This window comes from Mytilus galloprovincialis, chromosome 6, assembly GCF_965363235.1.
Source record: "Mytilus galloprovincialis chromosome 6, xbMytGall1.hap1.1, whole genome shotgun sequence".
In the NCBI taxonomy this organism is placed as follows: Eukaryota; Metazoa; Mollusca; class Bivalvia; order Mytilida; family Mytilidae; genus Mytilus; species Mytilus galloprovincialis.
Genome location: NC_134843.1, coordinates 9,593,654 through 9,737,832, shown reverse-complemented (window position 1 = coordinate 9,737,832; position 144,179 = coordinate 9,593,654). Strand labels below are relative to the sequence as shown.

The 144,179-nt window shown below is 31.4% G+C and overlaps 2 protein-coding genes across 6 annotated transcripts; both read left to right on the top strand.

The window, feature by feature from the left end:
* Nucleotides 1–41,739: 41,739 nt before the first annotated feature.
* LOC143078886 (glutathione S-transferase omega-1-like) lies at nucleotides 41,740–53,868 on the top strand. 2 transcript variants are annotated; one of them, XM_076253916.1, is made up of 5 exons: nucleotides 41,740–41,945; nucleotides 49,015–49,120; nucleotides 49,646–49,865; nucleotides 52,838–52,961; nucleotides 53,434–53,868. In XM_076253916.1, the coding sequence occupies exons 1-5, from the start codon at nucleotides 41,921–41,923 to the stop codon at nucleotides 53,667–53,669; spliced, it is 711 nt and encodes a 236-aa protein (XP_076110031.1). In that variant the 5' UTR covers nucleotides 41,740–41,920; the 3' UTR covers nucleotides 53,670–53,868. The 2 variants fall into 2 exon arrangements, with proteins under 2 accessions (XP_076110031.1, XP_076110032.1); XM_076253917.1 differs by lacking the exon at nucleotides 41,740–41,945 and adding an exon at nucleotides 43,618–43,674.
* Nucleotides 53,869–60,468: 6,600 nt separating this feature from the next.
* LOC143078885 (F-actin-uncapping protein LRRC16A-like) lies at nucleotides 60,469–142,151 on the top strand. 4 transcript variants are annotated; one of them, XM_076253912.1, is made up of 40 exons: nucleotides 60,469–60,640; nucleotides 66,333–66,430; nucleotides 67,033–67,086; nucleotides 67,997–68,017; nucleotides 75,352–75,411; nucleotides 75,745–75,875; nucleotides 76,512–76,680; nucleotides 77,222–77,295; nucleotides 78,204–78,279; nucleotides 78,950–79,038; nucleotides 81,399–81,517; nucleotides 83,011–83,201; nucleotides 92,293–92,370; nucleotides 93,075–93,256; nucleotides 94,917–95,068; nucleotides 96,280–96,379; nucleotides 96,862–96,916; nucleotides 97,662–97,765; nucleotides 98,476–98,613; nucleotides 99,592–99,685; nucleotides 103,060–103,155; nucleotides 104,179–104,310; nucleotides 104,851–104,967; nucleotides 105,675–105,737; nucleotides 108,025–108,134; nucleotides 108,475–108,562; nucleotides 109,519–109,668; nucleotides 110,757–110,795; nucleotides 112,790–112,859; nucleotides 114,651–114,806; nucleotides 116,707–116,748; nucleotides 117,132–117,558; nucleotides 118,504–118,605; nucleotides 119,523–119,698; nucleotides 125,794–125,945; nucleotides 126,648–126,879; nucleotides 127,950–128,033; nucleotides 129,781–129,795; nucleotides 131,518–131,610; nucleotides 137,886–142,151. In XM_076253912.1, the coding sequence occupies exons 1-40, from the start codon at nucleotides 60,604–60,606 to the stop codon at nucleotides 138,254–138,256; spliced, it is 4,737 nt and encodes a 1,578-aa protein (XP_076110027.1). In that variant the 5' UTR covers nucleotides 60,469–60,603; the 3' UTR covers nucleotides 138,257–142,151. The 4 variants fall into 4 exon arrangements, with proteins under 4 accessions (XP_076110027.1, XP_076110026.1, XP_076110029.1 ...); XM_076253911.1 differs by lacking the exons at nucleotides 110,757–110,795; nucleotides 129,781–129,795 and adding exons at nucleotides 110,456–110,479; nucleotides 129,111–129,194; XM_076253914.1 differs by lacking the exon at nucleotides 129,781–129,795.
* The last annotated feature ends 2,028 nt before the right edge of the window (nucleotides 142,152–144,179 follow it).

Sequence of the window (144,179 nt, the reverse complement as noted above, 5' to 3'; positions counted from 1 at the left end):
TAATGAGGGACTTTTGCTGGACTCAGGAAGTCAACGCACATATGTTTCTGAAACATTAGCTAAAAAACTTATATTGAAAGTTGAATCCGTTGAAGAAGTATCCGTTATTACCTTTGGGTCCGATAAGCCGAAATTAGAGAAAACAGAAAAGGTCACACTACAGATGAAATAAGTGGATGGGACAAAAATGAAAATAAGTGCAAATGTAGTTCCGAAAATTACAGGAAGTGTACTTAGGAGACCCGTTTCGATTAAAAACTGTCAAAATTATGAATATTTGTGGAATAACTTTAGTCTTGCGGACACCCTTCCAACAGAAAATGAGAAAACAACAATTGAGCTGCTCATAGGTAACGATTATTACTTAGACATAATTTTACCCGAGAAAATTGAAATTCAGCCATGACTATACTTGCTAGGTTCAAAATTTGGTTGGATTATCACCGGTCGAACTTCTGAAAAATCAGACGGCTTTGAAGAGCCCAGTATGTTAATCTTAAACTATGGAACAAATGCTCTCCCATTATTAGACTCATGTGCCGTTACTGCTATTGACAAATCAATGCCTATAACACCCCCGCTAGAAGATTTTTGGAATCTTGAAACTATAGGCATCAGTGAACCGTCTGAAGATTCTAATGACACGAAGGCATTAGAAAAATTTAACAATTCTGTTGAGTACACGAATGAACGATACTTGGTATGTTGGCCGTGGAAATCCGAACTAGAAACACTTAATGACAACAAGGAACTTGCGTACGGAAGATATCGTCTTTGTTGCATAGATTGAGAAACAAACCGGAACTGTTTGAAAATTATGATAAAATTATCAATGAGCAATGCGAAAAAGGGATTATCGAAAAGGTAGATGTGACCAATAAACATGAGGATCATATAACTCATTATATACCACATCATGCAGTTGTAGATTCAACAAAGCCGACAACAAAGGTTAGGATTGTGTATGATGCATCAGCGAAAACAAGAGATGATAATAAAAGTCTGAATAACTGTTTATACAGAGGACCCGTCATGTTGAAAGATCTTTGTGGATTGTTACTCTGTTTCCGAATGTTCAAATATGCCGTTGTTGCTGACATCGAAAAAGCCTTTTTGCAACTCGGCTTACAGAATCCGGACAGAGATGTGACCAGATTTTTCTGGGTAAAAGACAGAACAATGCCGTTATTTAATATCAATAACGTTCAGATGTATAGATTTTGCCGTGTTCCGTTTGGGGTAATTTCAAGCCCGTTTCTCTTGGCCGCAACCATTGATTTGCATCTGCGGAAGTATAATACACCAGTTGCTACGAAGATTCAAGATAATATCTATGTAGATAATTTGCTTACAGGAGTCAATACTAATGATGACTTGAAAGAACTTTATACGGAATCGAAAAGCATTTTTCAAGAAGCTTCAATGAATCTTAGGGATTGGTGTTCAAACTCAGCACAGTTCATGTCCGATATACCGAAGCAGGATCAAGCAAACAGAGAGAGAATGAAAGTACTTGGCATTAATTGGAATATCAAAGATGATAAACTTTCAATGTCTGGACCCAAATTAGAAACTTTAGAATTGTCAAGTACGAAGAGAGAAATTTTGCAATCAATTGCATCAATATTTTATCCGTTAGGGTTCTTTTCACCAGTTACTTTGCTAGGAAAATTATTATTACAAACATTATGGAGTAAAAAAGTTGAATGGGATTTTAAGTTATCCGAAAATGACTGCGACTTATGGAAAGAAATTGCATTTGACATTAAACAAATACAAACCCATACCTTTGATAGGTACATAGGATTAAATGGCAAGTGTTCATATCAGTTACTTTGTTTTTGTGATGCATTAACAAAGGCTTATGCTTGTGCAATTTATTTGCGTCATGAAACAGATGAATCATGCCGAGTCGACTTGATTTATTCCAAAACCCGCCTTGCTCCAATTAAGAAAGTCAGCATACCGAGATTAGAACTTCTTGCCGTCATCATTGGAATAAGATGCTTAGCATTTATTGAAAGCAATCTCAAGATCACTGTAGAGAAGAAAACTTTATGGAAAGATTCGCAATGTGTCATTCATTGGATAGCGTCTAAAAAACAAATGTCAACATTTGTCGAAAATTGTTTAAAAGAGATCAGAAAATGCACTAATACCGAGTTTTGTTATGTATCAACCGATATAAATCCAGCTGACATTGCAAGCCGTGGAACACATTTCAGTGAAATTAAATCGAACAATCTATGGTGGAAAGGACCGTCTTGGCTCCTGCTTTCCAACGATCAATGGCCAACTTGGTCTTATAATTTGACAACTGAAAATGTTAATCTTTATAAATCAGAAATTAAACCAAGTACTAGTTACCAACAGACCGAACTTCTTGTTGGGGAGCCCCCTTCAGGAGTTAATTGCGATCGTAAATTAGAATCGCCGTATGGTATGGAATGCGAAAACTTTTCTAGTTTGATTAGACTATTGAGAATAACTGCTTGAGTACAAAGATTTATTAAAAAACTAAAAAAGAACACTATTTCTGGACCGCTTACGGCAAAGGAAATTGAAGATGCAAAATTGATGTGGATTGTTCACATTCAAAGGAAACATTTTGCAAAGGAGATTCATGATATAACTAAAAACAAGTCAAGTAATATTATACGTCAATTAGGTCTTACAATAGACAACAACGGATTAATTTGATGTGTAGGTAGAATTGAACATGCAGTCATTTCCGAAAACGCAAAACGACCTATCTTGTTACCGAAGAAAGAAGCATTTACAAAACTTCTGATTTACAGCTACCATAGGAACTTGTTACATGTTGGAGTTGCTCAAACGTTATCACAAATAAGACAAAAATATTGGATTCCGCAAGGTAGATCAACAGTCCGACATGTTTTACGAACTTGTGGAAACTGCATCCGTTATGAAGGAGGGCCGTATAAGATGCCGCTCTTCCCTCCACTCCCCAAGAACAGAGTAACTGAATCAAGTCCGTACACGTACACCGGAATAGACTACTTTGGTCCATTTTATGTAAAAACTGTGAATGGATCTGAAAAAGTGTGGGTGTGTTTATACACCTGCTTAGTTGTGCGTGCAATTCATCTGAAACTGATGCTTGATATGACTACCGATAATTTTTTACTTGGATTCCGAAGATTTGTTGCCCGTTGTGGAACTCCAATACAAATTATTTCAGATAATGCTCTACAGTTTAAAGCTGCAAGTAATGTAGTACAACAGGAATGGAAAAAGGTTCTTTATGATTCGGACATTCAAAACTATGTGTCTAACAAGGGCATAAATTGGAAATTCATAGTAGAATTAGCCCCTTGGATGGGTGGTTTTTACGAGAGACTAGTTGGATTTGCAAAGCGTTCATTGCGAAAAACCATAGGAAAGGTTTGTTTGAGCGTTGAACAATTACGAACACTTTTAACAGAAGTTGAAGCCGTGGTAAATTCTGGACCCAAATTTTTTTACAGTGTAATTTCACCCCCTACTTGCAATTTGAGGCATTAAACATGAAGAAATAAATTTGGAAGGGGTATAAAAATTAATGGCAAGTAACCCACTGTCAACACTAGGGACTATATTCGTGAACAACGAAAATCAAGGGACGACAATTGTGGTCTCGGACCTAATGACCTAATAGGATAGAAAGAGTTGACAAATCTTAAAAAAAAAAGCTTAATAAATTATAACACTGCTTACAAAGTTTCATGACAATAGGATGTATATTATAGACAATAAGTTAAGTTCTATACTCATCTTTGCGCGTAAAATTTTGACGTTAAAATTGAAAAATTTCAATTATCAACATTTGGGGCTTTAAAAATTAAAATATTGCAAAAAAATACTTTTTGAATGCCTTAATATATAACTTATCCTGTACTTAAAGCAATAGAGTACTCATTTGATTTATCAGACTTGGCATAATTATTCAAAAGTAAAATTTATATGAGCCTGCGCCTAAAAATTGAGGTTTTTCAATGAAGGGGAGCCTTACATATTACTGTGTAATATTTTCCAGCAATTTTAAATTTGTGCTTTTTGGTTATAAATGATCCTAACATATGTATTGAAAGTACTTTAAATGGAAAGAAAAGTTACAAATAACATATCGTATTAGTTTAAAAGAATCTTAGGCCAAGTAAGACTGGAAAAAATTTGGGGTCAATTTAGGCGGTGCCATATATTTACATTAAAAAATGCATACTGAGGCTATAAGAAATAAAAATTTGTGTCTTTTTTATCATTTCTATACTCATGTGACATGATACAACAAATCTGAGCACAAAAAGACTCTTGCAATTAACTTTTCTTACAAACAGTATGGTCTGATACAAAGATTTTTGCCTTTTTAGGGAAAAACTTGCATGCAATTTATTCTCAACGGGCTTATATTTAAATCACTTGCTATCCTACAGAAGAACAGAAAGATATTATGTGAAATGGAACAGGTACAATAGACATTGTAAAGTGCTTTTGATACAAATTTAGTGAGGTCTTTATTATGGACTTCAAATTTTATGTACCAAGCTCCCCACTTTTTACTTCATCCAAACAGGGCGTTAGACAAGGGTCATTTATACAACACATTTTGCACATATTGTCTGAGATAATCTTCTTTTCTGTAGATTCAGAGTTCATAAATAAGTAAAAGAACTAGATAAAGGCATAGAAACACAAATATTGACACATGAAAACCTGTCAGATAGAAAGGCAGGATGCCATTTATGCATCAATATTGAAAAAGCTATAAATGCCTATTTTGACCATAAAATGCCAAAATTGGTCATTTTTGCAGAAATTCTATAAAATTAAAGATAAATCCTTTAGTTTCATGCTATTAGACAAACTGACACCATCAAAACATTAAGGAAAGTTGCCAAAGTACAGATTCTATATTTACAGATTTCACCTCTTAGGTCCGAGAACAAAATTATTTCGTAGTGCATTTCTTTTAGAACATAAATGAAAATAAAAAAAAATCCCACCTGCGCTTTTTCATAGAAACTTTTACAGTGTGTTGTACTACTTTTGGGACAAATTATATCAAAATTATAGAAAACTTCATCGGCTCTAACTCAAAATATGGACAATTTTATGTTTAGGGCGTCTTGAAATCTTTGACAGCTTCCGAAGTGCTAATTTTCAACCTTTTTCAGCTGGACCAAATCACTACTTTCCTTTAAAATTCTGGACCCAAATTTTTTTACAGTGTAATTTCACCCCGTGACTTGCAATTTGAGGCATTCAACATGGAGAAATAAATTTGGAAGGGGTTATAAAAATTAATGGCAAGTAACCCACTGGCAACACTAGGGACTATATTCGTGAACAACGAGAAAAGAAAAATCAAGGACGACAATTGTGGTCTCGGACCACTTGTCAATTAAACAAATTTTTCACTTTCTCCAAATCATCAATCTGTGATTATCATTGCAACAACAGTTAATGCAACAGTTGAAAGCACATATTTGCATGAACAATTATTGTCAATGCCAAGAGTATCAGGACATATTCTGGGTGTAACATTAAGGTCAATGTTAGCTTAATACCCAGTCCCCAATCATGTATATCAAATAACTGAAAATGCCAAATGTGCAATCTATTGCAATAAGTACATTAACTCCAGACAATGAAAACCGTACTTCTCTATTTCTTTTATCTTTGAAAGATTTTACAATGACACAGACTCACACTAGGCTTTATAAATACAACTTGAACAAGAAAACAATAACACAATAAAATTTTTGAAAAAACCCAAAATAGAACTTTTTTTTCAATACCTGTTGGTTTTTACTATTTGGAGTTGGTAGGTCCTCCAAATATTTAATAATTTCATCGTCAATTACAATGGCTTTGTCTCCAAATCTAGTTTTTTGTTCTTGAATTATGCTTGTGAGGCCATTAATAATGACCACACAAGCATATTCAGCTGTCAGAAATGGAAGAGCCTGTCAACACAAGTTCTCATGTAAAAATACGCTCAAATCTTGAAAGATAAAATAACAGCAATAAAATTGGGAACGACTTTCTATTTCTTTTTAAATAATAATATAAATACCGTTGTCTTCTCAAGTTCTGACATATCGAATTGATAACAACAAGGACTGTCAATGACCAGATAAAAAAAAATCAATTAAAAAACTACTGAGCGTTGAAGCTATCCATTCTCTTCAATATTTATCATCAGAAAATGTCGATTCCCAATTGAAAATTGAATGATACAGCTTGAACAGCAAATATTTCGATTGTTTATTTACAAAAAAAAAAAGTTTGACAGCACATGCAACTGAAAGTAAGTATCTGCATTTGCCTGTATTATGACGGTTTTGCCGTATCCTTTTGGCAAAACTACTAGCACATCATTCCTCTTTTGGCATTCTGTAATTGCTGCTGTTTGTTTATCTTTTAAAAATAAATACTGTGTAGTCAGCACAGAGTTCATACGCTGCAAAACACAAGAAACGTCGTCTATAGACGCAGACGACATTTTTAACTGGTACCGTTTATCGACGTTGTCAAACCAGGAACCAAAACGTTCAAGTTCAAGGCCATCATTAGCTCATACCGACCGTTAATATTTAAGAAATAATTGATGCCAGCTATACTTTATTGTAGTTTTAACATGGGTAGGCATTATATTCGTGATTAATTTTGCCAGAGCGATAGCGAGGGCCAAAATAACACGAATATAATGCCTACTCATGTTAAAACTACAATAAAGTATAGCTGGCATCAATTATTTCGATTCTGATTAGGACAATTACGGTAATTTCTATGTTCGCTGTGTACATAAGTGTACCGTATTTGTGTAGGCTCTTCCATCAACCTTCCTGTCGATTTTTATCCAACTAGTTCAAACCAGTTTAATTTCGCAAAGTTGTATTTCTAAAATTCAAAATTGAAACAGAAATTAACAAATTAATTTATTAATTAAAACAATATTTGTGTCACAATATAACAGAAAAGTTATATTACAAAAGTCTTTTCCTTTGAGGTCAATTTCTGACACGCACATTTTCAAGTCAGTTGTCAATGGCGGTGGACGCACAAGGAGAATCGGGTAGGTCTTTATTTACTAAATTAATCGTAAATATTCCGCCGGTTAATATTGTAGCATTGGTAAATATGTTCATATCTGATAGAGGATTCCTTGATAAAGTTGTGCTGACATTCGAGACTTGGCAGGAGGGGCCCTTTGACAGAGATCCATTTATACTTGCGGTGGCTACACCTTGTAAAGTTGATCAAAGCCAAAGGGCAAGCCTTTGTGCATCTGACGATTTCAAATGCTGTATTACATGATGATTAAAATTAATACTGGGTGACAATCTTGTTGCATTTGTAAAATGGATTGGAAACCTTGGTGGTATATTGGTAATTACGCCTATTTTTTTTTTATAGGAGAATGGGGTTCGATTCCCTGCTAGGGTCAATCCATTTTATCAGAAATATGAAACAATTTTGTCATTTCAGTACAACAGTAATAATAACCTATACTTTATTTTATATTTTATCGTCGGAACATATGTTTCAATGAAATTATTATATACAATTGATATGCCTTTTTAACGGGAGAGATGAAACGTGTTTTTCAGAGGGAGGGGTTTTGAAATTAGAACAGCCAACATGAACGTTGTGATATCTAGGTCAAATATGTCAATTACGAATTGTAACACATTGCTGCCATTGTAAAAGTATTAGTAAAAAAATGTGTATCATTTTAGTGCTTGAAAGTGTTTTAATTTAAGGAAATACATTAAATGCATACCAATTTGATGAAATTCATTTTTCTGCCATAGTCAATATACGCATGTGCAAACTAATTTTATTTGATAATAAAGTATGGTTTCTTTACAAAGCTAAATAAGCACGTCATATTAGAATTGTATATTCCGAAGGCATACTGAATGTTTTACGGAGGGGACCAACCTAGGAAAGCATGTTCTGTCCTAATCCGGGGGTGACAGTTAGTATAAATAAAGGCAACAGTAGTATACCGCTGTTCAAACTCATAAATCCATGGACAAAAAACAAAATCGGGGTAACAAACTAAAACTGAGGGAAACGCATAAATATAAGAGGAGAACAACGACACAACACTACAATGTAACTAACACACACAGAAACGGACCAAGCATCACAAAATCCCACGAGAATAACAAATATAACATCAAAACCAAATACATGAATTTGGGATAGACAAGTACCGTGACACGTCTTATCGCAATGTCAATTTACACTCAAAATAAGAGAAAACAAACGACGCAACGTTAAATTGTAACACACACAGAAACGAACTATAATATAACAATGGCCATATTCCTGACTTGGTACAGGACATTTTTAAAGGAAAAAATGGTGGGTTGAACCTGGTTTTGTGGCATGCCAAACCTCGCACTTTAATGGCAATGTTAAATATAACATAGAAATGACAACATAATATTACAGGACTACAATACAAATAAATAGGAAAACGTATTAGACAAAGAAACACATGATTAATGAATAACAAAAAGCATCAGGTTTACAATTTAATACGCCAAAAACGCGCCTCGTCCACACAAGACTCACCAGTGACGCCCAGATATAAAAGATCGAAAGCGAAAAAAAGTACAAAGTTGTACAGCACTGAAGATCAAAAGTTGAAAAAGGTTGTGTCAAATACGGCTAAGTTTGTATGCTTGGGATAAGAACATCCTAATTATTTAGAACAGTTAATGCTATTGCAAACAGTAAATTTTATCAAATGACAGGTTGAATCCAAAATGCATTGAAAAAAGTTCTCAAATCCAACCTTTTTTGGAAGTCAAAAGATAAAATAAAAACAAACTTAAGTACTAGTACAAACATATATGTACTCAATAATACGGTCAAAAATTTTAACAAAAATTCATGACACAAATAGCGATCCATAGAAAAAATTAATCATAAATGTGCACTTTACAAAGCAAAAAATAGAAATTTAAAAGGAAAATACAGGTTTTTAAAATTCAGTAATCAAACAGATACAGTTTTGAAGATGGGTCCCAATAATATTACTCGTTGTTTTTGGGTAAAGATTTGCAATTAGGAGAAAAGGGTTTGCGGATCACTTTATCTTAATCAATGAAACTGAATCTGTCGGAATATTTTATTTTGGATGAAAATTTTATATGAATCTTTAAAATTGTCGGTGCTGGATATGTTTATGTGATCTGTAGCCTCGTGGTTTTCAGATTGAGGACCAAACGGAATAGAAGAGAATGGATTATCCTTAAAATTTAGAAGTTATTACAAAACTGGTAAATAGTGAATGATTTATTTGAATTAAACCTTAAATTAATGAATATTCTTTTATTGATATGTTATTCTTCATAAAACACAGGGAATGAAAGCTAATTAACCTAATAAATCATTAATAATAAAATAGTAGTATTGTCAAATCGTACACTTTTGCCTAACCGGTTACCCGGTGTTTGAAAGCCTTATCAATAGAACCCTACAAAAAGATATAAGATGTGGTATGAGTGTCAATTTGACAACCTTTCATCAAAGTCATTAATATGCTTTTAGAATTGAAGTTTTTCCTTTAGCATTATAAGGCTTGCGAGGATTCCTGGCGAAGTTTGACTTTTAATAATCAAATATACCGTATCAACTATAGCGTTTGTATCAACTTCAGATTAAAAAATCAAAAAAAAAAAAATCTTAATCTCGTAGAATTGAATTTGTCATATGTCTGAAACCGATTATTCTTTCCTTTTCTCTTGTTGTCTCCGAAAATAATGGGGTGTGTTTCAATTTGAAATGATTAATTATAAAAAAAAAAGAAGATGTGGTATGATTGCCAATGAGACGATTCTTCACAAGAAACCAAAATGACACAGAAATTAACAACTATAGGTCATTGTACATGCTGTACGACCTGTTTCTTCACTGTGTTTGTTTTTTTTTTCTTTGAGCATGTTACTCGTACTTTCACGTATACATTGAGTACATTCACATTGGTTTGCATTTCACAATTTTTGAATTTAAAGTAAGACTAACCCTTGCACTATACGGAGGTTGTACATTTAAATGTAGGTTTACACAATATTAGATCGAAAACGAAATAATGAAGTAATTAGTAAAATAAAATCTCATTACTGATTTAAAGTTACTGTTAAAAAAAAACATGTTTACTAATTATTTTTCTTAAAGATCCTGCCCCGAACTCTAATTAATTTTATGTTTTTAGGATTAACAATAGCAATCAATATACTAGACAATTGATCTGTCAAACTAATTACCGCGACGACAATTTTAAAATAAAACATAATATTTAATGATTTGATTTTCAACACAAATTTATATCAAATCTATCAAAATTGAAAAAGGTCCGGTTAACCGGTTAGCGTTTTTGGAATTCGGTATTCGGTCGTTCGACCGATTAACCGGTTAACCGGTTAACCGTTGACAACACTATAAAATAGTCAACAAAACACGTGATACAAGAAAAAAAACCTAAAAAAAAACCATAGACGTCCATACAAACTGTAACTGTACCCGAGACATAGTTTCTAAAACTAAAATCAAATCGGTAAAATAGTTTTGCGGATGGTAACTTCTGTTTCATTTGCCTTATTCTAAAGAAACGTATACAGATAAAGGAAATGAGAAGATGCCTTTTCTTTTTGTGATCAGAAGGTCACAATTTTGTTTATACAATGTTTGTTTTACGATGGTAACTTGGGTTCCCTTGCTCTATTGAAATGAACTTGAGTTCCCTTGCTCTATTGAAATGAACTTGAGTTTATAAACATGAAATGTACAAAACAATGGAAAACGCCTAATGATACTGGATCCATATGTCAAAGGGCAAGCTCACCGCTATTCACAAAGTTTAGATTAATAAAAAGGGTTTATGGATAGTTGGTTTTGTTTCATTTGCTTGATTGGAATGAAAGTTTTATAGATGTCTGCTGTAGGGCAGGAGAAGAAGCGTTTTAATTATGAGTTTAACAGATCAGGGCTCAAAATTATTCTTTCTATTAAACATTATTTGAACTTGGATAAGGAATGAATTTTATGATTCTATGAATATCTAATATTAAACAGCCGGAAAATTTGCATTTTCAGTAAAATTTTATTTTCCTCTCTTATTTTTTAACCCTTAAAAAAATCACACAATGATATGCAATGTGGTTGTATGTAGTCTTTGAATATTAGTGCGCTTGTGTCTGTAGTTTGTCAATAAGTGTGTGCTTTTATGTAATCTCTGACTAAAAGTGTGCTTGTGTGTAATCTCCATTAATAGTGTACTTGCGTGTTGTCTGATAGGGTATCTGTAGTCTCTGTGATAAATAAAGGCAACAGTAGTATGCCTCTGTTCAAAAGTCATAAATCGATTGAGAGAAAACAAATCCGGGTTACAAACTAAATCTGAGGGAAACACATCAACTTTAAGAGGGAAACAACAAAACAACAAAACATTGAAGTAAAAAACAAACCAATCAACAATGCAATAGACATAGAAACAAAATATCAATTAACAATGCCATAGTCCTGACTGAGTACAGGACATTTTCAGAAAAAAGGTGGGTTGAACATGGTTTTGTGGTTAGCCAAAACTTCTCGCTTTATGGTAATGTTTACACTATTCTGGTCTGCAGTTTTATAAAGAAAATGATGTGATGTCTGTAATTTTTGTGATGGAAAATGTGCTCGGGATTAGTAGTGTAGTGCTGTTAAATCTAAACAATCCGTTAGATCGAAATAAAAATATCGGTATAGTCCTTAAATTGTTATTAAAAATAAACTAGTATGTTATCTTTCTACTCGATGTTGTATTTTGTCATAAACGTTGATAAAATATATGTCTTTTTGTATTAAAATTGTTAAGATATTTGAATTAGCACTCGCCGCGATATAGATTTTTGCGCGAAGGCGGCTTAAAGCAAACGCAAATCAATTAATCAATCTTTTTGTATTTTTGTTCAATACTTTTGGAAATACTATAAAAAAAATGTGGTATGATTGGCAATGAGACAACTCTCCACAAGTGACAACATCATTGAGAAAATTAACAGCTATAGGTCGCCGTACGGCCTTCAGCAATGAGCTTTAACGCATAGCCAGCTAAAAAAAAAACGAAATGACAATGTCAAACTATTCAAAAGAGAAAACTAACGGCCTTATCTACGAACGAAAAACAAATATATAACACATTGCAAAACACCAATTCCGCCCCATTTGCATAAAATGGATATTGCGTGATAAACAAGTAAATGATCCATTGTATAACATTACATCGCCAAATTGTATTTAACAGCTGTCTACATATATATCCAGGTTGATAAAAACCGAGAATTAGAATTAAAAGCTCTGAAACTACTACTCTATTACCAAAAATGTGCACGATAAAAATGCAACAAGTAATGTTTATCATTGCATACTGCGTTTATCTTATTTCTTCGTGTCAAATAACAATATCTGGTGGAAAAGACAATTCAGATGCCTGTAAAGGGTACGAAAAACGGTACAAAAACTGGAATCTAAAATTGATAAATTGAAGGATACCCTCACAGCAAAGCTTGATAGCAGTCTTCGAATACTGAACAAAGTTAATGAACAAGTTAAAGGTAAATCAAACTGTTTTCATATAAGATAATTTGTTAATAAATGAAACGAAACTTGACAGACCCGCATTTCAAGAGTTTTTGCATCGTTCATGAAGAATGAAAAAAAAGTGTACATATGTTGGGTTTATTGGTAGCTAAGTCCATGAATGTTACGTTTTTACCATTCGTCTGTTCAGTTACTAACATTGGTTGTATGACGATAATAATATTGAAATTTAACTAAAACCGGTTAATTTCGTAAGGACAGTTCTTTTTCTTTTTGTGTTTCTTTGTTTCATATTTAATTGTTTTTATACTGATTATGATTTTAACAGAAGGTTTACTGCTGTACCCGAATTTTTGACATTTTTACCTTATATATCTGTTTGTTTTGTTCACATACCGTTGTCAATATAATGGCATTTAATGCTATTGTCATATAGGTAAGCGGTTTACGTAGCTATCCAAAAGACCAGGTTTAATCAACCGTTTTCTACATAAGAAAATGCCTGTAACAAGTCAGAAATATGACAGTTGTTATCCATTCATTTGTTGTGTTTAAGTTTTTTAATTATCCACTTGATTACGGACTTTTCGTTTTGACATTTCCTCGGTGTTCGGTGTTTTTGTTTTTTTACTTTTTTTAAGACACTTCCATTCATTGATTGTGATAACAAACAGAGTATTTAATATCATTTCATCATATCTTCCAACCATCGCTGTGGTTTCTTAACGGCAATATCACACTTCTTTTTGGTCTGATTCGATCATTTCAACTCGCTTCCGTTCGTACATAGTTAAAATTCCCCGATCATGTCCTTCTAAACCAATGAACAATTGGGATAAAAACATTTCTGATAAACTTCAAAAGTTGTGAATAATTTCCTATAAAAAAATTTGAGTAGTCAAACTATAGTATAATTATTGTATTGTATAATTCTTTAAGAGACAGATTTTGATGGTTATTGTCGTCCTAAAATTAAAACAAATCTCCATCTTTCTATTTGTTAATTATAGAAGACTTTATTGTTTTTATATATTGACTTTAACGGCTGATTTTTTGTTTTTTTCTCTTTGGTTTTGAAATAATTGTTCATATTATATATCTTTCAATTTATTGGCATTTTGGTTACTGTTATGAATTTGCTTCAAGCTAAATACATGTATCACTTCTTCAGTAATAGTTGTTTTTTTTGGTTTTTTTTGTTTTTTTTTTTTAAATTATTTTTCCTTTGTGAATTTACTAGTATCAACATATATTTATCTTATGAAACAATAGTTAAGCAAGTGACAAAAATAAGCATATTAAGCATACTTTGATATAACAATACGAAATCTATTGTCATTCATATAATAATAGTAGTTATAATAGTACAAGAACATATATGTACAAATGTTTTGATGATGTATGTTTTTTTCTTTCTTTTATGGAATTTTGAATTCCTTTAAATTAGATTTTATATCTTTCATCTTAGATCTGTAAATGAAGTTTTTTGCATTTTTATTCGTCTCCCAAACTGTGTTTATTTGACATAACCCTAGAGTGTTTTTTTTTTTTTTTTATTTATCTCAGACTGGTATCACAATTATAAACAGATTTCTGGCGTTAATCTATATTTCTTTTCATCAAGAATGTTCACATTTGGAAATCCAGATGTAGTTGCTGCTATTACTACACATAACTGTTTATCTAAATACCATAAGTGGTCTAGTGCTTTATTCTATAATAAGATTTGTGTAAAAATATCAAAGAATACAATTTTAAGGTGTTTTTTTTTATTTTGTTGCATCAGTGTCTAAATATAATTTACTCTTAGAGAGTGTTTAGTTATCGTTTAAGTGTTTTTCTCTCTGAGTTTTTTAGTTACATTAACAGTTGCCAACCCGATAAGGCGAGGACAAAAGAAAATCTTATTAAGTCGACAGAATAGACAGTATAAAAATGCTGGTGACGAAACTGATTTAAAGTTATTTCTAAACAATTGAATAATTTTAAGAGGGTATTATCAGAACAAACATGAAAATAAATAAAGATTTTAAAAAAGCATGTACATTCTTTCAAGTCACCAATTTGCAGTTTTACGTCGGAGTTTCTAAATATACCAATTTGATTTTGTCACGTAAACTTTAATTAAAAAAATTTTTTTTTGTGAAAATAACAATTTAAAAGATGTTTCTGTACAGGGTATAGATTTAAAGATCAATATTTAAAAAAAGTATGTTATCCGTTAAAACATTTTTTTTCATAATTTCAAAATAAGGTCTTAATGATGTATGTACGAGTATAAGATATTTTCTCGATATTTTTTTGAATTTGTTTAATAATCTAACTTAAAAAGTGTAGTTTGTTACTGCATATCAATCGATTCATTTTGTATTTTGTTCCTGAACTTTTTATATCTAGCTAAAAATGTATATGGACAAATCAGAACTGTGTACAACTAGTAGAGATTTAAATTGAAGTTGGTCCTCCGAGAATTTATTCTCACTGCAATTTTTTTTTATTTACGCAAAACTCATACAGCGTACTGTACTCGAATTTCGGTAGAAAAAGCACACCATATAATGGAAATTGTTATTGTAACTATTTTCGAAAACTGTCTTAGATAGAAAACTATACAAACGAAATGATTACAAAATTCATGGACGATTCAAATAACACTAATTAGTATGTAAGATTTGTATGTGATTAAACAATTTCTAGCTTCATAGATATGGTTTAAACATTAAAATGATATTGGTGATGATGTTAGAGGTAAAACTGCTGTCACAAGAGAATACTAAAAAGAAATATTCCAAGTCATTTTAGAGACACTGACTTAAACGGTCATTCATCTCAAGTTGCTGACCATGCGTGAGAAATAATACCAAGTATGATTATAAATCAAACCGAATGCTCTCTTATACTCTCTTATACCGACATACATGTAGTGTACTGTCGAAAATAAAATCTATAAAAAAGGGTGAATTGCAATTTTTGTAAACGGGGTGCTCCACGTTGTGATTAGCCATCATAACAAAATATGTCTAGGAAGGATATTTGATTTTTTTTCTTTTAAAGGCTTGAAGGCTGTCTGTACTATGCACTTATCCGCATATGAAATATTCCATCACACACGGACCTAAATCTCGCAACGACCTCCACAATTATGAAACATCTTGGTGGTCAAAGAATGATCATGGTGGTCAAAGTAGGGTTGTAGTAGGACGTGTCAAAGTTTTCATTATCGTGGAGGTCCCCTACCAACTTTGAACATGCCCAAAACATCCCTAGTGCAGATGTGGCTAAACTTAGTCGTAGTAGACGCATATAAAGGTAGTAGTAATGACGGTAAGATCAGAATGGGCGTAGAAGCATCGTATTGAAAATCGTGGTGTAATCGGAAATCCACTTGAAAACATTTCGCCGATACCAAGAAGATTCCCCTTCGCTCTATAATAATATAAACGCTGTCACATCGTTGTATGGTCTGCTGGACAATTCAATATTTAAAAGTTTTTACGTTCATACCATGACCTTGCAATGATCCTGATAAGATTTCTGCGACGGTAGCAGGTTCTAGTTACACTCTTTATACGCTCCAATTACGTCAAATAAGTCCTTCCCACGACTTACGCTATCTCTGGACCTTCCCGATCGCGTTACGATCTCAATACGAGGTTACTCTGATCGAAACACGACTTCGTCCTATTACATTTTTTAACTTTCCCATTGTACAGTTTCATTGAGAAAACATGCCATTTAAGGTTAAAAGCACACTAAGAGATCACAGTGCTAATAGAAGAGGTACATTAACAGATTAAGGTCGTATAGTTAAAATGACTAGGACGTAGAAGAAATCGTAGTGAAGTCGTGCTGAGGACGACAAGCGCGTAGTAGCAGCGTATTATTGAGGGTTATTACTACTACTGCACTGTGACTATCATCCCGATTTCACAACATCTTTATTTCGCTTTTAGTAAAAAATTGGTACGATTCTACTACGAGGAGGAAGATAATCATCTTATTCAAGAGCGCAGTGACACCATAGTGAAAACGTTGTGAAGTCGTGGTTTAATCATTGTATTGAGATCGAAATGCAACCAGAAAGGTCTTGGTAGACGATAACAGAGATCGTATGAGTCGTGGTTAGGTCTTAATATACGTAGCAAAAGGTGGTTCGATGTTATAAATAGAATGTGTTACTATCGTAGCGGAATAGTAGAAAGTAGTACAGCACTGCGCAGCTACTACGGCAGAATAGTAGCAGGATCTTATCAGGATCTTAGAAAAGTCACGGTATTAACGATCACCGCCAGTTTTTGGTTGGGTTCGTGTTGCTTAGTCTTTAGTTTTATATGTTGTTTTTTTTTACTATTATTTGTCTGTTTGTCTTTTCCATTTTTAGCCATGGCGTTGTCGGTTTGTTTTCGATTTATGAGTTTTGACTGTTCCTCTGGTATCTTTCGCCCCTCTTGTATCTACGAAATATTTAATTTTTAACTGGGATCTTCTTAGTCTTAGTCTAGTGTGACGGGGGCTTAACTTGCTACTTATATATTGATGCTTGAAAGAATACACATGGCATACACATAACAAATCTCTATTTAGGAATGGGGCACATTTGAAGTTAGAGTTCTTTTGAAAGAGGGGCTAGCTGAACACCACCTGAGGGTGCGGGATTTTCTTGCTGCGTTGGAGACCCATCGGTGGCTTTGGCTGTTGTTTGCTCTCTGATAGTTATGTTGGCTCTTTGACATATTCCCCATTTCGTTTCTCAACTTTATGTTTAATTGATAACGACTTAAATTTATCATTTTTAGATTGGAAACCAAAACAGTTTGTAATAAAGAACGTTGCCTTAAGGAAAAGAAGCCAACAAAGTTCATGGGAGTTGAAAACACGTTCCTGGGGAAATTATATTTGCTGTGCAACTGAATATGCGAACGATGGAAATGCGACCACATTCTCGCACACTGCTATTCAAAACTTACCATACTGGTGGGTAGATCTTGGACATGTGTATGATATAAAGCGGATTGAAATCATAAACAGATCAGATCATGTTGGTATGTTCATTTCTGTCGTTTAATATTCCTACTTTCAGGTTGAGAACCACGGTTTGAGTTAAGATGACAAGTGCAATTTACGAAATATTTATATTTTAGGAATATTTGTTCATATCATTATTTCAACAAATCACTCATTTTATTTTCCTATATAAAGCGGATGTAGATCATAAACAGATCGGAAAGTTATAGTAAGCTATATTTAGATGTTAGAATTTGGATGCAAACCGCAGATATATACTTTAACGTTTTATGAATATTGGGGCGTATTTCTGATTTTATAGATAAAATTTCTATTCCTGTTTTGACTTACAAGACAATATGAGTCTGATCTTAACAATACCATCGCAATTATGGAAAAAAATATTAAAGATTTAGTTATTGAAGTGTATTCTAGATTTAGTTATATAATCATGATAATGTTGAGCAATTGGTTGAAATGTTGTAGTATTTTCATCATACGGTTAAAAAAACGACAAATATAAGGTAAGAACCCACCGTTTTGTCTAAAAATGTACTGTACCAAGTCAGAAATATGGCAGTTGTTATTTAATAGTTCGTTTCTATAAAATTGAGAGTGGAAATGGGGAATGTGCCAAAGGGACAACAACCCGACCATAGAAAAAAACAACAGCAGAAGGTCACCAACAGGTCTTCCCGCACCCGGAGGCGTCCTTCAGCTGGCCCCTAAACAAATGTTTACTAGTTCAGTGATAATGAACGCAATACTAATTTCAATGTATGTTTCATTGTTGTTCAGTTGGTTTTTTTGCACTTCTGTGTTCTGTTGTTTCGTTTTCTTTCACCTGTTGATGAAGTGTATCACTCGGTGATAGTTTGTAACCCGGATTTGTTTTCTATCAACGATATATAACTTTTCAACAGCGGTATACTACTGTTAACTTATTTACACAAGGTCGTCACCAATAAACAAGTATATATGTATATATATGCAATATTTCAGGTTCTGTGACTTCTGTTCTAAACTTTTTAAATGATTGTTATACACAGACAATTTCAAAGTTTTTCCTTTAGTATCGATTTTCCTTACTGTCAAAACACAAAAGTCAACGACTGTAGAGGTCCAATTGAACATTGTCAGGGTTAAATTTGCTTTTCTTTAATAAAAATAATAAGCTTTCCTCTATTCAAAGTGGAATCTTAATCATTGAAATAGTACTGACTAATATAATAACAGAATAACAAAAAGATAGTTGAACTCGAGATATGGAAATTGTGCTTAAAAGCATACATATCAACTGACCTGTATCCTGCGGGTGACACCTGCGAATTTCACCCCATAACCGGGATTCTTTAAATACCCGCCGTGTCGTTAAAGAACCTGCGAATTTGGAAAATTACCTGTTTTCACCAGGATTCTTCATTAGTGAATTTGCTTTGAAATACCAGCAAATTCGTTATTCTTCCTGAACAGAAAATCCACATAGCTGTGTCAACTGTAAAATAAGTGATTCATGTATAAGTCTTTGCTTCACTTGACAGCTTTGGTGTCAAATAATGTTAAATAACGCCAATTACCTTAGCTTAAGGTCATAAATAATTTGTATACTGTTGAGATGATAGACAATGAATTTGAGTAACTTGAGTTACAAATATGTCGTTGTTACAGCAAATAAAGCCTCCAATAATATTGTCTTCGTATGTAAAACTACTATTTGCAATGGCTCACAACAGAGCTTTGAATAAACAACACAAATAGTAATCCTACTTATTACTTAACATCATTTACAAAGGATGGAATCTAAAAGAATCCCAATCTGTCCTTCTTTCTTCTGGTATCAACATCATGGAAAGCAAAGAAAATTATACTGGATACCAAAACTTTACAAAACTCATTATAAAGAACGAAACATAGCTGGATCATCCAGATGTTCGACTAAACTTCTTTCTTAAGTGCTGACTACAATTCTTTCTACAGAAATAGATGGCCTTCAAAAATATTGTGTTGAGATATATTCAACTAGTGGTGTTATCAGATTTGGATTCTCAAAGTCCTAAAGATCTATTGCCAAATCTATGATCACTATCTCTGCAATTAATCCTTTGATTTTACTACGCTTTACACTACTATTTCCCATGCTCAATTGAAAAAGCCACTTCACAATCTCATTAAACAGAGCTTTTTCTATAAAGATGGGAATCGTAGATACAAATGTCTTGCTTTGGGTTATATATGATAAATCTTCTTTTGTGAAGAACCACGCTGATTCTACCAGAAAAAATATATACTGAAGATATTATCAAAAGGCTGGACTTTGTGATCGACAATATATTTGTTGAGCTTGGAGGTTTGATATATCAAAAAACAGTCGGTATTCCAATTGATATTAATTGTGCACCCTTACTGGCCGATTTGTTTTTTGTACTCATATGAACACGAATTCATTCAGAACCTTCTTAAAGACAAAAGTAAAAAGCACATTGCGAAATTCTTTAATTTTACCATTAAGTATATTGATGATTTCCTATCACCGATTAAAGCCAGTTGTTTCATCTCATGAATCCCACTGAATTTGAAATTAAAGAAAATATTGATACTTGAAATATTGACACAGATTGACGAATTCACACTAAAATCAATGACAAACGGGACAATTTCAACTTCACAATTATCAATATTCCATTTCTCAGCAGTAACATACCCTCTGCCCCATCATATGGTGTTTACATATGTCAGTTGATACGTGATGTTCGTACATGTGTGTCCCAGTCGCAAAAACTGCTCTGAAACGTTACGGTAATGAGGAGGAAAGATTAAAAATGACACTCCATAGATTTGATAGACACCATCACGAATTGGTTACACCATACGATGTGTATGTCTCTAAACTAACTAAGGACATATTATCTTGTCTTAGATTGTGGTTTACCATCTATATCTTTTAAGTACCGAACGTGAACTATTCCGGAAAATGGCTGTTTTGCTGAGTGTGAATTCGCAAAACAGTAAGACTTGTCTCAGTATTTGTACACCAAACATTCGTGTATTTAGTTTTATGTTTTTTTTTTTTTTGTTATCGTGTGTAGTTTTAAATATATTCTTTTTTTTTCTATTCGTATGTAAAAGTAAAGATAATTAATTATTCAGTCCATCTATATGATTTAAGTTTAAAGCAACTAAATGCACAGGATTTATTTGTTTAGGAGAAAACTCTACACGGTTAGATAATACAATATATTACACAATTAATAACAATTTTTTTATATGAATATTCTTATAACTATAATACAATACATCAAATAACACAATTAAAAATCTTATCCCAATTGTATGTCCATTTTTTATACATTTACCTGTGACGTAACCTTTTATGGCATTGATACATACAGTTCGTAATTCCATTATGCTGTTTTTGTGTACTGTCGTAAATAAGATTTAGGTATTCGTTGTTATTCTTTGGTTAACATGTAGAAATTTACTACTAGTATTATATTATTTATTTATGTATTTCTATGTCTTGATTGTTCTTGCATTTTCGTTGTTATTCTTTGGTTAACATGTAGAAATTTACTACTAGTATTATATTATTCATTTATGTATTTCTATGTCTTGATTGTTCTTGCATTTATTTGTACTTTATTCCTGTCATGTAATGTTGTGATCTTAGCGGTATTTAAAACATTGCCATAACGCGCAATGTTAGGCTAGCCACAAAACCATGCTCAACTTTTGTTTGCACCTGTCCTAAGTCAGGAACCCAATTTTCAGTGATTGTCGTTTGTTGATGTGGTTAAAAGCGTTTCTGGTTTCTCATTTTTTTATATTGAATAGACCGTTGGATTTCCAATTGAATGGTTTTCCATTTTTGGGCCCTTCATAGCTTGCTGTTCGGTTTGGTTTAAAGCTCCGTGTTAAAAGACCGTACTTTGACCTATATCAGTTTTCAAATTGTGACTTGTATGAAGAGGTGTCTCGTTAGCGCTCATAATACATCTTCTTATATCTATTTATGGTAAAATTTCATATTTGAAGATTTCTTTATAATTTTAGGTAACCGTCTACATGACGTAGGTGTTACAGTTGGACCATCCTTGAAAGAAATGTCCTGATGTGCACATTATAAAGGTCCAGGAAAGACCGCGGAGCATCTTGTATTCCATTGTAACCAGCAAATGAGTGGCCGTTATGTCAAAGTGACCATTAAAGGCAGGGAATACCTCCAGTTGTCAGAAGTAATTGTTATTGCACCAGAAATATCAGCATGATTTACTTCAATTAAACTTTAGAAATTACGGATTATTTTTGTTATGGTTTACTCAGTTAAAGAAGACATAAACATTTTATACAAACGGTTTCAATCCAAAAACTGAAGATGGAGGTATAAACGTCAATAACTCAACAAAACAAAACAAGACATTAACCAGACCAGAAAAAAATGCACTTAGTTATAAACAATGACCAATTATACATAATACTGACATGAGATAGGAAGTTTTATTAATATAGTTCTAAAGTATAAACACACAAAATTGTGTTACCTAATCAAATGGCATAATCAAATTATAAAACAATCAAACGAACGGACAACAACTGTCATATTCCTGACCTGGTACAGACATTTTCAAATGTAGAAAATGGTGGATTATACGCCATTGAGTCTGAAAACCAATGACTAGCAATGTAAAAGTATCGAGATGTCAACTTACGGTTTTACATTATAAATAAGTGCATGCACAGTATAGTAGACAAGATAACTTTGAGAAGGGATATTGCCAACTGTTTATGAATGTCTATGAGATGTTACTTTAGAATGAATGTACTATTAACAAAGTAAACGATACGATGATCTTGTTATATTTTTACCTATCATTATTAATCCTGAATTATAATAATGCACACGTATATAACAAGAGCATCGCATCGTTTAATTTGTGAATCAGAATCTTCTTACCCTTCCGCAGCACCTGATCACCTCCAATTTTGGTGGGGTTCGCGTTGCTCAGTTTTTAGTTTTTATATTGAGTCTTTCTGTTAGTTTTGGCCATGAGGTTGTCAGTTTATTTTCGACTTATGAGTTTGAATGTCACTTTGGTATTTTTCGCCTCTCTTTTTTATACTATTAGTATCAATAAAATCCCACAAAACACATATGTTTTAAATTCCGAAATCACATATACTTTATACTTGCAAAGACGAAAGATACCAAAGGGACAGTAAAAATATCACGATTTCTACATAATATATGTGCTACTAGAACGGATGATATCTGAGTGTAAGAATCCATGATTTCTACATAAAAGAATATTAATTTCTGTGAGTAATTTGTACTAAGGAGCATTATTTGCCACACTAGCTGATGTGTCTGTGGTTATACTTTGTTGTTTTCTCTGGTAAGAAGTATGGCATCGCTGTCATTCTTTGGTGGATTCTGTCATATTACTTCAGAACCTGTCTGAACTCGGAGTACTCATGTGGTCAGGTGTGTTGTAGTATTGTCTCGTTACGCCACATCTGATTAAATTCATAAGCCTGAAAGATTTAGATAATTTATTCCTCCGTTCTTTTATATTGGGACTAATTCCAATTGCAAACCAATATTTAAAGAGGAAAATGTTATCTCAGGGTCGGTCAAATGTTTTTGTAAAGAAGCAATGCTTTAAAGGAGATATTGTTCTGTAATATATTTGTTCATTAGTTTTTGAAGAATCGGTACTAACATCGATTTTGTTATGTGTTGCTATTCACTAATTCGCACTGAATCCGTTGGATTTTCACTGATTAATAATTTAGTCTTCGGGAACATTATTTCTATATTTCTGCTAATTGGCCCTAAATTAGATTTCAGTGATAGTAAACGAGTCTCGTGTTTTTACCTTTTAGATTTTTGTTTTGTTTTATGTGTTCCGTACCAATCTTATGAATTAAGCCATTTGTAATTGATTTCACAGTTCTTATTTTTTACTTTAAGGTATTGGAGGCAATGAGGTCCCAAAAACATGTATAACCCCACTACAATAAGTATGTGCATGTTTCTTCAAGTGCTTGGCATTTGTTGCTGTCTGTCAGGTTGGTTTTATTTAATTATTTGTCATAAATCAGGACAATAGTTTTCTCATAAGATTTTTCTCACATTTCAGACATTTCATATCTGACTGTACGGAATGAGTTTTGCACAATGTTGAAGGTTATATTTGCTTACACGTATGTTAATTGCACTCTGGTGAATAGTCAGAGCAATTATAAGACATATCCTTAATGTTATATAATTTTTAATACTGGTGTTCATGAGTTTGATAGGCTTTTCTGATATTTGTGATAGCAAGTATGCTTGTCTATAGTCTTTAAACACGGTATGTATAATCTCTTAAGCTTAAATATAAAAACAAATGTTTCAGTCTCTCTCTTTTCAAATAAGTTTGTATCCTTATTGTTCAATACACTTTAACAGCTTTGCTCCAAAGGCACTAAAAAGAAATTGCGTGTGAAACTTGTAAATGATCCACTGTGTTGCATGACATGGTAACACTTTTAATTCAAACTGTGTATGAAACAGATATCTGTATAAATATCTACTTCATTAGAAACAGAGAAATACTTTCAAACGTTTTGAAATATCCAAACTCACGTTGATACTTAAATTGTGTGCGCACGTTAAAATGCAGCAAGTAGTTTTCATTATTGCGTTCTGTGTTTGCTTTATGTCAGCATGTCAAATAACAATATCCGATGGAAAGATTAATTCAGATGTCTGTAAGGGGTATGGTCGACTCGAGTCTAAAGTTGATGTCCTCACAGCAAAGTATGATCGTAGTCTTCGTCTGCTGAAGAAAGTTTATGAACAAGTAAAAGGTAAATAATACCTGCAATAAGGTGTTTAATATCGAAAATGTATTTTCACCGATATGTATTTCATAACCATGTACGTTATCGTTTATGTTCGTAAACGTTTACACCAATTACTTTCCTTCATTTTGTGAGTAAAAAAAATCATTTTCGTTTTGTTTTGAAATAACAAGGGAACGGCCTTTGGATATTTCTGTAGTTCTTACGTGGACAGAATATTTATATCCAAAAATTCCCTGCATTAAAATAACCATCCAAATTATCACAAATATCAAACGACCGTTCTGATATTATTTCAATCGACACACAAGTGTTAATCAATTATCGTTTCAGCATTTTCATTGTTTGATTTTATCGATTTATTTTAACGAGAAAGATTAAAATATTGTTTTGAACAAATGATTTTGTCTTGAGATTCCTTTTTGAACACATTTTCAATTAAGTGTATGCTTATTGCGTCTTCAGATAGGATTGACATGGATTCTTTCCAATTTGTAACTCGTTTTTTACTGACATGAATTTATTGGTTTTGTCCATTTTGACTATTCTATACTAGCCGGCTAAATTCGTTTACATCATGATTCCCAGATATATTTTCTTGAACTCTAAAAGAAATCCTTTTATTATTTGACAAACCAGGTTTTGGGGGTGATATCCCACATGGTACATGACAGCTCCTAAATGAAAATAATTTTGTTAGGTATTGTTTTTTAGGGCAATATTATTTTTTCCCGTCTTTCATTTAATAAAGATTAAATTTCAGTAGTTATAATCCAATCTATTTTAAATTTTGGTATTTACTGTTAACTTTTTCAGAAAAGATGTAACATTGTTTTCCGTTATTACTTCGCCAGATGTCGAAAGAGTACCAAGTTGTTAACTTCTATGTTATTTGCTCTCCGGTGGCAATTAAACCATATCTTCTAATTTGCATATCTTTCTGTATAAAAAGTAAATAACGTCTCTTGGCAATATCAGAAGCTCAAACACATGAAACGAATGGAAAACAACTGTCATGCTTCTGTCTTTGTACAGTAATTTCCTTGTGTAGAGAATGGTGTATTCAACCTGGTTTTATAGCAAGGTAAACCTCAAACGTTTATGACAATCGCATATAAAGGTGTCTTGACCAAAATAATGATAATGTATCACCTTCGATACTTCAAAAAAATTACTACTGACTTACAACAGTTTCCTTGAAAATTTTTATTCCTTATTTCCGTTGTTAATATGCGTCAAGTAATTATTTTATATGCAAAAATTAAACATATTTTGGAATTGTTTGAAAATAAAGTTTTCTCTTTTCTATATAATAAAAAACCAGTAAAAACAAATACGTTACTGTTCTTTTTGTCTCTTCATTTCGTGCGAACTTATCGTATTGACTATTACAAAAATAATATTTCGTCCTGGGAAACCTCTTATGTTTGAAACAAAAACTAAATAGTATGATATAAATTTTTTTTTTTTTAAATGGTGAGCCTTGAACTCTACTGAAGAGACGCTCCTTCTAGAAATACACATATAGTTCAGCATAATTGCCACTGTTTATGCCATTTCAGAAAGTATGATCACCGCACGTTGCAAAAGTTCTTATCTTGTATTTTCTTTAGAAACAAAGTACTCTTTGGTGATTATATCTGTGACTCAGTCTTAATATCAAGGGGGCTTAAATATGAGGTCATCGAGTCAATCGAGAAACAACCCCTCAGACTATGTATATTTGAAACTTATGTTTACTGAAATACAAGTCTCTTGGCTTTTTGATTTGATATGATTGCCGCCCTAACTTGCTTCGAACTGATGAGAATTAGCATAGCAAATTTTTATGGTTGTTTTTTCAGATCATATTTTTATCATCTGATATATTTATTTCTAAATTCATAGGCTTTAATCAGACTTATAACATTATTGTCATTCACATTGAGTGTTAGTATGTTGTCTTCCTGAACAACAAAAAATAAACTCATTATAGATACCAGGATTGAATTTTGTATTTACGCCAGACGCGCGTTTCGTCTACAAAAGACTCATCAGTGACGATCGAATCATGTTTATACATCAACAGCTTTAAAGTCTTATAAAGAAGGGAAAATTTTAAATTATAAACAACGAATTTTGATGAATAATTTCTAATGCAGGAATACATAAGTGAGCCTATTTTTTCGTTTTAACATTTTTTAGAACCAAAGGTTTGTAAAAAAGCGAATACAATAATGAAGCAGACATGTCACCAAATAAATCCCAAACACAACTTTGGCTTCTTGGATAAAGTAAAAAATACTTTGTTACAAAACAATGAAATAAATGTTAGTGCTGAAGTATGTGATGATGACTGCTCTAAATATTTTAGATATTTTAATGCAAATAATGACATATCTATTTCTAAACTTAATAATTTGGACGAAGAAAACTTTGTTATTAGACTAGAATAAAAGCAAACGAAAATATCAAAGATATTCGATAATGCGAAGGTTTCTGGATTTTCGAAACATCGAACGAAATGTTAAAATACAGTCGAAGTAATTTGCTGTACTAGTAAAACCTTTATAAACTATGGAATCTTATTTTTTATATGCTGTTTATATCTGAAAACATAGAATATTACTTAGATAAATCATTTACATACAACAGGGTCCAAACAGGGTCTATATAGTTCAAGAGGACTATCAATAAGAGATAAATAAAGGCAACAGTAGTATACCGCTGTTCAAAACTCATAAATCCATGGACAAAAAACAAAATCGGGGTAACAAACTAAAACCGAGGGAAACTCATTGTTATCTTTTCATCAGATTTTAAAAAAAAATTAGCTTTCCAAATTTTATTTGTTCGAGATATCAGACCTTAGTAAACTGGGTTTGTAGAAGATTTGAGAAAAAGTTACTTATATGTTCTGACGAGATTGATACAAAATTATGTGACAATTAGTTATTATCCACTTTTAAGTTATTGTTGTTTGGTAAATTTCAAGCAAGCTATTGACTTGATATATTTGCATATCAGGAATCGGTTTCACAAAATAACTTACGACTAAGATTGATCGTAAGTCATGAACAATTCAGTATACTTACGATCAATCATAGTCTTTAAGTTTTTTTTGTGAAACCGACTCATGGTTTTAATGTTTATGTTATCGGAAAAATTGTAAACAGTTTTTATTTAAGTGTGGTGTAGGGTCAGGATAAAAAAAAACTTAAGTCCCGATTTAGTTAATATGTATACCATTGACTTAAACAGTTATTTAGGTACATTATCTGATACATTTATATTATTTTCTAAATTATTAAACCTTTTTTTTATTTGCTTATCATAATCTTGTCTTATTATCTGAATCTGTTAAAGGGGCACTAGCTGTCAAATTCATTGTAACCGATTTGACTCAAATTCTCATATTTGGTTTATAACAATGTAAAACATTTATCCAAACTATCAAAAGTCTAAAATAAACAGTTTACAGAGCATGGGGTAGATAATATATAGGTTCGTTTCGTGTGTATTTTAGTCCAGACGCCATCTAATTAACTATCGATTTGACCTCAGATGACCATATAAGCGATGTAAACAAAAATAAAGATACGAATAGATTAAACCAACACGTGCAATTGCATTTTTATAGGTCTGTTTGATTTTATTTTATAGATTAAAAATAGATGTTTCTCATTGTTTTTAACCATATAAGAATGATTTTATGTGCATCGAATTAGTAATCAAATGATTTACCGTAGTTTCACTTTCATTGTTGACATTCTTTTTCTTTAAATAACCAGTACACGTACAATGCATGCGTTGTCAATCTCTAGCTAGGGGTTAACTTGAAGTTCACATGAATACCGGTTAGAATGATGATGACGTTTTCACTTGCAAGTGAATCAGTCAAAAATTATGTTTAATCGCTTATTTCAACAAAATTAAAGGAAATTGATTGCTAAAAGCAAATTATTATTCCATTATTCCAATTTGATTAATGATTGATCTAAAAAAAATCATACTTTATTTTTTATATATATCGTAGCTAGTGCCCCTTTAATGGGCTGCTGAATTGTTTTTTTTTTTAATTAACAGTAACTTTCTTTAGGGTTACTGCTCACAAGGAAGCTATTAAACCAAGAGTTCCAAATGGTGAAGTTGAAATCATCCCTTCGTAAATTTTACGGACGCCATCACGAGTTGGTTGACCGTTATGGAATAACCGTTTCACAAATGATATCGGATATGTTCCTTACGTCGTAACTACAATCCCATTCCCTTTCGTGAATGTGGCATACCGAATTAGACTATTTACTGGATTTGTAATCACATAAGCAACACGACGGGTGCCACATGTGGAGCAGGATCTGCTTACCCTTCCGGAGCACCTGAGATCACCCCTAGTTTTTGGTTGGGTTCGTGTTGTTTATTCTTTAGTTTTCTATGTTGAGTCATGTGTACTATTGTTTTTCTGCTTGTCTTTTTCATTTTTAGCCATGGCGTTGTCAGTTTGTTTTAGATTTATGAGTTTGACTGTCCCTTTGGTATCTTTCGTCCCTCTTTTCTATAAATAGAAGAAAAAAAATCTTAAGAAGACAAAACAATTAGTTATAACAAGGCTGTGCATTAGTCATATATTAAAATTATATCTATATATAAGTACGTCTGAGCCAGTGACAACTCTACAACAGATTTATCCATCGGATCGCCAGCAGTGTTTGTAGGATCCTTTAATATAGATAGTTTAGCTTATCTGTAAGAATAACATCTTCATGCCTTATATATCATGTACTGTAGTACGACGCTAGATTAAAACACTGACGTGGAAAGGTAACACCCGGCCACCGAAAGCTTCATTTTTATGAAGCCCAGGTGGTCGTGTGGTCTAGCGCACCGGTTACAGTGCAGGCGGCGATTTGGTGTCACGATATCTCAGTAGCATGGGTTTGAATATTTCGAATAAGAGGATTTTGAGATATCCTTCAACAGAATGGTTATGATGTAAAATTAATCATATCAATTTATTCTGATTTAAATACAGCAATATTGAAATTCATACAATTGAAACTAAATACAACAACGCTTGTAGAATTTTCAAATTTCAAAAATGACGTACGTATTTACAGAAACAGCATAGATACGCTTCTAGCAAAAATAATTATGTGCGATATGAGATCAACATACGTATAATGATTTTAAAAAAAGTTGAAATAGATTAAGTTATTGAACCTGGCTGCATACTTATACATCTCAAATTAATACACTCTGCGATTTATACTGGTATAATTCTAAAAAAAATTAGTTGAAAAAGTTAAAGGAATATAAGCGGAGACAGAGTAGTCATATGAAACATAATCCAAATGAAAAGCATTGTGCGATTTTACTCCCTTCCATTGATCCCATTTTGGTGCAAAGGTTTGAAATCCTTATAAAACATCTACACACGCTTAAACGCATGTCTTATGTTTTATTTTTTACGTGACATGGTAACAGTACGACTTATGGTTTTCTACGTTGTGTACTATTATTTGTCTTTTTAATTTTTGACCATGGCGTTTTCAGTTTATTTTCGATCTATGAATTTGAATGTCTCTCTGGTATCTTTCTCCCCTCTTCTTGAAGTTATATCTTTATAAATAGCGTTATAATGTTGCATCTACCTAACGTAACAATGTAAGCTCGCATATAAGCATTAACGATTTTTATATTTTAACTTTCTTTCTTCAGATTGCAGACAAAAAACAAGTGTAATTCGGAATGTTGCTCTGAGGAAGAGAAGTCAACAAAGCTCATGGTGGGATAAAACACGTTCCTGGGGAAATTATATCTGCTGTGCAACTGAATATGCAAACGACGGAAATGCAACCACATCTTCAGTTACAAACCTTGATAATATGCCATACTGGTGGGTAGATCTTGGACATGTGTATGATATAAAGCTGATTGAAATGATAAACCGATCAGACAATTTTGGTAAGTTCTGTTCAGTCATTTTGTTTTCTTACTTTCAGGTAGGGAACAATGAGGTCTGAAATTACGTTCAAACGGTTGAAAAACTCCAAGGAGATTACGTTTTCCTAATTTCAATCCAAAATGTATCTACAACGTCATTAGTTATCAAAGCCAAAGGTACCAGGATTATAATTTAGTACGCAAGACGCGCGTTTCGTCTACATAAGACTCGTCAGTGACGCTCATATCAAAATATTTATAAAGCCAAACAAGTACAAAGTTGAAGAAAATTCCAAAACATTTAGCAAAACGGCTAAGGTAATCTTATCTTGGGATAAGAAAATCCTTAGTCTTTCGAAAAACTCAAAGTTTTATAACAGAAAATTTATAAAAATTACCATATTATTGATATTCATGTCAACACCGAAGTGCTGACTACTGGGCTGGTGATAAATTCGGGGAGGAAACGTCCACCAGCAGAGGCATCGACCCAGTGGTATAAATAGTTATCAAAGGTACCAGGATTATAATTTAATACGCCAGACGCGCGTTTCGTCTACATAAGACTCACCAGTGACGCTTAGAACAAAATAGTGATAAAGCCAAACAAGAACAAAGTTGAAGTGCATTGAGGACCAAAAGTTTCAAAAAGTTGTGCGAAAAACGGCTAAGGTAATCTATTCCTGGGATTAGAAAATCCTTAGTTTTTCGAAAAAATTTAAGTTTTATAACAGAAAATTTATAAAAATGAACATACAATTGATATTCATAAGATATTCAAAAAAAGAATATATTACAGATGTAATTATACGATCGTCAAGACGAGTAGAGTATTTATGATATATCGAATAAATATAAGTAAAGCTATGAGGTCACAAAAGTTGTAAATATTTAAAGCAGATAATATCAAAGATCTGTCACCAATACCAAATTCACCGATCATAAAAAAACATCGGGATTTAATTAGACCAACCACAAAGAGATTACATTTTTCAAGGCTCTCTTTCTCAGGCTGTTGGTGTGTTTGCGCTTTTGGTTTTGCCATTTGATAAGGAATTTTCCGTTTTGAATTTTCCTTTTTTTTTCTTTCCTTTTTTATGCAAATCATTGGAATAAAGAAGGAATTATCAGAACGTCTAATAAAAATAAAAACAAGAAACTCATAAATAAAAAAATTACAGATAAAGCACACATCACAAACAAAATATATGTTTATTCGCCTAAAATGGAATTATGACCGATACAAAAATTGTTTTACATCCAGATTTCTTAAAAAAGAAAGCAATTAAAGTAATGTACCTTTGTTAAGAGTTTCGTGAGATGCCTACAATGTTGTGTCATGAACGAATGCAGTGTATATATTAATGCACTTTGTTTTATCAGACAAATGTCATTTCATCACTGCCTATTTTATTATTTATTATATTATAATTATTTACAATATTTATATAGCGCATAATCTTATTAAAATTACTCTAAGCGCTTGACATAAAACAAGCGCTTAACATAAAACAAAATTTTACCGTATCCATTTGTCAAAATGAATGAATGCATTATAATGAGTCAGGCTTCCGAATTGTATACGGAAAAATACCTGTTTCAATAAGACGCTTTCTATGCCTAGCCACCTCGGAGAATATTTCTCAAAACCTCTCCTGAAAATTATACATATGTTTAAAGCTTCCTTTCATAAAATTTGTAAACAATTAATTGCAAAGGGATTTAAAGTTCGACAACAGCACAAATATATATACTTTTGAAAATGGGATCCAATGAATGTCCTGTATGAACGAAGATTTGCAAATAAGAAAAAGACTTTCCAATCAATATATTATTCCATGTAATTAATTTTGTAAGAATGTTCCGTCTGTTAAATACAATTTAAAGCATGTAGTACCTTGATAATAGTTATGTGACCTGTAACATCAGCTTTGTCCTTTTAAGCGCCATCGTTATAGTAGAGCATGCAAATTGTCAAAAATATCATATGGACATCGGAGTAACGGTTCTAAAGCGAGGTTTATCCTTAAGATTTAACAACAAACGTTTGGGGATTGGTGCTGAAATCAAACACAAAACCTTTAGATATTTCAGATATTTCCTCAGAAGTCGGATTTGTAGACTTTTTTTCTTTTCGACAGAAATGCATAACATTTTTGTTTAAAAAATTAAACATAAACTGTTTTTTTGTTAAACTATTTATTAGTTTTAGTTATATAAATGTTCTGCAAATTTGTACATTTTATATTTACAAATAACTCATATTTATTAAATGTTCACGAATGTAGAAAAATAACGTTATTTTTTGCTGTATATTTATCTAATTAAAACAAAATGCACCATTGAGTTATTCATGAAAATAGGTATACATAATCTTCATACGTAATCAAACCAAATGTCACTTTTAACAAAGCGGGCTTCATGAATTCGTATTAAGTTAAATCAATTTGATAATAAAAATCAGTCGAAAACTGCATCTTTTCCCGATAAGTCACAGCTTGACGTCGCGAAAATAACGTTATCAACGTCATAACATCTCCTATAACTGTATCGTATGCCCTTAATTAATTAACTGATATAAAAACTGTATAGGCCGAATCAAAAATTTATAAGTCTAAATTTGTATTTTATCTAATCTGGTTATGTTTGTACTGTTAAACAGGTCATCGTCTACATGACGTGGATATCACGGTTGGACCAGCCTTGAACGAATTGTCCTTATGTGCACACTATAAAGGTCCAGGAAAGATCGGGCAGCATCTTGTTTTTCATTGCAATTAGCAAATGAGTGGTCGTTATGTCAAAGTGACCATCAAAGGGAAGGAATACCTCCAGTTGTCAGAAGTAATGGTGTTTGCTCCTGAACCATCAGAATAATTTATATGAATCAAACTCTACATAACTGATTATTCTTTTATTTATATCTTATTCATCATAAAAGACAAGAAATGAAAATTAACTAAACATATCAATCATTAGCAATAATATTGGAGTCAACAAATCTCGTAAAACAAGAAAAAGGTATATAGGTACAAAAAAAGTAATAACGAAACAAACACATAAAAAAACAACATTAAACAAGTCCATGACTTAATCCTTAGTGTGGAATACCTCCCATTGTCAGAACTTATGCTGTTTGCTCCTGAAATATCAGAATAATTTATATGAATAAAACTCTAAATTACTGATAATTTTTTTATAAATATTTAATTCAACATCAAAGAGAAGAAATTGAAACTGCACATATCAATCATAAACAATATTATTGGAATCGTCAAAAAAATCATCTACACAAAATCTAACATAGAAACAAAACCGTCCGAATAAACACTAACTGGTTATTCACCAAAATGAGAGCAATCGAACGACACACAGAACCAAATACGTATGTGGTTCAACTTACACTTACTTACCTACTTACTTACTTACTTACTTACTTACTGCACAGTGTGCCATTGGCATGTAGGGCAGCAACAAAGGTTTTCCATTTTTGGCTGTCTTTGGTCATCTTCTATACTGTTCCCCGTGTATTATTCGTGGTCTTCAATTCTCCTTCTACAGTATGTCTCCATGTGTATTCTGGTCTTCCTCGCTTTCGTCTTTCTTCTGGAGTCTAATGTAATGCAGTTTAGGTATTGAATTTCTATCACATGCCCTATCCATTTCCAACGCCTTCTCATTAATATTGTACCCATGCTATTTTGATGACACTGTCTTAGAGGGTCTCCATTTCATATTTTGTTTTGTCACAAAATACGCACTTTAGCTTTTGGTTTGAAAAACGGACAGTTTGTTAAGATCGACTTTTATCATCCTCGAGCATTCTGATCCGTATAAAAGAGTTGATAATACACAACTCTGGTACAGTTTTAGTTTGGTCAGCTTACTGTACTGTGATGATTTCCATACATTATTTAGTGATCTGAATATATTCCTGGCTTTAGTTAACCTGTTTATGATGTCTTTTCTAGCACATCCATCGTTTTCTGTTGTTCTTCCTAGGTATGTAACTTACTCTAATCCGGGAAAAACAAGTCTATGATTATATCCCTATTTTACAGTCAATATGTTAAAGGTCAATGTCAATGCTAACATTAAAAAAACTAATCAGGTAAAACGTTTTTTGGAATGTAACTTGTGTTTCCCTGCCTGTTTCTAAATTTTCTACAGACAAAAGGGAGGAGATATTTTGATATAATGATTGGGCAAACAATTGTTGCTATATGGTAACTTGAGTTCCCTTTCTTTATTGAGATGAGCTTAAACTTATACAGTTGCATTCTAATAAAATTAAATCACCGCACTCGCTTAATTTTTATGCTTGGTCGCTGCGCTGGAGATTTAATTCTAATTTGATTGATAGAGGTGAAATGTATAACAGAATGGAAAAAGCCTTATAATACTTGACCAATAGGTCTAAGGACAAGGTCATTGCTATTTAAAGTAAAATGAATTAATTAATTTGAATTAAGAAAAAATGTTTTTTGGATGGGTGGTTCTGTTTCCTTTGTTTGATTGGAATGAAACTTTTATAGTTGGCAGCTATTGGGAAGGATTGGAGAAGAAGCGTTTTGATTATAAGTTAAACAGATTTAAAAGGTCAAAATAATTGTTTCTATAAAAACAAAATTCAAATTTGAAAAAGAATGGTCTCCTGCTATGATTGCACATATTTACAGACAAAATATCAACTTTGTAGTAGAATTTTACTTTCTTCTATAATTTCTTAACCTTCAGAAACAATCTTCAATGAATGTGCAGTTCAGAGAGCATCATTTTTGCGTTTTAGCTTCGTACATCTACGTCGTATGTAACATTGACAACATTGAAGAGATTTGTTATCTCTGAATGAATTTTCATTCTATTTTTCTCTTTGTAACTCTACTGATCGAGATGAAATATAATGAATCCCTTAAACTTCTACCTTCGTGGTTTTCTTAGTTGTTGAATAAGTGTTTTGTCCGATGGGAGTGTGGCAAATCTAAGACAACATCTGATTAATAATACACAACTTGTGTATGTGTGATTTATAGTTTGCTTCTGTTTTATTATTGTGTCGTTACTAGTTTACAATGTCTACTTTTCATATTTGAATGTTTTGTAGTGGCATATAATTACTAACATTCACATTTGAAATTGGTGGATAAACTAAGCATAGATACCGGGATTGAAATTTCATATTTACGCCAGACGCGCGTTTCGTCTCCAAAAGACTCATCAGTGACGCTCTAATAAAAAAATGTTAAAAAGGCCAAATGAAGTACGAAGTTGAAGAGCATTGAGGACCAAACGTCCTAAATGTTTTGCCAAATACAGCTAAGGTAATCTATAGTTGTTTCACTGGCAACTATACCACATCTCGCTATTAATATTTTATAAAAATATACAAACAATAAACGAAAACAAAAACAAAAACTGTGCTGAAATTCAAAGGTTGAACAAACGGAACAATAGCAACGGCTTTGGCAAAAATCATTGCACTTTTTGTCAATTAATGAGTTAGCCATATACAATAATTTATTGGGTCAGAATGATTGAAATCTTTGTGTTTCGTGGTAGTATTCATTAAATCACTTTCGGATCATCTAAAAATGATTTACCTGAAATGTCATCCATGGATCAACCTTGTGTATATCACGACTCATAGAAATAATTATAGATAAAACAACTGTTCTTATTATTGCTTATAAAAGATGAAAACAACACGTTATTATAAGCTTATGTTAATTAAAATAAGTGACATAAAAGAAGCAAAAATCAATTGTTAAATCAAAAATAAATAATTAATACATAAAAATGCAAAAGCAAACCTATTTAAGTACATTAAATACTTTCAAAATAAAATTGTATATCTATCATTTGCAACATTTAATGTTAAAAAGTAAAATCACAAAAATACTGAACTCAGAGGAAAACCAATTCGGAAAGTACATAATCACATGGCAAAATCAAATAACAAAACACATCAAAATGAATGGACAAGAACTGTCATATTACTGATTTGGTACAGGAATTTTCAAATGTAGAAAATGGTGGATTAAACCTGGTTTTATAGCGCTAATCTTTTCACTTTGATGACAGTCTCATCAAATTTTGTTATATTTACAATGATGCGTTAACTTAACAGACACAATAAATAAAATAGTCAAAATATGGGTACAGCAGTCATCATCGTGTAACAATTTTAAAAGGAACAATTTAACAGAACACAAAAACGTCTATCTACAAACACATTCATTGATTCGCGTGTCTGACGTAAGAAAATTGTATACGTCACATATATTTGTCGTTCAATGTACATACAAACAATTTTAAAATTTCACATAGACAATGTTAGCATACAGGGTTAAAAAATCAAAAGTATGTAAGAATAAATTTCAGAAATAGACCGAGATTTAAAATAGTCCAAACGATAAATAGAATTTATAAGAATCCACAAATAGCTAATTCCACTACGCAATTGAATGATTTGACGTTTGTGGCTCAACGTATTTTGTAATTCATAATTGAAATATATCAAAATGACATAAAATAGAACAATATCATACTGATGGGATCTTTTAAAGTACAGAGTCATGTTATAAGAACCAAAGAAATACAAAAAGTCGTATATACAAAACACACCAGCAAACAATGAAAGACAATACAAACACATTGACGGGATGTATAAGTACCGAGCCACGCCAAATAGATATCACATAAAACAATCCAACAGTAAAAGTAATATTAATAATAGAACAAAGACAAATGAAAGAACAATAAAACACCTTGTTAAGATGATAAACAACATCAGCACGTATAATCTATAGATCAAGACCATCATGTATTATTTGTGAAGTTGATACGGAATATTTATCAACATGGTCTTGGTACCTTCCGATGAACTTTTTTAGAAAAAGGACGAGACATTCTTTGACATACCCCTGATTCATCAACTTTCTACTCAGACACTGATGAAGTTTTACAAAGTCTGAGTAGGAGCTGCAAGCTCTCGAATATCGAATAAGTTGGGACATATATACTCCATATGCAGATGAAGTTGGTATATTGCTACTAAGGTGAGGGAAATTTATAATTTCAAAATTAAAATCGTCTCGTTTGTCATAGATTCTGGTACTGAGATGACTGTGTAAGTCAAATTCGAGATATAAGTCTAAAAATGAGGCGGAGGAAGCCGTGTCTGTTGTTTCTTTAATAAACGAGTAACGCTTTAACTAGTAAGTTGTCAAAAAAAGATAATTGATTCGTGATTGCTTGACGCGCAGTGCAAAATATGTGTATGCATGCAATGAGATACACAGAGCTGATCACAATTGAAAAAAATGCAGAAATTTTCATTTTGAAAATATGTTTACAGTTATACACGTATCATTTTCCTCGATAAAATCTATCACAATTTAGTCTCCTAACATAATGAGATACTTAATCACCTCTTGAAAAGAAATGCCAAAAATGAATGAAAAAATTTGGCGATTAACGTCAAAGGGACAGCAACCAAACATCACAATGCAATTATCCACAGCTAAAAGTTTTTACTTCAAAATACTCAATATGACAACCCCGATACGACGATTCATTTAAGGAGTCTTTTCTAAGGGGGATTTATAGCAAGCAATTATTTTCATATGTAATCATAAGATCAAAGAATTGCAGCTATCAAGAGACATCAGATCAATATATTGCATATAATAATGATATTATAAGTACAACTGAATATACGAATATGTCCTCAAAGGGATAGTATCAATATGATGCACTGTTACTTGGTGTCCTATAAACCAAATGTCATCGCCATAGAACAAATAAAAACTATAAAAAGTTGACCTGTGCTGATGTATCCCGGGGTATAAAAATTTATTCAATTTGAACCGTCTTCAGAGATAAATGACTGCCTTTCAAGGAATATTTTATGTGGCTGTATCGGATGTTTGATAGCAATCCGTATTGGTGCGATTTTGTGTTTTACACAATCTTCAACGTAATGTAGCATATATAAAACATACTACTACATTCAATACCACGTGTGTTTACTCCATGAGTATTTTTTTCTCTTGTCTGCTCCCACTGATCTTCGTTAAATAACCTTTCTTGTTACACCTATTACAACGTTTTCCTTTACCTGGGTAATACCTTCCTACATTATGGCTGTAACCGCACCTCTGACATACATTACTTTATATATAGCGTCAGAACTTTATTAATGTTTCTGTGAGCTACTGTGTATTTGTGCATGTTAAGTGTATGTTTTCTTTTTTTACATTTGGATCTTCTCCAATATTTAAAATATGTGTCATATTCCCAATTTTAAGACATTTTCATGACTAAGTGTGAATATACATGGCGGATGAAGCCCGGAGACTCTTACCCTGTCATTCAATTCCCTCAGTTTATATTTGTTTCCTTGTTTTTGCCCTATTCAACGAAATTTGAAAATAGGTTAAACTATTGTCTCCTTTATTTGTGAAAGCTCTTGGGATGTCTAAGGCTTTTACTAATGTGAGTTAGAACCCTTCATTTGTCAATTTCTGTCAAACTATTGCTGAATTGTCCTCAAAACTACTAATATCGTATTCTGGCAATTCTATCTGAATCTTCATACAGACAATCTTTGACTGAAACCTTTACACAAGAAGCACATTCTTCACAAGTTTCATTTGTTTCTGTAGTATTTTGATATTAGAACTTATAACTGGAGAAAACTTTGGTTTATTTGGGCTTTACATTAAAGATTTATATCTTCTTTTGATCATTGATGGAAATATTACATATAATGTATATATATTTTTTCTCTTTTCGTCCACCAATGTCACTAGCTAAGCACGTCTGCCTCTTTCTTTTAAACCAGACCTTTTTCATAACGTCGATATGCGTTTTGAATGGCTCCCCTGTTACATCCCCACTCTTGTGTTTCATCGAAGGAGTTCTACCGGTTATACAAAATTTGTAAACATTGTCTTGTCCTTGTCTTTAATGTGTGCTAATATGCTTTGTCTATATGCCTTTTATGTTTCTTTGATACGTATATGACGTGGCTCTGTACATCCCGTCATTGTGTTACTTTCCCGTGGTAAATTTTAGTATTCTTCTCGTTAATTTTAGCTAAAATGCTTTTGCAACACAATTGTGTTTCATATCAAAGTGTAATTAAATATAGCATTACTGAAACAAATACATTTACCCTTAGACACTTAATAACCATGTATACGAATATTATAGACATATACCCTGCAGCCAATAAATGACCAGGTCTACTGTGAAATAACATGTATCCTTCAGAGGTTAATTGCATAGTTTGACTAGTAACCACAGACTAGTTTTATTCAACATCCAGACTACTACGTAACCGGCCTACAGCTATGGGCCATGTTTATGGACCACTGGACTATATAAGATCCAGCTTTGGACTTGAACGAAGGACAGATTGGTACAAGAGATTCGTGCAGAGAGATTCCGCCAAGGTCTCCCCCCTCGTGGGTAGGCTGGAACTCGTGCGCTTAATATCAGAACGTACTTCATCAGGACTGACAAATTATACCACTATACCATCACGTGCCTGTGTGATGAGTTATTGAAAACATTCGAACAATTCAACTTTTAAGACAGTTTGTGAACATTCGAACATTTGAACTTTAGAAACATTCTTGACTTGTAATTGCATAATAAAATATTTAACCACTTACTGACTTCGTAACACTTGGTCTGTATGCAATTGTGTGCTCCTTTGTTACATATTTGTGTTTTTATCGTGATACAGATTATAACACAATGATGTTGACTGCTGTACCCCTATTTTTGACATATTTACCTATTATGTCTGTTTGTTTTGTTCACACATCATTGTCAATATAAAATGGATTTTGATGCGACTGTCATACAAGTGAGAGGTTTAGCTAGCTTTAAAAAACAGTTATTATCCACCATATTCTACATAAGAAAAAACCTACAGCAAGTCAGGAATATGACTGTTGTTATCCATTCGTTCGATGTGTTTGAACTTTTTATTTTGCCATTCGATTTTGGACTTTCCTTTTTGAATTTTCCTCGGAGTTTATTGTTTTTGTGCTTTCACTTTTTGATATCAATGTGTTCTTTAATTTTAAATATAATTTATATTGTTCGATTTCTTCGTCTCCTTTATGTGCTACAAAATCTGACACCATGTCATGTTAATTTCTGGCCGCACTAATTATGATGACCTTCACACAAAAGAGATATGCAAAGTAACACAGCATATACCAAAAAAAAAAACCAATATAAGACTAAAGTATGACAACTTCTACGTAGACATTTGACATCATTTTCATTTTATTTAGACAATCGACATTATATCGATACCCGTATTGTGAAAACAAAAGGTACTTCATACTTTCATGACAATTCTGGAATAACTTACTGGTATGCTTCTTTGTAATGTATTGTACATAGTTTGTTTGATACGCTGCAAATTATCATTACCATCCGCAAAATTTGAATTGTTGTTTATTATTATTTATTATTTATTATACAGTATTTATAACAGCGCATTATATAAAACTAAAATTACTCTAAGCGCTTTACAACATATATCAATTAACATATATAAGTATTTACAATAAAATAAAATTCCCTGCAATTACCTATTCTTACATCGTCCGAAAGTGTTTGAAGAGATCATTTATAGTTTATCATTACAACTACTTTTTTATTCACAGGACTAGTTGGTTCCCAACTGTCAATGTCAAGTTGAAGGTCAACAGTTGAGGAACACCTTTATCTGCTAGTTTTGGTTCGAAGCATAGTATATGAGTTTCATTAAATTTGAATTATGGATTTGGATAAGTTACGATGCGAAAACGAAAATTCGAAAAACGGACGGACGGACGAAACGACAGTCAAAGGTACACTTATTGTCTCCGTTGTATACGATGGGGATACACAAGTTATCTGTGTGTGTTATGCGAATTGTCGTTTTTCATGTTGTCTTCAATATTTTTTCGACTTATGGCTTAACTGTTATGAATTGTCCCATTTGGTATCAACACCCACCCCCCTTTTTCTCTTGAACTTTATACTGAATAAATAGCCAAAACATCGTAATGACTTGAACTCTAAATTCCTTAATGATCCGTGCAATATGACTGTATAAGTTTGAATTTGCAATGTTCGTGTTAACTATTGAAGACCCCTCATTGAAACACGAACTAAATCAGCAAGGAAAAAAAGTGCCAAATTAAACCATTCATGATGTATCGGTAAATTATTCTGACTTCAACGATTTCGTCATTCTCGTCGTAAACATTAATGAAAAATAATTTGCTTAGTCATATTTATAATATAATTCTACATTTTCACCTTAAATCGTTCCACATTTTAACCTTATATAGTTCTACATTTGATGATAGTATACAGGGGTTTGTGTTTTAGAACAAATGATCACAAATCTTTAGTATTTAACAGACTCGTCCAACGAAATATTTAATATTAGGTGTAAGATAACAGGTTAATAAGCATACAGATATAGTGAATTCGTTGTATTTTCATTTTGGACTTTAATTTTGAGATAGGAAGGATGTCTCTCAAAACTCACACAAAGGGTTTGTAATTTATTACTTTTTAATTAATTATTGGCCATTGACTACACAATATCCGTGAAATGGATTGTTTTTTGTTGTTCTGCTAAACTATACTTTTGCAATTTTGCACCTTTAATCAGGTCAATCTACAAATTGGACCATTGACGCACCATATAGATGATCATATGATAACCTTTTGTTCATGTTTCATATATTTAGTATCGCTACATGTGTATAATGGAGCATCAACTTGCTACACTGGGGCATATTTTTAAGAATGCTCCTATGTAAAAAAAAAACAAAGAAGAAAAAAAAAAGAGATATATGGTATGATTGCCGATGAGACAACTACCCGATATCCTATAAACGAAATGACGTAGATGACCGCAAAAAATCTAAATGCCCATTAGGGAAATTAAGGTAAGGAAGAAATTAAACATAATTTGAGGAGTCTATTTCCTAGATTCTAGAGAAAAAAACACGGTTACTTAATGAATAGGATGTAGACACAACAATAGTTTTAAAATAGAAAATAGAGCATGATTTTAGTCTGTTCTCAGTGTTACAAAATTGTTGACAACAGTTTTGTATTCCACATATTTAGTTATGAATAGTGTAATTTATATAAGGAGTACCCGTATTTTCAGTATAAATAAATGCAATAACTGTTGAAGGATGTTCGCTCTCGTCTGGTTTTATCCATATAGTGCAATACAAAATGCCCATTAAACCTTACTTTTCTTTCCATTATTTGATTGATTATAGTTTAAAATGTCATCTTAGAAAATTTTATAATAGCCTCGTCTTTTTTTTCATCGTTTTTGAAACTGAAATGGTGCCAAAAACTCTAGAGAGAATTATTTATGCCAAATTTTCAATGGCTTTATCTCAAATACATTGAAGCACACGAACCCTTCTTTCAAGTTTAGCTTTTTATTTCCTTTAATAATGTACAATCAATTTATAATACTCTTTTAAAAGCTTGTTATTTTCAAACAGAGTAGCAAACATCCTTAAATTGTAGATTATAATGAATGCTAGTTATTGTCATTAGAGTTTGTGGTATGTCTTCTTCACTTCGAAATCATCTACGTTTCGTGTATCTCGTTTATCTTGGGGTTTAATCAAGTCTTTACCAATAAGTACATATTTTGTCTACTAACGATTTATACAGACCTCGTGTAACTATATAGAACTTTAGCTATTACAACTTAAATTAATGATTTTTAAATGTCTATTTGTAGAACATAATTTATTTAGCCTAGTTTTTCAATATGAGATAAAACTTAAATAGTCCTGTATTCAAATATACTGATATTTACTATCCCAATTCAAATGTTTATTGTATAACAGAATAGTTTGATTGCCTGCGTAATCCAGGACTATTCTTAAACGAAAACGAAAGACCTTTATCGATTATGCACATGCAGAGACATAATAATGTTTAGTTGTAGTTGTACTTTGATAGAGTTAAATTTCTGTGTATTTTGCGAATTGCATGGTTTCTGTATTGTCGATTTTCATTTGACTGACCACCGTGTTGCCTTTTATTTTAAACTTCTAGTTGATACGACATTCATGATCTTGGATTTCCTTAATCAGAAATATGTTGATATGAATTCGTAGGACTTCGTAGTGGTACGAGTTTACATGGTACGAGTTGATGTGGTACGAGTTTGCAATAGTACGAGTTGACTTGTTTTCGGTTTTTGGATCTTTTCAAGGATGTCGCTTAAAAGTTACAACAAGGGTTTGTTAAATACTTTAAATGTTATTGGTTATTCGATTCAATCTTCAAAATATCAATCTTCACAATATCAATCTTCAAATATCCGTCGTCCAGACTTGCATGAAATATTTGCCACTGGACGTCCAACTAACAATCAATCATAAATTTTACCCTAACCTTGAAGTAATTGCAACAGAAGACTTTACAGTTTTAATCTTTGATAGCGTTATATCCCAAATATACTCGGAAAAAAGACCTATAAAATCTAACTTGAGGAAAACTAAAAAAACATGATGTTGAATGTTCAAATTCTTATGGAGATTTGCATTGATAAGGGAGATAACTCTGCCAAAAAAAAGGCAGAAATATCAATAAAATTGATACAAAATTATAACGTCTTTATTGCTTCTATTCAACAGTATGTATTGCTTCTTGATATTTTAGCTGTCTTTAAAGTATAACAAACAACTCTATAGGTGTTTTTATATCTTTTATCAAGCTGCCACCTAGAATTAATATATATAAAATCATTAGTTGACCATTTATTAGTTCAAATAATTATGATGTCTGGCAAGGCTATTATATTTTTCTTTTTGTGTTTTAAAGTTTCTTTAGGGAGCTACCATTTGATTTTTATGGGGGGGCTAGGATGAAAAATTTTGTCCTGCATTTTTTTTTAGCTGTAATCTCTGTCCTGCCTTTTTATTTTTCACTCTTTTCGGTCCTGCCTTCTTTTTTTTAGTTTATCCTGACTTTTTTTTACCTAAATTGTCGTCCTGACTTTTTTTTTTTTGCAAGTGTCTCATCCTGCCTTTTTTTTTTTACTCAAAACGCCTGTCCTGTCTATTTTTTTCAAATTTCATCCTAGCCCCCCCCCCCCCCCCATAAAAATTAAATGGTAGCTCCCTTACACAAGGTAGATGCTGAACAAATATAATTTACAGATATATATACAATACCATGAATACCAAATATTCACATTATTTTATCAAAATGGTCACAAAGCCATAAATTTTCAATTTCTTTAATGAAAAATGTGCCAAAAAAAAAGAATACCCATATAACACCTGTGTTTTTGTACATTTCATGAGTAGAAGATTATATAATATAGTCAAATAAGAACTTATAACCCCATCAAAGTATCGTATTTTACACGAATTTTAAACCACAAACTTATTTTTTTGTGAAGTTATCTCCCTTTCCAATGTTAATTTCCATACAAAATTAAAATAATGCAGAATTTGAGTTTTCCTCAAGTTAGATTTTATGGGATTTTTTTCTGTGTATATTTGGTGTTTAATGCTATAGCTTAAAACTACAACATTTTCTGTTGCAAATAGTTTGAGGTTCAAACTTAGTTTGACTGGACTAAATGTCAATAAAGTCAATATTCTTGAAATTATAATCTATGTTTATGTGTCTGTCAAGCGTATTTTAAAAGAATCATGTCTATTAACTTGGTGTTGGTGACATATATGAGGGTCGTAACGGTGGTACCTTCATGACGGATAACGGTAAAACTTCTTGCCAAATGACGTTAACGGTTATTTTTGGTGTATGACGATAAAATGTATACTTTCTTTTAGATGATAAAAACATCAACTGATTTTGACGAATCACGTTAGTTTTTTTCCAAATATGACGGTAACGATAATTATTTGAGACCTCTGACGAATCATGGTAAAATTTTAACCAATTTGACGCTTAACGGTAGCCAAAAATGACTGTTTGACACCTGATGTTAAAGGGCATTACTACCCTCATCTATACTCATTAGTCTATAACATTGGTATCCTCTAAGACTGATGCTTGTTATAGGCTCTTAGTATTCTCTATTTATGGCTGTATTTTACTAAAGTCACAGCAATGTTGATTTGTTGTTGTCTTATTGCACAAACCTACCCTTTTAATGGATATTCTTTATTTATGAAAGGGATAATTCAGATATTACAAAATACAGTCGCAGACATGAAGGCATGTATGTGAATGCAAGTCTGATGCAGAGTTATAAAATCATGGTTTGACAAAGCTCCGCCACCTCCTGATCACTTTAAGCAGAATGTGGGTTATAAATATATTTACTTTATGTGTCTATGTAAACCTTGTTAATTCTTATTCATTTGATTATTTAAGGTAACACGATACCGAATGGCATATCTCCCGATTTCCAAAATTTTTGGTATACGTCTACTTTGAATCGAGTTACATCGGAATATGTAATAAAAAATGGGGGTCACCATTTTTGTTTTTTTGTAATTTTCATAGGAAAACGTCAATTTTGGCGACAAATTTACTTAGGTATATAGGGGAAATGCCTTTTTTTCAGCTTACCTTTTTAGATTTTCGAATGGATGGCTATTTTCTTATATACGGAGAAAAACAAAAAACTAACATAATATCCAGGATTGCATAGTGAATCCATACACGTATAAAAACTCATATGTCACCATCCTTGTTTTTGAAATAAATGGCCTCAAAGTTGATCGATAGGCCTAGAACTTGACCAAAAACGTGTGACGTTATGGTGTACGGAATATAACGTTATTCCTTCTCAGAGAAATGGAGAGAAAAATATGTGTCGGGATCTGCATGAGTATATTTTATTTTCATTTCCCCTGTCGACTGTCGTAAAGTTCCTAGTAATGCAATATAAAATTCTCCTGAATCAAATATAATTTTATTTCATCCTGCATAAGGAATTTCACTCATATGAATTAATATTTATATCGTCTGATTTTCACATCAAACGAGCATATACTTGAAACTTGCGTGAACAGATTCCATGTGAATCTTAATTTATGATAATAGTTCATGCATAAATCACCGGAATTTTTTACACGTTAAGTTCACGTAAATATTTGAAATAAAATTATTTAAATAGTATCTTTGTTCTAAAATTTGATTAAAACCATAAAAAGTACCTTCAGATTTACGTGAAAATTAAATGAAACATTTCACGTGAGATTCATCCGAATTACTGATTTTTAACTCCATCATATTAGACAATGGTGGTATCATCACTGCATCCCGTGATGCAGAAATATAGTATTTTAAAAAAATTGATTCATTTAACAGTTTTTTAATTACTCGGTTTGATGGTTGTTTAACGTTCAGTGGCAAATAGTTCATGCATGCTCGGGACGGTACAATAAAATTTTGAAAACAGTTGTTTATAAAAGGCACATTTGATGCATCACTCAAAAAAGATCAATAATTCTGTTATTTGTGAAAATAATGAAGAAAAATAATGTTCCTGATAAAATACACATTACAAAAAATAAAATAACAAAACTCCAAGAAAAATTCAAAACGAAAAAATCCCTTATCAAATGACGAAATCAAAAGCTGAAAAACATCAAAAGAATGATACACAGCTGTCATATTCTTGACTTGGTACATACAATACATGTAGTATAGTGTACTCTGCGTGGTGTAAATGTGTTACTTGTTTGCTCAGCAAGTCGGACAAACCTTCCAAACTGTTAACCCGAATAATTCAGTCGTTATATTCCGCTTACTACATTAAGTAGGTAAGAGAGATCGATTACGGGGAGGGACTGAATTATAAATAAAGTATCATGTTACCCCACTTCCATAATGAGCAAGCGGTAACATATATATTTAGTTTTGAGTAACTGTTCAATTTTGGTCTTCCTCGCGGTCTGCGTTTAAAATTTGTCGTATTTTTGAAAAAATTAGAGGCAATGATTTAAATTTTAACAACTAAAGTTCCAAGTTACGGGTGTAAATTGTAGGATTGATTGCTTTGATTATTGGTTGGTTAACGTCCAATGGAAAATATTTCATGCATGTTCAGGACGAGAACAAGTTAACAATAAATACAATACGATGTTTTAACGCGTTAAACGATCTTTGGCACATTCCCCATTTCCATTCTCAATTTTATTATATACTTGTTCTAAAAACTAATTTTAAGAAAGAAACTTTCCGGGCCTTTTCCGACGCCTAGTATGCGAGCAATTTGGCCCTTAGAGGCCTAAAAGGTAACTTTGTCAATTTTCTTTCGGTCTTTTTTTCTCCCAGCTTGGACATGTACATTATTTCCAACTCAAAACTAAAAAACACCGAATACCCATGCAAGCGTAAATTAACACGAATATAAAATCTAAATGATTTCAAGATCTAGCTTTTTTACAGTCTCTTGCCGTTTGAATAAAAAGTCAGTCGTTTGCATGTAAATTTCAAGAAAAAAATTATAACGGAATCAGGGAACACGGAACCGGTCTGACTACAGCCAGCCCCAACTATCAACTTACGTTTGTAGACGGAAGTGGATACTCGGGGCTGGCTTTATTCAGACTGTAACGGAACCTGAATTTTGTTATTTTATTTCTGCCGAATCAAGTGACCATATATTTCTCAGCCTTCGTTAAATTTATAATACTTCATTCCGATGTTACTGTCCGTCCTGAGTAGACCTGGTTTATACGATTACAAAGCTGGCACTGTATTTTAAAATATTTCCAAAACTATATCGAATTTACTCTGTACAGACCAATGAATTTCAGAGACTGCTTACACATGGAACACAGGAAAAGTTATTCGGCTAAATAACCACTTTTTTTACATTCCAAACAAACAAACTATTTTCTGTATGATTTTCAACGTCTGCTTGTATTGTGCTTTTCCCCTAATTAAATCCGTGTTCTCATCCAAATAAATTTCAATTTTGTCCGAGCGGTGTTTTTGATGACCATTTAATTTAAAACGCGTAAATAGTTGTAAAACTCCCCGTTTTTTCACACATCACCCTAAGCTTCTATAAATTAGATTTCTACATTCAAAACAAAATTGCATGGGGATACGGCGTGAATCATGAATAAGTATTTATTGCAAAAATAAACCAAGGTTTACTTTTATAAATTGTTATTTGGATGGAGAGTTGTCTCATTGGCACTCACATCACATCTTCCTATATCTAGACCAAGAAAAAAAAATAAAGGGATAAAACTGTGTTTGTTATGCATAAGAACATATATAGATAAAGTGTGAAGATGCTAAAAATATCAAAGAAACAGAATATTTAAAAAGTAAAGTAATACTTTTTAAAGATTAACAATGAGCAGAATGATTGCCTGAAAACGATAAAACAATCTATGTCAAATAACCACTACGTATTGCATCAAAACTCTCGGCACTCTGCATCTAGGGAAAGTTAACATGGCACACAAAACCTGCTGCATTGGCTTATATGTTTGAACGTTATTCGATAACGTCAGGAACGATAACTCATGGCGTAACGTCATTCGGTATCGTGTTACCTTAATATTTACATATACTTACAAATTTCACATTTTGCATATATATTCATGTAAATGAAATGTTTTTTTCTTCGTATAGGTTCAGCATTACCACCTTTAGAAAATGGAAAACTTCGCCTATACAGTATGAGATTCTGTCCCTTTGCACAAAGGACACGATTAGTGCTGGCTCATAAAAACATACAGTAAGTTTATGGGAATAAGTATTACAACTAGTTAAAGCAGGTAACCATCCACACACATTTAGCACAAAAAATATATGTATGTAAATTATTGCCTTTGATAAATTTTTACATAAGAGTTCTTATTCTTAAGGAATAGCACAAAATAGCATATACATGTACACATCTGTAAAAACAAGCAGGGTATACAAACAGTAAAAGTCTTTGGACAGCAACCTAAAAACCCACTATGACCAGTAATATCAATATCCTTATATATAGTTTACAAATCCTTAGTTAAATGTACAATTCCTTGGGGGCGACTGGGAAGCAGAAAATCTTCATAAATTACGACAAAGTTGGACAATAAACAGAAAATGACAACAATCAATAAAGCAATTAGGACTTTAGACTCACAATATACTCGAGTGTATCTTGCCATTTTTGGGGAATACATACCATGGTTTAAACAGTGTTGTTTGATACCAACAGACAACTGAAGGAAAACTTGTCATTGTTGTTGCATCATTTTGTTTATTTTTATTTCAGATTTGAAACAATAAATGTCGATTTGAAGGACAAACCTGACTGGTTCCTTGAAAGGAACCCTCTTGGTCTTGTTCCAGTGCTGGAGCAGGATGATAAGATTGTGTACGAGTCTGTTGTGTGTAATGAATATCTAGATGACATTTATACACAAGAAAAACTTACACCAGCTGATCCTTACAGGAGAGCAAGAGACAAAATGTTATTAGAGTATACTGGCAAGGTATTGCTCTTACTATATATATAGCTTATTATTCTCTTAATTACATGTATATATAGTTTATTATTCTGTTGAAAGAGTAAATGTTATTAGAGTATACTGGCAAGGTATTGCTCTTACTAGATATAGCTTATTATTCTCTTAATTACATGTATATATAGTTTATTATTCTGTTGAAAGAGTAAATGTTATTAGAGTATACTGGCAAGGTATTGCTCTTACTATATATATAGCTTATTATTCTCTTAATTACATGTATATATAGTTTATTATTCTGTTGAAAGAGTAAATGTTATTAGAGTATACTGGCAAGGTATTGCTCTTACTAGATATAGCTTATTATTCTCTTAATTACATGTATATATAGTTTATTATTCTGTTGAAAGAGTAAATGTTATTAGAGTATACTGGCAAGGTATTGCTCTTACTAGATATAGCTTATTATTCTCTTAATTACATGTATATATAGTTTATTATTCTGTTGAAAGAGTAAATGTTATTAGAGTATACTGGCAAGGTATTGCTCTTACTAGATATAGCTTATTATTCTCTTAATTACATGTATATATAGTTTATTATTCTGTTGAAAGAGTAAATGTTATTAGAGTATACTGGCAAGGTATTGCTCTTACTAGATATAGCTTATTATTCTCTTAATTACATGTATATATAGTTTATTATTCTGTTGAAAGAGTAAATGTTATTAGAGTATAATGGCAAGGTATTGCTCTTACTAGATATAGCTTATTATTCTCTTAATTACATGTATATATAGTTTATTATTCTGTTGAAAGAGTAAATGTTATTAGAGTATACTGGCAAGGTATTGCTCTTACTAGATATAGCTTATTATTCTCTTAATTACATGTATATATAGTTTATTATTCTGTTGAAAGAGTAAATGTTATTAGAGTATACTGGCAAGGTATTGCTCTTACTAGATATAGCTTATTATTCTCTTAATTACATGTATATATAGTTTATTATTCTGTTGAAAGAGTAAATGTTATTAGAGTATAATGGCAAGGTATTGCTCTTACTAGATATAGCTTATTATTCTCTTAATTACATGTATATATAGTTTATTATTCTGTTGAAAGAGTAAATGTTATTAGAGTATAATGGCAAGGTATTGCTCTTACTAGATATAGCTTATTATTCTCTTAATTACATGTATATATAGTTTATTATTCTGTTGAAAGAGTAAATGTTATTAGAGTATAATGGCAAGGTATTGCTCTTACTAGATATAGCTTATTATTCTCTTAATTACATGTATATCTAGTTAATTATTCAGTTGAAAGAGTAAATCTTATTAGAGTATAATGGCAAGGTACTTCTATAACTTATATCTAGTTTATTATATTCGGTAAAAATATTAAATTTATGCAAATTCATCTTTTTTTTCTCAAATAGTTTGCCTTTATTCAGAATATGGAAAAACATATGGGTTAAACAACAATAAGAGAAAACTTTATTATTAAGTATATAGATACATGTATAAGAAAATTTATTATGAACTCTCCATCCAAGTCACAATTAGTAAAAAGTTAAGCATTATAGGTCAAAGTACAGTTTTCAACACAGAGCCTTGGCTCACACCGAACAGCAGGCTATAAAGGGCCCCTAAATAACTAGTGTAAAACCATTCAAACAGGAAAATCAAGGGTCTAAACTATTTAAAAAACTGAATACATGTAGTTTGTTTCTATAAAATTCAAAACTTAATTTCATTTCATTGGATTGGATGTACACTATCCAACCAAAATATTGTTACCTCTTGTTTTCTGAGGCTACAGCTCTCTACAACAAAGTTTACTTTAGACCCTATGTTTTTATTTAAAAATTCCCATGCGCATTTGTACATTTATTCTACTTTGGAAACCCAAACGTTTAAAGTATGAAAGTTGTTGAATCAAATATATACAATTTGATAACACAGAAATCTGTGTGTTTCTTTGTTTGTCTGTTGCTTTTGATTTACTTCATTTATGTAGTATAAAAAAACAACCAAAACATAGACCATAAAAAATAAAATTAGAGAATATTGGGCAAAAAATAAAGAGATTAGAGAAAAATGACCTAATGAAGTCCCCATCCAGATCCTCAGAACAACTTTCATTTTGTAATGTGAACTTTGCAATAATCTTTAGTGAGATAACAATCAATCAATACAAGAAAACTAAAAATAGAAATCTAGACTCACAATATGAGGTTATCAGTGATGGGCTCATGTCCAAATTTCATGACTATGAAAATAACACTTTATAAATGTAATATCTTTGTGGATTTATCTTCACCAAGAACACTTGTACCCAATGATTTAAAAGCCAGGGATATAAAAATACATGATATGTTAGGAGCTATATGACCACAAGAATATCCAAACTCATCAAGGAGCAACTTTCCCTGAGGGAGTTGGAACCTCAGATTCTTATTAATTTCCATATTTATCAACTGGGTGCTTTAAACAAATTTCAAGATTTATTTGGTAAAGCATAGACAAATTCTGATTGAATTCAGCAGAGATCCCTGAAATCTAAATAAAGATAAAACACCAACTGACAAGTAACACTGTATGCATGGTGCCATGTAGAGCTCATCATGACGGACCGACTTCAGGAGCCTATAATTCAGTGGTTGTCGTTTAATTGAAATTAATTCAGTGGTTGTCCTTTGTTTATGTGTTACATATTTGTTTTTCGTTCATTTTTTTACATAAATAAGGCCATTAGTTTTCTCATTTGAATTGTTTTACATTGTCATATAGGGGCCTTTTATATCTGACTATGCGGTGTGGGCTTTGCTCTTTGTTGAAGGCTGTACGGTGACCTATAGTTGTTAATGTCTGTGTCATTTTGATCTCTTGTGGACAGTTGTCTCATTGGCAATCATACCACATCTTCTTTTTTATAGAGGTACTATTATTGCATCAGTTTTGATAATCAATATTTTTTTATCTTAATATTTTCCAGCTTGTGACTAATTACTACAAATACCTCAGATCACAGGGAAAAGACGAGGAAGTAAAAACAGAATTAAACAAAGTTCTTGAAATTTTGGAAAAAGCTATTGAAAAAAGAGGGGCATATTTCGGAGGTAATTTAGTTTTTTGTACAAGAAAAAATAAATTGTTTATAATAAAACAACAGCTGTCATGAAATGGAAGTTCCTTCATGATATAAGTTCCAGAAATTATTATTTTCACTTGCATATTACAGTATATGTTCCCAAGGGAATAATTGGTTCAGAATAATGTTCCAACTAACATTATTTAATGTAATCAAGACTGTGTTCTTCAATACAAAAGAAAATTTAAGCTAAACAAATAGTATCAATGCTCTGGAAATAGCTACTTTATGACATTTATTTAAAAAATTCAAATTAAGAAAGGATTAAAATGTTTGCTTACTTAAGAGTTGATGGAATAATGTGGAGCTATTTTAAGTCAATGTTCTATAGAAGTCCATGGGCATTGCCTGTAGTTGGTAAACAGATATAAATGAAAGTAAGTGAAATAAAGAAAATATCAACTTTTTCATTTATTTTGGAACTTTTTGTTTTGTTTTAGGAGACAAAGTAGCCATGTTGGATTTCTTTGCATGGCCATGGTTTGAGAGAATGAGTCCTTTAAAGACAATGAATATTGAAATGCTACCAGAAGAAACATTCCCAAATTTAAATCAGTGGGTTGCCCGGATGAGGAATTTACCAGCAGTAAAAGCAACACTATTTGATGACCAGGCACATCTGGTTTTTATGAAATCCTATATGAGTGGACAACCAAATTATGATTTTGGTCTTTAATGGGTTATGAACAAAGATGACTGATGAAGAATCGTTCACCAATTAAAAATATTTATTTGTATGTTTACTTTAAGACAAGTCTCGAGGGTCTCAAGTTAAGACAGGCTCAATTCACAATTCAATATTTATAGAGAGCTTTATATGTATGTTGAAAATTATTGTTATGAAAATTTAGAAATATAATAAAAGCAAATTGTTATCTCTTGTAATTTGTAGATGAATAATATCATAATGCAATACACCCAAGAGTTGACTCCTGCCAGAGAGCTTCGATTTCTTCAGTGTTACAGTCCTTACAAAGTAAAAAAATAATTAGATTTTAAGGTATAACACCACTGATTCATGGCCCATTGCTTTCTATGTTAAATTCCTCAATTTTTAGCAGGCACAGCTCTTTTGTTTTAAGTTCAAATAAAGTGACAATTGTTGCATACTTTGTACTGAAATAATCAACATAGTTTTAATAGCACATAAGAAAATAGGGGTTCCTGGAACTTTGGATGTACCAAAACAGCTACTTCAGATCTTATTAACAGGTAAAATGCACCCTCTTTTATAAAGAAGTAGATCCGGTAAGGGCCCATTTTGGCCTCAAATTTCATGTTCATCTGGTGAAAAATTTTGTACACTTTTTGAACATCTAAGTGGCTACTTCAGTCGATTCAATTAGTTTGTGTAAAAGATTTAAACTGATTTAGTCATTTCAGACGCTCATATTCAAGCTTAAATATGACAAATCTATCAAATATGCCATAATATGTCACTTTTCAGATAGTTTTTGTCAAAAAATGAAAGTGGCCGCATCCATGTTCATCCTCAACCTTTATATATGTTATGTATTATCATAAAATACAACTTACATTTAAATATTAAGAATGAACACTAATGCGGCCACTTCCATTTAAGACGAAAACCGTCTAGAATTTACCTCAAATGATAGAATTGTAAAGATTTCAGTAATTTAGCATGACGTAATGATGCTAGTACCTGATACATGTGCATTTTATTGTCAAAAGCAGCCCATATTTATGTAGCAGAAGTATTATACTTACCAATAAATAGCTTAAAGTTTACATTATAACAATTTTGAAAAACTGATATATTTTGGGGCCAAAAAGGGGTCTTACTAAATCTACTCCTTTCAGGCATTTGTTTTATTTTTCAAAATTACAAGTCAAAAAGAGTTCTACAATGTTTATAAGTTATTCAGCTTTCATTTGATACCAAAAGTACCTAAATGTTCTACATATTTTGAAAGTACCCCCATGCCTAGGAACTATTTTGCATTAAATATGTACTGCTTTCTGGCCAAGCCTGAATTAGTGGTGTTACACCTTAAAAGACAGTGATATCAAACATATATCTAACTTACAATGGTCACATCAAATAGTATGTACATTGAATTGACTGAAAGAAGAAAGTGTTTGTCAAAAGGTGTACAGTTGTATCCAGTACCATTCAAAAAAAAAAATAAAGGTCAGTCACATGGATTAAATGAACTGAAGAGCACACCTGACTTTACTTTTGTTTTGAAAATCATGTAAAAATAGATAGAAAAACTAACAGATAGCCAAATGATGATTGAGGCCAAATTTGATTTAATATTGGACCCGTAATTTATCCAAAAAAATTCTGTGGCCATCTTGAACAGTAAATTAGCAGCAATGTAGCAACACTGCATGCAGCACCTCATAAGGAACATCGTGCCATGTTCAGGTTCATTCATTCAGTGGTTCTCTAGAAGAAGTCATTTGTATGCATTTACCATAGGGTCCTATGTTAAACTTAGTCCCCCGCTGGTGGACATCTTTCATTATGGATCGTCTTCAAAGTAACAACACTTGGTCAGCACCTCATAAATAAGGAACATTCATGCCCTGTTTGGTTTCATTTCATTTATGATTCTCTAAAAGAAGACATTTGTATGAATTTCCCATAGTGAGAAGTTAAATCTGATAGATATATATATATTGAGGTGTGATGAGATGATTGAAGCTGTTAATGTTCTCCTTGATAATATCTATAGATATAAGAAGATATGGTATGAGCGCCAAGGACACAACTCTCCATCCAAGTCACAATAAACAGGAAAACCAAAAGTCTAATCTATAAAAAACGAGAAAACTTATGAACCACACGTACATCAACAAACAACAACAACTGAACATCAGATTCCTGACTTAGGACAGGCATTAAAAGTTTCAATGGTATAAAGTTTATACTATAAAACTTCACCCTTATTTGAAACAATAGTGTAACATCACAACATAGAAAGACACACTATAAAATATAAATTGAAATGGCATAACTCAATCAAAAAACATATTAACACAAGTGAACATACACTGAACGAATAAATTTGATACAATGTGAATACAAAATCAATAAAACAAGGGATATAAGATCTATATGACAGAAATGTCAGTTGCACCAGAAAGACAAGATCTACATGACAGAAATGTCAGTTGCACCAGACAGACAAGATCTACATGACAGAAATGTCAGTTGTACCAGACAGACAAGATCTACATGACAGAAATGTCAGTTGTACCAGAAAGACAAGATCTACATGACAGAAATGTCAGTTGTACCAGTAAGACAAGATCTACATACCAGAAATTTCAGTTGTACCAGTAAGACAAGATCTACATGACAGAAATGTCAGTTGTACCAGTAATACAATATCTACATGACAGAAATGTCAAGTGCACCATACAGACAAGATCTACATGACAGAAATGTCAGTTGTACCAGTAATACAAGATCTACATAACAGAAATGTCAGTTGCACCAGACAGACAAGATCTACATGACAGAAATGTCAGTTGTACCAGACAGACAAGATCTACATGACAGAAATGTCAGTTGTACCAGAAAGACAAGATCTAAATGACAGAAATATCAGTTGCACCAGACAGACAAGATCTATATGACAGAAATATCAGTTGTACCAGAAAGATAAAATCTACATGACAGAAATGTCAGTTGCATCAGACAGACAAGATCTACATGACAGAAATGTCAGTTGTACCAGTAGGACAAGATCTACATGACTGAGTGAAATGTCAGCAATCGCTTACAATAGTCATTGCCCTAAAAAAATCCTTATATTAAAAACAAGAGTGCACACGCTGAAATGTCTCGCCTTCTTTACTAATCATTGATATTATGTTGATAGTCCTAAATATAAAGATTTATTACAACTGTCATATAAACTTAACATTAACCCAGCAAACTAAACATTGACCAATGAACCATGAAAATGAGGTCAAGGTCAGATGAACCATACAAGGCAGACATGTACATCTAACAATTCTTCCATACAACAAATATAGTTGATCTATTGCTTATAGTTTAAGAAAAACAGACCAAAACACAAAAACTTAACACTGAGCAATAAACCTTTAAAATGAGGTCAAGGTCAAATAAAACCTGCGCGACTGACATATAGATCATAAGACCTATTGCTTATAGTATCCGAGATATGGACTTGACCACCAAAACTTAACCTTGTTCACTGATCCATGAAATGAGATCGAGGTCAAGTGAAAACTGTCTGACGGGCATGAGGACCTTGCAAGGTACGCACATACCGAATATAGTTATCCTATTACTTATAAAAAAAAAGAGAATTTAACATTACAAAAATGTTTTTACTTTTCTTTTCTCAAGAAGTCACTGAACCATGAAAATGAGGTCAAGGACATTGGACATGTGACTGACGGAAACTTCGGAACATGAGGCATCTATATACAAAGTATGAAGCATCCAGGACTTCCACCTTCTAAAATATAAAGTTTTTAATTAAGAAGTTATCTAACGCCGCCGCCGTAGCCCGCGTCGCCGCCGCCGCCGGATCACTATCCCTGCGACAAAAGTCGCAGGCTCAACAAAAATTATAAATCGGAAATTATCATGATTGAAAAGTTATTTCAACAAATGGAATTGTTAACCACCAAAAAACTATCAGCAAGAAATAATTCATGAATTAAGGGTTAGCAAGGATGTTTCAATAAAACCATTGGGTCAAAAAATATGATAATACAAGCATTGGCCGTACAGTGGCTTATAATTGTTAATTTCTGTGCCTTGTGTACAGGCACTTGTTTCTATCCATATATATGGATAGTCGACCTTCCTATGGATAGAAACAAGTGCCTGTGGCCTTGTGGTCTCTTGTTGAGAGTTGTCTCATTGGCAAGCATACCACATCTTCTTTTATATATATATGACTCATATCATTTACATCATAGGCGTTATAATAAATTATAAATTATAATTCATTTTTTTTTAATTTCTAAAAAAACCTCTAACACAATATATAAAATGAAGAATGAAAATTGGGAACATGTTAAAGAGACAGCAAAACGACTAAAGAGCAGTAAACAGCAGAAGGTCAACAATGGGTCAACACAGTAAAACTCAGCTGAAAAGAAGTCCAAGTTCGATGTCAGAGAACAAAAGAAACTAAGAAAAATAACAATGATAAATAAATCAGTTGAAGATTAGTAGAAGTTACTGACATACCAGCTATAGACATCAATCAAACTAATTGTCTTTGTCATATGAAAATCAAACACAATCCCTCTCGTTAGGGTTTTGTATCATATCATTATAGAAATGTATGAGAAGAACATAACCCGTATCATGCCAACAACTGGTTTTAGAATTACTGTGTTTTATTTCCGATATAAAGACCCCTGAGTTAATCAATATTAACATCAAAATATGCCATCTTAAATGATCCAACAACAGTATCGTAACTACCGGTATATTTCATCTGAATAAGTCTGTTTAAAGTCTTGGTACGCTTTTGATGTGAATGCCGACACTATTTTGCTTTGTATAGAATATTACCATAAAAGATTGCACGTGAAATACCTCAGTAAACGTATAAGATGTCTGCATGTTAATTTATATTTACGAATGATGTCTTTATACCGATGATAGAATTTAGTAAATGTTCTGACTATAGATTGTGATATCAAAAACCCTGGTGTCATTTTCCCGGCCCCGGAAATACATAAAATTTCTTTTCGATAAAATATAAATTAATACTTTATTACAAACACTAGCGTCAAAAATATAGACATCAAGGTCCAGGAATGGATAGTGTCTGTTATTAGTATTAGCATTATTTCAGTAAAGTCATTTCAGCAGGAATAGTGTCAGACTTCATTAATGAGAGTCAATATATCATACAAATATCCAAAAGTGTTATTCATTTTTTGTATCAGATGTTGTTTCGATGGGTTTTTGCTGATTTTAGTCTTAAATTGTAACTCATAGCAATACAACAACAGCTTGAGCCCAGGTCAGCAATAAATAGTTCACAGTAACTCCCCATTGTTATTCCGATAACTTGGCGATACAAGAATCTGCGCAGCGAACACAAAAATTATCTAGTAAAAATGCAAGGGCAGTTATCGTATCAGTGCAGGTTTATTTGGCAAATTATTTTAATAGTTTGTACGAAAATGACCTAAAAGAGTTTGAAAATATGTTTTTGGCATTCTGGCTTTTTATAAACTATATAACTATGTGTGTGAATGTTTTATTAATGAGATTATGAAACAAAGTGAAAGATAGGGTAGAAAAATCTATACTTTGAACAGATTCGAAATCACCAATGTAAGTATGGATGCAATTTATCAAGTACTTCCATCGTATACCGGTTGACACTCCAAAAGTAATAAATTCCACTTTTTTCAAAGGCCTTATTTAAACAATTTATTACCAGGGTTTTTACTGTACCAAGTTTACTAGTAAGTAGAATAGACAGTTTAGTAGTAGAACCTGGATGGCCTGAAGACGAAATAAATCTATATTTGTAAGGTGTTTTAATTTGTGCAGATTCGGAAGCCAGTAATGAATTGCATTTGGTTATTCTTTATAAAAAGGTAGTTGAAAGTTTGTGTTTGTTTCAGATGTCATTTTCCGAAAGAAATTTTTTTTTTTTATTTATACTCGTCACAGGTGACACTAATGTTCTTTATACACTAAATATAGACCAGAGACATGTATGACACATATGTCTCTGTATAGACTAACTAACTGCATACTGGTAAAGTGCAATTATTTGATTTTTGTTTCAGTAGATGCCGGACCGTGAGAGCATTCCGGTGTATTGTTGCCACAGACATTCCTACAACGTCAGTTGTCTATTTATTTGCAATTTTGTTAATAGTGAACAAAAAGGTAAAACATGCTACACAGAGGAACAAGTGATCAGTATGCTGGAGTTTCTTATTGACAACATATATGTTGAATTTGGAGGTAGACTTTTCCAAAAAAATATCGACGTTGCTATGGGAACGAGCTGTGCCCCTACAAGATATTATATGATAGCGACATAAAATTACCAGAGTGATCACAATTACAGACAGAGATTATAGTGTCAAGTTGACACTTCTAAAGACTAAAGACTACTGAAAGACTAACGTGCGCCTCTCCTTGCCGATCTCTTCTAATGAATCGGATTCCCTTCAGACACTTGTAAAAAAAAAAGACTTGAAAATCAACTGTTGAGAAGCTAATTAATTATAATCAAGTTCACATTCATAATGATGAACCACACACCGGGAACTTGTCTTAGAATTTTTTTTTATTTATGTAGGCTACCTTAACCTGATTTTCAGGTATTGAGATATGTTTTTTTTCTGAGACAAGTGCTTGTGACCATCTACCAGAACTTGCCGTCAATCTATGTTCAGTACTTTAGTACTTTGATTCCACTTGTTTACTAATAACACGTGTTTGGTTTGTTTTGTTACTATTTATAACCCAAATATACGTCACATCCACTCAAACATGGCGGTCTCATAGCCACTTCCGTGTTTACATCCTCAGCAGTTTGAAGTGTTACAGAGTAGTTATATGTCATAAGCGAATGATCAGCCATATAAAACTGCAAAATTGTTAGGTCATTTACAAAATGGCGGCAGTCAACAATGTACCAAAAGATTTACAAGGTGAGGTCAAAACCCCCACTTCCTGCTAAAAGTTTGGCAAACCCAATTTGTCGTAAGAGTCAATTAAAAACTTGACCGTGAAGTACTTTAAAGTTAATTAATTCTCGAGTGTCGTTGATTCGGAAAGTTTGAATTAATCTCATTTATAATTCAATCAAAACATGCAATTTTATCTCAAAGCCAAGGATGGCTGTTTCACTTTATTATGCACTGATACGTGTAACTGTAAAGTTTATAATCATGCTCTCCTTGGCTCAGAGTAATTGTTGCTCAGCTCTAATGACAGCTTTTCCAAATTATTTCTTATTATTTTTTTACTGGTACCACAAATCTGAACCGATTCTAATTCAATTATGTTATTAAAAGTTTGACCCAAAAGTTCATAAATTTAAGTGTCCTTAATTATCATCGTGTAATGTGTTTTCATACTAATAACAATTTTCACTGCTTACGGTTTTTACTGTTGAGTTTTTATTTAGGTGTTTACTCAGATTTAAAAAGCATGTCCTGTAGATTGATTTTAGGTATCTAGTTTTTTTGTCAATGATTTCTACGATTTTTTACTGTTTCCGATTACTTTGCGATTTTTGTATGTCAAAAAAACGGCGTCATATGTTTTCGTATGAAATAAAAATTGAATCAGTACACGGACAGGAAACGACTACAAAATCCGGATTATTAAATACTTTTCAGTACTAAAAATTACTAGTAAATAGTGTAAGGTTGGTGTTTCGTGTGATGAAATTTTTAGATTTTGATTAATATTCAGATTGGCACCTGGTTTGTACAAAATACATTATTTTTTCTAAAATAAAATGCAGTTTTCAAAATTTATGATTAAATATAAAAAGTTAAGACTGTTTTCATCTTCATGTATCAAGGATGTATAAAAAAAAATTGTCAATGAAATATTGAATAGTTGGATTTTGAACAACCATTTTATATAAGAACCCTGCTAATTTTAACTCGATGGTTTGTAATTAAAACGGCCAAAAAAACACATGACAGTCATATGTCTTGAAGATCCGGTGTCTGACTAGCAAAAAACATATCTGGACTTTATTTTAACCCTTCAGAATTTTTTTCCACAACTATTCTAGTGATGTGTATTTTTGACATTAAATAAAAATGGCTAAATAGGTCAGTTTTATTTAATTTGTTCTAACGTCTTTAAAAAGCGACGTTGAATATGTTTTAAATATATCAAGTTGTAGTGGTGTTGTTGTTCTAAATATAGAAACAGAAAAACATGCCACAATGTACGCGTATGCAGTCGAAACCGACGAAATGTGGTTGATACGAAAACATATGACATACGAAAACATATGACACGACGATAATGACCCCTCCCCCTTTTCCAGGTTTTTGAAGGGGATTGTCCTTGTTAATATTGTTGGAAGTACATTAGTGACACATCTCAATTAATCCCTACAGGAGTGTATATTGATCGCACTGTACCCATGCAGCTCTCGTTTGGTGCTCCCTAAATGGAGGGATCTGTTTACACACTAGTCCAAATAATGACGTCTGGCAAGGCTATTTTAATTTTTGTCTGGGACGCCAGACGTCTTAATTATTTGGACTACCTACACACATACACAAGGGGGTCATTGGAAATTCTTTTTAAACAATTCACATACAGTTTTATAAGCATAGATTTGATACTTTTATACTGAATTAGATTTCTATTTCGTTTCTTTACGATGCTGGGCGGATAAATTAATTCAAATTGTCCAGTCAAGGTCGTTAAAAACTTCCATATACATGTACAGTACACCAATTTAAAAACAACAAGATTAAGCAACTTTACAGTTCATTAAGAATTTCTTCTTAACATGCCTCTTATGAACATGAGCACTGCAGTACATTATATACCACACATTACATGGCTTATGTTTGAATTGACAAAGAGTCCCAAGATGATTTAAAAATGGCGATCAATCAACTATGATGCATTTAATTTTTCTTTCTTAAATACATATGTTTTCCCCTCCTATCATTTTGCCTATCATTGATTTATTCCTACATTTGTACATGTGCTTCAAGATCAATATATAGAATGAAATGTAAAACAATAAAAACAAGAGAACTAACTAATTTATGTACAAAAACAATTAACCATGATTAAAACAATCATGTGATATACACTCAAGTTCCTGATCCAGACTTGGGAAAGGCACATTCATGTACAATTACAGTATAAAGATTGAGATGAGTTTGAGCCTTTATCAGTGATAAAATATTATTTTTAAGCTACAAAGTGAAAATTTATCATGACATTTTAGCAGAGATAGGTCACTTGTGATGTTTTAATGATGTCATAAATTAATGGGTATTAACATATTTGAATATGATCATGATGATTGTTGTAAAGATAGTTTGGTCAAACGAGATACATACCAGATCGCTGCATTGAAGACCTATTGGTGACCTTCTGCTGTTGTCTGTTCTATGGTCTGTTTGTTGTCTCTTTGACACATTCCCCATTTCCATTCTCAATTTTATGTAGTATGGACAAAGGTCCTACCCAAAAAGATATTTTACACACATCTGCATCTTTGTCATGTTGTTAAAATACATTTTGTGGCAAAAATCTTTTTGGGCTAAAGCTTGGTTCATATCCAAATATCAATGATAATACATGTATCTCAAAATGATGCTTTTTTGATAGTGTTAATGAGGAGCTGTAGTATGATTGCCAATAAGACAAATATCCACCAAAGTTCAAATGAAGTGGATGTAAGCAATTATAGGCAATTTCAGTTCAGCCATCAATGAAGAAAAATACCCATACAGTGTGGTTGGCTTTAAAGGCTCCGACATGAAAATTATGAAACAATTCAATTGAGAAAACTAATGGTGTACTATACATGTATATAACAAAACAGTGTTCAAAAACATATTTGACAGACCATGAACCAACGACAGGATCCTTACTTGGGACAGGCACAATCACATAAAGAATTTTAATCAAAATGTAAGAATTTGAAGCCCTGGTGCAAAATGTATTACAAAATTATAAACTATATATATTGGTACAAGAGATGAACATTCTAATATTTTATGAACATTGAAATGTGAAACATGTATATGCTAATAAAGACAAGTGTTCTTTTCATGCATTTCTTTCCACATTGTTGACATCAGTTTCAACAAAATGCAGGTTTAATTAAGATATTACTATCCAGCAAGTTCAAACAAATGTCAAAAGAATTAGAAATAGTTTTGTGTGTATAAAAGCAAGATACACATACATGTAAATGAATATAAAATAATAATTGACACATATATTTTTATAAAAATTGTTGCACACCTAAAGCTTACTATATAAAGGAGTAGGTTCAGTAAGACCCCTTTTTGGCCCCAAAATATAGCAGTTTTACAAAATGTTTAAAATGTAAACTATAATTTATTTTTTGAACAGTAGAATGCTTCTGCTACATAGATATAGGCTGTTTTTGACAATACAATGCACATATATCGGGTACTAGCACCATTGTCATGCTAAATTACTGAAATCTTCACAATTCTAGCATTTTCGTTAAATATTAGACGGTTTCCGTGTAAAACAAAAGTGGCCGCATTCGTGTTCATCCTTAATATTGAAATGTAAGTTGTATTTAGTGATAATACATAACATACATGTATATAAAGGGTGAGGATGAACACGGATGCGGCCACTTCCATTTTTGACAAAAACCATCTGAAAAGTGACATTTTTTGGCATATTTGGTAGATTTTTCATATTTGAGCTTGAATCGAGTCGTTTTTAATGACTAAATCAGTTAAAATCTTTCACATCAACTAATTGAATAAAAAAAATTAGACACTTACATGTAAGTGTTTAAAAAGTGGTCAAAATCTTTTGTTAGATGAACCTGAAATTTGAGGCCAAAATCGGTCCTTACCGGACCTACTCCTTTAAAGTTGCAGACCTGATTATGTCCAAAATTAAAAGTTTTATATGCTCTTCAACTGTGTACTTGTTTGGCTTTAATCATGTTAATCTTTATAACTATTTTGATATGAGCGTCACTGATGAGTCTTATGAAGACGAAACGCACGTCTGGCGTACTTAATTATAATCCTTGTAACTATTATAAATCAAATGTATTTGAACTTATTCAATTCTAGCTAAGCACTTCCCTTTTAATTGAATTGTTAAAAACTTATGATGCTACTCTTGTGTACATGTACTGTTTTACTATTAGAAATTGACAACCACTTAGTAAGAGAAATTATATTAATTTGATAATTTTCACAATTGATTGTTTTCCACCCAACACAAAAAGGTATATGTACATGTATATATAATTAATTGTAAAAAAATGAATAATTGTGAAATATCGCCATGCATTGTCATTAATGTGCATGTGCCTATGTAAACGAAATTTAGGAAGAAAGGATTTTTTTTACCTTTTCTGTACATTTCAGAAAATAGTACATATGGATTACACTCATAACACATGTAACACTTGAACATCTAAATTACCGAAAAAAATCTATGCTGAATAAAAGCTCTTGTAACATGTGTAATGAAGAGTCCACTTGAAATCTATTTTTGAAAGTTCAATTAGATTTATTTTTTTTATCTGTAATTTAAATATATATATTTATTATGTACAAAAAGGTGTTTAATTTCCTGCATTTTGGGGAAGTGTTTTTTGTTAGTATTATAATTTGTCAATTGTATTGTTTTAAAAAACTTTCTATTAGTTATATGCTTAATAACTGTCATCTATCAGTAACCAAAAGTTATAAACTTGTGATTTGCTGTTGTTAATTTCTACACATTATGGATGAATCTGTAGATATTTATTTTCATGTGGCCATGAAGGCAGGTAATATCTTTGCTGTATATCAAATATAAAACTTAACTAACGACATGGTTTAGAAGTTTAAAAACAATTGAATTAATTTACAGTGGTTTCATATTCAGCTCACATGAAATTAAGAGCTATATACTATATATATATAAATGAAAACAAATGTGTACAAATGTATTATTTTACATGTACAACATAGATGTGGGCAAATGACAAATATATGTTTCTTTCCATTTCTCAACCTATATATACTCTCATTCTCTTTCATTGTTTTTATAATACAACATTCATATATAATTTCTAGGGATGTCAAAAGATCTGAAATTTAATACTCGGATACTCGGTCATGATACTCGAGTACTCGCGAGTTGTTTAGGGCCAGCTGAAGGACACCTCCGGGTGCGTGAATTTTTCGCTACATTGAAGACCTGTTGGTGACCTGCTGTTGTTTTTTTTGTTTTTTTTTTGTTTTTTTTTTGTTTTTTTTTCTATAGTCAGGTTGTTGTCTCTTTGTCACATTCCCCATTTCCATTCTCAATTTTATATACACATATTTTTTTTTCTGTTTCAAGTATCAAGACAGGAAGATGAAATTGTTAATTATGATAATTTAGTTCGTAAATATAAGGAATATGATATTTTAATTGATTTGAAACACACAGGCCTAGGTCATTGCAAGGAAGACAGTGCCCCAAAATATCTTTGGAAATCTCTAAGAATAATTTTGTGAATCATATCAATGATGTCCATGTAGATAAATTTCTGTTTATTAGACCCTGTCTTCCTTACGTATCAATCAATGAAAGGAGGTTTACTTGAATTAGAAATGATACTAAAGCTTTAATATGTGCTTTTGTTTACTTCAGATGCCATCAGAGAGTATCTTGGTCGCAGGATTAAGTTGTATATAAAGCGTATGGTAAAACAAGAAGTACGACCAGACAAATGGGAAAACAGAGTCTTAGTAAGTTATTTACATCTTTATGCTACTTGTCTCGGTAAAGTCATTCAGCACTGTTGTGTTAGGTATAAGTAAAGCTTATTCAGGATGTACTGGTACTATTCAGTTATAGGAAACTAAATGTCTTAGGAACTACATGCACCATAAAATCTTGTTATTTTAGGTGGTTTCAAAATTTATATACAACTCTGGGTGCAGGAGTTTCTTGCTGCAATTTGAAGACCTATTGGTGACCTTCTGCTGTTGGCTGTTCTATGGTCCCGTTGTTGTCTCTTTGACACATTCCCCATTTCCATTTTCAATTTTAACTTGTAAAAATTATATATGCCTATGAATATAAGAAAAAATTGTAAAAGAAATTTACGATGTACAATAACATGTACATTTAATAGTAATTATATTCTACTTTATACAGACTTACTCTAAAATGAGTAAAAAAGAGATAATTAATAAATTATCAAAAGGATTAATGTGTGTGCTGAATTGGTATAAACAATGGTTTAATAGATAAAAAATGTGCTCCCAAAATAAATTACATAATTATATAGATAAAAAAGCTATAACTGTTTTCAGCATTGATTGAACTTTTTTTTTTTTCTTTTCAGGCATTTTCAGGAACACGCTTGTTTGTTTTCACTTCAAAGCCATCAAAATCACCAGTAAGTTAAATAATTTTTTTATGGGATGTAAAGTGGAAATCAGTGATTAACCTGGTCAAGCTGATATTTTATTTAAATATTCCAAAAACATTGAACCTATATATGGTATGATTATAAATTACCCAATCCTTCAAAATTCAATGTCTAATGTCCTTTTGGTCAATCCCTCTTCCTTTCAAGTGGGATTTCTCAGAAAATATTTAGAAAAGTCCACTTGTTACGAATTTGAAACCCTGTTATGATTTTAAACCAAACATATAACAGAGAGGCTCCTTTTGTGGTTCCTGATTTGTGATCTTATGGTAGTACTCAATGTCCAATTTATGTATACGTAGTACATTGTAGGTGAGTTAATTTTACAGCTAACCATATCAGAAATTTATCTCTTCATGGTAAATCTTCTGAATTAGTTTTTGCTCATCTATCATGTAGATCTGAATCAAGTGTTTGATATGAGGATTTGACCCATGTGTTAAGTACAATGTTAACTAATCAAAGGTAGCAGAAAAGACTGATTGAGTATTACTAGCTGGCACTGCACTAACATGTCTTAATAGGATAGAAAATATAGACATACATTTAGAGTTTAAGATGTGTCTTTTGTCAAATGATGTTACAAATGTTAAATTGTTAATCATGGATTGGATATCATTTTTGGAATACAAAACTAGTGAATGAATCTGTAAAGTGTTATGTTGTTCAGTCCACTTCCTAAGGTGTAGAGTGCTTTGTAATGGACATTCTTTTGATTTAAGTTTCACTTGAAATACATAAAATAGCACACAATTGATGCACCTTAAATATTATTTTGTCTTACCTTGGTTTGTATTTCTTTTGTGCATAATTTTTTCAAGAAAAAAAATGAAGATCATGAAAATTTAAGGATTTTAATTTTTACAATAATTGGTAGGTCGGCAAGTGGTCAACAAAGGTATAACAATTATCTAACAAATCAATTCAATACTCAGAGATAAACAATATCTGCAGTAATGCTAAACTTGTATATTTAACTTCTGCAGCTAAAATCATTTAATTGGGATTAGGTATTTCTCTTATGGATGTAAGCTACTAGCCTGTTATCTTTTTCTGGCATGGTGAGATATTTCTCGTATCACACTGCATGGAGTGTGATACAAATAAGTAATATGAAAAATGCGATAATCTGATTGGCTTAAATAACATGATGAAAAGATATTGTAAAATTCCCATAGTGTATTGTAGGTCATTGATGAATTTCAAAGGTTAAAACTATGTAAATTTCATTCACGACAACAGAGATCTGTGATTACTTAAATAGTATTCAAAACACTCACGATCGGTAAATTCTCTTTTGTCAAATTTTATTACATTCTGAACATGCTGAAGGTTATAAAAGTATGAAAATGTCTGGTGTTAAAGTTTAATGATGTCAGACAGATTGCTTACACTAGACAAGAAAGTTGTCAGATATCATGTATGACTTTGATTTCTTCTGGATTTCTTAGTTTGAAATGTCAATATTTAAGAGCTTTAAAAAAAGCTATATATATCCTAAATACAGTCACCAATATAAGAATATAGGATGGCATTATATTATATCAGTTTAGTTGACACTTTGAGCTTGATTGTCTTTAGTAATGGTATTCAATATTGTTTATAATTAACTGTGTTAACAATTATACAATTATTTTATTGTCCATTCCTGTGCATACTATTGTTGCTCAACAGATATTTAAATGAGAAAGTAATATGTGATCTCAAAAACTAGTTCCAGAGTGTGCCTGTCCCAAGACAGGAAAACAAGACAGTGGTTGTCTTTGTCATATCTTTTGCATTCTTAAACGTTAAATAGGAACTTTAGAGTAAGCTTACATTTGTGTAACTTGATTTTAGCGTTTTAGGACCTCTTTAATGATAAAAAAATCCATTTAGTCAATTTGACGCTAAAGGCAGAATTTTCATATTCTTGTTTAACTTTTCACAATTTTTGAAAACTTTGATTTAAAACTTGATATTTTGTGAAACAACTTTATATTGTTGAACACTGTACCGTATTGATTTCATATTTTGGTTGTTGTCTCATAGATTTTTACTGTTTTAATATCTCCTTTTATTTCAATTTGTTGTTTGGAATGACTTTTAGAGAAACCTGATTAATGTTTCACCATATCTAGTTGCCAGTATCAGTACTAGTCATACATGTAGATTGAAGATTACAATTGTTTAAACTGATCAGTACTTACAAGATAGTTACAATAGTAAATCTTTGTCTTCAACATATGGTTAAACAAAAGTAAATACTGCCTGTAAAATAAAGCTGTTGTGAAAGAAAATAAATTAAAGAATTGTTATATACATGTATACATATTGTAAGTGAAAAGCATATGGGGAGCGCTGCAACAACAGATATGGAATTAATACCATTAAAAAGTAAAATCAGAAAAATACTGAACTAAGAGGAAAATCAATTCGGAAAGTTCATAATCACATGGCAAAATCAAATAACAAAACGAATCAAAAACGAAGGGACAAGAACTGTCATATTCCTGACTTGGTACAGGCATTTTCAAATGTAGAAAATGGTGGATTATACCTGGTTTTATAGCGCTAACCCTCTCACTTTGATGACAGTCTCATCAAATTCCGTTATATTTACATAGATGCGTTAACTAAAAAGACACAATAAATAAAATAGTCAAAATATGGGTATATGAATTATCATTATAGTCAGAAGTCTTAATCAAAATTAACATTGCTCAAATGTAACCTTTTTTTAATACATTGAAGTAAGTTTACTGTTGAATTGTATTTTCTTGTACACATTGTCATTTTCACAACTGAAAGCTCCAACCCCCCCCCCCCCCCCCCCTTTCTTGTTATAGATGAAAGACTTGATTTTAGTGTACGTTCAACAAAATTTAACATTGCTTTGCTTGCATGGTATGAGGTATTTCTATTGTATTTTGAAAATGAAGCAGTTATATTTGAACTTCATTTATTAATTAATTAGTAACTTTATAATCATTTAAACAATTGTTAATTTAAAATCTGAACTAATTCTGATCAAATAAGAAAATTTCCAAAACAGGAAGTAAGGTATATACATTGTCATGATTGTAGTTAATCTGTCTGTCATTGGTTGAAATATTATTAAAATTTTCTGTTAATACACATGTATACATGATTACATAAATATATACAAATTTATTAGTGCATGCCATTTTAATGAATCATAAGAAAAACATTTTATCTGCTTAGCTGACCATAAGAAAAATACATCTATATATAAATTTTAGACTGAATAGATTTTTGTTTGACATTGAAAATCCCATACTCATATACCTCTGACAAAAGACTATTTATATACACTACTCATCGTGTATACCTATACAACAGATACTGCTTTCCAGGTGCACCTATTGAATAATTTATCAGAAATATCCAATGCACTAAGTTATTCAATAAAAGAAACACCTATAAATAAGCAGTTTTGATTCTTTGACTGATTAAATTTAAATCTTCCACAGTACTCTTAGGAATTCCATCAACTTTGACTTAATTAATGTCTATTCCGTGTCCCTCTCTACCTACAAAGGCCTTATTTTTACATGTTTGATTTATTCTATGGTCACTGAGAAAAACATTTGCTCCAACAAAATGAAGGGGTCTTCAGTATATGTTAAATAATGACAATACTTCCATGGTTTATACATATACTGAGGTAGTACCACAATTGGACATAGTTGGAGGGGACTAAAACATTGAGATCTGATTTGTGCGGTTATGGTCCAGGGGCGCATCCAACAATTTTCAATAGGGAGGGTTTCCAACCCAGGATAAAGTTGGGGTTCCAACCATATGTCCCGATTCAAATGCATTGATCGTCCCAAAAAAAAGGGGGGTCAACCCTAGGACCCCCCTGGATCTGCCACTGTGGTCATAGTAAAATATTTATTGGTAGCCTGTTTTATAGATTCAAAATAAAACTCTGTTAAAATACATAATCACAGATGTTTTGATAATGCCATCACAATTAAAATCAAATTCAAACTATTTTCAGCATATTTTTAAAACTAACGATAATAAATAAAAATACTGGTATATAATAGGGTATGAAGTACTGATGACCTTATATAGATATATGTTATAGATAAAGTAAACAGAGGGATTTAGTTTACTTCCTGCTTCAAGATAATCACAGATTAATGTCGACTTTCTATGTTGATTTTGTTTTATAATCTAACTAAAGTAGACATATATTATTTTAGGTGAAAATAGGAAGTGCTGGAATAAAAAAATATTTTGAAAAAAATCTTTACTAAACCTGATTAAAAGTTTATTTATATTTTGTTTATAAATAAAAAAAAAATGAAATAGAAAATTATAAAAAAAAAAATTATGTATGTGTTCTGAACATTTGGATAATATCTGTAGTTGACCTTTCCATAATATATTCTGATGGTTTGTTAGGGCTTTGAATGCAAATAAATTGTTTTTATCATAATTTTCAAAGAGGTTAAGATATTTGTTGAAAAGCACCATGGGAATGACATACACTTACAGACTTAATAAGTTCTAAAGATTATATGTACAAATATAAAAAAAACAAAGTTCAGTGTGTAAAAAAGACAACCTCATATAAACCAAAATAGGTTTTCCTAGCTTTGTCTCTTTTTAACACCTTTATTCAATCAGAAATTCTTACATTATTTTTTTCTTCAAAATTTGGTTGTCTTTGATGAAATAATTTGAAAATTTTCTCAATGTACACTCGTGTGTAGATTTGTCCGAAATAATTTAGTCATACATGTTCCCTAAAAATATTGCATCACAAATAAAAACATTTCAGTAATAATTAAAAAGTAACTGTTACATGACTTGGTACAGATTTAGTGTCTTTTAAAGACAATTTAGTTAAATACTCATAACTGAAACTACATCTACTGTATCCTGCACTGACAAGTGGGATTATATTTTCAAGTTTATCATTTATAGATAACAATCTGTCCTTCTAAAATTTGAATTTTGGAAAAATTATATACAGGGATTTTAAGGTTTATTCAACTTTGTTGCTCAGGGCAATATTAAAGTTTTATTTTAGTTGGTTGAACACAGAGGTGGTCAGTTTTGGTCAGAAATGGGTCCACGTTATCATAAGGTTGTCCTAAAACTTAAGTTCCAGCATCTAAGAGAACATTAAAACTACAAAAAATAAATGGAAAAGGAAGCAGACATAAACATCTCATTGACAGTTTTGTGTAAAACTTTTCCATGCTGTAGGGGGCCTCGGTGGCTGAGAGGTCTAAGTAGTTACTACTGTAATCACTATAGTCTATAGCCAGTCAATACTGAGGTAATGATTTCCAGTGTGTGTGTGCACTTGACTCAAATATTAATTGACTAGGGTTGTCAATTTTTCTATTAAAGATCAATGGTTTTCTCCATGCACTCCTGCTTCCTCCACCAATAAAAACTGGCCTCAAAGAAAAAAAAACCCAAAAGTGGCGTTAAAACATGAACAGTCAATCAATTCATGCCCTTAGACAAGTTACTTGTTTAGAACTCCCGAATATCAAACAACACTGATATGTCAATAATATTTAGATATTTATGTAAAAATCAGTCTATCATTTGTTTAGTTACACGGATGAATTTATTTCAGTAGGTAATAAATGATAAAAAAGCCCAATTGTTTATAAATGATTTCACCTAGAAACCAAACACTCATTAGTACACGGTCAATACAAATTCTTCCTTATCCTCCTAACATATGGGAAGTTGATAGACATAATAGGTATACAAATATACATCAAATATCTCCGTTTATCACAATTTTGGGGATATTTTAACAATTATTTATTTATTTTCTGAGGTAAGAGACTTAAATTTTCATGTATTTATTATTATGAAAAAAAGGTGCTGTGTCTGTTTTTTTAAGAGACTTCACTTAATGTTCTTACTTTCAAAACGTTGTTTAGAATATAGCTCAATAGACCACTTTCGAGTTCATCCGTCACCGGAAAAAACTCGTCAATTATACGCGCCTTTATGACGTCATTTACCAGATAGAGGGGGTCGCCTGTATCCCTGCACTATTTACGTTCATCAAGCGTCTTAGTGATCGTCATTGTGCAGGATAAACTAGAAATAATGGATGTTCTGTAGGTACTTAATGACAATTCCCTAATGACAGCAATGCTGATTGTCAATTTTGAGAATTCAATTTGCCGAATAATTCGTACAATATAGAATTATAGTTTTCCAACCACTCGCTCAACATTGGAATGGAAGTGACGACGCCCCTAAACGCACAAATGACGTTCACTAAAACCAGAGTTTTTGACGGAAATGCATCGAACTCGAAAGTTGTCTATTGTTCCAAATAATTTTACTAAAGACTTCAATATTTGTATTTGTTGCTTCACCAAGCACACAGCATTAAAGAGTAAGCCCAAAGACCTGACTTGCTGATTAAGAAATTTGTGTCCGGTAGTTGAAAGATCTTTTTTCTGCTACATTTTGTATTATCTTTAGAAAAAACATGCTCAAGGTATCAGTCTAATACAAAACAAGGTTTGTCCCTTTTATATAAAATGTTTTTTTTTTGTCCTGCATTTACTTGATTTATTTGATGGTTGACTTAAAACTGCCATAAATACATAACTCATCTAAGAAGATATGATACTAAACTTGTTGTGCAAAATACTACATTCATTGGTTAATCTCTGTGCCCTAGTCTTAATTGTCAAATTTTCAATGAGACCATAATGATAATGGCTGTCCTTTTATTTTTGTTTTGAGAATTAAAAAGGGAACAAATAAACAACATCTACAGCTGATTTTATGTTTTAAAATATAATAAATCCTTCAAAAGTGTTTTGATTTACAGAAAAGTTTATGATACCATATATAAAAAAGAAGATGTGGTATGATTGCCAATGAGACAATTGTCCACAGGAGACCAAAATGACACAGACATTAACAACTATAGGTCACCGTACATCTTCAACAATGAGCAAAGCCCATACCTATAAAAGGCCCTGATATGACAATGTAAAACAATTCAAACGAGAAAACTAACAGCCTTATTTATATGAAAAATGAACGAAACACAAATATGTAGCACATAAACAATTGACAACCACTAGATCACAGGCTCCTGATAAAGGCTGATATATGTTCTGGAACTCCTACACATGTAACTTAAAATTTATATAGATCATGAGTCTTTCATCACTCTAGCATTTATTTTGAAAGAGAAGTATAAGCCTTTTTGGGGTCTTTGGGGCCAAGTGGTCTAAATCTTTCAACTACTTTATTACTAACCAGTCAATATTGAGTTGTGAGTTCAAATGAGCATGTGACAGGTGTGTTCACTACCCTCTTAATCTACTAGGATAGCCTGTGTCCCTACCCAAGGTTGGTGGTTCTCTCCAGGCACACTAGCTTCATCCTCAGTAAGAATGTGACTACCACACATAAAGCCAGTGTCCCTACCCAAGGTTGGTGGTTCTCTCCAGGCACTCTAGCTTCATCCTCAGTAAGAATGTGACTACCACACATAAAGCCAGTGTCCCTACCCAAGGTTGATGGTTCTCTCCAGCCACTCTAGCTTCATCCTCAGTAAGAATGTGACTACCACACATAAAGCCAGTGTCCCTACCCAAGGTTGGTGGTTCTCTTCAGGCACTCCAGCTTCATCCTCAGTAAGAATGTGACTACCGCACATAAAAAATCAGTAGTGCTGAAAATTGTGCTAAACATCAATCAATCAATCTTTTGGTTATTTTTTTGTAATTGAGTTGCTGTCTTAATGATGTTAAGTTGATTATATTTTGAATCCAATGAATGGACAATATAAACCCAAATAAACATCAGAGTGTGTACCTACTTCTGTTAAAATATACAAATTTTGAGTATTTTAAACCATCAAAGTCAAATATTAAAGGAGTAAAATGATAGTAAGGTTTCTTGTTACTGTATTAAGATTTCAATTTCATCCATCTACCACTTATTTTATAATGTTACATTTCTTAATGTAACTGTATTTATATATATAATATATAAAATATGCAAAAACATATCAGTATATACTAGATATGTGTCTATCAGTCAAGTGTGTTCTATACTTTTCCAACCTTGACATTTACCTGTTGGACTGTTTGAATTATTGCATGTTTGTTTTTCTTCTGTAATATAAGTGGCCATCTTTGTAAAATTATTAAATAAATTTCAAATGTTAAATAAATACTTGAATGAAAAGGAAGTGAATGTTTTATTTTACAGCAAGAACACAACATATGTTACCTAGATATCCAGTCTATAGAAAGTCAGGCACAAAATAAGGTAGGTTATCAGGAAGTGTTACAATAAGATATCACGTCCTCTATAATGTAAAGAAAGCAGATAGAATTACAGATATTTGAAAAATTCTGTTTCCTTGACTATAAAGTGAAATGGAGTTTTGTAAACCAACCAATTTTCATGAATTTTGCGAATAGAAAAATAATGTAAAAATAAATTGTCCAGTAATATTTAAAACTTGGGTCTTCCTTTAAATTATAAAATGGCTCTTTATAAAATTGAATAGAACATATATAGGATGTATTGGATGTTATTTTCTAACATTTATAGTAATTTGTATCTTTGACTCTAATATGTTTTGTTTTTCTGTTTAAGCTTGTAATATCCACAAATGAGGGGAAAAGTTACTCCTTTGTCACCTTGGAAACAGAAACAGATGAAATCAACCACATGATAACCCATGTGGGTACCTCCATCAAACAGATCTTCCCATCATTCCCTATAGAGTAAGTCATATGGTTTTATTTGACCTTGACCTCATTTTCACGGTTCATTGCTCAGGGTTAAGTTTTTTGTTTTGGTCTGTTTTTCTAATACTATAAGCCATAGGTCAACTATGTTTGTTGTATGGAAGGATTGAAATCTGTACATGTCTTCTTGGCATGGTTGAACTGACCTTGACCTAATTTTCATGGTTCATTGGTCAATGTTTAGTTTTCTTGGTTAATTCGGTATCTTAGAAACTATAAGCAATAGGTCAACTATATTTAGTGTATAGAATGATTGTGAGGTGTACATGTATTTCTTGTTAGGTTTATATGACCTTTACCTCATTTTCTTTGGTCATGTTAAGTTTATGTGATAGTTGTAGTAAAGCTTTATATTTGGAATCATCAACATAATACCAATTATTAGTAAAGAAGGCGAGACATTTCAACGTGTGCACTCTTGTATCTATAGATAGCAGACCCGAGTTGTAAATTTGTGGTTCAAAGCTGATCTCAGTACAAGTCAATAGAAATGTTTGCATTTCCTTGGATGCTTACTTTATAAATGGTGCTTAAATTAACAAAAAAATCTTCTTCATTGATACTGTCATAGTTTAATATCTTTACAACATTTATTATCTTGACTTATTCTAGACGAATCATGAAGAAAATAGATGTTCACCCACCAGAAAGGTTAAAGATGATGAACGATATGATAAAAACAATAGAACAAAAGGAACATGGCCCGTGTGGTAACTTTGCCATGATGTATGCATGCATGTGTGATTATTTCAACCTCCCTTATAGAGAAGAAGTTGCATGGGTATGTAGCCATTTATTATTACAATACTTTGTGTGGGAATGGAAAGAGGTAGGGGTTAATATAAAAAATGTTGGATTTACTGAATTATTTTAACAACATCATATTTCTTGCTGCAAAGTTCTCTCAATTGCTAGAAACCTGCAGATATTTAATGGATTTAGTATGGAGTCTATGAAAATGGGAATCAATTTAATATTTGGTTTATATCATGATCATGATTTTTGGCTGTCATCATCTATCAGATTTTATTTAAATAATTTCGGCCTCAGACCTCAGGATCTCTCTACAATATTTATTGCAGAGTTATTGAAAAGTGGTGGACTGAAGGAGTTGACCACCAAAATTTGCAAAGGATCAACACAATTTGGATTTTTTGTAATAGAAATAGTGAGGACCAGCAGTTTTTCTTCAGGGACCTCAAGATCAAGATAAAAAAAATTTTGAGGAAGTCTATTATTGTTTAAAAAATCCAAATATAAAAGATAACAAGAATAGAGACATTGTGTCAATTTAAGTTAAAATGTTTAATTGTATATTTCAGGATGTTGACACTATATATTTATCACAAGACTGTCGAGTTCTTACATTAAAAGACTTTGATCACTTATCGGGGAAGTAAGTATAGAGAAACAGGAAGTAGGGTGTATTGTCAAATAAGAGAAGAATATGTATAGAATATATTAATTAAAGCAGTATAGGGTTTAATGCTTTATATATGGTCCTTTGTATGTCTTTCTTCATTTGGTTTTATTACATTTTTCAAGTATTTGAGAATTAAGGATGAATTTCAATAATTTTTCAATTAAGAAGATATTAGAAACATTTCCTCAGGTGAATTTTATCATAAGGTCCAACAAAATAAACATGATTTTTAATAAATTAAAAATTTAAAAAAAAAAGGTTTAACTGTAGCATCTTGAAATTTCACACATTCTAAGAATTATGACTTACACTTTAGAAGGTTCTGACATTAATTAGTGTGTGTGCAGAGAAAGGATTATATGCAATAGTCCAGTACTTTTAGGTAAAAAATATCCAAGAGAAATTTAAAAATCAATGTAAAGAATAGTTCTGTGAAAAATGCAAGCAAAAGTCCATTCAATTTAATAAACAGTATAAGTGAATGAAGTCACTGATAAAATGAAGATTTCTGTCACAAATATGAAGTGGAAATGTGAATGAATTGCTTTTCTTGATTAATTTATGCATCAGGAATGCTCAATACAAACACATTTGTAAGCCAAGGATGTATTATACATATAAAACAGTAGAAGAGCTATATGACTGTAAGAAAGTTAAAAAAAATAAATAGACAAATTCATCTGAGGTCAACTTTGCCTGAGGGTATTTGTCTCTTTATTATTTCATAATTGATGAGCCGTGAATTTAAGAAAGTTTGATAACAATCTGGTTGGAACTCAAGCACTAACTACTGAGTTGTTTATATATGGCTCTATGACTAACAGTTCACCAGCATGCATGGTGAATACAATTGACATTACATATATATCTATACATTACAGAGACTTACAGCCAATAGTGTCTGCAATAGAACATAATACATGGTTTACAGGTCTGGACCTCAGTGGAGTCAAAATGGTAACACTTCCTCTTACTAGATTATTATCTAGTCTTATATATAGGGTTCATATGCTATTTAAATGGTGACTGTCAATCTGAGAAGTTAGGCCAAGAAAATAGAGTTCTGTGTCCTGCCTCCCTAGCACCTTTAAATTTCCATGTCTCCTCACACCCCATTTTAGGGCTATATTTGATTGAGCAACATTACCTCCAAAACATTTCTCTATAACATTTTTACATGATACTTAAAATATTTCTTCAAAATAAAACCATTTCACATACCTATATAAAATAAGGAGATGTTTGAATACCAATAAGACAAGTATTCAATAATGTCCAAAAACTGATACTGTATAGTTTGTCAAGTATTTACCACTGTACATTTACTAAGTAACTAACGTCACTAAGGTTACCTATTGTTTACGTTGCTTATTGTATACGTAACGTTGCCTTGTGCGCAACACCTTATAACTTGAATACAATTTGATATGAACACACTCCTTTCATTACTAAACCTTAAGCGAAGTACTAACCACAAGAAACACGATAAACTAAAGGCCTTACATGACTTTCCTGCTAAAAAAATTGAATCCACAGTATATTGAATAGAAATTATAATTCTAGTATCTGTTGATTAAAAAGTGAAGAGAATTGTTTTTGTATTACATATTTGTCATTTCTATTCCAGACTGGTGAAACTCAAGCCGAAGTCCTAAAAGTTATGCACAAAAATTGTTTAATAGAAGATATAAATCTGAGTAATACAGGAATCACTGTGTAAGTTTAAAAAGAGAAAAATGAAATTTATCATGGAAATAGAGATGTTGAGAAACTTAACTTACACCTTTATCAGGTTTTGCCACTGGACATTAAGCAATCAATCAATCAATCTATATCACTTTTTTTGGTGAGCTTTGCATCAATACATTCTGCTTATTTTATTGCATTTCATATACTTCTTAACATTTTTCAATATATCTCATAACAAAACTGTCTCGTTAAAGAAATTAACCTACCTAACTTTTTTGAAATTTGTTGATAGACAAACATTTTTTTTTACTAGGAATTTACGGTAACTGCAAAAAATGTTAAGAGAAAAAACTATTGGTTTGTTCGGAAAAATCAAAATCACTATATAATTTTATTGTTAAATATAACTTTGTCACAGTAAAAAAAATCTATCAAAATTTTGTATATTATTTCTTTTCAATTTTTAAAAATTATTTTATCAATTGTTTTCAAATAATATTTTATGAAATTTTAGAAAAGTCATGGTGAATTCAAGGTTTGATATTGCTTCTGATTAATAAAGTGTACATAGAAACTGTGCTAGATTGTACATTATATCCCTTGTATACATGCATTATAACTAGTAAACAAAAATCCATATATCAGGAATAACTAAAATCAGATAATGTAATAAATACAATCAGTGTACAGTAAACATTTGCAAAAAAGTATTATGTTTCATACATTATTGTTTGGCCAACAGTATTTTTTTTAAATTTTTTTTATGTCACGTCTACTTTAGTTGGGTGTCATTATGTTTTCTGATCTGTGCATCCTTCTTTTCATTCTTTTGTTGTCTGTCCGGTATAGGAACAAGGTAATGAGTTTATTAAAATATAAATGTTTATCGTCTTTGTTATCGTCAACAATCAATAAACCCATTTTTCGTCTCGCTTGACTGAGTCAAAAGTGGAGACATATGTATGATATTTCGTAGTGGCAGCTTCAACAATGTATTAGTTTGTTATTAGGTCTAGTTTATGATGAACCACTTGTGGGAAGTCACAGATGTTTGGTTTGCAGTTGTATTACTATTGGTATTGGTACATTTCATTACCATGGAGATTATTTGGCCCCACCCCCTCAGTTATGGTCTATTGACTTTGAAACTTTTGCATAGTTTTCATGTATTAGTTTGTAATTAGGTCAGTTTATTTGGAACCACTAGTGGTAAGTTAATTATAATTGATATACATTTGTATATTTGGCATATCTCATTTCCATAGGGATTATTTGGCCCTGCCCCTTCAGTTATGGTTTATTGACTTTGAAATTTTGCTTAATTAGTTTACATGTATAAGTTTGTGTTTAGGTTTGTTTAAAGGGAACTACTTATGATAAGTCAATGGTTTTTTTGTATACAGTTATATTAGCCTTGGCAAATTTCATTTCCATGGAGATAGTTTAGCCATGTACCTTTAGTCACGGTTGACTTTGAATATTTGAAAAACTTACATGTTAAAGTGTTGCTATTTTAATTTCAACATTTGCATTATCGAAATTACAAAAAAGCGAGACATATCTCTGTGATAACAGTATTTTTACTCAACATATTTATAGTGTTTTTGGGATATCAAATTAAGATTTTACAAACCTATGAGCTGAAGACCTGCTTAGAGCTTCCCATTAGTAACACCCATTGCTTCATATCATTTTAATATTGCATTATCATTTTATCGCAAGGACAATTCATAAAAGAAGATTGCATTTCATTGCTATAGCAGTTTTTATTACTCATGTTAGCTTCAAGGACACTGTGCCTATTTTTCAGATATTTTAAAATTCTTCAAAGTCCCGTCTTTACTAAATAATTAACTGTTGTCTGTTGATTTATTATCTGTTTTGATTAATCATATTTCCTCTTGTAGTAAAATGGTTTTAACTATTGTAATTGCTTTCAATTTATTTTGGTTACTTGCAATAAAAAATAATTATATCACTTAAATAAAACATTTTAACATACTTTGAAATAAACTACTGTAAATTAAGAAATTTTGAGATGTTTTTATTATTGCTAAAACTGTGATAGGTTATAATTGCAATAATTTAAACTTGCATTTTATTTATTTTTATATATATTAAACAGGACTTTTCTCGATATTACAAAGATTAACAACACATTTTAGTCTAAATTGACAAAATTACAATAATAAATGCAAGCAATAATTTCTGAACTTTCAGTAAATGAATTATTTTGCAGATTAGCTTTTTGCTAACATGCATTTCTTTTTTTCTACAATGGCACAGGTTTCTTGAAGGTGCTATATCATTGTGCATTTTTTAACATGCTTAACATGCTTGATAATATCATATTCATCACTAATTTGAAATAACTGTACTGTTTCCAGTACACTGCTCGTACAATATTTCAGAGAATTTGTTGTCAAGTTAGGAACAGCCATCTTATCTAACACAGGAAGTCAGCTGACCAGGATAGATCTGTCCAAAAACCTACTGGATGATAGAGGTACTTGTTCATTATACCAATACAATAAAAACAAATCTACTTCGTTTACATATAAAGATGTTTAAAAGGAATAAAAATTCACTGGTGCATTATGTTTTCCAGTCTGTGAACTTGACCTATATACTGTGGATTCAGTAATTTTTGTGTATTAAGGAAAACTTCTTTCTTCACGGATATTTGATTTCATGGTTTTGCTGAAGTCTGCATACAAGCATTGAAAATTTGTTGTTCATAATACATTTAATTTCCTGGTTCATCTGTACCCATGTAATCCACGAACATTGGTATCCAACAAATAATAATGAATCCACAGTAATTGTTGTGGCCATCAGGTTTTAGCTTTATGTTTTGGTTAAGGTAAGTTTATCCACAAGTTGTTACATCTAATTCAAAAGTTCACATGTTTATAATGATAAAATTATAAGCCAAATTAAGATTTAAACCATTGATTTATGATAGTGCATGCTTGGTATGGTGTCCTACGGATATATATTTATGTTTATTTCAGCATTCATTCTTGCATATATTATAGGATTAAACGCCTTTTTAAAGGAATTTATTGGTGTATAAACTCGACCAATTCACTCACAAACAAATAAAAGTCTGTGAATGACTTGATCCAGTTTATACACCAATTAATTCCTTTAAAAAGGTGTTTGATCCTTATAATTCTTTAAAATTGGAGATAGGGAATATATATTTCCACAATCATTACCTCTATCACAAGTCAATTGTATATTTATGTCATTGGATAGTCCTGGCGCATGAATATGTTTGTTGGTTTACGCAAAAATATGTACTCAATGAAATTTGATATCTGATAAAAAATAAACTGCAAAAACTCTAATTATCATTCAAACCAATGTTTTTGTGTTTATTATTTAATTTAACAATTAACGTAAAGTGAAAATTAATTTTGTTAACGTCGGTGCTATTATCGCCGCCATCTTGTTTACATTGATTATGAAAAAAGTTTGGTCAATGTCATCTATCGAAAAATAACGAATGTCAAGATTAACTACTGGAAGTCCTCTCGACCAATCATATCAACATATTCCCTAATATGCAAATCATATAAGAATTATAAGGCAATAAATAGCTTATTGCTTTTCCTTTACATATTGTAGTATAATTTGCAATTAAAAATAAAATGTGAATTTTCATTTTGATGAACATCTTCTAAAGTTGAACATGTTAATTATAACACTTTAACAGGAACAAGACACACTGACTTTCACATGACATGTTATATTACCGTATAGCGGGTTTATTTTCGCAAGGCTTAATTTTTGCTTTTTTTTTCGCGGATAGAACAAAATAGCCCAAATAAATTCTGCCAATTTAAAAGTGCACATGCAAAGGTATTGATAAAAACTTTAAATCCGCCAAAATAATAGCCTCCAAAATATTTCGTATACCTAATTCAATGAAAATCGCAAAATTTTACAACTGCGAAAATAATCTGCATTACGGTATATTATTTATGTTTCTAGCCATGATATCATTTCTTGGATCCCTGAGTAATCTATCAAGAGGACTGAGTCATCTGAACATCAGTAATACAAAGTTAACAGGAAAAGGATTAAATAAAATATTTGAGTTAATGACACAACATGACTCAATCTTTGGTGGACTACAAGTACTGAATATCTCAGATAATTCAACTAAAGGAGAAGATTTACAGGTATAGTTGTAGAAAGGGGGGGGGGGGGCTAAGCATAAGGCAATAAAAAATTACATGTCTAAGGTAAACTTATAATACCTTGACCAAAATGAAAACAGCAAAAACAGCTGTACACTAAAAAAGACTATATATAAGGGAAAATAAATTCTAAAACTTGGTCTGGTTGTAAAACTAAAGACAGAGCAAGAACAATCTTCATACTTTCTTGGCATGAAGGGGTAAAAATACACTTAACCCTTTCAACGCTATACACGGCATATGCCGCGATGACGTACGCCGTTCGCCACTGCTATTCGCGGCATATGCCGCGATGAAAAAGGATTTTTCATAAGGACTCTTAAACCATTCGGTTTTCATTTGGGTTCTCTCTAATTTTTCCTCGTTTGAATCTAGGATATGCAAGGTCTCATTTGCGCTTGAAATCCCGGCAATTTTTATAGTAAAATCATGCAGTAGAAGGAAAATAGAAGGAAAATAAAAACAAATATTTTGACAAATGCAAATGGCGGAAATCGGAAACGAAGCTGTAAATATGGAAAAATTTCAGCATTTCCTTGGCGAAACTTACAACGAGGATTAGTTAAAAGGTTTCTTGTTATCTCAATGTGTTTATTACATAAAATTCGTGTGGGAAATATGATTTGATCGATCATTACAAGACGTAGAAAAAGGGGGGAAAACGGAGGTTGACTGAAATTTTTTAGGACGGAGCTATTTATTTGTGCCACGATTACATCAAACGTTATGTATGGTACAATACGCTACGGAATCGGGCAACTGGTGTCTTCTTTACAATATGGCAGATAAAACAACAAAATAAATGAAGACTAAAAGTAGTTTTTATTCAAAATTCAACACAAATGTAATAAATTACACCTTTTACCTGTTAATTACCTGAAAACGCAGGTAACCTGATAAAAATTTCAGTAAAATAATTGCCTAACATTACAGTTCATGCTCTCCTGAGCATTTTTCATGCAATAACTTTCTCTGTATCTCATATAATAAAAAAGATACAGCAGTCTGAAAAGGAAAATACTGTTCTAATGAATGTACTAAAAAAAAATGCAGCAGCAGCAGCCATTTTTCTATTTTTTTGTGTAGCGTTGAAAGGGTTAAGGGCTGTTCAAACATGAGACATATTCAGGAAATTAATATTAATATATGAAAAAGGAAGATATTTGTAAAAACTAAAATTCTGAGTATATTCTTCTATGAGACAACTATAACAGTCATCAAGTGTCATCCTTGAGTTCCTTGAAAGTATTAAAGTCAAAATGTGAAAAAAATAAAATAAATAGAATAAAAATATAGAGGATATTTTGTTTTTTACCTCATATTTCCAGAAATTTATTCTAAGAAAAATGAACACTAGTATTGTACTGTTGTAAGAAGGCTTAAGCTTGATAATTATATAAAACTGACAATCTATATTTACTTCTGATTTAGGGACGGTGCATTATTTATCAAGCAGGGGGGACCGGTGCAAATGGTAAGGGGACATGTACTTTTTTCAACGTGCAAAGTAGTGGGACCTGATGATTTTTCATTATCTTAATGCATGGGACATACACTTTTTTCAAATGCTTAAGTAGTAAACATTTTATTTTAATTAGCCCAAAAATACACACAAGAAACATTCAAACAGAAACAGAATATGATAAACAATTTTAGTTTTGACTGGTGTAGATCAGCCCATCTAACTAAATTAAATATTGATCTTACAAAATTCAAGCTTATTAGGTAGTTTGATTTATTGCTGTGAAATGAAAGAATTATTATATAAATTCAGATAGGCATCTTTAATTTTTTTTATAACTTTTTCAAATCAACTTGGATTTTCATCAAACTATGCAGCTATCTTAGATATATATTAAGCTTACTGAATCCCAGGTCATTTTGTTTTTTGTTGTATTGCTGTCAAATTCAAGAATTAAATCAATCTAGGTAAAAAAAGCCAGAATTTGCATTTCAAACAAAATAGAGATAGATAGTACACTTTAATTATTTTAATAACTTTTTCAAATCAACTTGGATTTTCATCAAACTATGCAGCTATTTTTGATATATATTAAGCTTACTGAATCCCAGGTCATTTTTGTTTTTTGTTGTATTGCTGTCAAATTTAACAATTAAATTGTAAAGTGTACTATCTCTATTTTGTTCGAACTGCAAATTCTAGCTTTTTTTACCTAGATTTATCTAATTCTTAAATTTGACAGCAATACAACAAAAAACAAAATGACCTAAGATTCAGTAAGCTTAAAGGGAAACTTCGCAAAAAAATCAAAAATTGATATTATGTTCATTCTGTATAAAAATGCTCAAATTCATAGATATTAAAGTTTTATTCCGCTAGATAAGCGATCACCATCGATTTTAAATTTAGAGTATCAATTCTCTGCGATCCGCCATTTTGTCTTCTTTCCCGATTAATAAAAACGATATGTCTACAAACCACAAAGAAACAAAACTACAGTAACTGATGTAGTCGTAATTGCGTGTCGATATCTTGTCAATCGTACGGTTGTTTTATCCGACTAACTAACTTGATACGAAAAATATTCTTACTTTTTTTAAATTACCATGGTCTGTTGTTTTTAAACTGTTGATATTGGAATTAGGTGAAAAGTCAAAGTTGAAATCATAAATAAGTGTTCCGTGAAAATTGTATTCGAAAATCTAATTTGTTCATAATTCTTTAAAGTAATAAACAAATATATTTTGATCTTCCCTCATCTGATCACCAGCATGGCTAAAGGTATTACTTCCAAAGGTATTGTGAGGAGTGTGAGGTGACAAGTCTAGGTATTCAAGCGATTTCCTGTCGGGCTTGCAAGTTCATGCATCGTTTCACTTCTGCAGGTATTGATCAGTGTACACGGCTGATAACTTATAACTTATAACTTTCCATTTTGAACTATCAGATGAATAATATACAACTCTGTCTTACTTGTCATTACTAAACTCATACGCTTGTTTATAAATAACATTTCTGGTGTAAAGAATATAATTCATAAACATATAAATAATACCCAAAAAATAAGATTTGATGAAATTAAAATCTATTTAAATATTTTTTCCAAGGGTGAATTTGGGAAAATGTAATATATAGTCATTGTCAATAGTGAAGGACAGATTGGAACAGACCAGAAATATTGATTTAAAAAAATGTACGCACTTGCCGACGATTCGTTTATACGACTGGATAGAAAGTTACGGAACTATAGCGCAATTTAAAATATATACATGTATACATTGAACATAAGAAAAAAACATATATTTTGAATAAATAGGGGTAAAAGTGTTGTAAATAGACTAGTCCACGTATGCCAACAGCATGTAATCATCGAATGTCGATAGACTATTGTATACCAGAAGAAGAAGAGAACCAATTTGATTTAAATACAGGTCGATGTATAACTTTTGCTTTGGTTCATTGAAGCTGTGGACCTAGTAAAATCACAGATTTATATTTCAATAAGATTGTTCTCGAACAAAGGAAGTAATTCGTCATCACAATTGTTATATATGCCACTGGACGAACACTAATTATCCCCAGGGAATGTGAATATTTTGCTGGGAAACTTTTGAGTATCAAAGTTTCAAATTAATTTCGGGATTTATTTTCTTTCTTGGTATTCAATAACAGAAAAAAGAATAAATTACTTGTTCGCTAAATAGGGGTATTCTTGTCAGATAAAAGACTTTTAGTTATATTTAAAAAATAGGGAAATATGACATTAAATTGGTTCTGTCTTTTTTTTAAACATCGTTAAAAAGATGTGTGTCTAAGGTGAACGCCACAAGAACCCTGTAATACTAGTACGAGAGTATAGCATGTAAACATTCCTTCTCAATAATATGGTTGTATTGGAAATCTTTTCATACAGATTGACAACTCATTGTCCGATATGCATGTAATATTTGCCACATGACGCCCATAGTTCTTTCTACCATCATCATCTTATTCTGTGATATTGCTGTAAACATCGATGGTTCACACCCAAACAAAATGGGAGTAATGGACCTTCAGAGCTTCTCCGTGTTATACACTTGTGAAATATATAGACGAAATTTCTGTATTGAAATGAATCTACATCTCACAAACAGGATTTTCAAATAACGATTGTGAGTAATCACCTTACAAACCAATATAAACGTATGGCAAGATATAACCATGAAGGAATTAAGTTTTTGTCAGACGCAAGAACTCATCACTATATATATCATAAACGTATACGTATATATATGCATACAGTTTCAAATATTAAGAACAAGCGGTCGATGTCGATAGTCTGTTTTCTAACTGTTCAGAGTTAGACATGTCACTTGTTCATTCTTGGAAGCCTTCATATTCCCCGTCTAACGATGGAAACTCTTTCTGATTGTGTTGACTATAAATGCTTGTATGGTAATTCTGTCGTTTATCTGTACAAGCGGTTGCATTTCCTCTCCATTCCCAACAAACAAACAAACAAAACGCCACTAGTCTGATTTCTCTGGAGCTCATCCTCAATGGCTCTTATACGTCAGGAAACTTACATGTATACTAATAATGATTGTTTCAAGAACAACGATGTATGGACGAACTATTATAAATTCGTCAATATCAGTTATGCATGACTAAAATATAACTTTTATTACAACTACTGTATTACTTATTTGGATTAATGACGGCTATCATGTTCAACATTGCACAAATATTATCATAGAATTTTAAAAAAAATCCTCAAAAATCCTCAAAAGAAATAATGCCTTAGCTTAGATAATTGATATTCTTTTCACAAAAAGTTCGTGTAAATGATTGTCAAATGAATTTAATTATGTAAGAATAAAATGTTAAAAAGAAACTAAAAAAAAATCATGCATGTTGTATGTTGTATTTTTTTGTCAATTAAAAACTTTAAAATTGCAATAGTTTTATTAGCATTTAAACACAGCCAGATTTGAATACAAGTTAAGAAATTCCGGTAAAGTCAATGATATCAAACAGATGTACAATGGTATATCAAATTGGGTAATATTGCATTTAGTTTTTATAAAAGATTAAAACTACTATTTTTTGCTTCATATTTGAATCTTTACGCCAATTGCCGCTAAGGAAGTAATCAAAAATTGTTTCCTTTTATTTTTATAAACTTTCGGAATTACGAATCTGAATTTTATTTTCAATTAATTTACACAATTTAATTATTGTATCTTTATTCTCATCGTGTATTAAATCTTAGTGTATTAACATCGTGACAGCATACTCTTTCTAATCCTTTCTGTTTATCCTTTCCAAATAACAACATTTATACCTGTGTACGCTTGAACTCACACCTGCGGCTAAATAGCTACAAGGTAAACGAATTGACCTCAAGCCGAGAAATATACAGTGACCTTTACAAAATAATATACACACTCTGCTCACACATTAGTTGCATTGAAATGATTATCAAAACAATAACGGTAAATAGAACTGAAATATTTTCAGTTCAATATCAGTAAAAATGTTCATTAAATATTTTATGAAAAAAATCTCAACAATAATTAATTAAATTTATTCAAAAACATTTACTAGAGATAATTTTATAGGAGTTTAATTCAATCAATACAAAACGGTATATGCATATTCATTTTCGTTCATTCTTATATTGTGGTTAATAACTTCGACCATTCGTCAGCTGTGCGCTTTTAATTACGTATATTGTCGATAAGCTATAAGAGTTAAACAGATTTTATTTTTTCCCAGAATTCAATAAATCGGGCTAATACGTCACGACCCACTCGAGAATTCAACCAAAAAAGTTACAAATACTTGATTTTCTCCGTTATTAGAAGGAATATAAATTTAAAACTTTGCAAATGTGTTTTTTATGTTAAGATGAACATAATTAGATGATAAGTAAAAAATCGCAGAATTTCCCTTTAATATATCTCTAAGATAGCTGCATAGTTTGATGCAAATCCAAGTTGATTTGAAAAAGTTATTCAAAAAATTAAAGATGCCTATCTTAATTGCAAATCCTAGCTTTTTTTTACCAAGATTACTTTAATTCTTAAATTTTACAGCAATACAACAAAAAACAAAATGACATGGGATTCAGTAAGCTTAATATATATCTAAGATAGCTGCATAGTTTGATGAAAATCCAAGTTGATTTGAAAAAGTTATAAAAAAAATTAAAGATGCCTATCTGAATTTATATAATAATTTTTATTTTTACCTATTGTAAAATTAAATTCTTTCATTTCACAGCAATAAATCAAACTACCTAATAAACTTGAATTTTGTAAGATCAATATTTAATTTAGTTAGATGGGCTGATTTACACCAGTCAAAACTAAATTTGAAGGTCAAGACTAGTCGAGAATGTTAAAATGATTGTCAAAAACATTTATATCACAATAAATATTGTTGCTTTACGTTATTTGAGGTACAGATTGTGTTTTTATTCACTCAATATATTCATGATATTCAATATATTCATGATATTCATGGGACACATACTTTTTGGGATACGATTGCTTTCAAGCAATCTGTAGACTTTTACTATTGGCTCTGAGCAATGCCCTCACGTCAACCGTTTTATTCTAAACACTAGGAACATCACAGATTCTTATGATTGTCTTGCTTTAAAAGGTAAAAACAAACAAAGGGATTGAACTTAAACAACTTTCCTATAATGTTCTTTTCATAATCTTCATGTTTGATAATTCCCTTGACTTATATGCGTGTTTTTAACAACACGGAAAATCAGAATTAAGCAGTATTTATATTTAGTGTTTTTATAAATTTAGAAACATGTCAGAGGGAATTCCCCAGTTTTGATAAAAATGCGAGTGTTCTCTGAATTCCGATAAATCTATTTCTGTCATATAAGAACTGAAGTGGAGTTTTTCTTATATGTTACTGTTATAAAACTGATGTTTGAGATTGTACTTCCATAAAGAAATAAAGAACCATCTAGGTCGTTTAATAAACATTTAATATACGTTCTTGCTCCAGGGTTTGTTTTGGTAATTATGCGCATGCGTATAGTTTTCTTCACTTCAAGGGGTATTAGATTGAATGGTTGCTCTGGATTCCCCACTCAATTAATTAATTTATAGCTCATTGGATCTTTTCTATGTATGTCTGCTATTGAGGGTTATTGTTGTTGAATAATTTGAAATCATTTGCATCATTTAAATTAAAATAAATGTATTCCACGTCGCCAAGTTGTTACTAGAACACCCCTTCAGGCGAAATGGAGTGTTCCATATTATCGTTTCGAGTTGTCTCCCTTCCGGAAGTAACTTCCGTGAATTCTGAATCAAAAACAAACACGTCGAATATGAGCTCGTTCTGTCAGAATAAACGTCGTATTATATTAAAAATGATCGCAATTTAAACCGAGGAATGTGTACGGAAAGGAGTCATGATCACTGACCCAAAGGAAATTAAATATTTAAAGAGTTAGGAATAGGGTTCCTCCTAGAATTAACATAAGAAAATAGGTGATAAGAATCGAAGTGAAAATACCTTCTCTCACTTGAGTCTCAGTGACTGGAAAGTTAACTTGGAATTGATAGTACAAATTAGAACACAATAGGCCTAAGTACATTGTTCATACACTTTTATTCGGGATTGGCTATATTCAGATTACGTAAATTAGTTTTGAAAATAATATTATCCAGCTACATGTATACATGTGTCAATGAAACAATGGCAATCGTATCCCTCAGAGCAATCTGCTCTTTGATTTAATGAATAGAGGTCATGGGACATAACTTTTTTTCCTATCACATCAGCATGGGACAATACTTTTTTCCAAACAGGTTTTGCGATTTGCACCGGTCCCCCCTGCTTGATAAATATTGCACCGTCCCTTATAATGTCAATTTTTATTAGTGTTATTAGTGTTATTAGTATGAAGATTCATTATTGATGTGATTAAGATGAAAGTTATATGCCAAGTATCAGTTAGGCCACGGTTTTTTAATTTGTTGGTTTACGGATTTTCCCCATGAAAAAGTCGGGTCGGTCGGTCGGGAAAAAAAAAAAGAAAAAAAATCATCTTTGAAGACAAAAAAATATGCAAAATCAATATATATTTCACCTTTCTAGCAATATGTTTGTTATGCTATTTTATCATCATTTCTAAAATTTTAGTTCGATGAAATATTATTGCTCAGCTGTTATAAACTACGCATGACATTGTCTAGTAATTTACAGTAAAAAAAAGGGGATGCACGGACAAAGACGAAATTAAATCATCATTTCAGAAACAAGAAAAATAGATTCGCGTAGCTCTTAATCAATTCCAGAAAACTTGGTAAATAATGATCTTCAAGCACGAAAACTGAAAAAGAATAAAAATGCAGAAACGTCGTACGAAAATAAGTTTCAACACACGTGTCAAAAACCTAATAGAATCGTCCACTGGAAAAACGATATCGGGTTAATCTGTTGTCTTGCATTCCCGTTTTTTTATCCAAATGAACGACATTTTTTTTTATTACCTATAAAAACAAGAAAATTCCTAATGATTTGTTAATATTCAGTTCTTTAATTTGATGCCTTCACCCTGTCCACATTTGGACAAGTCTATTTGAGTATTTCTATGAGATGATGCATCTTACGGACTGATGACAAATAAGGTAAACGAACTTATTGTGTAATTGGTTTTAAACACAAGTTTCGTTCCGCAAAATTATTTGCGACAAACGACATTTCAAGGTCAGTTATAATTGATTTGTCTATATTTAGAAACGTAAACTGGAAGGTTTTTTTTTTTCACACCAGAAAGTGTTGTCAATTTTGTTAGTGATTAATGCATTTCATTTCAGGAAAAAAAATATTTTAATTATTTTTCAGGGATAATGCATTTGTTAAGGTCGGCGGGAATAAAAAAGCGTGAAAATTGAATTTTATTTTTATTCTGGAAATCAGCAAAATCGGGTCGGCGGATCCGTAAACCAATAAATTAAAAAATCCTGGCCTTATAATGATTCAACTCAAATACTCAATAGACTTTGTATTTCCATTCTTGATTTTATCTTAACACAATTATGAATTAATTATGAAACAGCAATATTAAAATGATGATTTTTTAACTTTCAGAACATGTACAGATTCCTGGGTAATCCCAATAATATAACACATCTAGATTTATCTGGAATAGAATGTGCCTTAGAAAATGTAAGTAGACCAGTCATGTATTTAGGATTTTTAAGTGTTTTATTTTCTAATAGCAGGTATTTTATGATTAGTTTACTTATTGGTTAAATCCTTTCAATGTTTGCTGTTGAAAACCCAGCAGAAGTTTTACTGTTGCAAATCGAGCCTGACAAAATTAATGCTATTAAAAACCAAAATCCCATATATAGTTCTTTGTTTTTGAAAGCCTTGTGATAAGTTTTAGCTATTGAAAGGGTACCAAGAGTACAAAATTTGGCACAATCATCATTTAGTTTGGTTCTTCAATAAATTTAATCATTTTATAACATGAAAAGAAAAATACAAATATTGATACAGCAAGACAAAAACAAAATAGAATACGTTATGGATTAAAATCTTAACCATAAAAGTCAAAGCCAATTGTACCGAAAGGTTTTCAAATGTTGTTGAAACAGAAATACATTTGAACAATACAAATCCAGAGATTGTGGACATTTTGACTTGGTGAGTATCTAGATAATTAAAACTTGTATTATGTAATCTGACACATATATATTAATCTGATATTGTTGTCAATCATATTGAAATTGCAATATGACAATAAATGTACTAAATGCACGCAATAATTTCTGAAGTTAGAGCACCTAAACCCTTGGTTAGGTTATAAGTGTAAGAATTGTTAACATGCTACACATACTTTTATTATAATTATTGTGTATTTTCAGTTGATGGTTGCATTACAGAGGGGATGTACAAGTTTAACACACTTGTACCTGTCCAGAAATGTGTACACACATAAAAAGAAGGAAATAGCTGTACAGCCTTCATGGAAACAGTTTTTTGCCAGCACCTGTAGTTTAGAATATCTAGATATGTCATTTTGTAAAATACCAGTTGATGCTTTAAAGTAAGTCTCACCAACCTAATTTCAATTGTTTGTTTTAAATGTATGTCATTGCTGTAAATGATAAAATGATATCATACAAATTTATCAATAGTAAAAGTAAAATAAAAAAAAGATACAGAACGCTGAGGAAAATTCCAAATGGAAAGTCCCTAATCAAAAGTAAATTATCAGTCTAAAAATAATTGAAAACTCGCAATAAGGTTGATGTTTGTGTGACGAAGTCATTAATGGATAAATATATTTTATTACGTAATTACAAAGTCAAGAAAGATTCTAAAGTTCAAATGTTCGAATGTTCACAAACTGTCTTTAAAGTTGAATTGTTCGAATGTTCAATATCTCACACGGGCACGTGATCGTATAGTTTCAATCCTGATGGAGTACGTTTGGATATTAAGCGCATATGTTCCAGCCTACCCACGAGGGGGGAGACCTTGGCGGAATCTCCGGTACCAATCTCTTGTACCAATCTGTCCTGATCGAATTGTGGTCTCATCGAATTCTATTCAGAGATCTTATATAGTCCAATGGTCCATACAAATGTCTATAGCTGTAGGCCGGTTACATAGTCGTCTGGTTATCGAGTAATAATTATATGTGGTTAATTGTCAAACTATGCAATTAACCCCTGAAGGATACATGTTATTTCACAGTAGACATGGTCATTTATTGGCTGCAGGGTATATGTCTATAATATTTGAACAGATCGTTATTAAGTGTCCAAAGCGTACATGATTGTCATTGAATTGTTTAATTCCTTTTTAATAAATTTCCTAATTAATACTCCTTGATAATTAATAATATGAAACACAATTGTGTTACATTTGTGCCTTTTCTCTCTCTTAAAATCAGCCTTCAGAAATGTTTTATTTTATTAAGGTAGGAGAAATCTGTATGATGAGTCTTTTGTAAAATGCCTTTCTTTTGCATGTTTGAATTGGTATAGTAGAATTAGTCTCATGAAAATATTAAAGTAAGCAATGAAAACAAGTAGTTGATGGAATTTGTAATACATGTATAGAATAAGCCTTAATGTAATTGTATGAGACAAATTTCAGTTGTCATAAAACATATACTCATCATACACCAAACCTTCATCAAGTACCCCTCATTAGGTACCCCTCATAAGGTACCCTAGAAATCAGGATACCAGATACATAAAACATATACTCATCATACACCAAACCTTCATCAAGTACCCCTCATTAGGTACCCCTCATACGGTACCCTAGAAATCAGGATACCAGATACATAAAACATATACTCATCATACACCAAACCTTCAAGTACCCCTCATCAAGTACCCCTCATTAGGTACCCCTCATAAGTTCCATAGAAATCATGAAACCAGATACATAAAATTATTTACAAACATCAAAACAACTTCAAACTTAAACAACATCCTGAAAAATAAAAAATACTGTAAACCAATGTATTTTGCGAGTGAATTATTTGTTATGACTTTCAAAAGTGAAAAAATAACACCAATATAAATCGTTACATTATATTTACAACTTGGTTCTTTCATTATCTAACAATATCAAGTGAATTTGAAAATCGCAAAATTAAACCAGTGGGAATTAGGATAGAAATTGTGATAAATGCTTCCCTTTCTTCTATGAATGAAGACAAAGATTAAAGTATTGATTTTCTATTACAGAGAACTAATGTTGGGAATTTCTAGTAATATGCATTTGACAAACCTCCAGTTAAATGTGGCGGGTAACGATTTCCAACAATCAGGATCAATGAATATAGAGAGTACCATAGCTAATATACACAATATAGCTAGCTTAGACATCAGTAATAATAGTAAGTATGACCTTTGACCTGGTAATGACCTCTAACAGTCAGGTTCATAGCTAATATACACAATATAACTAACTTAGACATCAGTATTAATAGTAAATATGACCTTCGACCTGGTAATGACCTCCAACAGTCCGAATCATATAGCTTAAATCTTAAACATGAGCAATAATAGTAAATTTGACCTGTCTTTCATCTCATTGTAAATTTAATGATTTCCAGCAGACTGGCTCATAGACAGAAAGTATAAATTGCATCAAACAGTATTGTTAGTGTAGCAATTTCACATTTTTGCCATTTTCCTTTAAAAGAGGGACAAAAGATACCAGAGGGACAGTCAAAGTCATAAATCGAAAATAAACTTGACAATGCCATGGGTAAAAATCTTCTTTGTCACAATGCTTATGTTATTATTTCACAGTAAGAACTGTTTTGAAGGACCAATGTATATAGAGAGTATCATAGCTAAAATATGAAATTAAAATAGATATCAAATGTCCACTTGCATATTGATTAACTTCAATTTTAGAGAGAGAGGCAAATAATGTTTAGATTAATTTAGATATATAGAAGTTTGAGAATTTCTGATCATAGTAAATTAAAGATGAAATGATGATAGATAGATCAGAAGACCATTACAATTTTGTGCTGTTCTTCATCTTGATGGTTACATTATATAAACAATAATGTGAGATAAATATGCACATTTCAAATAGATACAAGGTACTTATAAAGCTGGCATTTATACTTTGATTTTTGTGTGTGTTCTCCATTCAAGTTAATAATACAGGGCAAAAATTCTGAGATAACTGTATTGTATTTTAAGCTCTGACAGCATCAATTGGGGATTTGATGGTCGCAAATTAAGTTTACTGGTGACGCGTTAGCGGAGACAGTAAACGGGTATTTTCGACCATCAAATCCCCAATTGATGCTGTCGGAGCTTAAAATACAATATTGTTATCTCCATTCTAATGAAACTAACTGAAAACAACGTTAAAACATGTATTTAAAGTTTGCCATATGCCGTCTGCGCTTGCGTGTACGTCCCATAGCATCAATTGTCAATTGATACCATGTAAATATGTGACGTTATCCAATCAAAATGAATGTTGCATATTTGTTGCATTAGGATAAATGATATTTGAATTCTGCTAAAGATTTATGACATATAAGTATTTAATGGTGATAACTTATTTCTATCTTTTTTGTAGATTTAGACCATGGATTGGCAACACTGTTACCATGGATAAAAACAAACAAAAGTTTAAAACGTTTGTCAATAGGCAGAAACTTTGAACATGTAAAACAAAAGTAAGCACAAGATTCTATTCCTTTATAGCACTGTTCAAACAAATTTCTACAGTGTTTTTTGTATCAATTTCTTTTGTCCACCTACCAATAACTTGTTAATTTTATTGCATATTTAAACTACCCCAACAGCTATTCAAATATTAGATTTTGATAGTAAAAACATAGAACCAATTTGAAATTTAAATTTGGGCTGTTGCAGAAGAAAGGGCTTGGTGGAGGGGGCATGGAAAACACACTGTTTAGACCCAACAAACTACTCGTAGTATAACATTTTCATTTTATTATGTAAAATGCAACCATTAATCTATTTGTGTTTCTTCCATAGCCCCCTCCATGGAGGTGATCAATTTTTGGACAACCCTTACTAGTACTAAGAGCTGGTTATAATATTTTTCAGTTTTATACATCAGTAAAGAAATTCAAATTTAAAGTGAACATTAATTGAAATTTTGAATTCTCTACATGTTTTAAATTATTTTCAGACAATTACCGACAGTTTTAGATGGAATAGTACAACTTATACAGGATGAGGATTGTGTAAGTTAACATAACCAATACTCTCTGTATTAAAAGTTTGCTTCTAAAAACAGTAGAGGAGAGATTACTTATTTCTGGTTAATGATTGATCAAATGCATCATTAAGGTGTTCATGTACATAAAAAGTAGAATTTTATCTTTGTGGAATACTGTAGATTCATTTATTTTTGTGAGTACTAATTTTCGTGATTTGAGGAAAACTTGCATATTCTTGAGAATTTAATTTTGTGGTTTTGACAAAGTCTGCATACATTCCTTTAGAAAATTTGCAAATGGTTGAATATCTTAATTAGTTGTTCCCTTGTACCTACGAAATCCACGAAAATTGGTATCTAAAGAATGTTAATGAATCCACAGTATAGAAATGGTATACTGACATAAGAGGTCTCTAAACACATAAGCTCCTAACAAATTTCACCATTTTGCCTCTGATGAAGGTCCCCTTTGGACCAAAACCATTCAGGCTTTGAAACATCACCTGGCACTGTTAATAATGTGTATTGGTATATTCTATATTTTTGTGCTTTAGCATTTTATCTTTGATAGAATATTATTCTCTGGAGTAGGTTTATTTTTGACAGTGAACAGAAACAAATGAGACAAACAAATGTTATTGACATGGAACAGTCACATACACAATATTGCAATTATTGTTATAAACATTTGGTACTTTACTTTATTAGTGAAATAGCTTGTTACCACAGTTTTTATACAAAGTTAATGTGTACAAATAATATTATTGTAGGATTTAGAATCTCTGTCTCTGGCTGACTCCAAACTAAAACATCATATATCACTCGTCATCAATGCTTTAGGCAGTAATGGGTCTCTTACAGAACTAGATATAAGGTGAGTTGAGTATTTTAAGAGTCAGTACTAGGCACATAATCGTTACTAGATCATCATGAAGCAGACACAAATTTGAAGTTGACAATGTTCAAACAATCTTCACTGTGCTTGGTATGAAAGCAGATGTAAAACTCATATATATGTCAACACCCTGACTTGGAATACAGGATGATAAAATAAGTCAATTTTGCGTTTAGCAGGCAATTTGAATGAAGCTTGTTAAAAGCTCAGCAATACTAGAAAGAAGAACTTTAATTTGTCATACAACTAATTGTAATGCATACACATAGTATTACGTAGTACAGTGAAGCTTCTTTAAACTGGCCCCTTTGAATATTGGTTCTCCCCCATACCTGCCGATTCAAATTCAATTAAATGGTCATGTAACCTTATTAAACTGGCCACCCCTGTAAACTGGATACCAGCTGGTATTTTTGTATTTAGATACTGATAATAATCAATAAAATGTAACCTTTTAAAACCAGCCTTGTCATCTGAAATCACTGATCAGGACATATAATTGATAAGTAAACAAAAGATAATCGGTCAATCAGGACACCTAATGTTTTATATTGGTAACATAAATTAGAAAATATGCTCTGTTGGCAAGCCTTACATGTAAAATTTGGAAAATTGTCATACACATGATCATGTGTGCTGTCTGTGTATACATTATTGTATCTGTAAGTTGTAAATTTCTTTGATTCCAGTGGTAATCAGTTTGGAGATTTTGGTGCTAGAATGTTAAGTAAAGCTTTACAGATAAACAACAAACTAAAGACCATTATCTGGGACAAGAATGGTGTCACTTCACAAGGCTTTGAAGATGTAGCTGATGCTTTAGAAAAGTAGGTCATTGTGACTGTATTTTACCTTATGTTTGAATCTTAAAAAATTGTATATATTTATACATTGGAAAAGTAAGAAACAAATATAATGCTATTTTATTTTTTGTTTAGATAAAACCAACATGCGAATATAAAAAAGAAGATATGGTATGATTGTTAATGAGACAACTGTCCACAAGAGACCAAATGATACAGAAATTAACAACTATAGGTCACCGTACAGCCTTCAAAGTTGAGCAAAGCCCATACCCCATAGTCAGCTATAAAAGGCCATGAAATAACAATGTAAATTAATTCAAACATGAAAAATAACGGCCTAATCTATGTTCAAAGAGTGAACAAAAAACAAATATAAAACACATAAACAAACAACAACCACTAAATCACATGCTCCTGACTTGGGACAGACACATACATACATAATGTGGCAGGGTTAAACATGTTAGCAAGATCCCAACCTCTTATTACCTGGGACAGTGATGTAACAAAGTGGAAAGGGATTAATATAAGTTGCATAAACTTGTTTCCCAATCTACTATAAATAAATATGTTTAAACTAGTGATGTAACAGTACAACATAAGAACAAACTATAAAACTCAGTTGAAAAAGGCTTAACTCATCAGATGAATAAAAATACAAATACTACAAATACAATTGGATACTTTATCATTCCAACAACAAAAAGACAATAAGTACAGATCTGAGAGTACTTGCAGTTTTTTGACAGCTAGTTCAAATTCACTAACAACTAATAAAAAAATTGTGCATCAAAGACTAAAGCCTTCTTTCTGAAATCTACCTTGAAAAGAGAAGAATATTTAATGTCTACATAAGTTAAAATCAAAATATACAACAGGACTTTCATTATTTACTATTTGGAGAAGCATAAAATAACATAGATTTGTATTGTCTCTTGACAATTTGAAATGAATGCTTAAAGGTAAGACTTATGTATGAATCGCTTATCTTTTTTTAAGGAATTTCACAATGAAGAAAATGCCTACACCAGTAAATGATATGGTTCTGGCTCAACAAAGAAACCCTGAGAAAACTGAAGCAGCAATACAGAGGGTAGGTTCTATCTCACCACTTTATGTTGGGGGAAACAGACAGTTTTATAGTTATTCATATTTTTATGCAGTTAAGCTGCATTATGCGAGCACCCTAGATTTGTGTTCTACCCAATAAATCCTGAAATACTTGCCATTGTTATTATCTAGCTTGCTACTATGTTATATATAACTAATTGAACACTTTTTTAATACTTTTTATTCTGGATTACAAAAAAAAATGACCAGAAAAACCTTAAATGATCGTCGATTTATCCAAAAGTTTTAAAGTTACACATAGGAAGTAGTGCTTATTAAGAATCCTTGTGTAGTTCATTATGACTTGTGCTTTCAGCTAAGATGTCAAAGAACAATTGTATGAAATATTTAATCGCCGAAAATCTCTTAAGACAAGTAGTTTAGATTTCCCAAATGACAAAAGTCGTAGGAATATTGTTTGTCATCAATACGTAGTACAACTACGTCAGTAGTCTATTATATAATAAGTTCAACTGTTCATGCTGTTGGCGGCAATTTCAAATTAGAAAAAGAAATTTTCGTAGCTTTTCAATTTGGAGGCAGGTGTGCAAATTAGAGTGGTCCGAGGTCCGCGACCTTCCACTTTTGCAAGCGGAATTTCGACTAGGATAGTTGGTTTCTAGCTACGCCCGACGTAGTTACCTTCCATTTGAAAGAAAATAAGAAATTACTTTGAAAACCTTTTCACCATGTTCACCAAAGTCTCCAATTAAACGAGCTAAAAACTTATTTTTATCATTATTATTCATGACGGCGATGTTCATTTTGTTCAACTGCTAGCTTTATACAGAAAATCGCCGACAAATATTGTATAAATTCGAGTAAAATCGTATCTGATTGACAAAAACAACATTGTAAACACATAACAATGGCGGCCGTGAAGACAAAATTTTACAAAATCGGATCCGATTCCGGAAGCGGATAAGGGTAATTCCGGGTTTGGCGATCTTTTACAAAATAAATCCAAGCAGGTGAAAAAAATACATCTATGCATGGTAAATGAATATAAACACTAGTATTGTAAACTAAAATATATATGTAAAAGAAAGCAGAAAAATATTTTATTCAGAAACTCAAAATTACTTTTTGACAAATTTTAATTTAAAAATCCAATACAACGTGACAGCTGGGAACAGTATATCTAACAATATACATGTTCATGGTCACAGTCTAAATTTTCTTTATAAATGATAAATGATGATAATGCATGTGAGATGCTTTTAAAGTGTAAACATATTACTGCAATTTCGAGGGGTTATTTGTTTTTTCTCAATTTGAAGGATCAATTAAAGTAGCTGAAAGTTTCTTTCTTTATTTTCACAAATAATGCAACTATATTATATATACCTTAATGTAAGTAAATCATATGATATATAGGTGGCATTCTTTGGGCAACTCTACCCCTTCCTGTTTGATAACTTGGAAACGGTCGAGCTCCCCACCCCTAAACCATATGAGGGGCAGATCCAGGATTTTAGGTTAGGAGGGGCGCAAACTTAAATTTTCACCGAGCAGAGCGAGGTTAAAAAAAAATTGAGGTAAAATTATCGGAATATTCTTTATTAAGCTGAGAACAACCCATGCTTTGCAAATTTAAGGGGGGTGCAAGCCCGCAACCCTCCCCCGTCTGAATCTGCCCCTGCATATATTCAAGTATAGGACAATATAAATAAAAAAATGAAATATAGGGGGAGTCCCTGGAGTTACCCCACCCCCTCCTGTTTGAGAACTTGGAAATGGTCGAGATCCACACCCCTTAACCATATATATTCATGTTTGTGACAATATGAAAAATCAAATGAAATATAGGAAGAGTCGCTAGGGGTCACCCCACCCCTCCTGTTTTAGAATTTAAAAATGGTCGAGATCACCACCCCTAAACCATATATATTCATGTATGGGACAATATAACAAATCAGATGAAATATAGGAGGAGTCCCTTGGGTCTCCCCACCCCTCCTGTTTGAAAATTTGAAACCCATTGAGATCGCCACCCCTTAACCATATATATTCATGTACAGGACAATATAACAATTCAAATGAAAGATAGGGGAGTCCCTGAGGTCACTGTTCACCCTCCTGTTTGAGAACTTGGAAATGGTCAAGACCCTTACCCCTAAACCATATATACTCATGTATGGGACAATATAACAAATCAAATAAAATATAGGGGAAGTCCCTGTGGTCATCCCAACCCTCCTGTTTGAGAACTTGGAAACGGTCGAGATCCCCACACCAAAACAATATATATTCATGTATGGGTCAATATAACTAATTAAATGAAATATAGGGGGAGTCCCTGGGGTCACCCTACCCCTCCTGTTTGAGAACTTGGAAACCAATGAGATCCCCACCCCTAAATCATATATATTCATGTATGGGACAATATAACAAATAAAATGAAATGTAGGGGAAGTCCCTAGGGTCACCCTACCCCCCCCCCCCCCCCCCCCCCCAGTGGCGGATCCAGAAATTTTCATAAGTGGGGCCCACTGACTGACCTAAGAAAGGCCCGTTCCAGTCACGCTTTAGTGATTCCCTATATAAGCAACCAATTTTTTTCCTAAAAAGGGGGGGGGGGGCCGGGCCCCCTGCCCCCCTAAATCCTCTGCCTACCATACCTGTTTGAGAACTTGAAAACCGTTGAGATCCCCACCCCTAAATTATATATATTCATATGTATGGGACAAAATAACAAATCATTTACATTTACTATGGGCAGGTCAGTCAGACCTCACCTTTGATCCCTGTTGTGAACATTTGTCCGATTCGTGTCTCATAACTTTTGTACTATAGAACACAAACTCAGTTTTCTTTCCAGGGAAACCAGTCCATTCATACTATTACATGTTCATACTAAGTCAAATTGAACTTCTAGCAGTCAAATAAAACCAAGGTTAACTACCAAGTAGAACAACTGCAATCATTGGGAACTTGTACCACTGCAGACTCACCATAAAAAATATACATTGATATATGCATTGCTTTTGAAACCTTGATAACATATAAATTATTTGCCTTAATAAATAAATCATTAGATAAACATGAATGTACTATATATGAATGTTTAATGTTGAGGCAACATTGCCACAGTTTTCATAATTACGGTTGCCTTGGTTTTTGGTTAACTGCCTCCAGCGCTTACAGCGCTTTGATTCTGTGTTCATAGTAATTTTGATTTGTTATGCGTTATACAATTTGTTTTTTCTTTGTAGAGTTAAAGGCTTATGACATTTTGGTTATATTAATACAGGAAAATCATTTATAAAATTGATTCTTTGTGCCAACTTCAGAAAACATTACACTTCAAATATTTGATTTGATTTATGTGTCAGTTTTATTATATAATGATTGCAGATAGAAGCACTGTTACAGAGAAACCACAGTCCACAGAAATACCTGGTTAATCGTGATTATAAGATACAAGGGTGTTATCTCAGCTCTACACAACAGGTAGGAATGTAATTATATTCCAAGAATTAAATTACTGAGTATTCATCATGACCTACATGGTTTTTTATGAAATGTATATTTGAACCACAAATGTAAGTGTTGTAAAAATGCAAATTTTCTTTTTGCATTATATGCAGTATTAGTAAAAACCATCAAGCAAGAAAAATGCCAAAATAACATGCATAAATACAAATAACAAATGCTTTAAACAAGTGAAAAAGTCTTTAGTAGTAGATAAAGAAAAGTTGGTGACGCAAATTTATAATGTATTATAAATAAAAAAAATTGTTATTAATCTCATGTTACAATTTCACTTTGCAATTTTCTTATTTTGATTACTATAACATTACTGAAAAAAAGTTAACAATTACATTTCTGACTCATTAGGTTACAATTACATTACTGACACATTTGACTACAATTACAGTACTGACACATTTGATTACAATTACATTACTGACACATTTCATTACAAGTATATTACTGACAAATTTCATTAAAATTATATTACAGACACTTTTCATTACAATTACATAATAGACACATTTCATTACAATTACATTATTGACACATCTCATTACAATTACACCACTGACACATTTTATTACAATTACATTACTGACACATGTCATTACAATTTCTTTACTGACACATTTGACTACATTTACATCATTCACATCTCTAATTTTACAAGATCTTACTAAGTGTAGAAAAATTGTATTGTAGATGGTTGACAGATTGGTTGTACAAGTCCAGGACACAGTAAATGCTTTACAGATGACCCCATCAGTTGATGATTATAATATTTATACTGTTTTATTGTAGATGGTTGACCGATTGGTTGTTCAAGTCCAGGACACAGTAAATGCTTTACAGATGACCCCATCAGTTGATGATTATAATATTTATACTGTTTTATTGTAGATGGTTGACCGATTGGTTGTACAAGTCCAGGACACAGTAAATGCTTTACAGATGACCCCATCAGTTGATGATTATAATATTTATACTGTTTTATTGTAGATGGTTGACCGATTGGTTGTACAAGTCCAGGACACAGTAAATGCTTTACAGATGACCCCATCAGTTGATGATTATCAACAAGACATAGATGTAGCCAATGGATTTGTTAAGGATGCCAACACTTCACAACTGGTAAGATATTTTAAATCCTTACAGGTTGTTCCATGAAAACATACATGGTACCCAGGGAAGGTACTTTGAAAGTAGATTAATCTTTCAGAAGATCAATTTACAAGAAAGTAATTCATATCCACTCCTAGTTTAGATTTCAAAGTGCCTTCCTTTGGTCCCATGCATGTCTATGCATGTCTATGGAACAGCTGTTGTGTACAATTAATTAATAACTCTTTTTATAATTTTTTAAATAGAACTATAATTTGTGTTTTTCATTGAAGTACTCATTTGTAGTAAAAAAAAAATTTAATTGTTTTTCTATGTATAATGAAATTATATATTGTGTACTTGGTAAAAAACAAAAGTGTCTTCAGTCTATTACTCTGTTATTTTCTTTCTTTTATAAGGTACAAGTACCAAGTGTGTGCACCTTATAGTTTAATATTAAGTACAAAATTTGCAAAAGTGTCCATATGATACCAATTTAATAAATTAGATGTCATGTCTAGAAATGAACATTGTATGAATTATGAATATATTGAAACATTTTACGTTTAGCTTCTGCCTCAGTTACAAGATGTAGCTGATAAATCAACAGGGGAAGATAACCCAGTAGGTAAACGTCTCAAGGAACTCTCAGATGACCTGAAGAAAGTTCTTGATAATCAAATGAAGGTTTGTATATTAAATGTAAATGTTATAAGGAATAATATTTTATTATTTTTTGGTAGGTTTGTAGATATATCATATGTAAATGTATTAAGGGATTACTATTTATTTATTTGTTTGGAGAATGGTTACACCTTTTCTGTTATTTAAAAGATTTAGTGAAAAGACCATGTCAGTGTTTCAAAATCCTCACGAAAAGACCTACTGCCTGACAGAACAAATTTTTGACAGTGAAAATATTTTGATTTTGATCCTGGTTTTCCGTCATAAAGAGGCTGGGATAAATAAGATCAAGGCTACATATTATGTTCTTTTAAAATATCTTTGTATCTTCTTGAAGGTTACTTCTTATTACAATAAACAAATATGGTATTATATATTGCCTAAGAAACAACACTGTCAGAGACTGAATTACATAAAAGTTTACAACTATAGGTCACTGTACAGCCTTAAACAATGAGCAAAAACCATCACAAATGTTAAACAATTCAAATGAGAAAACTAACTGCCTGATTTATGTACAAAGCAATGAAATAAAAACAAATATGATTTCAGCAACCTGTTTTAACCTTCTTTAAAAAAATTCAGCATATAGATCTAACATAAATGGCTTCTAGAATGCTTATTCAAGATATATCTATTTTGAAAAATAACCTCTGTCTGTTAAATGTCCATTCATGTTTCATCACAACAATCTACCTAATTATTTTCAGAAAACAGTTGAAGACATGTTAGAATGTACAACCAAACAATTTACTGCCATAACCAAAGATAAGGTAAGTCAAACATATAAATTTATTATTGATTGGAGCTCGAATTCAGCTGTGAGATGAGAAATTGATTTCAAAATGTTTTCCATAAGGATTGTGCATTACATATTACCAGAAATGGATTAATAATGGACTAACTCAAATTGGAATAAACATTCTTATAAATATATGTAGCTATAAGAGGGAGAATCAGGGATCTCCATCGCCTGTTTAATGATGGTGCACCGCCATCGTTCAAGTATCTTGTGCCATCTTCAAATGACCTGCGTCATTGTTAAATTGTCTTCCACCATCGTTCAAAACTTTTACCGTTTTTTAGCTCACCTGGCCCAAAGGGCCAAGTGAACTTTTCCCATCACTTTGCGTCCGTCGTCCGTCGTTAACTTTTACAAAAATCTTCTCCTCTGAAACTACTGGGCCAAATTAAACCAAACTTGGCCACAATCATCATTGGGGTATCTAGTTTAAAAATTTGTCCGGTGACCCGGCCAACTAACCAAGATGGCCGCCATGGCTAAAAATAGAACATAGGGGTAAAATGCAGTTTTTGGCTTATAACTCAAAAACCAAAGCATTGAGAGCAAATCTGACAGGGGTAAAATTGTTTATCAGGTCAGAATTTATCTGCCCTGAAATTTTCAGTACAATAATGTTCAGCAAAATAAGTTTTTCAAATAAGTCAACATGACCGAAATGGTCAATTGACCCCCTAAGGAGTTATTGTCCTTTATAGTCAATTTTTAACAATTTTCATAAAATTTGTAAATTTTTATTAACATTTTCCACTGAAACTACTGGGCCAAGTTCATTATAGATAGAGATAATTGTAAGCAGCAAGACTGTTTAGTAAAGTAAGATGTACAAACACATCACAATCACCAAAATACAATTTTGTCATGAATCCATCTGCTTCCTTTGTTTAATATTCACATAGACCAAGGTGAGCGACACAGGCTCTTTAGAGCCTCTAGTTTAAGCCCAACGCCATTTTTTAGCAATTATAATCAAATGCATGTAATTGCATACTCCTAAGGCTTTTTTTACATTACATGTATAATCCAATACAGTTCTAACGCCTGAGGGATATCTGGATTAAGATCGCCAATCACTTGTACATGAGCTTGTACAGGTAGATCAACAAACCAGACAGGAGAATACTATCTGAAGATAGACGATTCATTGATCAAATTATTCAAAGTTTCAGTAAATGCTTATGATAATTTAGATTAAATAAATAAATTAATAATCCAGTTACAAAGAACAGTTTAACAAGTCCACATGCTTTTATTTTGACTTACGCAATCAGCTTCCCCCTTTTTTAAGAAGAACAAAATAAGACGTAAAACATTTATTTCATTTCATCCCAAATAACTCTAGTACTGCTGTAATGATTATATAGAATTACTTTAAAAGTTAAAAAGTAAAAACTTAAATATTTACTGTGAAGAAATATCGTATCCGAATTCATTTCGTAGTCTACAATTAAATTGATGCATCCGCGTTTCCGGTTTATATCCAGACTCGAAAGATGCATGTTGCATAGCATCAATTTGCTTGATAAAGTCATTAAAACCCTTTTCATTTGTCAACTTTTGCTTTACAAATCTCTGCAACGTTTTACATAACCCGTACGAATCCTTTTGATGTTGCTGCATATCAGCCATACCGGTAATTGGTTCATGACTTCTGAATTTGACAGTGACAGTGTCCGTAAAACATAAGTTCCACACTTGATTTTTAACCCCCATAACAATTATCAAAAATAGCAAGAAAACTACATGGGGACCTGCATGACAGCTTTTGGTCATTCTCGACTGGGGGGGGGGGGGGGGGGGCATGAAGGCTTGGCATTTGAATGGTTACAAACGGTAATTAATGAAAATATTGATACTTCTATAATGAAAATTCAAATAAATATAATTTTAGTAATGAATTAGCATGTTCACCATTCCTTACACATGTTACATGGAGGGATAAAATACTTTCGATCATACTACACTGTACGGCTTAAACAGGGTTCGTGATGGTGAAAGTTCCTCCATCGTTCAATTTTCATCCATGGAGATCCCTGAGATTATCTTATGATATACCATTATATACCAAAATGTTTTATTTCATTTTAATACAATGAATTTAAACAACAGTTTAGAAAGATTCGATTGAAAAAAAATTGGTATAAATTTTTAAGGTAATATCATTAGTTTATCTTTCAAATGATATTTCTAGACAAAAATGTAAAAATATTACTAACCTTTTTCTTGATATACTATACACATTTGATTTTTTCTGACAGGAATTTTCTACTGAATTAAATAGTGGATGTTACAAGAAGAGCTGTCTACCAGAAGATTTTGCCACACACACATTAAATGTTATAGAAATGGACGTCTTTAATAAAATAAGGTAAAAAAATTTCAGAGAAGAAATTAATTTCAAATTATTTTCATCTAACATGGAAGGAAATAATATTTTATACAAATTGATATGAAAAATGTTTAATTGGTGAAGTACTAAAGTTAATCTTGATTTTCATTTATATATTTTAATATCTTGTTTGTGAAGCTTATACAACTAATCGAGAAAGTTTGATATGGAGGTTGATGTATGCTTAATGCTTTTTTCTCTTTGTAAATTTTATTACCCTTCAGTTTGATCTTTGAGATGATACTAAGTAAAAATTAAAAATGTAATGTATGAGTGTATGAACATCATATCTGTATTAATGAATTACAATTATTTCCAGTGAACTGAACCTTGCAGTAGCAGCCCATATATCAGATAGAGTTATAGATGCTGTGATAGAAAACTTATCATCAAGTCATAAAAAACTGGTAATATATCAATCAACTACTGGGGATTCATTTATATTCCTGGGTACCAATTTTTTCGAGGTTTGGGGACAACTTGCATGTTCATGGATATTTAATTTTGTGGTTTTGGCAAAGTCTGAATACATTTCTAAAGAAAATTTGTAATTTGTTGAACATTTAAATTCATGGTTCTACTGTAGCCATGAAATCCACAAAAATTGGTATCCAACGAATATTAATGAATCCAGGTATAGTAAATAAACTTTAATACCCTGGCCTGTGTTTCATAAAACATCTTATGACTAAAATTGAACGTATGTGTAAATGCAGGCCTGATGTCTATTTCTGCTCACAAAATTCTGTTAAAAAAACTCAGTATTGTTGATTATGTCATTTGAGAGGGGAGGTAGGAGGGTCCTGATCCCTAAATCCCAAGGTCCTGAATTTAAAGAAATTTAAATCCGAACATCCTGGAATTAGAAAAGAATTCCTGGATCAATCCCGAAATTCTGAGCTTTAAAACATCTTATCCCGACGTCTCGAAAAAGGTCCTCCCCCCCCCCCCCCCCAATCCAGACTGGTAATGAGTACCAGATTTACTAGTTAATTATAGTGATTTGTATTGGACATAACTCGCTAAATTCAGTGGTTTCCTTGGCAAAATTGTTTCTTTCACAAATTAGAAAAAACGAAGTGTGTGATATTTTCTAAATGTTTATAAAGTGACGTAACTGTATTAAATAAAAAAAAAAATTTGGGGGGGGGGGGGGGGGGGTGGTGGGGGTGGATATAACACTTTTGTTAATTTCATGTAATCATTAGAAGAGAGAATAATTTTGGGAAGAATATTAAAATTGTTTGAACCAAAAAGTCATGGTTACAGTTAAATTTCTGGCATAAGAAATGTATGTTTTGTAAACATGATTATATATAAGAAAAAAATCCTTTATTTTACTGGTATTTATTGATACTTTTAGACGAATCATTTGAACCTGGAAAAGAGTAAGCAAGGAAGACCAGTAAAGAAAGAAGAGATAAAAGAGACAGAGAAGGGAGACAAACAAGAAAAAGACAGTACAGATGATCTAAAATCAATGGATTCCAAATCGTCTGACAGTTCTCCTGCTGTAAGTGGATACGTTAAGCAACCAACACTCAATCAATATATAAATGATATCATTGCTTGGGATTTAGGATTGTGAAAAAAAAACAATTATTCAAGGGCTTACCAGCCAGTCAAGGTTGTTAAAAACCACACAGTTAGTTATTTAGAATTGTTTCCTTGAAATTTTTAATGGCAGTCATGGACTAGGCTCAGATATTGATGTAGGAGACATAAATTACTGTTCAGGCAATCATAAATGGGCCTCAATTTTTTTTTGCTTGAGGCATTAATTACCTCTCAGAACAAAAATGTTTGTAATAATTGACAGGATATGGTTGACATTCAATAATGTCGGTTTAATAGCTGGCTCAGAGCTTATGTTGTATACCAGTAGTTATTTAACTCACAGACTTATTAGAAAACTTATTTTATTTGATTTGTCAAAGAAGAAAATCAGAAAACATCTATTTCTGGGTTAAAGAAATCGATTCTGGTTGGTTATGTCTATTTTCTGTTCTTGTTTTAAGCTTCGACCAAATAAGGTATGATAAACTAAACCACTCCAGCATGAATAAACTTTAATGCATCTTGATGCTTCTAATCAGACATCTGTTACATCTTACAGATAAATTTAAGGTTAAATAAAATGTATATCTAGTGCTACACTCAGACCATTTAATCTTAAAAATAGTTCACAAGATCATTGTGTGTGATATATATTTTTATGTTGGGTAAATGTCAGAATAAGATAAAACTCAAATCATGTACTCAAAATATTTTCAAAAATGTAAATTTATATTATGTGACAGCAAACCCCCACGAAGAATACAGGAGTAAGTTATAAGTTATGAGTGCACAAGCTTAAGAAAGAATATTCTTGTTGTTATGAAAAGAAAAAGAAATCTTTGAATGAAAATTTATGAATATATATGACTTGTAATACACAAGTATATAGTATGCTCTACATTTATATACTTTATGAACTTAAACTTTATTTTTCTTTTCTGAAAAAGCCAAGTTTGCATTTAGAATGTTGTATTTTGTTATTTATTTAATACTGTTTGTTAAGACTTTTATTTCTGTCTCATTTTATTTCATTGCATGGTTCAGTCTTCTCCTGGTCTGACTTTATTTTTCTCTACACCTGTCGTAAGTTTATGATATACTGATGAGTTGTTACAGTGTTACATAACTATCCTTACAGTTTTATTATCATTTCTAACCCATATATAGAAATACTCACTTATTATAGATGACACCATTTATATTAGGGGTGTGGGGTGCTCATTGGTTATAAAAGAGGGACGAAAGATACCAAAGGGACAGTCAAACTCATAAATCTAAAACAAACTGCAGGCGCGGATCCAGAGGGGGGGTTCTGGGGGTTGGAACCCCCCTTTTTTTGGGACGATCAATGCATTTGAATGGGAACATGTAATTGGAACCCCCCCTTTGTCCTGGGTTAGGAACCCCTCCTTTTTAAAATGGCTGGATTTGCCCCTGAACTGACAACGCCATGGCTAAAAATGAAAAAGACAAACAGAAAAACAATAGTACACATGACACAACATAGAAAACTAAAGAATAAACAACATGAACCCCATCAAAAATGTGCGTGGTTGTTCTCACTGATTATAGATGGTTTATAAGTTCCCTATCAAAGGCTTTTTACAGTGAGCTACAATTTTCATGATGAAGGAGGAGAGGGGTGGAAATGGGGGTGTATTATACACAAATGCATACTATACACGACGGATTACGGTACATAAAAACCATCCACATAATGATCTAAGAATTCTCTTTCCATTTCCTTGAAGATTATATTGCCTTCTCCCTTTAATATTGTCCATGATCTTGAAAGTTTCATATTTTACATGCTACACAGGCAAAATATATCTTACATTAATTGTAATCTCCAGTTCTGTCATGAATAAGATTTTTTCACTGTCATAGGATAAATGGTTATATTAGCTTTGACAGATTGTTGTGAAATAATATAAAGACTTATTATAATGAGCTTTTGGCTAAGGTATTAGACATTTTGTTGTCAGTTTCATACAAAAATTTGAGTTTGTTGACGTTTGTTTTGAACTACCTATTCACTGATAAAATTATATTTCCTTATGATTTTAACTTTTCTCTCTTGGCCATTATGATTTATGTTTTTTTATGTCATGAAAAAGGGATTTGATAAAGTTGACTGACATATCATGCACTCCTGGCTTATAATTAGCTGTTACTTATTTATTACACATTTATGATTTTTGCTTATTAGTTTCAAAAGAAAATGTATTAATGTTTTATAATTCCTAACTATTCAACTTATGAATGCCTGTAGTGTATCTTTATGTTCTATCTGCTCAAGCAAATACTGATACACATGCATAAGGCATGGAACTTTATCATGAAAATACAACAACAGTTTGCATATTTGTGGCACAGAAAAGTTAAAGAGAAACAATTTTGCGATGAGTAACCTTAAACTCAGACTATACATATATTTGCTCCATGATAACCCTGTACTTTCCTCTTTGATTTTTGTATTTATACTGAACAGGATCCTTTATAGTTAAGTTATATATTAAATATAATTTCTGGTATATTATGAAATATATTATGTAAAAATAACATTATAAAAATAAAGCTAGTTTAAAATATATCTAAAAGTACACATTTAAACATGGAAAAGCATGCCACGTCTTAGAATATACAATTTCTGTGAGGCTTAGAAATTGAGATATATGAAAGAAACTAGTCAAGTTTTGTACCTATTTAGTTCAGAATACTTTATTTATTGAATTAATTCTTTTGTTCAGCTAAATTCAAGGCTTTTTATAGTTAATTTTTAGAATTTTAGCTTGCCATTCCTTAGTTATTTTTGTAATCCTTTACACACCAAACTGTATTGAATACCTGAATTTGTTTTTCAGAAATTTTAAACTTCTGAAATGTTTTAAAGATTGTTTAAGTTGAAATAGATTTCGCTTCCAACTTTTGTTTAATAAAAAGACATAATTAAAATAAATTGTCATATTTCTAAAGAAGAGTTTGATAACAAATGCTTCTATTGTGATTTGATTTATTACTTTTGTCTGAAATATTAAGTGTACCGTCATAAATAAGTGTATATATTTGTTTTCCAGGAGACACCAAATATTGCATCAAAGAGAAAAACTGTCAACAACAGGAGACAAAGACCACCAACTGTAATAGGTAAGAATTTGAAATGGAAATGTTTTATTAAAATGTCGGGTGAAAGTATCAGAAAAGAGATAAATATATATGAGGCTTTTGTATTTAAAGTACACATGGCTCACATAGAAAATGTAAAAATTTTTAAAAGGAGTCAATTTTCATTCAGTGGGGTTAGAAAAGGTCTCAGTCCCTTGAAAGACACAAAAATACTAACAACACATGCTCTTTGATATAACAGCCTCATTACAGCAGAACGCATTGAGTGTGTAGGTAAAGGTAGAACATTTGGTCAGCTTGCTTGCTAGCTGAACTGTGAAGTCATTATTAGGTTAGGTATACTACCTTCCTTTCGGAGAAGTCTAGTCCTACAGACAGACAGATTGGTTATCTGTCGGACTGGTCAGAGGGTAGTATACCTAACCTAATAATGACTTCACGGTTCAGCTAGCAAGAAAGCTAAAGAAAGATATTACCTTTACCGACACACTCAATGCATTCTGCTGTAAGTTTTAAAGTAGAAATCATCTTCCAAGATCTATTCTTATAACATATAATAAAAATCTTCTAGAATTAACCTTTATAAAGTAGAGCTCATCTTCAAAAATCTATTCTTTATACAGTGAAACCTTTCTTAAATTAACTTTTGTAAAGTTGAGATCATCTTCCAAGATCTATTCTTTATACAGTGAAACCTTTCTAGAATTAACCTCCATAAATTTGAGATCATCTACACTGGCTCCAAAAGTAGGCATTATTTACTGAGATAAATTATGGTTTGACATAGAAAGGTTTCACTGCTAGAACTCTTGTCTCCTGTAGTTGCTAGTCGACTAATAGTCATGCATTTACTTTTCAAAATAATAAAAGAAAATGTCTTTTAGTTTCAGCTATAAATATGCACAAAGCATTTTATTTTCTTTCAATTTTATTATATTAGAATTATCAGTTTTATACGAATAAAAACTTTTGAAGTTATTATTGATAAGATTACAAACCAATGAAAATAAGAATGCCATAATCAGATGTCTTCCATACCTTATAGAGGCTATAAAATTACGACACATGCTTGCAGCCTTCACACTATAGGGAGATGGTGAATAAAAATTTTTCACAAAATAAATATCAGGCCCTTTTTAATTGAAAATAATTTTTAAGTATACATCTGCACATGTACATATATATGTATATTTCAATCATTAAAAATCAACGTTTCACATGATGCTTTCTGCACAATGTAATACATGAGTTATTGCTACATCTTTACGATTCAAGCTTAAATGAAACAAATTTGGTATTGTCATAGGTTTCTTTGCTTTTACTCTTTAATTGTCATTGGTATTAACAAAAATGTAAGAAATGCTGCATTTTAAATTCTCAAACAGAATCAGAAACTAAAATGAATTTGCATATTTTGCCTGTAACAAAATGAAAACTATTATTACAGTTCAAAAAGTTTTCTATGAAAGAATTCTTTTGACCATACCAAATTTAGACATCTTCTTGTAAATCTTTTTCACAACTCAGAGTTAGTATCAGCTGTGGTGAAGGGAGTATACTGTGGATTCATTTATTTTCGTTGATACCAATTTTCGTGGATTGCGGAAACCTTGCATGTTGTGCATACAAAATGTACAAAGACTAAAGAAAATTTGTAATTCTTTGAACATTTAAATTTCGTGGTTCACCTGTACCCACTAAACCCACAAAAATAAATATCCAACGTATAATAATGATTCCACAGTATTAACTCTGAGTTTTGAGCACTTTGTAGTGTCATGCTTTAGCTAACATTGCTTGATTCCTCCGTAGAAGCAGAGCACGTAATAAAAGCTTTAGAAGTTTACAACCGTGTTAATCCTGACACCACACCCCCGCCTTCACCTTGTACATCAAATGGTCATGATATTACCATGACAGCAGTAAAAGATGCCAAAGAAACCAAAAAAGTGGAGCAGAGGAAGAAAGGTATTGGTCAGAAAAGTCACCTGACCTGCATGTTCAATGTATAGATATAACCTGTAGTATTTTAAAGTAAAAAGAGGGAAAAACATATCTAATACTAAAAACCAAGGAATTATCAGATTACAAAACTTTGTATGTAAAAACCCATATTCAAGATCTCTTAAAAATTCTAAAAACCTAAGAATTATCAAATTACAAAAGTCCAAAATCAGTGAAATTTGTTTCAAGGTTCCATCACACCAGAGACAATTAATAGCACCATGGAAACTCTACTTATTTAACTTTTTTTTAGAAATTTCAAGATATCATGTCGTTTTGTGTTTCTTATTAAATATCTGACTATAATACATATAATCCTCAAAAGATATTTTAAGTCCGGTTTTTATTTGAAAACAGAATTTTTATTGTTTGTAAATTAGTAATTTTTGAATAAAAAAATAGGCAATAATATACAATTACTGTCTTTTGATAAGGTAAATGTGTAGTGATATTGACTGTTATTGACTTTTCAAAAGTCAATTAAACCACATATTTACCAAAACAAAAGACAGTAATTGTATATTATTGCCGATTTTTTTTTATTCAAAAATTACTAATTTATCTTTTAAAACCTGTATTCATAGAATACAGATAAATGTATGTAATGGCAATTATTTATCAAAAACCAATTGTACATCAAACGTTTTTTACCAAAATTATGCACGTAAAAGCACGCGACATTATGCACGGTGAATATTCTTTTCTGCAGGTGAATATGCTTATTTATTCAAAATCCCATTCATATAGAAAAGCCTACTAAAGTTTTATCAATATGAAATAATTATAGATTATCGTTGATCATCTCAACGAGATTGATTTTCTCGCTTGAGCTGGTACAGCTGACAGCTAACCTCTTATTTTCAGTTTATTTCTTTTTATGAAGAAGCTTGTCGTACAGAATTCTAATTTGAATTACATTAATCTCTGTGAAATCTCAAATAACTGTTGTCTGTTCTATGGTCGGGTTGTTGTCTCTTTGACACATTCCCCATTTCCATTCTCAATTTTATGTACTATTTTGTTATATTAATCTTGTACTGATAGATATTTGATTATAGTCAAACCTACTGTAATGGTCATCTCTATCAAGGGCATACCTCTATCAAGGGCATACTGGGACACCATAAAGTTTCAATCCCATGGTGATTTTTTTAAGAAAAATTTACATACAAGCTATTTTTCAACTAATCAATTAAAAAATATGATAAAAAAGATACCTTCATGTGCTTCTTTATGAGACAAATGGGGTCAAAATTTTAGACATTTATTAAAAAACGACTTCTTTTTTTTTTTTACATTTCTTCCTTTGGATAGACATAACTCACTTTTTTATTTCAAAAGATAAACACAAGCGAATTTATGTATTAACACATGGAAAGTCTTCTTTACATTAGCATGTTCAAAATTTGTATAATTTAATGATGGTTAAAACCTGAACTGTTTGTCTGACTGTTCTTGATGATCAATTATGTTGATAAATTGGTAGTGAGTGTCATATTATTTTATATCTTTTCAGTAAATATGTTTGGAATTTCTAATATAATTTATTAAAAATGTCCAACAATAGTTTAACTAGTCTATGGCTATAAGTATGTTTACTATTAATTTACTCTATGCTACAGCTGCCGTTTTAGCTTTGAATTTTGGTGACAATAACATCATGTGGTGATGGACATATGTTGCTATTGATGTGTACTTGTTTAATTTGTAATCCTCATCTTCACATAGTTTATTTGGATATACAATACCTTATTGCTTTAATTAAATGATGTGAAATATTGATAACTGACTTTATCATCATTGTTGTGATAACATATTGATAAGTGATACAGAATTGTTATGTTCTTTTTTCTGCTTATTTCAGTTGGTTCTCAAGAAGACCTTACAAAACTCCCCGACTTAGATGGTATGTTTTTATACATGATCTTCTTTCTAATATAAAACATAAAACAACAAAATAAGTGTTTTGCTTTTAAGAAAAACAATTTTAAGAATTTTTCTTTAATTTTTAAAAGTTCAATTTTTGAAACATTCATAATGATCAAAATTAGTGTTTGTCAAACTGCTACATATCCAATGAATTTTTTCAGTAAAGTGTGGTTGAAGTTTTTCAAAAATCTTTATATTTTTGTCAAAGGTTCAAAGTAAATATTTTGTCAACATTTTATAAAAATTAAACGAGCCAAGTTAATTAAAGTGAAGTTGTTTGGTACCACCTTAAATGGATTTATTTTCCTGAGTATTAAATCATTTCTTCATGTAAAATAAAGGTTATGATCATTATTTCAGTTTTACCTGTTGAGAGAATTATAGAATCAGTTCCTGACAAGCCAGCACCAAAATCTGTAGACAATACACCTGCTAAACCCGCTGACAAGCCAGCAACTAAATCTCTGAATGAGACAAAGGCTAAACCTGCTGACAAGTCTGTATCTAAAACTCCTGTTAAAAACTTGAAGGCTGATCCACCATTATCATCATTACCTGATTTAGATACAGTGGCGCCATTAACTCACCTCGGCAAAGATCGTCCTAGAAGGAACAGAACACACCGACCTGGTCGTCCGACAACTCCTGCAGCAAGTTTAGGAGAGAAGGACAAAGATTCATCGGATGCTGATAACAATATTGATATTTTCTTTAAACCAACGGTTGTTAAAGATCAGGTGGCAGCACCAGCTCAAAGTAACGCAACAAAAGATTCCAAAAAAGTTCAGTAAGTCAAGAGAATTAACCCAAAATGTTAATCAGAGCTTCTTACTGCTATATATAGAAATCATATTTTAGTCATATATATATATTGTTATGGTTTGGCTCAAACAGTTCATTGTGACAGTCTAGTATCAGGAATTAGATAATAAAAACCAAGTCTGTGTTTGTTTTCAAAAATTAAGAAAGTAGATTGGGTTTATCAAACTGTACTTTAATACATTTTATAGATAGTAATTTTGAAAGTTATCTGAATAAAAATACTTCGTATATTTTAAATCATAAATAAAAAGTAATCAAAATTTCTATCTAAACCATGTATTAATGGTTTGAAACACACGATCAAAATAGTTAATACAATTTTTACAAAAAAATTTACATTCACTGACTATAATGTTTTCTAATAGATATTCATTGCAGGGGATCATATAGAAATTTTAGTTTTTGAATTTGCGATGCCAGTATTTATTTTGAAAACAGCCCTGAAATCATAAGATTGTTCATCAAGTCAACCTCATCTTCTTCATACATATTTTTATTGTACCTATAAAATAAAAGTAACATGATAAAATGCTGTCTTGTCACTGTTTGTATTACCTGTTTGTATTACCTGTCTAGATTATCAAGGTTAAGGAAATGCTTTGATTCATTATTATTTGTAAATTATATATCTTGTGGATTTTGAGGGTATAGAGGAGATCCGCAAATTAGAACGTTTTAATAATAAAGAATTTCCTATTTAATTCAGAATTAGAAAAAGCCACGAAAAGCAGTATCTTTGAAAATTCAATTAATCTTTTTTCAGCAATATATCCATTGTAAGTTATCTCGGGATTATTTTTTTTTAAATTAACAAATTATTCCAAAAAATGTTTCCTACAATAATATCTTGATGGTCTTGACAAGGGTTCGTATCTAATCAGATTCTTAACCAACATTTATTTAAATATAGACGGAACAAAAGCACTGATAGTAAGAGTGATGCAAGATCTTTGTTTGGAAACAAAGAAAAAAAAGAAAAAGAAACACCACCAAAAGAACCGAAATCAAAGACGTAATTATATTTTTAATTTCATACCTTGTAAATATTTTGCACATCTGAAATTGGCTTGATTGAATCCTGTCTGAAGTCAGGAACCTGTATTTCAGTGGTTGTCGTTTGTTGCTATGTTATATATTTGTTTTTAGTTCATTATTTTGTACAAGAATTTGGATTGTTTTTTACAATTGTCATTTCGGTGCCTTTTTAAAGCTGACTATGTGGTATGGGCTTTGCTTATAATTGAAGACCGTATTTCTTAAAATCATGTGCTAGGTTTGTTTGTTTTTACCATTTAGTCAAAAGCATAATTGATCATTATCTTATATATTTAATGCTACATTAATATTGATATATATGCTGCTTTTAACAACTTACAATAGCTTTTATGATACTTTTCATAAGTTGTTTGTCTTGTAGCTGAAATGAAAAAGATTTTTTTAATGAATTTAATGAATTTAAAGATGACCACTTTCTTAAATTCAAAACCTAAAGAAAGGATTCTATGTTACCTACATTCTTCAATATTATGCATATAAACATTACTTGCATCAACCAGTTCAGATCTCACTAAACATGTTAAACCCAGCCACATTTTTGTGCCTGTGCCAAGTCAAGAGCTTCTGCCATTTTTTGTCTTGTGTGCTTTTTAAATTTTAATTAATTTTTATGTTTTGGAAATTGGTGTTACACTTTTTTGTTTAGGGACCAACTGAAACCCGCATCTGGGTGCGGGATTTTCTCGCTGTGTTGGAAGACCCATTGGTGGCCTTAAGATGTTATCTTTGACACATTTCCCTTTTACATTCTCAATTTTATGGTCTTTTTTCTCCCACTAATTCCAAATAATACCCCATTTCCATTAACACAGTTTCCTAGGCAACTAAAATAGTTCTTGAGAGATATTTACTTTTAAATGAATCTTGTTCCAGTTTGTTTAGTAAGTTTCCTTTTGGAAGATCAAAGCAAACGAAGGCAGAACCTGAAAAGAAAGAAGATGTTAAAGTAGAGAAAGACCCTCCATCAGAAACTAAAGAAAACACACCTAATAAAGAAAATACGGAGCCAGAGGTCAAGGAAGAGCCTGTGGAGAAAGAGGAAACTAAAGGTTTATTTTTTCATATAACAAAAAATAGTGGTGATTTAGAATGTAATTATTTTACACATAGGAGAAGGTACAATGTTAACCTTTTGAATTTTCACATCAAAGAGGTTTTGGATGGTTTTTGGAAAATGACGCAGTCATTGTTCCATTACTGGCGACCTGAACTTCATTACATTTCTCTGCCTACCGCGCTTGGTTTCGTATTTACTATTTTCTATACAAACTGGAATTTGCTTGTGTTATCATTATGCATGAGAGGTCATTGTGTAGTAATCAGCCAGGAACCAGTTTACAAACTAACTGGTTTCTGCTTGTATTCCACTACACTCGAACAAAGTGTTGTAGTTTGACGGGAACCAGTTTAGAATTTGTAAACTACAAAACGTAATCGGTTATTGTTCATTCCGTTTTGGTGTTTCATACCGACCTTTATGGTTTGAATAAGCTTAAGACCCTTCAAACATTAATGTGATAGGTATATTAAAGACTGTTTTACAAAAGGATGGAACTGTTTTGCTTTCAAAGTCGTACTATAGTGATATCTGTTATGTACGGATTTCCACTTTCACCGGTTAAATTTTTCTTTTACACGTGCTTTTGAAACTTCCTGTTTAAACATCGCAAGTTTTAAAATTGTTTTTTGAGTGAATTTATCTTATTTTAACAATCATGAAGCGTTCCAGAATCATTTTCAAGCAGTTTCTTCTTCTCTTTGATGATGGAAAATAGGTTTTTCTCAAGAAAATACCGCAAACGATCGCAGAGGAATTGAAACGTACAAGTCAAGTCGGCACCTGGTTAAATTGGGATCTAGTCAAATCGGCACCTATTTGACGTCAATTCGGCATCCAATAATATTTGTTATAATATTTTCTATTCAATTAATTAATAACTGTTACCAAGTACATAGTGAATATGTTGTTGTGTATTTAGGTAAATAAGGAAACCAAAGTGAATATGTTGTTGTGTATAAAGGTAAACATCGAATCCCTTACCCAAGCTGTTGTTTTAACAATTAGACAATTATTAAAATAAAATGGAAAACTATGAGTCCCTTTCAATAAATCAAACTTTCATGCCAAATAATAAGCAAATTTAAGGTGTTTTTTTTTCAGTAAGTTTAAAAAGCATTAAACAAACAATCCTGTAAAATGCTCAACTGGTTTAAATAATGCATAAACATATCCAATATCTCATGTATTAGTCCAAATAATTATGACGTCTGGCAAGGCTATTTTATTTTTTTTCTGTGATGTCTTCCTATGAAGTTCGTAGGAAGGCGTCCCAGAAAAAAATTAACATAGCCTTGCGGTCATAGAAAGGTGTCCCAGAATAAAATTAAAAAGCCTTGCCAGATGTAATAATTATTTTGACTACTCATATATATATCATTAAAAATACACCAAAAAAGTCATTAAGTTGAGAAAAATAAATATATACAAAATGTACATGAACACCCAAAAATGAGAAAGTTAGTATTTAACTCTTTTTGCTTAAATACTGAAAAAAATTCTGGCAACCCCTTACTTATTTTTTACTCTTTTTGCTTAAAATACTGTAAAAATTTATATTTAACATGGGTGACGAATTGACTAAATCAGGTGTCGATTTAACCAGGCCCTGATTTGTCCAGGTGCCAATTTAACCAGGTGCCGGTTTGACTAGAATTCTTTGACAAATGTTTGAAATTACCTGAGTTTCATTAGACCTTTGATAACAGTAACAAAAAGATTATTTACTTAATATTTTGTGGGAGAAGGGGGTTCAGACTATGTGGTATCAGGTCTGTTCGCGCCCAATACACTTTCACACCCTACACGTTCGCACCTCGCACGTTCGCACCCAAGGTCCGTTTGCACTCTACTCATTCGCGCCCAATTTTAATTCAAATTCAAGTTGAATCATTGGAAAATCATGATTGTTGTTTTAAATTGCTTTGGTGTAAATACTGAATGTATTTATAGCTTGGTATGAGTAAAACATTGAAGATTTTTAAGGAAAAACACAAAAGATAATTGTTTTTAACAGCTTGGTCCCTTTGATCTGAAACAACGAAACAATAAAATATAGGAACCACAATATAGCAATCCACTATTATAACCAAAACATGATAAAATCTATTCAACACACAGAAAAAAACATAGTCAGAATCTCACTTCATTTTGAAAGAAGTCAATGAAACAAAGTTATAGCAATACACTAACAAAACATGATTAAGAGTTATTCAACACAAAATAAAACGTTGACAAAATACCACTTTATTTAGAAAGGATTATTATAATTTTTAACAATACGCTATCTAAAACATGATTAAGATTTATTCAACACAAAAAAAAATGCTGTCTCACTTTATTTTGAGACAATGACAACAATTATACTTATAAGAAAACACTTGCTTACAGAGTTATTAAACACAAAACCAATTAAGATTGGGTGCGAACATGTAGGGTGTGAAAGTGAAAGGGGCGAACATGAGTGGGCGCGAACGGACCCGGATTCAGACTATGTACCAGTGAGAAATATACAAGCCTTTTTACGGTATTTATTTGTACAATTCAGGTAGTCTTGACCTATTCATTTGTCTTAAAAAACAGCCAGTTGTCACCTTCACTTCACACACACACACATATACGAATATCAATTATATGCTTACGAGACATGTTGCATTGTTAAACTAATTACGGTATGTGAAAATCAAGACTTGCATAAAAACTATCCCAATATTAGAGACAGTGGCGTCATTTTTCTTCAAAGCTTTCAGCTCTTTGATTTTTTATACGACCGCAAAATTTGAAAAAATTTTCGTCGTATATTGCTATCACGTTTTTAGCTTTTAGTTTTCGCACTCTAACTTTAGTAAAAGTGAATAGAAATCTATGAAATTTTAACACAAGGTTTATGACCACAAAAGGAAGGTTGGGATTGATTTTGGGAGTTTTGGTTCCAACATTTTAGGAATTAGGGGCCAAAAAGGGCCCAAATAAGCATTTTCTTGGTTTTCGCACTATAACTTTAGTTTAAGTAAATAGAAATCAATGAAATTTAAACACAATGTTTATGACCACAAAAGGAAGGTTGGTATTGATTTTGGGAGTTTAGGTCCCAACAGTTTAGGAATTAGGGGCCAAAAAGGGACCCAAATAAGCATTTTTCTTGGTTTTCGCACCATAACTTTAGTATAAGTAAATAGAAATCTATGAAATTTAAACACAAGGTTTATGACCATAAAAGGAAGGTTGGTATCGATTTTGGGAGTTTTGGTCCCAACAGTTTAGGAATAAAGGGCATCAAAAATTGAAAAATTGGGGTTCTTTGATATGCCGAATCTAACTGTGTATGTAGATTCTTAATTTTTGGTCCCGTTTTCAAATTGGTCTACATTAAAGTCCAAAGGGTCCAAAATTAAACTTAGTTTGATTTTAACAAAAATTGAATCCTTGGGGTTCTTTGATATGCTGAATCTAAAAATGTACTTACATTTTTTATTATGGGCTCAGTTTTCAAGTTGGTCCAAATCGGGGTCCAAAATTAAACTTTGTTTGATTTCATCAAAAATTTAATAATTGAGGTTCTTTGATATGTCAAATCTAACTGTGTATGTAGATTCTTAATTTTTGGTCCCGTTTTAAAATTGGTCTACATTAAAGTCCAAAGGGTCCAAAATTAAACTAAGTTTGATTTTAACAAAAATTGAATTCTTGGGCCTCTTTGATATGCTGAATCTAAACATGTACTTAGATTTTTGATTATGGGCCCAGTTTTCAAGTTGGTCCAAATCAGGATCCAAAATTATTATATTAAGTATTGTGCAATAGCAAGAAATTTTCAATTGCACAGTATTCAGCAATAGCAAGAAATCTTCAATTGCACAGTATTGTGCAATAGCAAGAAATCTTCAATTGCACAGTATTGTGCAATAGCAAATATTTTCAATTGCACAGTATTGCACAATAGCAAGAAATATCTCATTGCATAATATTGTGCAATAGCAAGAAATTCCAATTGGATTTCAATTGGAGTTATCTTTCTTTGTCCAGAATAGTAGTTGAATCAACTTAAATCATTGTTTTATACAATATACAATGTATATTCACTTTTACTACCAACTGATAGATTAAAACAATCTTTACCATTCAGTGATAACAAGCACTTTTTTTACATTTTAATATTTTATGATGTATTTAAATGAGTTGTTATTGTTGCAAACTTCATTAGAAATTTGAATTGAGATCAGTTTTGAAATAAGGGAAAGGGGGATGTGAAAAAAAAATTGGGGGGTCAATTTTTTAGCTCACCTGGCCTAAAAGGCCATGTGAGCTTTTCTCATCACTTGGCGGCCGTCGTCGTCGTCGTCGTCGTCGTTAACAATTTTTCAAACATCTTCTCCTCTGAAACTACTGAATGGATTTGAATGAAACTTAAAATGATTGTTCCTTAGATTATCCTGCACAAAGTGTGTGCTTCGATTTTTGATCCGTCAAAAAACATGGCCGCCGTTACTTAAAATAGAACATAGGGGTCAAATGCAGTTTTTGGCTTATATCTCAAAAACGGAAGCATTTAGAGCAAATCTGACATGGGGTAAAAATGTTCATTAGGTCAAGATCTATCAGCCCAGAAATTTTCAGATGAATCAAACAAACCATTGTTGGGTTGCTACCACTTAATTGGTAATTTTACAGAAATTTTGCAGTTTTTGGTCATTATCTTGAATATTATTATAGATGAAGATAAACTGTAAACAGCAAAAATGATCAGCAAAGTAAGATCTACAAATAGGTTAATATGACCAAAATTGTCAATTGACCCCTTAAGGGGTAAATGTCCTTTAATGACAATTTTTCACAATTTGTTCATCATATTTGCTAACTTTAAAAAATCTTCTCCTCTGAAACTACTGAATGGATTTGGATGAAACTTAGCATGATAGTTCCTTAGATTTTCCTGCGCAAAGTGTGTGCTTTGATTTTTGATCCGTCAAAAAACATGGCCGCCCTTACTTTAAATAGAACATAGGGGTCAAATGCAGTTTTTGGCTTATATCTCAAAAAGAAAGCATTTAGAGCAAATCTGACATGGGCTAAAAATGTTCATTAGGTCAAAATCTATCAGCCCTGAAATTTTCAGACGAATCAAACAAACCATTGTTGGGTTGCTGCCACTTAATTGGTAATTTTACGGAAATTTTGCAGTTTTTGGTCATTATCTTGAATATCATTTTGGTCTCATTTTCTTTATTTATAAACAGTAAGTCATATATATTTGTAATATTGAAGAATTGTTAGCTGTACATGTTTGCCTGGCATGGTTCAATATGTTCAATAAGGCATTGTTTACCAGGTGAGCGATTCAGGCTCTTGAGAGCCTCTTGTTTCATTTCAGATTTCATAAATAAAAAGAAAATTTCTTCAAACATTTTTTTGAGAGGATTAATATTCAACGGCATAGTGAATTGCTCAAAGGCAAAATTTTTTTTTAAGTTCATTAGACCACATTCATTCTGTGTCAGAAACCTATGCTGTGTCAACTATTTAATCACAATCCAAATTTAGAGCTGAATCCAGCTTGAATGTTGTGTCCATAATTGCCCCAACCGTTCAGGGTTCAACCTCTGCGGTCGTATAAAGCTGCGCCCTGCGGAGCATCTGGTTAATCTGGCTAATACTGATATTTTAATTTGATTTTTTTTCTTGAATATACACCAACATAGTAAAATATTGGAAAGTTAGACAATACTGTGGATTCATAAATATTCGTTAAATACCAATTTTTGTGGATTTCATGAGTACAGATTAACCACGAATTTAAATGTTCAACAAATTGTAAATTTTTCCTTGGCTTATATACAGACCTTGGAATATTCACAAAACTGTCAGTTTTCCTCATTCCACTAAAATTGATACCCACGAAAATAAATGAATCCACGGTACATTTTTTCAAACAATAGAGTCTGCTTGTCAAATTGTTTGTCATGCAATGTCCACCATTTACCTGATGGTACATCATAATATATTTTTTTACTTGAATGCATATTTTTATTTTACATGTACTGAAATTCTTTTTTTGTGATGTGATAAGTGAATGAAATTATTTTATAGAAGAGAAACCTGAACCAGAACCAGAGAAAAAAGAAGAAGACAAACAACCAAAGAAGGCTTTGAGGCCTCCTATGGGTGGAATAGGTCTCGGTGGCATGGGTGGAGATATGTTGGCTCAACTGAAAAAGAAACAACAGAACAGAAAATCTGTGGTAAGTAAAATGATAAAACTAGGCATTGAGGCTTTAATTAGACATGTTAGAAGGTATAGGTCTCGGTGTTATGGGCTCAACTGACAAAAAAACAAAAGAACAGAAAATCAAACAAGGCATTGAGGCTTCCGTTAGACATTTTAGAAGGTATATGTCTTAAGTTATGGGTGGGATATGTTGGCCCAACTTAGACAAAGACAAGAAAACAGAAAAATCTATGGTAAGTAAAATATCAAAACAAGGCGTTAAGGCTTCCATTAGAAGGTATAGGTCTAGGAAACACAGACAACAGAACAGAAACTGTGAAACATAATTTAACAAACATTGAGACTATGAAGTATGGTAGTTAAATGAAAAAGGCATTAAGAATTCCAATTGAATGTATAGGTCTGGATGTTACGGGGGTGGTAAATTCTTTCAACTTAAACAAAAAAAAAGCAAGCAGAAATATTTGCTTATTTATTATTTTTACTTGTAAGCTGGGCAGAACTAGTGCTCAAATTTGGTAAAATTGACTAAAATTTGAAGAAGAAAAAAAATCTTGCATTAAATTTTTAGTAATGACTTTGCAACAATTAGCACCAACACCAGAGAAATATCTACAGTACAGAATATATAAAATAAACAGCCATGTCCATTTTATTGAAAAGTACAAAGTATTGATTTTTTTCTGCTTTTAAAAGTAAATTAAATATTTTGTAGGATAAAGCACCAAGTGAAGAGACTAAGGAAAAGGAAGCTGTAAAGCCACCAAAGATAGACACAACAGTATCACCCAAACCTTCAGAAACAAAGAACGACCCCAAATCCAAATCTGTCTTAAAGCTGGTACACGACCAGAAACAGGTACAAGACCAGAACAGACCAAAACCAGCACCTCGTCCAGCAAGTAATAGGACGTCAGCTACTTCAAGGACTTCAGCTACTGGGGAAGGTAACGAACACACCATTCTTATACATATGAAATGTTTACAGCTAATTTCCTAATGCGTGTAAAGTTAAACTTTGTTAGGCTTGCTTGCTCTGTTTTTATAAAAGTTAATTCAAACTTTGTAATTAACATTGACATCTTCAAACAATATGTATTAGGCATATTTTAACCTGTATATATTATATTTAAATTTGATTGGATGTTGTCCCAATTATGATTGTACAATATACAAACATAGCAAGCAAGCAAGGAAACAAAAGTCTTGCTTTACATGCATTAGGAAATTAGCCGTAATATTATTAATAGAATTTGTATTGGATTTTATAAGGTATAAATTTGATATTCCCTTAAATGCTTTTTTAAAAGAATACATCAGATTTAAAATAATATGTTGCAATTAATTTCATCCTAAGACCACCAAAAATAATTTATACCCTTGAAAGAGTAAGGGCTATCTTGCAACTTGATAGTCTGTCCGTGCTTCTAACAATGTTTTTTTGTATTGGGTCAGTTTCTTAAATACTAACGCAAAAGGTCAACTATATTCAGTGTTTTTGATGATTGTAAGGTCATCAGGGTTCATCTCAATTTGACCTTGTTTTCATGGTTTATTTGTCAATGTTAAGTTTATGTGACACTTGTGGTAAATCCTTTATCAAAGAAAATCAAAATAAAATTCATGATATTAAAAAGTCATGTTTAAAAATCTCAACACTTTTCCCATCAAATATGATTTTTTGACAGCAGCGAAACATTTAAAATTCATTGCATGTGATTTGATAATATTTATTGTGTTTAATAAATATTTGTTTGACTTTCCATATCTATGTGCATATGTTTTCTAAAATTTTCATTCTTTTCACGTTTATTAATCGCATGTAAATTGCAGTAGAAGAAATCTTTTCAGAAACTGTTCTTTGAATTATTGTATTCTAATGTAAATATATATTCTTTCATTTCACTATACATCTACATTTTAGGAAGGAGAAACAGTGTTTATGGAAGACGTTTAATTAAAGGCAACAATCTTATAAATTGTATTTGACATATATTCGGATGATTATATCTTGTAGATGGAGAAACTAAAGTTCCAAAACCTGCTTTAAGACCACGCCCTAATCCACCGCCCAGACCTAGGGGGAGTGCTCAGAGTGATGGTAAGTTACACTCACAGGTCCCACCCTATCCCTGAAAGTCATCATCAAAACTTTGGACAACAATGTAAATGAACTCGGGGTCATATATTCTATGTATTAAAAGTTTTGTGAACATCAGAATATTTAATAAACTAATTGAATGATCCTATATACCAATTATAGGGTAATTTTCATGGGATGCTGATTTTGCCTTAATTTGCTTATTTAAGGGGCACTAACTGTCAAATACATGGTCACCGATTTGACTCATAATCTCATATTTGATTTAAAACAATGTAAAACATTTATCCAAACTATCAAAAGTCTAAAATAAACAGTTTACAGAGCATAGGGTAGATAATATAAAGGTTCGTTTCCTGTGAATTTTAGCCAAGACACCATCTAATTAAATATCGATTTGACCTCAGATGACCATATAAGCGATGTAAGCATAAATAAAGATATGAATAGATTAAACCAACACGTGCAATTGGATTTTTATAGGTCTGTTTGGTTTTATTTTATAGATTGAAAATATATGTTTCTCATTGTTTTTAACCGTATAAGAATGATAGTAATCAAATGATTTACCGTAGTTTGACTTTCATTGTTGACATTCTTTTTCTTTAAATAACCAGTACACGTACAATGCATGCGTTGTCAATCTCTAGATAGGGGGTTAAATTAGAGTTCACATGAATACGGATTTAAAGAGGTCGACGTATTCACTTGCAAGTGAATAACTAATTATCAATGTTTCTTAGCGTAATTTGACAAAATTGAACCTTTTTGGCTGCAAAAAGCGAATTATTATTTCATAATTTCACTTTCATTATTAATTGAACAAAAAAAAAATCAACATTTAGATTTTTTATATATCTTGTAGCTGGTGCCCCTTTAAATGAAACCTTTTAAAAGAAAAACATGTCAATATACTTTAAATCATGTGGATTTCAATTTAACGAATAAGATTATTGTATTGTGTCTAGTAATTCCAAAATGTGATATGAGAGTTAAAAAGATTGCTGCCTTTTTTACACATTCAGATGGTTACATGTATGTTTTCTAAAAAGCTAAAATAACATTGGCTCATTATAGATGGAGGGATAGAAAATTCTGGACCAGTTCTTAAAACACGTCCAAATCTTCTTCCAAAACCTGGGGCAAATGTCAAAAGTGACTGTAAGTAGCAAGGCCCTTTGTAAACCCTGTAACAAACCACAGTCCAGTCCACTGCTTAAACCTATGTTAATGCCAGATTTATGGATGCCATGTTAAGTCAAAGTACACTATTGAATGATTTAACAGAATGATGTCCGATGATAAAACAAAAGTTGAAATAATTCACTGCAGTATACCACAGCAGAATGCACCATGGGAATCTTTGTCATATGTGCACTGCAAGTATTTATAACCACAAGCACCAAAACCCAAATACGTTGTTTTGATATTTTTTTTTAACAGCAGGTTTAATTAAATAACAAAAAAAACTGAGGATTCATTATTATTCTCTTGATATCAATTATCAGAAGTAAAGAAGAATTTCAAATTAAAATGTAAAACGAATCACACATTTTCTTTAGGCTATATATGCAGACTTAGGAAAAATAACCAAATCAAATATCCACAATTTTTTCTTAAACCATGAAAATTGGTAGCAACGAAAATACTTGAATCCACAGTACAAAAAAAGAAAACTAACAGTATTATATCCAAAGAAGTGTTTAATAATTGAAATATTGTAATGGCTTTTTTACAAATTCTGTAGATTTAAGTGATACCTGTAAGTATCAAAAGTTCCTAGGTTTATTTTCTGTCAAAGCTTTTAAAAAATAGGCTTTAGTTTGTTTGCTATCACAGCTTTCCTCTTACAATTAGAAAAAAAGACATGTCATGTTATTTCTATATAACCCCAGGGTTGATGGAAGAGGGAGGGGGTGTATTTTGTGTAAGAGAACCTGATAAAGTCTCTATAACTAGAGCAAGTAACTTTTTTTAATCAATAGATTAGCAGATTTTTAGCACATAGCTGAAATTGTAGAGTTGATTATACTTAATTTTTTTTTTCTTTAAATATTTTTAAGTAAAAATCTGTAATTTTTGGGTAATTTTCTGGTAATGGAAGTCTAAATTTTGACAAAATTTGAAATGCTTGTTAAAGATAATACCTTAATAAGATCACAAGATATCCATTGTGACCTTTTACTTACTAATACTCAATTGCTTGTCTTTGGTTGTCATTTTTCAAGAATGTAATAAAATTGCACAACTAACCAGGATAGCAATGCAATTCTATTTTTCAGATTTTCTTAAATTTGGTCTTTTCTTTTGGATGTAAACTTAGTAAATATTGTGCATGAAAAAACTTTGAATTACAGAAGTTCTTTTGAAATTAACTATTAAAGATGAAAATTCTTGTTTGATTAGATTTCTGTCATCTTTTCATCATTTATAAATATCTGACTTCTATCAACACTTTTCCTTATCCCTTTCTTCAAAATATTTAAATTTTTAGCAGCTATTTTAAACTAATTAGGCGTCATATCTTTATTATAAAGCCTAAGTGCATGTTTTATTTTAAGGTTTACCATTTATTCCATAACCTGAATTTTATACACATAGTTTCTTATATGTATTAGCCTTATAAACAAGTATATAATTTATAGATGCACATATGTAAATCTATACATGAAATATTTAGATATACAGTTTATATCTACTAACACATTTTGTAAAATTTTAGTTAATTAATGTGTTTTTCTCAAATTTTTATGCTATTCTCACATTTTTTGATCAGATCGAGAAAAACATTTTTCCTCACTAGTGAAATAATTTCTCGGAAAGTGATTGGTTGAAATTTAATTATGACGTCAAATATTCTTTGTTTCTTCTGAATTCCTTTTGTGACATCTGGAAAAAAAGGCAACCATGTCTGGAAAACATATAAAGAACACAACTTTCATCAAATCTGTGAAAAAGGAAGGATCAAAATCATTAGAGAAATAGATTCCACCACTAATACACATGTATTAAAGTATTTCATAACTATCAACAATTGAATTTTAATTATTTAAAAGGTTGGCAAACCTTGCACTTTACATTATAAAATTTAACTGTCTCATGTGGAGAAATATAGTAACACACTTGTTGCAGTGGTGGAATCTTTGTTTCTCTCTTTTATGTAATTGATAAAAATATCTTAATACATTGTACTTGGTTTCATCAAACTTGAATTGTTTATTTGGAAAGAATTTTACTGACCAACAATATATAGAAGCAGTTTGATAACAAAGGGGTTTTAAGTACTCACAAAACAGTGTGGTTTTTTTTTTTTGGGGGGGGGGGGCACTGCCTTTATACAAGGTAATTGGATGTGCTGCTGGAATAGGTCACATTTTCCAGCTTGAGAATATGTGAATAACTGAATTATATAAAAAGGTTGAGGTAATCTAATGTTTAATTCAGCATTTTGTCTGTATTGTTTAACAAATGTTATATATTACAGCCTTACAAGAGGATAAAGTAGATGGCAGTAAAACTAATACAGATAGTAAATCTGCTTCACTACCAAGAAATGTACCTCCAGTTATCAAACAAGGTAAAGTCAAAATGGTCAGGACTAATTCTTGTAAAACTACTCCAACATGGCTTTCCTGGAAATCTGAAATTGTATTTTTTTTTTTTTTATTCTGAACAAAAATGAGGGAAAACGTCTTTATTTTGATTTTTTTCCCCTAGAATTGAGGACCTGTGTTGTAACTTTGTTGTGTGGTTGCATATCTTTTTCATTATTTCATATTCACATCCAAACATTCATCTCATGGATTTAATAGAACATTTTGTTTTTTTAATGTAAAAGATAACAATTTACATGTATTAGGAAAGAACAGAATGGCTAACTTTTTTCAGCTGTTATAAGTCAGGCAATATTTGATTGTTTTAAACTTATTTGTTCCAGTGCTAAGAGATAGGTTTGGAGCCTTTAAAAGGAAATCTTGACCATTATGATTTAGGGTAACTGGAATGTTCAAGCATTATTCATTGTTTTACCTGAGTCTTTTGTCAAGCAAGAAAATAGCTGTAACTAAAAAAATAGTCTTTAAAATGCTTAGTCATGGTTTTTACTTGCAAATCCACTTTGAAATTTTGAGGATTTTTTTAATGAACACTTTTTTCTAGTTTGTTTCTATTCTGATCACTGGTTCTCAAAAGTTCAACAGTTCATTTTTTTTTTTAAATATTGATTGAGTAGATGGTCAAATCTCACATTGACTTTGAAATACAGACCTGAAAATACTCAATTTGAAATAAGCAAACATTTTTAGCTCACCTGGCCCAAAGGGCCAAGTGAGCTTTTCCCATCACTTGGCGTCCGGCGTCCGTCGTCTTCCTCCGTCATCGTCGTTGTCCGTCATCGTTAACTTTTACAAAAATCTTCTCCTCTGAAACTACTGGGCCAAATTTAACCAAACTTGGCCACAATCATCTTTAGAGTATCTAATTTAAAAAATGTGTGGCGTGACCCCGCCAACCAACCAAGATGGCTGCCATGGCTAAAAATAGAACATAGGGGTAAAATGCAGTTTTTGGCTTATAACTCAAAAACCAAAGCATTTAGAGCAAATCTGACATGGGGTAAAATTGTTTATCAGGTCAAGATCTCTCTGCCCTGAAATTTTCATTTTGACTTATTTGTAAATCTTACTTTGCTGAACATTATTGCTGTTTACAGTTTATCTCTATCTATAAGATAATAACCAAAATAAGCAAAATTTCCTTAAAATTACCAATTCAGGGGCAGCAACCCAACAACCGAATGTCCGATTCATCTGAAAATTTCAGGGTAGATAGATCTTGACCTGATAAACAGTTTTTCCCCGTGTCAGATTTGCTCTAAATGCTTTGGTTTTTGAGTTATAAGCCAAAAACTGCATTTTACCCCTATGTTCTATTTTTAGCCATGGCGGCCATCTTGGTTGGTTGGCTGGGTCACCGAACACATTTTTCAAACTAGATGCCCCAATGATGGTTGTGACCAAGTTTGGTTAAATTTGGCCCAGTAGTTTCAGAGGAGAAGATTTTTTTAAAAGTTAACGACGACGGACGACAGACGACGACGGACGCCAAGTGATGAGAAAAGCTCACTTGGCCCTTCGGGCCAGGTGAGCTAAAAATGTGTGGTGTGACCCGGCCAACCAACCAAGATGGCTGCCATGGCTAAAAATAGAACATAGAGGTGAAATGTAGATTTTGACTTATATCTCTGAAACCAAAGCATTTAGAGCAAATCTGACAGGGAGTAAAATCGTTCATCAATTGAAAATCTATCTGCCCTGAAACTTTCAAATGAATCGGACAACGGGTTGTTGGGTTGCTGCCCTGAAATAAGTAATTTGAAGAAAATTTTGAAGATTTTGGTTATTATCTTGAATATTATTATAGAAAGAGATAAAATGTAATCAGCAATAATGTTCAGCAAAGTAAGATCTACAAATAAGTTAATATGACTAAAATGGTCAGTTGACCCCTTAAGGAGTTATTGCCCTTTATAGTCAATTTTGACCAATTTTTCGTAAATTTTTGTAATCTTTTACAAAAATCTTCTCCTCTGAAACTACTGGGCCAAATTAAACCAAACTTGGCCACAATCATCATTGGGGTATATTGTTAAAATATGTGTGGCGTGACCCCGCCAACCAACCAAGATGGCTGCCATGGCTAAAAATAGAACATAGGGGTAAAATGCAGTTTTTGGCTTATAACTCAAAAACCAAAGCATTTAGAGCAAATCTGACATGGGATAAAATTAATTATCAGGTCAAGATCTATCTGCCCTGAAATTTTCAGACAAATCGGACAACCTGTTGTTGGGTTGCTGCCCCAGAATTAGTAATTTTAAGGAAATTTTGCAGATTTTGGTTATTATCTTGAATATTATTATAGATAGAGATAAACTGTAAACAGCAATAATGTTCAGCAAAATAAGATCTACAAATAAGTCAACAAGACCAAAATTGTCAATTGACCCCTTAAGGAGTTATTGCTCTTTATAGTCAATTGTTAACAATTTTCATAAATTTTTGTTAATTTTTGTAAATTTTAAGGAAATATTTTCCACTGTAATCACTGGGCCAAGTTCATTATAGATAGAGATAATTGTAGCAACAAGAATATTCAGTAAAGAAAGATCTACAAACACATCACCATCACCAAAACTCAATTTTGTCATGAATTTATCTGTGTTTATTGTTAATATGCACATAGACCAAGGTGAGCGACACAGGCTCTTGAGAGCCTCTAGTTTACTGTTATTAAACAGTTTTGATAGCTTCCATATTATGAATTTTTAGATTTAATCCAAATTTTAGTGAAATTAGTACTAACTGCTTTCTCAGGTAAAAGTGTTGGTTTAAGGTATTTTAGCATGAAGTCGTGGTAACATCAACTTGAAACTTAGTACACATGTACATTGTTGATCAAATTTTTTTATTATATTCCAAATGTTTATAGTTCACTAAACATTGATACATGATAGTGTGTTCAGGGCACTTTGTCCTAAGAACACATATTCTTGTTTATCTTTACTTTGTTGGATTTGCAAGTAAGCAGTATGACAGTACTTTGAATTCAATTGAAACAATCATACTACCTAGCTTGAATAAGGCTAGGAGCTACTAATATTAAAATTGATCACATGTTTTCACATTGTTCATCACAAAATTAATATCTTAAGAAGAAATTAATCATTTTGTTTAACACCTCTGAAAGTTAAAAGGTCATATTCTGCATTTCTTACATGGTTGGAGTTAGGGGAACAATGCAATGTTTCAGAGGTTAACTATATGTTTAAACACAATAAGATTTAACTTACTATATAATGAAATATAGCTTTTTATCAGGAATAATAAATTTTAGAAGTGAACTCTTCATATATCTGTATTTGAAATCAGCAAAAATATAAATCGATATTGAAGCTAGTATAGATCATTTTATTCAACAAATCCTCAACTTGTTATGATTATTTTTAGCCTACAGAAACATGAGAAAGTTTTGAGATTGCATCAGTTTTATGTGTAAGAATTTTGCTGGATGAAAATTGGAATCTTGTTTAATATAGAGCACATACTTCCTTCACTTCACAAATGTCCCATTGTTTGTCAAACCTTCTGGACAATTGGTAAATTTAGATAATTTAAAGATTTGATTCGGTTTATTTATTGTTAACATTGTTTGTTATAACAATGTTAATAAATAAAATGAATCAATTCTTTTTTATAACAATGTTAGTAAGCCAAACATAGACGGCACTGTTTTAACAAGAACTTATAACTTGTTCTGTTTACGAAATCATTTCCTGATTAAAACTTTTATATTTGGTGTTATAATTGAAAGCATGATGTGCAAAAATACTCAAATTCACATTGAGACTTTTTCAAAAAAATTTTTTTAATTTTTACAAAAATCACTCCTTTTCATAAAAAATTGTCCAGAAACTATGACAAAGAGATTCCTGGGAGTTGTGTTATATGCATTTTAAAGTATTTAGTTGATAGCTCATCTGACAATAGATAAAATAAACTTTCTTGTTATTATTATGTTGGACGTTATATCACTTTATATGTTCTTGTTATCAATTTTAGTATAGAATTGGAGAATTACATTATTGAAAATTATATTGTTGTTGGAAATGTTAAGAATTTTCATTTTGATCTCTTTTAACATGTTTTTAAATTCTATATACCTCAGAATTTTATTCCTACATAATCGTATAAAGACAAAAATTAGAAACCCTACTTTGTCTAAAAATTGATTAAGATAACCTGGTTTGATTAAAATTCAAGATTTTAGTAAATGACCATTTCAAACATTTTAGAAATTCAATATTTGATATTTGATGCTGTGGATTCACTAAGTTTGGTGGATATCTAATTTCCTTGTTTTGTCAAATTCTGCATTCATGCCTACATACAGTTTGTTCTGCGTTGAATTTTTGAAATCCACTTAAATGTTATCCCACTAGTAATAATGAATTCACAGTAGTTGAATTATCATTGCTTTTTAATCAAAGTTGGCAAAAATAAAGTAGAAATTGGCTAAGTAGTTACTTTCCAGAAAAAAACTATGAGAATTGGTTACAGACTATGATAATATAAATTGTTTTATGATGGTGTATATACAAATATTTATATGACGCAATATGCATTATAATATATATTAAGACCTTATCACTCAGTCTAATAAAACTGAATGAAAAGAAGGGTCTTTTAGGCCTGTTTAAGTTAGTAATCAATTATTGTCTTTCCAAATATCATTCGTTGTATACTGTAAATTCACAAATTATTGAGACATTTTTTAAATGCAAATTATGGGACTGGGTGAGTGATCACAATAGTGAGAACTTGCATTCTGATTTCTAATCAATACACACATCTCGTCATCTGTGTGCAGATTACCTGAGATCACAGTAATTATTCTTACATTTATATTAATTCTTCAAGAATCGCAATAAAAAAAACCCAATAATTTGTGAATTTACAGTACATAAATTTGACCTATAGACCAATGAATTTTACCTATAGACCTTCAGAAATGGAGAATATAATTTGCACGTTTTACTGTAAGTGTTATACAAGTAGTTGTAGTGATTTTGAATATTTTGAATATGTGGTTTAATATCCTATGCTAGTAAAGCAAAAATAGAAGAAGGGAATAGGACTACTGTTGAAAAGATTGCTTTGCTTATGAAAGGGATTCAGTTTTCTTTAAATCTTTGAACGCTTGCTAAGTTTGAAAGAAGATTGCTTATTTGCATGAATTATTTCAGACAGTAACGTTGAATTCCATTGTTGGTCATCACAAACATTCCAGTTAAAATTTGACATCACTAGAGAAAAAAATGTTCGATGCCAAAATAACAAAAGTTATTATTGTCATAGTCAGAAGTCCTAGTGTTATATAATCTTGATATTCACAAAGAGTGATTACATCTTTCAGTTATAACCATAGCTTGTAAGATAGATGACACATGTGCATTACTGTAATAACATTAATTTCCGTGGGGTTAAAATTTCATGGTTGTGTCTCCCCATAACATTTCGTGGGGATTTAATTTCGTGGTTTCCTTAAATGTAAGTGGTATTATATGGAGGTTAAATTTTTCGTGGGGGGTAATTTCATGGATAATGATATATTCTTTCCGCGAAATAAACGAAATTAAATCCTCCACGTAAATTTCTGCTTTACAGTACTAGTGTGTAATTGATAAGTATCAAAACCATTGCCTGATTTACTTTATTTAAGGATATCTGTTTTATCCTTGTCTTTACATTCTGAGAAATTTCCGTCACATTTTTCTAAGAACTTCAGATCTGAGTTCTGTGTAATTCATTATCCTGCTGTATGTAATGCATTTTCAGATTCATTGCTCAGCACCTTCCTGTAAATGTATCATTAGTGTGGGCATGTCCATCATACAGCCTTCATCTGATCATGACCTCATTTTCTTGTTCATAGGTCAATATTAAGTTTTTTTCATATTTAAGTCTATTTCTCAGATATTTCAAGAGACAGGTCAACTATATGTGGTGTATTGAATGATTGTTAAGTGTACATCTTGCAGGATTCATCTTAATCATACCTTATTTACATGGATCATTGATAATGTTCAGTTTATGTGATACTTGTAATTTTAAAAACAATCATCTTTTTTTCAACACTTATTCAATTATGATTAGTAAAACAGATATTAAGTTTCATTGTTTGCACTCTTGTTTCTATTTAATAAACAAATACATATTGATCTTGAAAGACAGCCCTGGCTAAAATCATTACAAGAAAATATTTTAATATAAATTTTATTGTATTTTGTTGCAGACCGGGATTCTAGTAGACCTGTATCTATGTTTACTCAGAGTAAAAATGAAAAAGTTTTGGAACAGACACTTCAGCCTTCTAAGTCATCTGGTGATCTTACAGAAACGGACGATTTAGTTCAAGATTTGAAGAAGATTGTGGAAGATAAAAATGAAGAAAATGGAGAAAATGCTGGTGGTGATGAAAAGAAAGATGTTACTTTGAGAACCAGCATAAAGGAAGAGGTCAACAATGAAGAAAGTAAAGATGAAAATGAGGCTAAAAAGCCGACTGAAAATGGAGATTCTAAAAGATCATCTGATGAGAGTGTTTCTGAAGAATCTAATGAAGAAAAACCAACTGATTTTGAAAGTGATGTAATAATGGTATAAGACGTTAGGGTGGTTTTTTTTAATAGTTGTGATTTTTTTGGCAATATGAAATGTAAATATTATATAAAACACACATTCAGTCTTGTTCCAAAGATATTTCCCATGCCAAAAAACTGTAATTAAGATTTTATTTTGATAGTTCAACGCTCAACAAAAACTGAACTCTTCTTCATCAAATCAAAACATACCAGTATTTGAACTTAAATCATAAAAATCAAATTTTACAATGTTGTAAGATAAAAGACTATGCAGAGTTTAGGTGTAGTGAGCGCTTAATTTTAAATGCTTAATTCAAAACTTTTCCATTTTGTTTCTATTTTATTTTTTACCACAAGTGCTGTTTCTTGACTTAAATATGTTTATAAATATTTTAGGTTAATAACCATGTAAATTTTGAGCACAAGTGTTTGTGGTGCTGTACAAATTCTGCTGAAACTGTTCATGTGCAATAATTGTTTTTGATGATTTATATCATGTTTTTTTTTTTTATATATAATACTTTTATTCACTTTATACACTATGTATATGTATATACTGGACTATTCTGGACTTAAATCGTTACTCGTGTTACTTATCTATTCCTGTAGTTGTGTTAAAAAAGTATTGGAAGGATAAAATGAAGTATTAGTTTAAATGGTGTATTCATTTCCACTTGGTCACAGTACATAAAAAATGTTAACCGGAAAAAAATTATTCATTATAAAAGAAAACACTAAAAATGTTAATAACTGCAAAAAAAAAAAAAAAAAAAACAACAACAGCAAATATGACTCAACAAACTAAACTGAAAATATCAGCTACGAAAATTGATTATATGTTTATGCTAGAATTTTGATTTATTAATCTGTTTTAAAAAAATTTGTTACATGCTAGAAAAAATAATTCAAGCATTTGTTAATTTATTGTTCAGAATAGTTTTAAAATTCTGTGCAAGCAATAATTTGAAAAGAGATATTAACAAATCACGTTCTAGTGCCAAATAGTTACAAATTGTTATTGATGATAAAATTAGGATAAAGTGATGATTTGACGTTTTTTGTTATTGTACAAATACAAGGGAAAATAACTCTTGTACAAATACAAGGGTTATAACTCTTGTTGAGGATATTTCTAAATATATTGAAATGCACTTAATTATATAATTAGAGGTTCATTAGCTAGTCATTTATGTAATTAACAATTGAAGGTTATCTCATGTGTCTGTATGTAAACACGTATTTTTCATATTTCAACAAAGTAATTAAATAATTTAAAACTTATTTACTTTTTAAACTATGTGTGTTTAAGTGACTAACTATTTAGCCCCATACAATTAAAAGCTAATAACTTCATTTAGTCATGAATAGTTCGGCAGACTTTATATTTACAGGCAAAGGAACAATAAATATTTCTACTTAGATCACTTTGTTCATGTATTCATCCATAAATATTAAAAGAAATAGAAGTTTATTGTTGTTTCAATTTATAATGTGTTCCATTAAATTATTTACTCAGAATTGCTATAAAAATGTAAATTAAGTTTCTATTACGGTACTCATCATAACATGTGTTCCATTAAATTATACAGTCAAAATTTCCATAAAATGTTAAATAATTATTATATATCATGAATATTCATAAGCATAATAATACTGTGTATATAGTGTATATCTGTATATAAGGAATGATTAATGCTTTATTAAACAAATCATTAAATTTTTACTAATGTTACACAATGTACTTTATGATTTCTACATTTAAGCAGTAAATCACATCCTAGGGATTTTCATCTTTTATTTTTCAGTTACTTAAGTGGCTTTATAGATTTACATGCTTTAAAGAGGAACTGCTATATGTGGTATAAGTGTACTAAAGGTATCATTGCTTTGAAATTTTTAGTATTAGTGAAATGTTCTTCAGATTTTACATTTTTTAACTTCAAAGCAAAGATAGAAAGAAAAAAAATAGAATGTAGAGAAATTTAGATTTTTTAACTTCAAAGCAAAGATAGAAAGAAAAAAAAATAGAATATAGGAAAATTTAGAATTGACAGAAGACACTTACAGAGGGAAAATAAAATCGGTGAAGGTTTGAAAAAAATAGAATTCTTATTAAATGTGTTGTTTTTCAAAGGGGGATAACCTAGTCATGCTAGTCATAGGCAATATAAAGTTTGTTCTTTACATAATATTGATGGAATTAATTTTATGTTCAATGTAGCCTTAAACTTACTGAAATATTTTTTTTACATCATTTCATTTGTATATCTATATATATTTATATATAATGTATTTTCACTCACAGTTTTATCTTTGAAATTTGGTTCCTTTACATGTTTCTAACCTAGCAAGTTCTTGATTTTACTCTAAATACGTATAAAAAAACTGGGCCATGTTTCCTTTTTAGTGTCTTGCTCGAATTATACATGCTTAAACATTTTTATTTATAGTTAAAGGGAAAGTGGAAATCATAAAATAAAAACAATTTTTTTTTGGAATCCTGTATATTTCTCCTATTACTTTACTTGTTGATATTGTATTATAATAGAACAATGTAATAATGAGTCCCAACTTGTAGTACTTAGTTAAAATGACACACTCAAAGTACTTACACACACTAAAACAAACTTACACACCTCTATTGTTAATAATATAATGTTTAGTATATTCCTCATGATTTTGTAGTCAGTAGTAAATTTTCATTGGTTAACTGTAATTATTGTTAACATAGATCGTGACCAATAGAAATGTATGATACACTGTTTTAGGATAACTGCATGTCAGCCGAAATTTTAAAAAATGCATACAAATATCTAAACTACTTCGTATTCTATTAATTAAATGTAGATGTTTAGATTTATAGACAATAATGTTATTAAATTATGTTTAACTTATAGTACATTGGTATTTACATTCTTTTTGACAAGAAGGAACAACCATAGTCCAAAAACAAATTTCATAAATAATCCATTGCACATTAAGTGTATAATTATGGTAAAGATGATGCTCTGTGAGCAAAATTAAACAAATCTCAAGTTAAACTGAAGATTTTTTGTTAATATTTATTTATTAGGATGGTGGACCAATATGTTTTATATAATGTTGAATTTACACCATAAGACTTCACATAGCTGTTATGTCCTCTGGTTTATTATTTGTCACATAGCTGTTATGTCCTCTGGTTTATTATTTGTTAAGTGTTCATGATTATATATTAACTTAAGACTAAGGATTTCCTGTCTTTATTTGTTGGTTTTATATTTATTAAGTTCATATGGGAATTATCATCGATATATATTCAAAGTACTAAAAATAACAGTCATAAAGTTATATGTTTTCTATAATAATTATTGTAGTGTTCTTTTTGTTTTTCCTGCTATGATTATACTATTTTTTACTGTACTAATTATTTATTATTCACAAAATGAGTACAGGATAGACTATATTTGTTAAAAAATTTTTTTTAGTTCTCACAGACCAAGGTTAGGACATGTTTAACAATAGAAGCTAGATTTTAATGGGTAAAGATCAAAGAGAACTTTCAAACATTTTTTCATGTAGTTCTTTAAAATTAAAGTTGGAATTAAGATGACCATGTTTGATTTTCAGTTAAAATGGTTTTGGGTTATTTTTTAATAAATTTGATATACATTGTACTATATTAACACTACAATAATTATGTTTCATTTACTTTTTAGTCCCATTTTGTTATTGGACCAATATAAAGAAGATAGACCCATCATATACAATTATATAAGGAGAGGAGAGACCATACAAATATAATCTATGCAAAGATAACTCTCTGTTGACTTTGTTAGATTAGAAGTGTTATAAACACCCTTTACATAACTTTTATTATTTCACATTTACTTTATATATATGATATGTTTATAAACATTAAACATATATTGTTATAATCAGTTGTGTATTTATAAATGCCAGTCCCATCACATGTAAGGGGCCTTAGGTGTTACCATTGTCTGTCTGTCATTACCGACCATCAATGACGGTATAGCCAGTCAAGGTCGTTAAAACTTCCATTTGTTGTTGTCTGTCATTGCTCTTGTGTGTCTGTCTGTCTCATTAGTTTTACTATATTGTTTAGGTCTTTTACTCAGAAATCCTATAAGACCTTTCCTAGTTCTTTACCAATCTGCTGATCCAACACTTCTGAAGTTTCTGCTTAAATGTGTGCATTATGAAAGTAACACTTTATAAATTAAGTGCATTTTGTGGTTTTCTTCACCAGGATTGTTGAGTCAACTATGTACATGTATTTGAATATGTGAAGAGCTATATGACCAAAAATGTTTTTCAAGAAGGATGTATGATATATTCTACTCGTGGTTCTAATGAATATAAAACAAACATGGCTGCCATCTCAAAAAATAGGCTCTGCCATACGAGTTGTGTTCATTATTAAAGGCTGTATATTACCTTCAGTTGTTAATTTCTGTTTTTGGGTTCTTTTGTGGACAGTTGTCTCATTTGCAATTATACAACATCTGATTTATGTATCTCCTGATTAGCTGAACTGGTTAATTTGATTTTGCAAACTGCTAAACCAATTGAGTTTATTAAAAGTTTTTAAAACAGTATTCATGATGTATTTTGGGAGGTGGAGTGTTTTAAAATACTCCAGCTGAATAACTAAAGACTTGAAAATTATTATTTGATACTTCTCTTGTAAGCTGTCAAAATAATATGTAAGATGACTAGTAATCTACCTCAGAATGTTGATGTAGTACAAACAGGATTCGTATCTATATCATATTTATATGTTTGTGTACTGAATATGTATTTTATTAGTTACTGGACATTCACCACTCCATCAAAAGTTACTTTACTTTCCTGTCAATGAATCAACCATATAGTCACCAGCATAGCAACTAACAGTTATGCATTAGATGTTGGATCCTGTAAAAAACTTAGAAAAATCTATGAGAGAACTTTAATTTTCAATTCTAATATGACGTGCTTCTTTGGCTTTAAACAACACTGTGATAAAAATCTCCATATATCTATACTTGGCGCAGAGTAAGAGATATACATAATAATGGCTGTTACAATATACTTTCCTCGTAAATCTACATGTATTGGAACCTATTTGCAGACCCTTTGCCGATTTTATTGTTTAAAAAAGTGCAATTAAAAAAGACAAAATAACTGTTATTCTTATTCGGATGCATAACAAAAAGAAGTAATGCACAGGAGCTCGGAGAAAACAACAAAATAAAAATAAAATAAAATTCCGCGAAAGTCTATTAATTTTTTGTGGCACATTTAAGTCATTTCAAAACATGACATCATACAAGTGAAACCGCTAAAGTTGAAAGTTTTCTGTTTCGTGAACCATCGAAATTCGTATGATATTGTATTAAAACTGATTTTTGAGGTAGTTTTTGTTTTATTTTCTATTCTATTGCATTATTTGCATATTGACTAATTTCAGCAAGTCAAAATGGCTGCTCCTTAGTTACAAAATGTCAACTTTGGATTTGAAGGAAGCTTACGAGAAAATCATGTAAATTAAAAATGGCAAATGTTGGGTTTGAGAATTAGAAGAATTAAACAGGTTTTTTTTTCTAGCAGTTATTCACGAAAAACCCATGCATAGCTACAGATTTATTAAGATAATTGAGCTTTATCTAACAGGGAGTTAAAAAGATCAGCCACACACACACCAAACCAACCCCACGCTTCAGTATTTTAATGACTGTATTTGTCCTATTAGAATGAAATAATTCATGGAAGCCATAGATTGTTGGAAATTTACACATGGCCTGGGCCATGATATTCGTTACTTTTATCCCTATCCCTCGCTAATGCTCAGGATAAAATTCGAATATCACAGCCCAGGACATGTGTAAATTTCCAACAAGCTATGGCTTCCATGAATTATTTCTTAATTCAAACCAGAATAAAGAGATGAACTTACTTCAGTT

Excerpts from the sequence above, each read along its gene's own strand:
- LOC143078886 (XM_076253916.1), top strand. The coding sequence starts at position 41,921 with ATGTCTCTCAAAACTCACACAAAGG. Across the intron at positions 41,946-49,014 it reads TCTCAAAACTCACACAAAGG|GTTCAGCATTACCACCTTTA; the intron begins GTTTGTAATTTA and ends TTCTTCGTATAG. Across the intron at positions 49,866-52,837 it reads TATTAGAGTATACTGGCAAG|CTTGTGACTAATTACTACAA; the intron begins GTATTGCTCTTA and ends AATATTTTCCAG.
- LOC143078885 (XM_076253911.1), top strand. The coding sequence starts at position 60,604 with ATGGCGGCAGTCAACAATGTACCAAAAGATTTACAAG. Across the intron at positions 68,018-75,351 it reads TCGGCAAGTGGTCAACAAAG|CAAGAACACAACATATGTTA; the intron begins GTATAACAATTA and ends TTTATTTTACAG. Across the intron at positions 97,766-98,475 it reads CTTACAGAACTAGATATAAG|TGGTAATCAGTTTGGAGATT; the intron begins GTGAGTTGAGTA and ends CTTTGATTCCAG.